At 40.7% G+C, this 144,179-nt stretch overlaps 4 protein-coding genes and 1 long non-coding RNA gene across 5 annotated transcripts; 1 reads left to right on the top strand and 4 right to left on the bottom strand.

The window, feature by feature from the left end:
- Positions 1-43,883: 43,883 nt before the first annotated feature.
- LOC124276995 (unconventional myosin-XIX-like) lies at positions 43,884-76,285 on the bottom strand. The gene is given in 27 exon segments (XM_046712649.1): positions 43,884-43,982; positions 44,794-45,190; positions 51,579-51,768; positions 55,757-55,890; positions 56,860-57,044; positions 58,099-58,277; positions 58,648-58,779; positions 59,180-59,356; positions 59,854-59,964; positions 60,386-60,507; positions 62,042-62,109; positions 65,681-65,867; positions 67,321-67,362; positions 67,654-67,735; positions 68,014-68,102; positions 68,364-68,472; positions 69,064-69,150; positions 69,322-69,325; positions 69,613-69,694; positions 70,787-70,866; positions 71,537-71,610; positions 72,150-72,266; positions 72,372-72,523; positions 73,043-73,142; positions 74,098-74,220; positions 75,655-75,741; positions 76,158-76,285. Coding segments are annotated over 26 exon segments (3,009 nt in total). The 5' UTR covers positions 76,161-76,285; the 3' UTR covers positions 43,884-43,982; positions 44,794-44,897.
- A 102-nt stretch (positions 76,286-76,387) lies between these two features.
- LOC124276994 (glutathione S-transferase theta-1-like) lies at positions 76,388-81,185 on the top strand. The gene is given in 5 exon segments (XM_046712648.1): positions 76,388-76,620; positions 78,485-78,572; positions 78,978-79,131; positions 80,725-80,886; positions 80,888-81,185. Coding segments are annotated over 5 exon segments (693 nt in total). The 5' UTR covers positions 76,388-76,508; the 3' UTR covers positions 81,065-81,185.
- A 2,170-nt stretch (positions 81,186-83,355) lies between these two features.
- LOC124276966 lies at positions 83,356-83,970 on the bottom strand. Its single transcript, XR_006898705.1, has 3 exons — positions 83,912-83,970; positions 83,552-83,855; positions 83,356-83,477 (listed from the first exon to the last, which is right to left on the bottom strand). It is a non-coding gene; the product is annotated as an uncharacterized LOC124276966 (long non-coding RNA).
- A 14,825-nt stretch (positions 83,971-98,795) lies between these two features.
- Positions 98,796-104,371, bottom strand: LOC124276952 (two pore potassium channel protein sup-9-like). The gene is made up of 2 exons (XM_046712610.1): positions 103,692-104,371; positions 98,796-99,568 (listed from the first exon to the last, which is right to left on the bottom strand). The coding sequence occupies exons 1-2, from the start codon at positions 104,116-104,118 to the stop codon at positions 98,796-98,798; spliced, it is 1,200 nt and encodes a 399-aa protein (XP_046568566.1). The 5' UTR covers positions 104,119-104,371.
- Positions 104,372-106,021: 1,650 nt separating this feature from the next.
- Positions 106,022-132,679, bottom strand: LOC124276965 (agrin-like). The gene is made up of 4 exons (XM_046712619.1): positions 132,547-132,679; positions 112,485-112,683; positions 110,617-110,865; positions 106,022-106,203 (listed from the first exon to the last, which is right to left on the bottom strand). The coding sequence occupies exons 1-4, from the start codon at positions 132,587-132,589 to the stop codon at positions 106,086-106,088; spliced, it is 609 nt and encodes a 202-aa protein (XP_046568575.1). The 5' UTR covers positions 132,590-132,679; the 3' UTR covers positions 106,022-106,085.
- Between the last annotated feature and the right edge of the window lie 11,500 nt (positions 132,680-144,179).

The following is a 144,179-nucleotide window of genomic DNA, read 5'->3' as shown; positions in this document are numbered from 1 at the left end:
ACCTGGGTCATTCCCCCGATCATTAACAGATACTTTACTCTGTACAACTGACGTCAGTGTCTCCACACGCCTCCCTCGTCCTCAGACTGTTGTCTTGTTTCTTTATGACAGCCGATGGATCGTACTTGGACGTTAGTGAGAATAATCTACTTCTGCCACGTACAACTAACATCAGTGCCAATAAAACACAACTTAAATTGGTATCGTGACGAGATTACGTAAATTAGTTTTAACGATCGACGAGGTTGTCATTGTGTGATTCCGTCTTTCACAGCGTTATTCAGTCGTGGTATTTGACTCGTAATTAAAATCTAAACTTTAAGAATGAAATTTTAAAAAACCCAGTGCTCCCCAGTGTCTTCATTGATCTGAAGTTATTGATAAGAAGCAGTTCTACAAGTATACTCGTGAAATAGTGACAAGTTAATTAGCGTGGGTTGAAGGCAGTAGCTGTTGTTTATTTCCTAAAGCCATGTGAAGTGTAAAGGAAAGAGAAAAAGTCACCATAACACTGCGCAAATACACAATGAAGTTGTAGCCTAACATTAGCTTGAGATACGTTAAAACATGACGTCAAGTCGACGACGTGCATGTCGTTCGTCCATAAAATGCTTCATACCTGAAGCCAGTGAAGGGATTAGGTTTCTACAGCTGTCAGCGAGGGACATAATGCCTGATGTAGACGATGAATATGGTTCAGAATTATTACACTGGGGATGCTGTTCCAGCTTATCTGTCCTATGAGAGCCATTTGATTGTTTTTGTGTCAGTATAATATGGACTTGATGGAGGAAAATATTACTGATATGAGTTCAATTTAGAATGGTGACATATAAATGTTTTACAGCTTATCCAAAGACTCTGGTCATGCTTCTCGGATGAATGGCAATGAAACAAACAAAGCATTTCACAGTGAATGCCAGTAAAGATTTTTTTAACGGAGACGTTACTCCTGTAAGTAGGAGAAAAACCTAAACAAAATTAATAACTTGGATTCAGTACGTCATCATAATGTGTCAAAGCGTTGATGCTTTTCGTGAGGCAATATCGTATTTCTGGATTTTTGTTTTACAAATTTACGGAGGTTGATGAAAGATGTCTTGATTCCCTTGTCAGTACCTTGAATTATTGTTATAATTAAATAAGACCGGATTGTTTATTCACATAGACAGCAATTTGGTGGATTATATAAGATATGACACATCACTACCTCCTGGGGTCAGTATTTTACGCTGATACTTGCAGTTAAATGAACGTTTTAATGCTTCGACATGTATGTTTTATCGATAATTTGTATTCGTTATCACATGAATCCACCAAAACATTGCCTTTATTGAACTGTGTCAAATGAAATTCCACACTGAGTCTAAAATGCAATCCTGTGGCATTTTTGCAAACATTTTTGATAGTAGTAGCATATCCCCTTTACCGATGTGAACCGACTTCGTAATATCCTTTGGTGTCAGACTTGCAATAAACATTGACTGAAGATCGCGATGTTACAAAGATTGTCAAAGAACTCTCATACTGTTAACGTTTATTTACGTTGATATCAACAACTTCAACAAGACTGGGTATCTCTATTACTGGATGAGAGGGAAACGAAGATCAGTGTCAGAGCGACTGAACTACAGGAATTAGTGTCAGTCTTGGAAGAAAAGAACAATTCAAAAGCTGTTAATGAGCATTTCATAACAGGGGAAGACTGTTGTTGATGCACAGAAGTATATGTATCTAAAGGTCACTATACATGTAAATGTATCCTATATGTCTGACACAGTTAGTGTACAGAGGTCCCACTGTCAGTCTAGTGTTAAACACCTTGCACTACCTGAACAAGAGAATGATACATTGCTGCCAATACTATATCAAAAAGTGTGAACTCCACTGCCATTCATGACGAACGTCCTGGAGACAACCATCAATGCAGCTGAATGTGGTGATAGGTTGCCCTGACTGAGTATCTCTCGATCAGTGCTGTATTACAGGACGTACAATGTGATGATTATCGTAACAACCCTGGAAGACTCCAAGATAGGCCTCTTTAGATGTCCTTGTGTAAGACCTACACTGATTGAGAAATACATCACAATCACAGATGAAGCAAGGGGGATGGGTGTACAAAGCCCAACAGATGCTCAAATACAATCGCCCTAACTTACAGAACAAACAGAGGAAACTGTATTTAGGTCCTACCAGACAATTCAAAATTAGTTCTGTTTTATAGACAATCACTAATACTATTTGGAATCTTCATACAAGTATAAGCGGATGGTAAATGGACAACAGTAACTGGAATGTCCAACAGATAAACATGTAAACATTGGTGAGCTTATACGGAGGGAAACTGCCACATCTGTCTAATATAATTGTCTTTAGTGAGAGGGTGTGGTTGAAGGCGGCTTTGAACAGTATCTCAGTTTCATCATGGTGTGATCGCTTGATAATGGCGGGAAGGCCAACTCTCATAAAACCCACGTGGACTGGAAGAGGCCTTGTAAACCTAGAGACGTAACCATAGTGAAACTACAATGCAAAACCACTTTCACAGATGATTGGACCAACTGTGACTCAATATGCTGTAAGGTCCTCAGAGGCCATTGTCTGTTTTGGAAATATCGACCAATTGTGGGTTCATATTACCATAACGTATTGGAATACACGACGATATAAGCGTTATATACATGTTATGTATACTGATTCATTTCACATAAGCCTTACTGGCAATCACGGAAAATTTGCATAACAGCATTATTACATGCAAATGGTCAGACAGTCAGTGTTGTTAGTTTCTTTGCACTGCTGTTTCACAATGATGTTTTTGAGTCAGAGAAGAGAGTGGCAGTTAGGACAAAGGTCATGTGTATTACTTCACTTTTGTACGGCATCAACAGCATGTTGTCAATCACAGACGATCGATGTTCCTACTGGATGTACAACAGGTTGCAGCTCGACAGAACACAAAAAGAAGCCAGTGTCTTTGTGATCTGATAATGACAAAATCGCAGATATAATATTGAAACACTTTCCAAGAAATGCCCAAAGGGAATGGAAATGCCATTTAGTGAGTGATATAATGGTGTCTGGAAGGAATGCTGAACATATCGGTGAAATGATGACAGATGTTGATTGGTCCTAAAGACGTTATCGCATTTTAAACGAACCTATCGTGATTTTGATTTGAGTTACAGGAATCTGTATTGACGAAAATATTACAACACAGGAATTGAAAGTCATTGCCTTCAAGCAATCAGATTTCTTACATCTATATATACACACCCTCCATGCTATTATGGTCTCCCATCTTTGGGGAAGAGAAAATGTTGTGTAATAAACATATTATCAATTGAAGATCAAACGACATAAGACGTGTAATAGTTTCCGCTTGAGTCCTGTGTTTAACAAATTCTTCCCCGAAATGAACTGGTCAGCCTTAGGTGAACTACGGTATAAATATATCTTATATGACTATACATTAGACAAGTGACACTTGACTATTGCTATCTCTGAAATCACTCCCTTCTTCGTATTCGGTGATCATGGGCAGAATACGCTCACCTTTTCCCGAACAACATTATTTGGATAGTGATTCATAACGCATACTCGTGATATAGTCGGAAATGTTCAATCGGCTCTGCTGTCAGCAGATATTTCGTATGGACATTAGAAGGGTTTTGTGGCTTGTATTCAGACACCTCTCACTTGGGGATGACGCACTGAGGAATTACAGGTGTGCATGTAATTGGTATTAATTTTGGCCTCGAGGTTCAAGCTAGATAGACATGCAGCTAGGTGCAAATTTACACAGAGGTTTACAAACAATAAAGCCCTCATGTTCAATAAAGTCTCCGTAATAATCGTTAATAGAATGTTTACAGTTTGAGTAACTGGAGAATATATTCATTTCTGTCTATCATAGAACGATTGAGGTATTAAACGTTAGATTGAACGCCGGAAACGTCAATATCTACATTCAGATGAAATGTGTCTGGTAACGTCTTTCACAAATCATGTTATGATAAATGAGATGGCGTCGAGATCTGTCGTTGAATATACACGTTTCCATCATGGAGTATATAATATCACAGCAAGAGAATGACCATATGTTTTTCCCACTCTTTTCAAATAATAATACTCCAGAATATTTGTGACTGTGGCTGAAAGTTGTGATGTGTCTGTGGAGGCAGTAAATGGAATCTATGCAAACAGAAAAATCGTTAGAAAATGTAAAACTAAGTGAATTTAAATTGACAGACCAGCGTTTTCAGAAATGAGTAAATGGATAATGGATGCAAATCCTTTCTCATACAGACTTTAGAATTCAGATTGAATTCAATTCTCATTTGAAAAAGTATGATGCATTACATTTCTGTAATATTCAGATTGTTACAAATATTCGATTTGAAGGGTTGCCTGAAGGAGTGTTTCGGTGGTTGAATAAGAAGAATAGTTCTATTCAGATCTAAACATTGACGGCTGTCGACGTGGCACAGTCGTCTAGAACACCGCATATGACACACCCAGTGCCAGAATCCAGTGACCGGTTTAGTACCGATTATGCTTCTGTGGCTGTCAACACCATTTTCATGTTAGTGTTCAGGGTCCTGAACATCAAACTGATACGTCGTGACATATATATGATGATTTCATTTGGCTTAACGTTATCTCTCATCTCTAAAGTTGTTTCACCAAATATATTGTTTGAATCCTGTTCGGACACCAAAGTTTTAAAATCAACACACGAATTTGATTGAGCATAGTATTTAGGAACACAAGCATGAAAATAAAACATGCAAAGAACACTTCAGAACAAAGTTTCAATAATATTAAATCCCCTCAGATCTGAAGTCACATTGCAGTTGTTCACTGTCAAGTCGTGATGTTCTTGATATCAGATTCGTGGATTTTCTGCTGAAATAATCGCTGAGGGATTTCTTTTGGCTTTCATTTCAACCTCAGATCTTTCGTCTTTGTGCCAGTAGATTCATCTGCAGAAATGGCGACATAAAGTTTACTGTGACAAACTTGCATGGATAAAACTGTTTATATGATAAAATCGATATTGAATCGTTCAATCATCAATGGGGGTGCTGTATGAACGTTCTGATGTAACAGTCTCGATACGGACCCCATTCAATAGCACTGTGTACTTCACTGTTTGAAAGACTGTGACAAACTTGTATGGATGAAAAAACTGTTTATATGATAAAATCGATATTGAATCGTTCAATCATCAATGGGGTGCTGTATGAACGTTCTGATGTAACAGTCTCGATACGGACTAGTATTGAGTATTAAACCCCATTCAGCATTGATAAAGTGAAGAAACAGAGTTGGATCTGTGAGGTACATCCACCAGCACACTGTGTCGGTATCACTGGAATCACTGGACATTCTTTTCATTAACATGGCAAATCTCTTTTACCAAGATAGCCCTTTCCCAGGACGGGAGAATCAATGGCACATTGCCTCCTAGGGGAGGGAGACTTTCTGAAAGGACGTGGACTGCAATTCCTGGATTAGCTTGACTCGGTGTTATTTATGACCGTGGATTGGTTCAGTGTGTACGGTGATATAGGTCATAATGCCTGATGTAGACTGAATGGATGGTTTAGACTGTATTACACAGGGGTGCGCTCAGTACCAAGGTGAGGTGAGGTGAAATTGGGTTTAACGTCGTGCTTGAGAATATTTCGCTCATATGACGACGTGCATGCGTGTGTACGTGTATGTGCGGCTGCTTGTACTAGCCCAGACTGAAGCTGGTTTTATAGTGCTAGCCCACCGAGATACCATGCCGCAGTGAAGCATGAATACCCCACTCAGACACATTATACTGACTCCGAGCCGACCAGTCCTTGTTGTACCCATTAATGCTCAGTACCAAGGGGTTGAATTATTTTACCTGTATATTATTGACTTGAAGGAAAGACATTATCACTCAGACGATCCTGTCAATAAATTCAGAGAGACGGCATTCGAAGGTTTCGCAGCTTATGTTTACAGCACCTGGCCACGGAACTCGGAGGTATGATAATGAAACAAACAAAACATTCCACAGTGAGTGAGTTAATATTTAACGTCACATCGGCAATATTGCAGCCCTATCGTGACGAGAACATAGTTGACATTGAAGTGGAATATATGTATATTATAAAAACCTGTGTCAAAAGACAGTAAAGCAACTAGAATATCACAATTACAATTAAAACTAGCGTGGAAAGTTTAAAACTAATAGTACTATTGGGACAATACAATATAAAAACAGGCTAGAGATCGCCAACAACAGAAGGTAGATCACAATACTAGGGACCATGGGGACTTACAGTACCTTTGACACATTCCACAGAGAACCAATCAAAACAACATGGATGATATGTAACCTCTGTATCATATTATGATGAAAACGGGGATTCTGCTTTTAGCAGAGATTTCCTACGGATGTGGGAAGGGATTTGTCGCTGTTATTGTAAATGTCTAAGCCTCTTTAATTGTTATTTGAATTGTTACTGCACTCTGTTTAATTTGTCAAGACATGAAGTATCACTGTCACCTCAGATCAACATTTGTCGCAAACACATTCGTGCATGAAGTTAATACTTATGAATTAATTATTTTCCTCTCGGACCCATGTCAGCTACCCTGTTATCTCCTACCTTAAGAGCAACATAGATTTGGACAGTGTGATGTAATTATTCTAAAATGTCATGATACAATTCAAACTGGATTTCAAACAGCGGTGAAGGACCCAACTGTCTGTTGTAGAAATAGCATTAGAGTGCTCGAAGGTTATCCTTGTGTGTGTGGAGGTGATTTTGATTCAATCACAACATATTTCCCCAAGGAGCCTATCACAGACAGGACCAGGTCAGCAGGTGTAGGCTGACATCGATACATTAGTGGCAAGTGACTATTTCAATCAATGTGACCAATCAACATCTAGTATTGATCTGTATGTATAATTTAGAAAGGTTAAGGTCTTACGTACAGACCTGTCAACACTTTCATTTAGATGAATAAGTAACAAATAGACAATACACCCACGCATTACGAGCAAATTGCATACAATTCACTAAAAGACCCATCAGAATCATTATTTTTTTTCAGATACATATATGTCGTATGTATATATTTTGTACATTTTATCGTTTCTGAAAATGCTTTGAAAGTTCAGTTATTTCCGGGATAGTGTCCGTCCGAACACCATGCCTCACATATGTGTCCCTGGTTCCATCCATACCCTTCACACAAGTGAATATTCTGCAGCGAAGATTGACATTGCAACAAAAGTTATTATGCATCTACAGCTAAGTACCTGCATTTTCCTACATGCAAACAATGCACTAATAAACCACAAACATCATGACATTCTTTTCCAGGTCATCGTGACCTGGGTCATTCCCTCGACAAATAATATACTCTTTACAGCTGACGTCAGTGCCTCCAAACGTCGCCCTCGTCTTCAGACTGTTGTCTTGTTTCTTTATAACAGCTGATGGATCGTACTTGAACACTAATGAGAATAATGTACTTCTGTCACGTACATCTAACATCAGTGCCAATAAAACACAACTTAAATTGGTATCGTGACGAGACTACGTAAATTAGTTTTAATGATCGCCGAGGTTGTCATTGTGTGATTCCGTCTTTCACAGCGTTATTCATTCGTGATATTTGACTCCTAGTCAAAATCTAAACTTTAAGAATGATATTTTAAAAGACAGAGCTCCCCTGTGTCTTCATTGATCTTCCTTATCAATCATATATATCCGTGATCACATGAATCCACCAAAACATTGCCATTGCCTTTATTGAACTGTGTCAAATGTAATTCCACATCCACATTCCAATCTTATGGCAAGTTTACAAACCGGTTTGATTATAGCAGCATTTCCCTTTACCGATATGAACCGACTTCGTAATTTCCTTTGGTGTCACTGGCTCAAGATCGCGATGTTACAAAGACTACCAAAGACGCATCATACTGTTAACGTTTATTTGTGTTTATATCAGTGAACAACTTCAACAAGACTGTGTATGTAAATCTCTATTACTGGATGAGAGGGAAATGAAGATCAGCATCAGAGCGTGCTTCACATATGCGGACGGTTGTGACTGATGTGAACTACAGGCTTGCTGGAAAACCAATTTCCTGATCAAAAGCTGTTCATGAGCATTTCACAACAGGGGAAGTATGTTGTTGATGTACAGAAGTACATTATCTAAAGATCACTAATTAATGTATCTGATATGTCTGACACAGTTAGTATTCAGAGTGTCAATTAACTGTTAAACATTTTGCACTGCCTGAACCACAGAATGATACATTGCTGTCAATACGACATTAAACAGAGTGTAATCAACTCCCAGTCACGAAGGACGTCCTGGAGACAACCATCAATACAGCTGAACGTGTGAACAGCCCACAGTGATAGGTTGCCCTGGCTGAGTATCTCTCAGCTGTATTACAGGACTTTCAATCTGATGATTATCGTAACAACCCTGGAAGACTCCACGATAAGCCGTGATAGGATATTTAGATGTCCTTGTGTAAGACCTACACTGATTGAGGAATACATCACCGTCATAGATGAAGCAAGGGGGGTGGGTGTACAGAGCGCAACGGATGCTCAGATACAATTGTCCTAACTTACAGAACAAATAGAAAACGTGCATTCATGCCCTACCAGGTATTCGAGCCAATTCCTTCCTATTTTTGGACGAAATACTTCTTGAAATACTTCATCTATTCGAGAGTATTGACAGTATGTTGGTAGCATATAATGTGAAATAATATAATACTCTTTCCTAAATTACTATTGACAGTATCTATTCAGGGATTTTTAATGCATGAACTTGAGCAAATGGCTGTTCCACATCGACACAAGACCGTCGCCAGTGCTCGCCAGTGCTCCCCAGTGCATGATACTTTGGTGTGTGTGTGTCTGAGCATGTATAAAGGATGAGGCAGTACAGTAGTCTCTCCAGTACAAACGATGGATGAGACTTCCTGGAGTTAACAGGTCCAGTGTTACATTATATCTGCAGCTGATTGATGGGAACATTACTAGAATCTACATCAACGTCACGGAAATCAGCGAATCATACGTTCGGTTATTAACTCGGGATATACAATTTACACACACCACCAACTCCATGATACTGTATCGTCTAGCAAGGATACGACCTCACTTTGCCACACTTCACATCATGATATCATAAGCACGAAATAAGTCAGGAGATAAGTCAGACCCTAATAATCACCAAGGGATTTCTATATTGAACGTTAGGGGAAAATATTTACAACAGTCTTAGAAAAACGTTTGAGGGCTTGATAGAACTGAACGACTTAATATCCGAAGCCCAAGCTGGCTTTAGGTCTAGTTACTCTACCATTGACAATATATTCACTCTACAAGCATCGATCTCTAAATATTTGTTCAAACCACGTGGTAGGTTTTACTGTGGATTTATTGACTTTAAGAAGGCCTTTTACTATGTAGACAGAAACAAGTTATTATTTAAATTATCACTAAAGGGTTGTCATGGGAAAATGTTTATTATACTTAAGAATATGTATTCATCAGTTAAATCATGTGTGAGACCAAACTCAAAAAGAACAAGTAACTTGACCACATTAGCAGGTGTTCGACAAGGATGTGTTCTTCGTCCTATAGTTTTCACCTTTTTCATAAATGAGCTTGTGACTGAAAATGTGTGATAACTGTGATCACGGTATATTTGTTAAACAAATATTTATGATATAATGCTACTTTTGTTTGCCGATGATATTACAATGTTCTCTTTTACTGTTTCTGGGTTGCAAAAGCAATTAAATGTGCTCCAATCTTTCTGTGAAAGATGGGGATTTCAAGTCAATTTAGATAAAACCAATGTCATTGTATTCAGAAATGGAGGCATTGTTGCTAAACGTGAAAGCTGGGTTCTAAGCAACATAAATCTAAAAATATACCATATTATAAGTATCTAGGTATTCTATTTTCATCAACGTTACATTGGGCAAAAGCATGTCAAACGCTAGCAGCTCAAGCTTCACGTGCAATGATGCCTCTATTCATATTATTTCGAAATAATAGTTGCATATCCTTTCTAGCGGCTTGTAAAATATTTGATAGCAAAGTTTCACCAATTTTACTGTATGGGTCTGAAATATGGGGGACAAGATACTTTGAAGTTATAGAAAAAGTTCACACACAGTATCTAAAACGTTTCTTACAGGTTGGCAAATTCGCATCCAATAAGGCTATACTTGGCGAAACAGGGCGCCACACGATGTTTGTTTCAACACAGATAAGGGTTGTAAAATACTGTATAAAAATACTTCATATGTATTGTTCTATATATCCATACCAGTGCTATATAATGTTAAAAAATTACATGATGCTGGAAAGCAAAACTGTGTGTCAAATCTCTGAAATTTGCTATTTTACACAGGTTTTACCCACATTTGGTTATCACAAAGTGTGGGTGATTCTATATTGTTTACAACTATATTCAAACAACGGTTGAAAGATATTGATTGCCAAAATTGGCATAGTTTAATATCATCTTCGCACTATTTAAGTAATTAAAGTAGCATTAAGACTTTGTTGCAGCCTGAAAAATATTTATTGTGTCTCTCGGATAGGTCTTTGCTAAGAGCCTTATGTAAATTTAGAATATCTCTTCATGATTTTAATACTAATCACCTACGTAGAAACAAAAATGAACATGTATACAAATCACTCTGTTAGCAATGTGATCTTAACGTTATGGAGGACGAGTTCCACGTCCTGTTTATTTGAAAAAAGTATCATGACCTGAGATTAAAATATCTCCCAAGCCTATCTAATGTTTAGCACTATTCAATGAAACTCTTGTGTAAAATATTAAATACAAATAATGAGGATAATTTACGAGCACTCGCCATTTTCCTTAAAAATGTATTTCTATTGAGATGTAAATGGAAATAGAAATATTGCTGTATTGTTCACCACGTGACATGTGTTCTATCAAATACAATTGTATTCTAGGCTATGAGGCCGAAATACTGAATAAATATATATCATAAGCACTAAAGGAGACAGCAGCGGCTCCGTCGTCTGACTGCACATGTCACGGTTGTACAGTCAGACCCGCGAAAATAAGGACGCAGTGATGTGTTCACACCAAAGCGTGAAGAACTTTGCATCTAGCTCTTTGAACGATATTTGTTTTATGTTAGCTTGTTTGGAGACGACCGGTCGTAGAAATTATGCTTAACACAGGTTAGGAATCAGAAGGCTACGGACACTCCAACAGTGGCTCCTAGGCTCTGATGAGTAAACCTTTAGCATGAGCAGGTGGTGAATAAATAACAGTAACTAGAATTCCCACAGATAGAACATTAGACCTAGATAGGTTTGTAAGACATATTCAAAATATAATAAGCTTTAGTGAGTGACTACTTCAGTTATACCATAGTGTATTGGTTAAGTAGTGGGAAAAGACAAACTACGGAGGATTTCCAATTCACCGCTCTCATAAATTCCAAAAACACTGGCGTAGTTCTTGTAAACGTGGAAACATAAGCAGGGTGAAGGCAATCGTCAGTGCTGGAAATATCGAACAAACGTCGGTTTGTTTAACTATAACGCATTGACTGGTGAAGAAATTATCATGACGATATAAGGGTGATATACCAGCTAAATGTACCAATACCTTTCAACTAAGTCTTGCTGTCAATCACGGTGAATACACCCAACGCCATTATAACATGAACTTTGGCAAGACAGTTAGTGTTGTCAGCTTTCTTGCTCTGCTGTTTCACAATGACGTCTTTGAGACAGAAAAGTGTGGCATGTAGGTCAGCGGTCCTGTATATTACCCTTACATTTGCCTCGTGAGGATCTGATAATGACATGATCGCAGATATAAGCATAATACACTTTCAAAGAAATGTTTAACGGGAATGGAAATGTCATTTGGAAAATTATATTGGTGTCTGGAAGGAACGCTAACCATATTATTTATCACATTGCAGCTGTTCACTGTGAAGTTGTGATGTCCATGGTATCAGATTCATGGATATTCTGCTGAAATAATGGCTGAGGGATTTCTTATGGCTTTAATTTCAACCTTAGATCTTTCGTCTTTGTGCCAGTACAGTGTCTGTTTTGTGTTCACACTTTGTGCCAGCTATTTTGATTGAGATGTGCAATAGCGTTTCAAACAATAGAGCGCTTTCATCTGAAGACTTTGGGACATAAATGTTACCGTGACAAGCTTGTGTGGATTAAACCTGTTTGCATGATAAAATCGATATTGAATCTTCCATTCATCAATGGGGATGCTGTATGAACATTCTGATGTAACAGTCTCGACATGGACCCCATTCAATAGCGCTGTGTATACTTCACTGTTTGAAGAGTGGAATCACTGGAGATTGTCATTATTAACATTTTTTAAATGTGTTATCCTTCTAAAGCCCATTTAAACATCTTAGACATGTTAAAAACGGGTATTGGAAGAAAGTATTCCACTGCGTCTGAGAACACTTTTGATCTTGGTTTCTGTTTGGCTTTCCCTGTTTTATTCCCAATATTCCTAAAACCCACCGAAGGTCGTAAGCCAAATTTACTCTGTGTCTATTCGCGTTTTGGTATCTGTTAAACTTCCATGCACTCATGAGTGACTTTCAAGTTAATGAATACGTGAGATGGGAGTTGGATTTAATGTTGTTTTGAGCAAAATTCATTCACATCAAGGCAGGGCAGATTTACGTGTGATGAAAATCCAAAGCGACACTAATCTTTCATTGTGATGACACTCATGAACTGAGGCACATAATCGCAGAAATCAAAGACTGTCGGTCCATACCAGTGTTAATAAAACAAAGGTAAAACAAAAAATGAATGAATTCTTCATAATCAAATTCAAAATCATACGAATACTGAGTCTGATTCCTACTGTAGCATAAGCACGTGTTTATGGATCACAGTCGAAAGGCGATGATGGCAATCAACGGCAAAGAGGTAACAAGCACTTTCAAAAGTCGATTGTTCATTGACAAGAACACAGGAATATATTCTATTCACACTCAAAAACTACATGTTTATTTGAGCAGTACTCCTGCCACGCAACGGTTGCAGTCATTGTTGATGTGGAGAACCCGTTATTGACTCAAACTGAATCACGACACATTCCCCAGACAGGTCCGGGTCAACAGGTCCAAGCAAACATTGCTTCGCTCACACTTAGTATCACTAGTTGATATTGATTCAGGGATACATGAACTGTCGGAATCTTACAGTGGACCCTGCTTTTAGCAATCACCTCATGATTATGGAACGGATTTTGTTGCTATAATATACCAATGACATATGTATAAATTGGTATATTTGAGTGTTGCGCATGTGTACATATGTTACCAAAACTGTGTTGCAGGTTTGTGTGTACAGCAAGTAGTTTTGTCTTAAGACGTTTCTGGTATCCTTTCAGTCTTACTGTTCGGGTTTGCGTTTGTGTTCATTTTAGGATATATGTTTGTGAGTATTTCTTTGCGAAACGCGCGCAGCGACAGAGACACGATGTCACAAACCCTTTGAATGTCTCGTGCTACACTTACAATATCATCAGTGTATATTGGCAACCAATTTCCCTGTCCATTTAATGTTCTTCCAACTTCTAAATTGTCACTATATTATTACTATTATTATGAATCCAATTTATTTTTAGATTATGGATTATCTACATTCTTATCCGGATACTAGTATCTGCTGGTTTATTTGTTCCCGTAGGTCAGTGGATCCGTATGTCATGTATTTCTGATTCTCAACTCCCCGGGAAGTATTCAACACAAGAGCTCCTTTGCATCAGCTTCATATATCGCTAACACAACACATGTTGACACTTGTATGTTTGGTATATGAACGTATATGTGTTAGCCCTGTTCTGTACTCCCACCATCGAGATCCAATACATGCAAAAACATATCAAAGGAACATACAGTATATGTACAAGGAACATACACAGTATATGTACAAGTCAAATTAGGTAATTGCATCAGACATGTTTTTTTATCAGACATGCATATTTTCAAATGAGAGTCAGTATTACATGAATATGTCTGTAGCCTTAACCTTTTCACACTAGAATATCTGTTCCAGAAGTCTGAATGGCCATCATAGGTCACAATACCATGTCATCTATCGAAACAGGCATTGTCCACCGACAGTTTACACCTGCTGATTGCCGTGATTTGGTCTGTATTACTTACACCTACTGCTATAACCTGATTATGCTGAATCATCATTTCCATAACATGCCTTTGGGTGTTATTTCAAAACTGCCTTGAATTGTAAAACGTCCGTTTGGAATCATTACATCCAATTTCCATAATATCTGGAGCATTGAAGGAAACACATAGCGTCAATCTGTTTTATGTCTGCAGGCAAAATCATTCGAAACAGTTTATGAAGACCGCCTTTGGTAGGGAGCACTTAATCAAGAATGCAGTTGACAGGTGAATCCATGATATCAATGACAATGCTACAAGCGTTAGCTCTTTTGTAAACACTTAGCAGTGAAATGTCCAATGCTTATCTGAAGCATTTACTACTACCAAATATATGCAGTTACATGTCGAAGCTACAATTCACATACTGCTTAACTAAAAATGTATTTGCTTTTAAAATGTTTGCAGTTTCGATCTATTAATTCATAAGAACATTGACAAGTAAGCTAATAATGTTTCTGGAACAAACATGTACTTCTCATAACTATCGTGCGTATTTGAGAACGCCACATGTGCTAAATGCCCAACATGATTCAGATATCAAAAATGTCTTTAAATCTATTTTTCTTTTACAAGTAGTATGTGCGAAGGATATCAAATGATGGCTTAATACTTTCCCCAAAGCATACAAACCTTCGTGGCAAGGCAAACGTCCATCTAATGGGTTTGCTGTTCAAGTGTTCTACTCAGGTCACGTTAATATGTATTTTAGTGTTGAGCATTAAACACTTTCAGGATGGGTAAATCTAACTTTAATTCATTCATAAAGTGAAGAGTGAGTGAGTGAGTTAATATTTAACGTCACATCGGCAATATCTCAGCCATATCGTGACGAAAACAAATTATACAATAAAAAGTGAAAACATTTTGAAGATTAAAACCTGTCGACGATGGACAGTAGAAATACTAGAAAATCACACATATAATATAAAACTAGCGAGCAAAACTAAAACATTCCAATTAAAGATGGCAATACAGTCTAAAACACTGGCTATAGTTCGCCAACAACTGAAGGTAGATCACCATACTAGGAACCATGCATAAAGCGAAGAAACAGAATTGGATCTGTGATAAAAGTTTGAGTAGTTTATGGCATCCACAAGCACGATAAAGACGTCCTGGATGTTGGAGGAGATTATATGTAAACGGGATGACATGAGATTGACAATAGCATCCCTGTCTCAACCCTCAAACACGAGGGAAGTCAAGAGATTTATCTGATTCTGGAATGTAAATACTCTTGGCTCCAGTAAAGGTTACTGTTACGATTAAGCAAACAAACAATGTCCTCAGCAATAAATCACACTGGTGTAGAATGAGGGGATAGAAGCAACGTATGAAAATTTTCACGGTTTTCAGAGAATTGAACACAGGTTTGAGACACCTACAGTTTCATATATTGGTTTCAAATAGAAGCGAACTGGATGAGCAACTGTGTCTCTGAACAATGTCGTCAAATTCATGTCTCCATGATACGTTGCAGCACATTTAACCGACATACAGATCCTATCACCCAAAATCTCTACTTCAGACCAACTACCCCCAGTTCTGATTGCAAGCATGTGGAATCATGTACCTATTCCAGTGTGAAAACCAAAACAGGAAATGATTTTGTGAAACCTTTCCATATTAAAACATTGTAACTGAGTGAAGTTGTCCTGAGTCTGTAGATACAACTTCTGATTTCCCACAGGCATTATTAGGTTAGGTTATCATAGCATTGTACATACACAAACGAGGGGTTCCGCTACCCTTGCTGCCTTAAGGAAAACAGGCATGGTACAATTTCCTGTCAGGATTTCTCTTTTTATAGCCCTTGATGAAACAGACAACTTCTAAGTGTTTACAGCATTACTAATAACTAGGACAAGACCAGCGTTAATGTGATGGCTATTAGTGCTGAATAGAGCTGATTATACTTCTGCAAATAAGGTGCTGGGGACATATTTTCAAACTAAACATACATAAATCTCTTTACCAAGATAGCCCATTGCCGGGACAAGATAATCAATGGCGTGTTGCCTCGCAAAGGAAGGAGACTTTCTAAAATGACATCGACAGCAATTCCTGGCTTAGCTTGACTCGGTGTTATTCATGACCGTGGATTGGGTCAATATTTATGGTGATATCATTCATAATGCCTGATGTAGATGATCAATGGATAGTTCAGACACTATTACACAGGGGTGTTCCGTTCACCAAGGGGTTGGTTTCTGTCGCCTATATATTATTGACTTGATGGAAGAAATTATCACTCAGACGATCCTGGCAATAAAACGGCGACATTCGAAGGTTTCGCAGCTTATGTTTACAGTACTTGGCCACGGAATTCGGAGGTATGATAATGAAACAAACAAAACATTCGACAGAAAACCAATCAAAACAACATGGATGATATGTACCCTCTGTATCATATTATGATGAAAACGGGGATTTTGCTTTTAGCAGAGATTTCCTACGGATGTGGGAAGGGATTTGTCGCTTTTAATGTAAATGTCTAAGCCTCTTTAATTGTTATTTAAATTGTTACTGCACTCTGTTTAATTTGTCAAGACATGAAGTATCACTGTCACCTCAGATCAACATTTGTCGCAAATACATTCAGTTGTATGAAGTTAATACTTATGAACTAATTATTTTCCACTCTGACCCATTTCCTACCTTGAGAGCAACATAGATTTGGACAGTGTGATGTAATTATTCTAAAATGTCATGATACAATTCAAACTGGATTTCAAACAGCGGTGAAGGACCCAACTGTCTGTTGTAGAAATAGCATTAGAGTGCTCGAAGGTTATCCTTGTGTGTGTGGAGTTGATTTTGATTCAATCACAACACATTTCCCCCAGGAGCCTATCACAGACAGGACCAGGTCAGCAGGTGTAGGCTGACATCGATACATTAGCGATAAATGACTGTTTCAATCAATGTGACCTGTGATAGAACAATCAAAATCTAGTATGTATTTGTATGTATGATGTATAAAGGTCAATGTCATATGCAGACGTGTCAACACTTTCATTTAGATGAATAAAATATTAACATGTAACAAATTCACCTTACACTCACGAATTACGAGAAAATTGCGTACATTTCACTAGAAGACCCATCAGAATCATTATTTTTTTCAGATACGTAGATATCCTATGTATATATTTTGTACATTTTATCGTTTCTGAAAATGCTTTTAAAGTTCAGTTATTTCCGGGATAGTGTCCGTCCGAACACAATGCCTCACATATGTGTCCCTGGTTCCATCCATACCCTTCACACAAGTGTATACTCTGCAGCAAAGATTGACATTACAAAAGAATTATTATGCATCTACAGCTAATTACCTGCATTTTCGTACATGCAGACAATGCACTAATAAACCACAAACATCATGACATTCGTTTCCGGGTCATCGTGACCTGGGTCATTCCCTCGATCATTAACAAATAATATACTCTCTACAGCTGACGTCAGTGTCTCCAAACGTCGCCCTCGTCCTCAGACTGTCGTCTTGTTTCTTTATAACAGCTGATGGATCGTACTTGAACACTAGTGAGAATAATGTACTTCTGTCACGTACATCTAACATCAGTCCCAATAAAACACAACTTAAATTGGTATCGTGACGAGACTACGTAAATTAGTTTTAATGATCGTCGAGGTTGTCATTGTGTGATTCGGTCTTTCACAGCGTTATTCAGTCGTGATATTTGACTCCTAATTAAAATCTAAACTTTAAGAATGAAATTTTAAAACCCCCAGAGCTCCCCTGTGTCTTCATTGATCTGAAGTTACCGACAAGAACCAGTTCTACAAGTATTCTTGTGAAAGAGTGACAAGTTAATTAGCGCGGGTTGAAGGCAGTAGCTGTTATTTATTTCCTAAAGCCATGTGAAGTGTAGGGTAAAGAGCAAAAGTCACCAACACGCTAAGCAAATACACAATGAAGTAGCCTAGCATTAGCTTGAGTTACGTTAAAGCATGATATTCCGACCAATGACGTCAAGTCGACGACTTGCATGTCATTCGTCCATAAAATGTTACACACCTGAAACCAGTGGAGGGATTAGGTTCCTACAGTTGTCAGCGAGGGACATGGGTCTAGGGGGTTGATCTGAGAATTTGAGTACGCTTGTGTTATTAACCTTTTCACATAAAATATTTATCTGATGGAATACTGCGAATGCATACGCGATTCCGAATAGTCTAGCACAGAACACAACATGTCATCGATTGGGAAGAGGCATTGTAAACCAACATAGCGGTGCAGGTTGCCCGTGATTTGATCTATATCACTTACACCCACTGCGACAACCTGACTATCATTTCTACTACATTTGTCATTTTTTTGTGTTTAATTCCAATCGCCATTTTAATGGCATATGGACCCCCAGAGGAAGGAGACTTTCTAAAAAGACGTGGACAGCAATTCCTGGCCTAGCTTGACTCGCAGTTATTTATGATCGCGGATTGGGTCAATGTCTATCGTGATAAAAGTCATAATGCCTGATGTAGACGATGAATGGATGGTACAGACATTATTACACTGGGGATGCTGTTCCAGCTTATCTGTCCTATCAGAGCTAGTTGATTGTTTTTGTGTCAGTATAATATGGACTTGATGGTGGAAAATATTACTGATATGAGTTCAATTAGAATGGTGACATATAAATGTTTTACAGCTTATCCAAAGACCCTGGTCATGCTTCTCGGATAAATGGCAATGAAACAAACAAAGCATTTCACAGTGAATGTCAATAAAGATTTTTTTAACGGAGACGTTACTCCTGTAAGTAGGAGAAAAACCCAAAAAACAAAATTAATAACTTGGATTCAGTACGTCATCATAATGTGTCAAAGCGTTGATGTTTTCTTGACGGGCAATATCGTATTTTTGACAGTGAAAGCCAGTTTAAGTTTTGCAAATTTACGGAGGTTGATGAGAGATGTCTTGATTGCCTAGTCAGTCCCTTGAATTATTGTTGTAATTAAACCAGACTGAATTTGTTGGATTATATAAGATATGTGACATCCCTATCTGCTTAGGTCAGTATTTTACGCTGACACTTGCAGTTAAATGAAGGTTGTACTGCTAACAATAATTGTACACATAAAGATGTCCAAACTTCAGCTTCTTGTATCATTTTTATCGATCCTTTGTATCCATTATCACATGAATCCACCAAAACATTGCCTTTTTGAACTGTGCCAAATGAAACTCCATACTTAGTCTAAAATGCAATCATATGGCAAATGTACAAACTGGTTTGATTATAGCAGCATTTCCCCTTTACCGATATGAACCGACTTCGTAATTTCCTTTGGTGTCAGAGGTGCAATTAACATTGACTGAAAATCGCGATGTTCAAAGCCTGACAAAGAACTCTCATACTGTTAACGGTTATTTGTGTTTATATCAGTGAACAACTTCAACAAGGCGGGGTATCTCTATTACTGGATGGGAGGGAAATGAAGATCAGCCTCAGAGCGTGCTTCTGACTGATGTGAACTACGGGAGAAGAAACCAATTTCCTGATCAAAAGCTGTTAATGAGCATTTCATATCAGGGGAAGAATATTACTAATGCACAGAAGTACATTACTAAAAGATTAAGAGATTACTAATTAATGTATCTGATATCTCTTACACAGTTACAGAGGTCCCAGTGTCAATTTACTGTTAAACATTTTGCACTGCCCGAACCACCAGAATGATACATTGCTGTCAATACGACATTAAACAGTGTGTAATCAACTCCCAGTCACGAAGAACGTCCTAGAGACAACCATCAAAAAAGCTGAATGTGTGAACTGTCCACGGTGATAGGTTGCCCTGGGTGAGTATCTCTCAATCAGTGCTGTATTACAGGACTTTCAATGTGATGATTATAGTAACAACCCTGGAAGACTTTATGATAGGCCATGATATGATCTTTAGATGTCCTTGTGTAAGACTGACACTGATTGAGGAATACACCACCGTCTCAGATGAAGCAGGTGATGGGTGAACTGTTGCTCAGATACAATCGAACTAAGTTCCAGAAAGAACAGAAGAAATGCATTCATGTCCTACCCGGTATTCGACACAATTCACAATTATTTCGGTTTTTTAGACGATCACAAATTCTATTTATCGAAATTATTGCCGATATATCGGTAACATAAAATGTGAAATAGCATGATACGCTTTCCTAGCTTACTAGGATCTCTACAGGGATTTTAATGCATGAACACGAGCAACATCGACCCAGGGAGACCAACATCACCAATCTGACTGCTCACTAGTGCGTGAGACTTATGGTTTGTCAGCATAAACATGTGTAAATGATGAGGGTGTAGAGTGCTAACGATGGAGGTGACTTCTTGGATTAAGCAGGACAAATGTTACACTATTTGGCCGATTGATGGGGAACATTACTAGCATCTACATCAACGAATGGGACTCAGCGAACCATACGTTCTGTTATTAACTCAGGATGTACAACTTACACACACCACCAACTCCATCATGCTGTATCGTCCAGCAATTGCCGAGATAAATCGACTCCTTCACTGTATCGTCCACCAGCATACGTCACATCACGATATCATCAGCACTAAAGGAGACAGCTCCGTCGTCTGAATCACCTCAGGGCACATGTCACGGTTGTACAGTCAGTCTCGGAGAAAACACAGTGATGTGTTGACACCAAAGTGTGAAGATCTTGCCTAGCTAGTTCTTTGAACGATATTTATTTTAAGTTAGCATATGTGGAGAGGAAATTATGCTTATCATGGGTTAGGAATCCTTAGGCTACGAACACTCCAGCAGTGGCCCCTAGGCTCTGATGATCAAGGCTTTCAGCATGAGCAGGTGATGAATGAATAACAGTAATTGGAGTGTCCCGTGATAAAACATGCAAACATAAGCTTGTAAGGCAGGAAAAAGTCACTGCAACATTTCAAAAACATAATAAGCTTTAGTGAATGAGTATGGCTTTTCGCTCCTTTGAACATGACAAAACTGAGTTAAATTATGACACATGTGTGGAATTCTAAACAAACTTATCATTACATATATTTGAGTTACAGGAATCCGCATTACCGAAATATTGGAATAGGAAGTTGTTTTCAATATCTTCAAGCAATCAAATTCCATATATCAATGTATACATACACACTATAGCCTTCATAACGACTTTTTATAATTTGTTTATTTAGTCTAAGCATTTACACGGTTTTGCTTGACAGTATATTTAGGAGAATAGAGCATGGCAGTTTGACCAAACTTATTAAAGTAGTGTCTATTGCAATTAAAGACAGAGGTATACTTTGTAAACTTATAAAATTAAGCTCCTTCTGTTGAACTGTAATGTTGGTGGGTAGTTATTCTTTCTAAAGTTGAAAATGATTCGTTTTGACAGGAAAATTACAAGGATTATGGGATTGTTATTTTTCGATAAATAGCCAAAAAGAAAATATACTTTTCCAGATCTCGCCAGATGGATTTAGTGGTTGTATGCTTAAGATTATTGTACATATTTAGAGTAATGCAAGCTTGCAAGCATGTATGTGTGAGAGAGAGAGAGAGAGAGAGAGTGAGTTTGAGAGAGAGAGAGTGAGTGGTGAGTGAGTGAGTGAGTGAGTGAGTGTAGTGAGATGAGTGAGTGTGTGTGTGTGTGAGTGAGTGAGTGAGTGAGTGTGTGTGTGTGTGTGTGTGTGTGTGTGTGTGTGAGTGTGTGTGAGTGTGTGTGTTTTGATTCATAATCACATACTTATAATATAGTGGGAAATGTTCACATGGTTTTGTCACTTCTATTCACACACAACCCCTTGACGCACTGAGCAATTACAGGTGTGCATGTAATGGTAACTAATTTTGGCCTTCAAGTTCACGTTAGTTACAAACTGTAACAGCGAGGTTTACAAACAATATAGCTCGTGTTCTATTAGGTCAGCATATTAAAAGAACATTTACAGTCACAATCATATTCAAAGAGAAGAATATATTCAATTTTGTCCACCATAGCAGAGGATATCAATATCAACATCCATTCTCAAATGAAATGTGTCTGGTAACTTATTTCACAAATCATGTCGTGGTGAATAAGAAGACCTCGAGATCTGTCGTTGAATAATAGCTGAGGTAATGGTTTCTGATATGTTTTTCATTCTTGAAGTTTGTAATATCAGAGCAAGAGCATAGCCATACGTTTCTTAATACTCGTTTCAGCTAAAAATATTCTAGAATTTGTGATTGTGTCTGAAAGTTGTGATGTGACTGGCGGGGCATTAAACATAAATCGAAAATGTAAAAATAAGTGAATTTAAATTGACTGAGCAGCGTTTTAAGAAATGGATATAATGGATATTGGATGCAAAACCTATTCATACTGACTTGGAAACTGTGAGATGCAATTCAATTCTCATTTAAAAAGTATGATGTATTAGTCAAAGTCAAAGATATTTATTATGCATGAAGGCCACCGGCCCATATACATATAACATATATACAATCAAAACATATTGGAAATGATGTAAAACATAAATTTAATAATGCTTCATTTGAGGCAGAAGTTAACAGGCTTTTGAATATAAATATATTTGGAATGCGGTTGTAAACATGTGGATAATAAGATAATCTTTCTTCAGAAAAATATTTGCATACTAGAAGAAAATGGAATTCATCCGCTATACCGCATTTACAAGCAGTACATGTGCGTAGAGATACATCAATATTCAACCATCTTCCTTCGTTTATTTTTAATCGTAATAGGCCTGCTCGGAATTTTATAAGAATATTACGATATTTGTTTTCATTTATAACACTTTTATATTTTTCAGGTTCTAGTAAACTATTACATTCTCTATACAAATTGTAGCATGAACTGTTGTCGAAAGTACAATGCCAAGATTGGTAAAACATATTTACACATACATCTTTAAAACATCTAAGAAAATCAACCTTATTGCCTACACTTTGTGCTAACCATACAAAGCCAAATCCATGTGAAAAAGTATATTACGAATATGAGAAGCATAATTATTTCTATAATATTCAGAACTCAAATTTAAACATCGACGGCTCTCGACGTCAGGGCGACTCGTGCAGAACTGTCGTCTTGAACGCCGTACATGACACTGCCGTTCGCCAGAAACCAATTATCGTGAATTCAAATCCGTACTTATTAGTACTAATTATGCTTCTGTGTCCGTCTACGTTATTCTCATGATTGTGTTTTTCGTCTTGGTGGTAAATGTCCATAGCCGTCCTCATTTCAGGGTCCTGAACCACAAACTTATACGTCGTGATATATCTGAAATGGTGTTGGAACGCCTGAACCACTAGGTTACCCCCACCTCTCCTTCCCTCCCAACACACCCGCACCCCACACCCTCCCCACCAATTTCCCCCGGGAAAGACAACAGATGTTGACACCTGGCATGGTATGGTATATAGACGTATATGTGTTAACCTATTTTGGTCTTCAACCAGCGGGACCCAATACTTTGAAAGGCAAATCAAAGGAGCATATGGTCAAATGTATCAGAAATGCATAATTTCAAATGAGAGTCAGTATTACATGAACAAGCCTGTAGCATTAACCTTTTCACACTGAATATCTGTTCCAGAATAAATACTAAGAATAAGTCTCAATGGACCACCATAGGTCACAAGAACATGTCGTCTATCGAAACATTGTCCAACGACTATGCTGCCTTTGGGTGTTATTTCAAATCTCGTTTGAATTGTCAAACGTCCGTTTGGAATCATTACATCAGATTTCCTTAATCTCTGCAGCATTGATGGAAACGTATATCGTCAATCTTTTTTTGTCTGCAGGCAAAATCATTCGAAACATTTTATGAAGACCGTCTTTTTGTAGAAAGCATCAAATGAAGAATGCAGCTACCATGAGAATCTATAATATCAATGACAATGCTACAGGCGTTAGCTCTTTTGCAAACACTCAACAGTGAGCTTATCTGAAGCATTTACTACTTCCAAATATATGCAGTTACATGTCGAAGCTACAATTCACATACTGCTTAACTCAAAATGTATTTTTAAGGTTTGCAGTTTCGATCTAAATTAATAATTCATAAGAACATTGACAAGTATGCTGATACTGTTTGTGGAACACACATCTACTTCTCATAACTATCTTGTGAATATGAGAACACCACAAGTGCTAAATGTCTGACATGATTCAGATACCATATATGTCTTTAAATCTATTTTTCTTTTACAAGTAGTCTATGCGAAGGATATCGAATGATGGCTAAATACTTTCCCAAAGCATACAAACCTTCGTGGCAAGGGAAAAGTTCATCAAGAAGCTTTGCTGTTCGAGTGTTCTACTCAGGTAACTTTAATATGCATTTTAGTGTTGAGCATTAAACAGGTTCAGGGTGGGTAAATTTGAATTTAATTCAGTGATAAAGCGAACAAACAGAGTTGGACCTGCGCTAAAAGTAGTTTATGGTATCCACAGCCACGATAAAGATGTCCTGGATGATGGAGGAGATTGACCATAAACTGGATGACATCAGATTGATAATAGCTACCGCGTCTCAATCGTCACACACGAGGGAAGTCAGGAGATGTATCTGATTCAACAATGTAAACACGCTTGGCTCCAGTAAAGGGGATAAAATGGTAAGATTAAGCAAACAAAAGTGTACTCAGCAATAAATCACACTGGTGTAGAATGAGGGGATAGAAGCAACATATGAACATTTTCACGGTTTCAGATAATTGAACACAAGTTTGAGACACCTACAGTCAATAATATATTGTGTGTTGAAGTTAACTTAAATCTTATTCTGGATCAGGCACACCATTGTCTCAAACAATGTGATCTACACTTCTATCCTATACGTATATGACGTATGGGTCAATTGATTCTGGGCTTGAGATTCCACTGGGTATTTGTGTCTCTGTCTTATTGTTGATTGAACTATTGGTTTCAACTATAATCGAACTGGGTGAAGAGACCAGTCGTGTTCTCTGGACAATGTCTCCGAATTCACACCTCCATGGAATGGTGAAACACATTCAACGAACACACAGAGCCTAGCCACACCCTACACCCTTACACCCTACACCCACAATTCTCTGCTTCAGGCCAACAAATCCCCAGCTATTACTTTAAGCATGTGGAATCATGTAACTAACTATTCAAGTGTGAAAGCCAAACCCGAATGATTTTGTGATTTCGTGAAAACATTTCATATTAAAAAATTGTAACTGAGTGGAGTTGTTCTTAGACTGTGGTCACCACTTCTTATTTTCATTGTCATTGATATGTTATGTTGTTATACCACTGTAAATACACAAACGACTGGTCCCTCTATCATTGTTGACTTACAAATATCAGGCATGGTACAATTCCCTCTCAGGATTTCTCTATTACTAGCTATTGATGTTTTCAGCATGAGTAATATCAAGGACAAGGCCAGCGTTAATGTGATGGCTATTAGTGCTTATTAGAGCTGGGTTTACTCCCCTAAATAAAGTGGTGGGGACATATTTTCAAACTAAGCATACATACATCTCTTTACGAAGATAGACCATTGCCAGGACTGGAGAATCAATGGCCTCGCAAAGGAAAATTCGTAAAGGACGCTTAGCAATTCCTGGTTTAGCTTTTATGAGTGAGAGAGTGAATTTATATTTTAAGTTACATCGGCAATATTTCAGCCATATCGTGACTAAATCAAATTATAGATTTATAGTAATTGAAAGAAAATATTAAAACCTTGTCAACGAAGAAAGTAAAACAACCAGACTATCACAGATTTAAATTTAAAACTAGTAATTAAATCTAAAAAATATGAACCATAAATGCCAATAAAATATAAAATACAGGTTATAGATTGCCAACAACTGTAGGTAGATCACCATACTAGGGACAATGGGGACTTACATTACATTGGCTTCCTGCATGGACCAGCATATTTATGACCATGGATTGGTTTAACGTGTATATTGATATAAGTCATATTGCCTGATGTAGACGATGGTTGAGACATTATTACACAGGGGATGCTCTCAGTACCATGGTGTTGAATTCGTTTGCCTGCATAATATTGAATTTAGAAGATAAAGCTACTCTGTTTTCGTTAATTTTGCGTGTAATTTAAAAACCGAACGCGTTAGAAGAAGGGATAACTTCTTTGAGTTTCTTTGTTATCCTTCCTTATTTACAGGGAATAACTAATTTACCGGCGCCTTAGTAGGACTATAATTTGATTCCACAATCGTCAAATTCGATTCACCATATGATATTTTTCGGTCGTCAGTGTTACTTTTTGTTTGAAAATCAAATCTTGTACATGTTTCGATTTAAATTGTCGCAGTCGATTCTGCCAACTTCTGTCGTCTGTATGATCTAAACGCACATAAATTTGAAAGGTACGTCTCCGAGAACCCATACTGCTCCTGTGGTCATCAGTATGAAGACTGTTTTTATTCTTTCTTCATTTGTCAAAATCGTACTTGAATCAAATCGGTGGGGTGGCTTAGTGGTTAAAGCGTTCGCTCGTCACGCTGAAGACCCGGGTTCGATTCCCCACATGGGTACAATGTGTGAAGCCCATTGCTAGTGTCCCCTGCCGTGATGTTGCTGGAATATTAATAAAAGCGACGTAAAACCCAACTCACTCACTGTAATGGAATCCGCAATAACCTGTTGTACTTCTATAATAAAGGTTTTACATTAGATTTTGTTCTTTCTGGCAACAAATATGTCGCAAGATAAACAAATTTTATCTCATTAACACCGGGCAGATTTTGATTGAGGGAAGCATTAACTACACATGATATGTATCAACTGTCGCCATACTTCTGTATTCCATTAGGAAACTACTACATACATATATGATCTGACCTTATTCTCTGTATTATATGTTATGTTGTATTAGAACAGTGTTCACATAGCCATAAACGCTTGGTTGCCAATGCCTATGCTCTTAAAGAATGCACATATGTTTAAATTATACATCAAAGCTCAACACAGCGGCGTTTGACTGTATGGCATATATCTGGTATATACCTTGTATATAGATTTTTGCGTTAAACAAGAAACAAACTTTACTATAAAAAAAGTTACAAGCACAAAGGATTCATTATTTGATGTTGTCTAACCTCAGCGCCAGCTACTGGTAGTTAGCTTAACCGCAGATTGCTGGAGTTTTTACCCTCAAAGCAACAGGATACATTAGAACTCACGACTTAAAAACCGATATTTAGAAGGTCTATGTGTCCGGACACTAAACCTATTACCTGAGTGATGTTGAGGTAGATTAGCACCTAAGAACCGTTGAACAAATTACCCTTTGATCTTCTAACGGCTCTTTTTGAGCACAAAAAGTGAAATCCCATCTTCTTCACTGTGTCTCTAAACTATGTTTTCGCTAACATGAGCTATTTGTAATTCTAACGAATGCACACTTATTGATGACTTCTCTAAAATGTATTTATAAACAGATACCCCTGAACTTTGTCGTGCAACAACGAGAGATTACAGCCACTTCAGACACAAGAGTTTAACAGACAGAAGAGTTTAACATGAAAGACACAAAGGTGATAGTTTGTCAGCAAAGGAAAGCAGTAAACAATTTGAGAGTGTGAGTGAAATGGTGAGTGAGGAATGTATGACAAACTTTGCCAACTTCTGCATTCGTCTTGTGTCTGATTGAATGGTTTGGTTCCACTTGTACCCTGACTGGCACAGCTGTTTATTAATGTTTAAGTATGAACTCTTTGTACAGCTAAACTGAAATCCCATTTATCTGGACTGTATCGTGCGATGTACACTGACCGGATTAACTAATCTCCTGAGTAATGAGTAAACTATTTTGATTTTGTGTCGACGTTTCTGACAGAAATGTCCTGTAAAGCAGGGTTGCCGTATTAACGATGTTCCTCTGACACAGACTTGGAGTGTTCGTGGCTACTCTTGACGGCAATACCTGTCGAGAATACAGACTACAAAATTAGCATCCATTTCTTGTATACTAGAACATGTCCCAAGATGCATTATATAATTATTTTGTCAGTCAAAAACATATTCAAGAAACGATTTTAAAGGTACCTTACTTGTAGCCTGTGTTTAAATTTTCTCTGTTGGGTGTCCAGTAACTCTAAGCTTGTATGATGACTGTGTGAAATACCTGAATTTAGAGTTTGTTTGAAGAATATGAAGGTTGTGTGAAGGCTGTCAAAGAATATATTTGGAAGACATGTGAAAAGCTCATGTGAATAGTTTACTAAGCCCCTGTATGAACAGCCTCTGTCAAAATATGTAAAAAAAAAGTGTGTGAAGACCAGGGAAGAAGGGTGATATTCACGTGAATACTGCGAAGATTTCAGTTTATGTGAAGTCTGTGGAGAAAGTGATGAACCACATAGCCTCCAATCGATGTGCTAACGATTCATGGTCAAGTTCACATTACAAACAAGTATTCCTCTACTGACTTTTGTCTCTGTAACGCAACCCTCCCATTTCTGCAGATGAAAGTCGTCTATTGTGTAAAAGGTTATTGCAGCACTCAATCACAACTCGTGACATAAAGCTGAGTCAACATCACAACGATCATGTATCGGAGGCCATGACGAGAAGATCTAAAGACATGCGAAAACTGTTGAAACATTATTTGATCATGAACCCGGGAACAGAAATATCATTAAGATTATCACTGATCAATATGAGTCAAAGGCAATGGTCTTACGTCACAGCTACAGCCTCAAACAATTGGAAGTGTCATATAGGGCACATTAACGTGATATTCAACTACATTAAACATGTGATGCTGTTTAATGTAAAACCAGTCAATGATCCGGGCTTGATTGTGTGTGTGTCGACGTGATTTGGTTCTCAGGTTCGCCCCATTCTCAATCAATTTTCAATCAATTTCAAGGACAGTTTGTGAAGTTTATCTCTTGTTCTCAAAGTTTCCAGACAGATTATATTCAGAAGTCGATGGAGACAAAACTTCATAAAGCCATGCTGTCCCCATGTGCGCCTGTAGGTGACGTCAATTCATCGTCCAGGGGAAGCTTTATTAGTTATATCACCACACCACAGGAGCGATACAAGGTTAGAAACACTCACAACTACCTCCGTGGTATAGAGGACAGAACGTCTTCCCGAAACCACCTTCCCAGATGTTCAGGTCCTAGTTAATACTTACTAAAAGACATTACTATACTGAACCACAAAAGCAACGTCGCCTTTCAAAACCAAATGCAAGATTTTGTTCTTACAAAGTGGTGTTTTTATAACGATTGTATCCTTTTGTTAACATGTTTTTCAATCCAAATTGACAGTTATTACAGTTATCAGTGTGTTTTCTGATGAAAAAGCATATCGACCAAAGGCACCTAAAGAGACAGACGTGGTAAAAGGTTCCGTATGACATTCGTGAAAATGAAAATACACGTGCATATCGTGACAACCCTACCAATGAAAGCGAGTCCCAAACTCGCCTGAAATCATTTTTGTTTTGATACATTCGCCATGGCACGATTTACGAGAGATCACAGGAACTAAGTCTTGGGACGATTGCAAGTTGGCCATAATGCACGGAGGGTAGCCAATCATTTTAATGTTCATGTTAGTGCAGTCTACCCACTGTACTAGTGGTATCAGGTCACTAACAGCATCCAAGACCGTCCACGCAGTGGGTGACCGCAGTAACATTGTAACGCCAAGACCGACAGATTGTGCGCAACCACCTGCAGGATAGCTTCACCAGGGAGACGGAAACAGCACGCCAGACCATTGGGACTCACAACAGTGCCGATACAGTGCGTCGACGTTTCCGCGGAAGAAACCTCTGCTGTCACAGACCATATCGTAGTCCTGTCCTCACCGCTCATCACCGCCAAAACCGACTGCAATGGGCAAGTCAGCATCGAGGTTGGCGTTATCGACAATGGAGAACTCATTAAAGCCGATATTGTGTTTCGACAGTCGATGGCAGAGTGAGAGTATGGCGAAGGCGTGGGGAACTGTTTTCCAATGAGTGTATTGTTGAAAGAGACTCGTGTGGTGGTCCAAGCATCATGTTGTGGGGTGCAATCGGTCTGAACCAGATAGTTGGCACCGTGGTGATCCAGAATCTCGGTCCAGGATGAGGAAATGACGTAACAGCTGTTCGCTATATTGACCAAGTCATAAGACCTCTTCTATATCCCATAATTACAGGTACTAATATAAAGTAGATACACATGTTTACATATAGTATACTGGTGATTAACATCGGCCGAAAATATTCTTCAACTGAGAGCTGCAAAGCTGTCAAGTGAACTACCTGTGTGTACGAAGGCTGGACAAGAACTAAGCGAATGAACGTGAAGCGACTATGTTCATAGTGTGTCACAATCGCCGTCTCACGCAGATTGTAACAATGAATAATAGTCAAATCTCCATCATACAACGGCTGAAAGCAAGGAATGAAAGTTGCATTCCCATTTCTTTAAATACACACATATTATTTATTCATTTTATTTCTTCGAGCTGATTAAACACAATCACTAAAGACCATGTCGATTTATGAATTACACAGAAACATTTATTTGAACAATTCCTTGACACGTTTCCATTGCGAGCAAGTTAACCTCGTGTTGAACAAAGCTGAAATACACGTTTGTCCGTTTTTAAACAAGCGAAGCAAATTACTCTGTCTAGAATAAACCTTCAATTTGCAATAACCAACATGCCTCAATAATGAATTATTTCCATACACATGCTATTCAGTCATGCTGAACATACAAGCATACATCACACAACAATAAAGTTAACAACAATAAAGACTTCACGACTGACTGGCGACGACAGATGAATGTTCAAATCATTCACAGCAGTGTTCCAATGTCATGGAACTATAGAGTAACAACCTGGCCGTGATCTCATTCTCCTGAGATGGGGGATTAGATGCATGGGTGATACGTTGTTACGTTGGACTGCACACCAGTGTCAGAGACAAACACGGATGTAATTAAAGTATCAGTTGAATTAATGTAGCTTATAAAGACTTCTCATCGACACAGAAACAAGTTGATTTCCCTGATGAATGGAGAAATATTGTGCGCCATGACATCCTTTTGAATATTCGAATCATCTGTACCTAGAGAGAAGGTGGGGTTGTTTGGGTGAGAACAAAAACCTGAACTCGAGCTTCCAATGAAAGCTTGATTTGTTTGATCTTTGTAGGCTGCACAAAATTGTTTGATATCAGCAACTAGAAATATGTTGGATGAAATGTTGGATGTCAATATTTATTATTGCCTTGTTTGAAATGTTTGATGTCAGCCATTAGAACTGTAGATGTAGATGATTTTTTATATCAGCAACTGGAATTGTGTTATAAGAAATGGTGTTTTATCAGTAGCTAGAACTGTGTCACATAAAATGTTTGATTTCCGCAGCTAGAACCTATAGACGAAATATCTGTTCTTCATAGTTAGAAATGTGTTACAGGTTCAACAGGAGCATGCCGTATATATGCAGACTTCAAAACACACCATACAACTCTTGCTCAAAAAGTGTTTGATCAGTGTTACGCGATTCATGGCGTTTTATGGCAGAATACGCAGTATATTGTCACATTTGACACATCAGTAAGAAAAGGTATTTCCAATCATATTCGCTATTAGGACTTATATCCTTATGATTAGTTTCAGATAAACACTTCCCTTGTATCTGTAATCGGAGCCAGCGATGAAAATCAGGATACTGAGGACTGTCGACAGTGGCCCATAAACAAATGCTTATGATACTGCCAGATTTGTAGAATAGACTCACCGTACAACAGACAGTTTCTTTGGATGAAAAAGGGTCATTCACCAATGGAAATAGATTGGTTTTGGATACCTATAACATCAAGCAAAGTTGCATAACATCTGATATGTCTCTAACCATTGTGAATCATTGGTGGCCGAGTTGTCTTAGGCGCAACAGTTTGCTGTACAGAGTTACCTCCTTCAGGTGAGCCAGAATCCTGTGATCGGGCGTTCACAATCACAGATCCACAGATGACCTGCATCACTCTGGATCCCGCCACACATGTTGTAAATGAAATACTGTTCAAAGTGGCGTCAAGCAAACACCACACACTATAATAAGATGTGATTCTCTCACCATTGGTCACGAAAACTGATACACAGCTGAAGATCCGAGTTAGATTCATCTTCAGTAACTCATGCTTTTCGTACGTGGAAATTAACTTATTAGGTGGTCAGGCTTGCTTGATGCATGTCATCATGTCTCATTTGCGCAGAACGATGCTATGGATTGTCTGCTCCAGAGACGAGTATCTACAGCCCGCCGTCACATAGATGAATATTGTTAGGTCAACAACTGACAAGCAAAACTGATTTTGATATGTTACGATTGCATACTCTGGATATAATAGACATTACAATAATTTCTTATGCATTCCATGCATTATCGTACATGCAGAGAATGCACTAATAAAACACGAAAATCTTGACATTCGTTTCCGGGTCATCGTGACCTGGGTCATTTCCGCGATCCTTAAGAAATACTATACTCTGTACAACTGACGTCAATGTCTCCACACGTCACCCTCGGTCTCATACTGTTGTCTTAAGAACAGCTGATCGATCGCACTTGGACACTCGTGGGAATAATGCACTTCTTTATTTTCACGTACATCCTAACATCAGTGCCAATAAAACACAACTTAAATTGGTATCGTGACGAGACTACGTAAATTAGTGTTAACGATCGAAGAGGTTGCATTGTGTGATTCCGCCTTTGGCAGCGTTATTCAGTTGTGGTATTTGGCTCTTAATTAAAATCTAAACTTTAAAAAATAAAATTTAATCAACTGAGTTCACCTGCGGCTTCACTGATCTGAAGTTAATCTGAAATGTCTGAAAACAGAATTCGCCACAAGTTTTACGTGCGTATATACTAGTATATGCACACACACCATGCGTGACAAATCTTCATATCCTGAATTGGATGTAATACCTTTGAGAACGACCGTTATTATCACAGAATAATCAATTTAAGCATGTCCTGGAACTAAAATTCAAAGTGTAGATAGTTTCACCACATTCAGCGTTGGCACAGCCGTATTGCCTATCATGTCCTCGAACTCTGGACAATTCCGCCTCTCTGTGCACAGCTAGAATCTCATCTACACTGCTCCGTGTTCTAACAACTTGTTGCAAACTTTTATGATTATGTAGTTTCTAGTCTCGTGTCTGCCACTATCATTGCCCGATCAGCCGCAGACCCGCGGCGGTCAAACCTCTCTATCTGTTTAAAGAGCTGTCTCAACTCATGGTTCACGTAATGGTTGACATTATTACCCCGCCCCTTCCGGCGAGTTACGTACAGTAAGGGCAGACAACTGGCACAAAGGTCAGATCTCATCTGGTCAGTAATACTTCATAAAAGATGAATTGTCCATCAGTCGAAGATCGATACTCGTTAACTTATTGTTACTGTTCTAATCAGGTATATAGTCAGTTGGCGTTGTCTTATCTGCAAAGGCTAAATTAGTTCCATGATGCGAATACAGCTACTAGTTTGAACCCAAGCTCGGGTCACACGACAGAGTGATTGCTGGTGTCATTGACATCATCGTCAGCATCCTTCCTGGTATCAGGACACTGGGTGATGATGGAAAACCTTTTTCTTCCTCATACCGTAGTTTACATCGATTCTATATGAGATGACATGATGTGTTTTTTTAGGGATTAAAGTTGTATTTGTTGACGTTTCTCTACTGATGAAGACAGTGCCTCACCTGGGAAATTTCCAAAATGTAGTTCTTTGACTGTCCCCTTGATTGACAACGTACTCACGCGACACACTGAAGTTTATCAGCAAATGAACAACAGCGGCCTTGGTAGTGTTCATCTGGGCGAGGTCACCGACTTTCAATGTATGATGTTGATGTTACAGAGGCGAGATGCAGATGAGTCTGTAAGTAACGAGTATGGTCAGCCAAACCAGAGGTTGACAGTATGAGCAACGTCCATCGTCGGTGTGTTGTGATCGACATCGACTTAGTCGCAAAGGTAGGATGCATGCGTATGGGGTATTTGGAAAGAAATATTGAACGATTTTGTAGAAAGAAATTGATGTCACTTGGTTCAACCATTCTCGTAATGGCAGTGTTGTAGGTGATGCTGGACATGAGCATGTCGCAATGGAACGTTGCACGTTAGACCTTGACTCTTCAAAAAATACAAAACGAAACGCCTATAAGCCATTTTTAGAAGAATGTATTGCGTTAGTTTAAGAGCAATTATTTCATGTAAATCTCAATGGTAAAAAAATGAAAATTCACACGTCTATAGACAAAGAGTTCGCCAACACGACTGGATGAGTCGACGAAGTCGCTCTTGCGAATCTTCCCCCACTCTTCCTGCAATGCGATGGCAAGCTGTGGAAGTGTCTGAGTCCTGTTTTGACATTGACGTACACGTCGATCGAGTTCAACCCATAGGTGTTCTATCGGGTTTACATCTGGTGATCGGGAAGGCCATGGCAAGACAATGACTTTAGAATTGCCAGGGTGACGCGTGCTGTATGTGAAGTAGCATTGTCATGCTGGAACAAATCCCTCTGTCGGTCCATAATCGGAAGCATGTGACATTCAAGGACTTCATTGATGTACCGATTTGCTGTCAAATTCCCCTGAACCACCCCTAAATCAAATCTTGGTGTGCTGGATATCTCACCCCACACCATGACATTGTCTCCACCGAATCTGTCGACCTGTCGAATGCAATCAGGGGCAAAACGTTCAATTCTCCAACGGTAAACACACTGTCTTCCATCTCGTCGGTGAAGAAGAAATCGGGATTCATCACTGGACCAGACTCGACTCCATCTTCTAAGGTTCCAGTTCCTGACTCTACGACACCAACGCAAGTGATTACCGATGGAAGTCTCTCAAAATATGGGTGACAACTGGCCTTCTTGGTCGAATCCCTCACTTCACGCAATCGATTCCTGACAGGTTGGTCGGAAATTCTTCTCAAACCAGGGATGTGTTGTGCAGTCTCCATGGCTGTGGCAAGACGATGACGCAAGTGAGCAACCCGGATGTAGCGGTCTTGGGCTTGGGTCGTAACTCTTGGACAACCGCTTCTCGGGAGGAACTGGTCTGCAGGAAACGATCCTAAAGGTTTGATATAATGCTCTGATGAACGTTGAAATATCGGGCAACTGCAGACTGTGACTCGCCAGCTTCAAGGTGGCCTATGGCGATGTTTCGATTGGCGGCACTCAGTCGTGGTATGATGATTTCCTTTTCCAGGCGAAAACGAATGACAAAATTAAACAACGTTTGCCTTTTATAGTGATCGATACCGCATGCTTTTCCGCTAACTTGCACGTCATTTTGCTTTGCATGTTTTCTTGGTGACGCTTTAGCAAATATTTCTTCAAACGCTTCTAACACAAAGAAGGAAAATTAAAATTGGCACGTTTTGGCGCTGAAGCTTTTTACAATCACACACGGATGACGTTTTGGAAAGAAATAGTATATATGTGTTGTTTTTGAGGCAGCTACATCATTCATAATATTCTCAAAATCACCTATGCGTTTCTTTTTTTTTCTTCGTTTTTGAGTGTATTACTGATATAATGTGGAAAGGGTTTTGTCGCCTCTGTTTCAAAATCCTGACACGTTGAGTTATTTTCCATTAATTTGTTCAAACTGTTCGATTGACATGTACATTCTTTCAAACAATTTTCCCAGAAATGGTTCAGATCTGTTACCACAAGCCAGGACCTCGTTCTACTTAGCGATCGTGTTAATAACTGCATGTCACTTAAACATTGTGCTTTCGAAAAGCCATTGCAACTTTAGCCGTGCGAGGATAGGAGTTATCAGTGTTGGAATGTCAATCCTGGGCCAGGACGTTGAAGAAACGGAATTGCCACTGGACCTAGAATCTGATCCCTGAAGCCCAAACCTGTCAAACTGCCCTGAAAAACAACTAAAGGGGTTCTCTGGCGTGCACTTGTATATCTTACCCCAAATCTTCACAAAACCACCCCCAAAGCGTTTCCTCATGACACGGACTTGAGCGTAAAGCGCCCCAAGACGTCTGGAGACGGGAAATGTTGAAACTAGACTGAAATGAACAACTCTACAACATGCGAGATTGACGGACGTGATACTTGCACCACCTTTGATGGTTTTCTCGTTGACGTTGCGTCAGGATGGGTCCTATGGCGGGACGACGTGGTCCTATCCTATAAAGATAGTTCATGATTGTGTTGGGGTGGATATGCCGAAGTCCTGGAATGGTCTGAGCAGTGGTCGCTGCAGTCTGGAACCCGAGTCCATCGGTCCGCCTCTTGGCGTTGTGACGTCCTGGGCAATGTCTGTACTTCAATATTATTCTGATAAGGTCTCACCAGTGCTGAAATGACGTTACGGAGGCAATTGACATGCGCAGGCACCTGACGTTAATAGATCCCCCCACGGATCATCCCAATAGCCTCTTGACGATGTGCAGTCGTGTGTCGTGGCATATGTGATTCATTAGCTGTTTAATTGTTTGAAGGATCAAAAGTCAAACAATTAAGCTTCCCAAATCGACAGCAGTTTTTGACATTCATGTGACATCTAGTACACCTGCACAAACATGAAAATTCACGAAACCACTGACATCGCGAAACGTCGCCCATGTGTATATATGTTTTCAATTTACTAATTACTGTGTTTTCATCTGTATTTCTTTATACACGTAGTTCACAATATATATGTTAGGTACTATGTGCACAGTTTCTTCTTGTGTCTAGTACATATCATGATTACTGACTTGACCAACTACCAACCTGTCTCTGCTGTCTTCCAGTGATCCAGAGAGGGGTCAAGAATTTATTTCACAAAACCTTTCAATTTCCTCACAACCAGACCAATGAGATCAATATTGCTTTCTTTCCATTCTTTTTAGTATTTGCCCCTTGTGACCTGACGCACTTTCTTTAGCACTTACACTAATCTGCTTGTACATCTGTACAACGTAGATGAAATCAATAATTGTTTATCTATATTGGCACTCCTTGTCTGGTGAAACAGCCGCTTTGTTATGCTGTGAACTTTATTGTATTGCCCCCTCAGACCTGAGTAGACTCAAGGGTCAAATTAGTCTTCGGTGCAAGTCTGAACAAACTACGGGGAAACACAGAGGTCAAAACGACTGTTCAGTATCGACAGATCGTGTATAGTTTAGTCTATACCCGTTCCGCTAACCAGTTTTAGAGCTACGGTTATTGTAGCTCGTAGACTTTCACACAGTCGTAAACCTGTAGTCGTAGAACGACTGACTCGAGTTTGGTTTTATGAGCTCGGAAAAAGAGAGTCCAGCGTCGGGGGGGTCGGCTTCAACACTGGGTCATTCCGTGTCTGTACGTGACATTGAACAACGTTCCTACACACTTGAATATTGTCAGTTCTGTGCTTGACAGAAATTAAACGTACCGCTTAAATTTGAAGACAAAAAGCATCGGGAAATGGAAATGAGGTGGAATGAGGTTAGCGAATATTCCAGCAGTCACATCTGCTCGCTGATCGTCAAACCCTGTTGTTTTGTTTGTTTTGTTGTGTAACGCCACTCAGCGATATTCAGCTGTCACCGGTCTGTAAATAATCTTGGGCATCAACCAAGACCTTTAGACCAACAGTGATTCTACAATAATTGAATATCGTGATAACAGATGCCTTGACGGAAATTATTACGTACGTATTTCTAAGAGAAAAGCAAGCAAGACTGGCCAAATGAAGTGGAATGAGGTTATCTGTCGCGTTGCATCGGGTGAGGAAGACACAACGATGCATTTAAATGATGCCGTAAATTTCAAAATGTCTGAAATTAACTCGAACCAAAAAGCAACCGTCGATGGTTCATTAACATCTGTTGTTATTTATATTTATTCTGTAACGCTAAAGAGGCTATCAACGTGTGAGGAAGAGCCTGTATGGCTGTGAGCCAAACTTACTCTCTGTTTACCGCCATTACCGTGAGCCAGGAAGCGTATTTGCCTGACTTATCTCCCTTGGTTGTGCATCACGGCGGGGAACACCAGAAATGGGCTTCACATTGTGTAGGGGCGTAGCTACCATAGTAAAAAAAGCCCAGGCTTACGCATGATTGTTGCTAAAAAGGCTGGGCAAGCCCTCAATGCTATCTAAATATGAAGCTTTGTAACCTACCGGGCGTACACGAAAAAATGGCTTCAGCGCGCCGTTGCCCAGCGAACGCATTAACCACTAGGCTACCCTACCGCCCTTGTGCATTAAGAATAGTTTCAATAATCGACACACACGGGCATGAAACAGTCTGTTATATGTTTCCATTCTATTATGGCAGCTGCACTGGAGATTCGTTTTAAGCCCGGTCAATCAAATTGTGAGCGAGAAAGAAAAATGAGTCAGAATGAGGATACGCTAGCTTGGTGGTGATAACGTCACTTTCAAAACGCATGGAAGCGAATGTGCCCCTTGCACGCATAACAGAGTGGGCACATAATAAGGATGATTGAGCACTGACAACAAGCGAATCTGCAGTTTGAATTGCAATATTGAAATGGTTAGTCCTTTTTAAACACTCTCTCCGTGTATCAACACAGATTAAAGAGTCTTATCGTAAAATGGCAAACGGTTTCATTACCATTTTCAGGTCTCATACCCGTAAGATCCGTCTTCAGCAACCCAACTTCGGCAACTCGTAAGAGGCGACTAACGGGATCGGGTAGTCAGGCTCGATGACTTGGTTGACACATGTTATCGTATCCCAGTTGCGCACATCGTTGCTCGTGTTGTTGACCACTGGATTGTCTGGTCCAGACTCGATTAGTACAACCTTTCATCATATAACTGGAATATTGCCGAGAGCAGCGTTAAACAACAAAGAAACAGGGCGAGCTTTTAGCAATATTCCAGCAATATCATGGCGGGGACACCAGAAATGGGCTTCACACATTGTACCTATATGGGGAATCAAAACAGAGGGTCAGATTTCTGTGATATGATATGCTGACCCAGGATCACATGATGGCACATAAATACAGGACATCTCTCCTTATATTCTAGAAGCAATTGGGTAGTCTGGGAGATTCGACTGAAATGCCAACCCTCCCTTGCCCTGCTCTGTCTCCCAGTCTGTACTCCTGCTTTTGAAATACGTGAATTTCGTGCAGCGCGTGTTCAACGGTCGCAGACGACGAGAAGTGAAGGACAAAGCGGAAAACCCCGCTATAAGGCATCGATCGCATGTTGGGTGAGTTATCCTGATTGTGGCAGAAAGATTCTGACTGAGTTGGATTTTACGCTGCTTTTAGCAATATTCCAGCATTATCACGGCGGGGAGCACCACAAATAGTTTTCACTCATTGTACCCATGTGAAGAATCGAACCCGGGCCTTTGGGGTGACGAGAAAACACTTTAACCACTAGGCTATCCATCGCCCCTACAGACAGATGTGGATTCGAACAATGTACAAGGTTAAGAATTTGATTTATAACTTCTTATTCCTTTTCAAAATAAAGTACGATGAATTCGTGTGTGAGAACATAATATTCAAAGAACATTATATTGTAATGGCTCCCCGTGAGCTGATTTAAGAGTTGAAGGCTTGATATGGGACTTGTCATGTGGGGCCTGAGGTATTAATAGTGTATGAGGGGGGGCTAACTCAGAGGCTTTTCTGACGAATCTCACGATATCCACGTACTCGTGGACCTCCCAGAAAGAAAGTGCAAAACCACTAATACTCTACTATGAAAGTTTCATTTTTTTCATTAGCTGGACAAAAATAGTTAGGGATATACGTAAAGTTTGAAATTATGAATAATGATCCATTTATTCATTGACACACCAGGGCCGTAGGGAGCCCAGGGGGGCAGGGGGGCAGCTGCCCCCAAGAATATTTTACAGATTAATTTTTGTGCATCAAACTATTGATATAACACTGTTTTAACGTGGATGGTGCACCCCTTATTAATAAAAGTTAACTACGGCCCTGCACACCTATGAAATATCAATCATAAAAATACCAATATCCCTAACTTATTTTGTCCAGTATATATGCCATATGTATTTTCAAAATAATGGTTAATACTACATACGGTATTGTTATGACCCTTCCACATTTACAAACTTGAGATACTACACTCGTGTATTTCAGTTCCAACAACGTTAAATACAGACACAAAGATGCTATTTATCTGTGCAACCTGAGAATAAGGAAGTTTGTACCTTATTTGAGTAGGAAATGTTCGGTTTGACATATTCACATATAATATTAATGACCACATTTACTGTGCGAGTCAAGTTCTTATTCATTGGTAATTCAGTACGTTAAGAATGTTGATCGTTGTATTTTCTGGTTAGTTACGGCGCTCAGTTTTAAATGTCAGAAGCTTACAAATGCTTATGGATATAACATAAATATCTAATTTGCCAGTGAAATAATACTGACAGCAATAAATCAGCTTTATCGCCTTTTCGTGACGTTTTCTCAAAACGGGTTCTTTTAGAATGCGCGTGGTTGTTGTTCAAAGTCGCAATATGGCAATTGTATGTGAACATTTGTGTGCTGGCGATTATGTGCCTGACTCTGAGTGAGTTGGGTTTTACGCCGCTTTTAGCAATATTCCATCAATATCACGGCGGGGGACACCAGAAATGGGCTTCACACATTGTACCCATGTGGGGAATCGAACCCGGGTCTTCCGCGTGACAAGCGAATGCTTTAACCACTAGGCTACCCCACCGCCCGCCTGACTCTGAGGGTATGGGTTCGAATCCCGGATGGGACTCGACCCAACAAAAGTACCCTGTACTTTACGAAGAAAGTGTAATCCCAAATATAACATATGCTACATCTGACCACTTTCTAAATGGCATTGTGTATTCAATAGCATTGTGTATTCGTGAACAACAGATTCGATAATCCAGTCACTGACATTGTGAGCAATGATGCACGCCGGAGAAACAGCATCTACAAAGTCCCGGTACTTTGTCATCATCGACACTCGCGATCATCATCGACACTCGTGATCATCATAGGTGTCCAAGATTGAGACCATTGCTGTACACAAACTTCTCGTTTCTTGGGTAACGAGCTACTATCAACCCATCCATCTGTGTACAGTACTGAAAATAATTGTCTGTGAATTATCCGTTGGTAATATTGAAAATGTTTCATTTCAGTCTGATATTTCAGGGTCCGTGATGACCATCAGAGGTATAGTTTGGCATGAAATGCATGTGGACCCGGTTTTTTGTAAATATCTCTTCATCCAATGACCCAATCGATCTCAAACTGTGCAAGTGGATGTTTTGTCAGACAACCTAATCACATTGTAAATCACCGATTTTATGCATTTGTATTAAAGAATCTGTCTATGTAACTGTCAACAAAATCAACAGCAGAACGCAGAATGCTTGCAGAGGGAGGGAGCCAATGACCTGTAACAGCGGGCGTGTTGGGTCATAAAGGTCAACGTTCGTAAATGTAGGTCAGCTATGCACGTGACAGGTATGAAGAGGTGTTCATTTCTAGAAAATAGCCGGCGAATGACATCTCTGATGACCCTGATGTCAAAAGAATCTAACTTTGGATGCCTAGCTTTTTGTACAAGGTTTTGTTTATTGGTTGTTGTTATATTTTACAATTTTTAGCACGATGTTCTTTTTCATGCCAAGAGCAAAAGTTGTACGTTTCATGTAATCCGACACCTTATAAATCGGTTTGCTACGTTTGCTCTCTTTTTTAACAAAATTCAACACATTTCTAATTAAACGTTTAGCATCATCTGAATAAGCTTTCATGATGACAGCTAGAAGTAGTCAATGTGAATGATCCAACGGTCTATCACTGTGCAGTGCCCAGGTAACTATCATGAACTGCACGTGCATTGACCTTTATGACCCAACACTGCCGCTGTTACAGGTCATTGGCTCCCTCCCTCTGCAAGCATTCTGCGTTCTGCTGTTGATTTTGTTGACAGTTACATAGACAGATTCTTTAATACAAATGCATAAAATCGGTGATTTACAATGTGATTAGGTTGTCTGACAAAACATCCACTAGCACAGTTTGAGATCGATTGGGTCATTGGATGAAGAGATATTTACAAAAAAACGGGTCCACATGCATTTCATGCCAAACTATAATACTTATGATCCATTCACAACTGACCCCACCCTACCCATGACTAAACCAGAAGATCCGGGTCAGAACTGTTATTCTGCAGCCGGTAAGAGGCAACTATAACCGGATGACTTAGTTCACAGGTCAATGTATCCCAGTTACGTAGATTGATGCTCATGCTGTTGATCACTGGATTGTCTAGACAAGACATGATTATTTACAGACCAACGCCATATGGCTTGAATACTGCCGAATGAGGCGTCAAACAATAAACATGGCTAAAACAGAACAAGACACATGATAGTTTGAAATATTTTATACCCATATATCACAGAGTATTGAAAGACATTGTATGGATTCATGCCATACAGTTAACAGGGGTGGAAATAACCCATTGCCCGACGTCCGAGCCCAGTGTTTTTTCAAGTCGGGCAAGCACATTTGTATATCCCGCTGTACCAATGTCCAGTTGACTTTCAAATGTTAATTATGTTGTTTATTTAAAAAATCAACAAGAAAATCAGCTGGTATAGAGGAAAAATTATCAGGGCAAGTGATTTTACATGTGCCACTGTACCGATGTACACTAGCAATTTTCAAAGTTATTTCCACCCCCTGCATACATACACCACCAGCTCACTGCCAACTTGCACAGAGCGATCTTAGGGCTCAAAGCACCTTAAGTTTTACAAAGCGATCTTTGGGCAATATGAGCATTATGATCACTTTAATGCAACGGTCTCTTTATGGAACGTCTCTGAGCTAAAACCATCATTGGCAAACTGTCCAAGGCAAGTATTATGTACAGTGTTCTTATGTGACCAAGTAAAACAGAACAACAAGAACAAAACAAGCATCTAGTAATGGCATCTAAGTTGTCATATGTTATTGTGCTCCTACTACAAACAAGTCTGGAATAACCTGGAAACAAGTAGATAAAATCTTAACAAATACCTAAAAACAGTTGGCCTTTCAGCTATGTCTCCTTTCCTCAGAACTGTACAATTAAATCCAACTAACAACTAACTTCAGCATGAGAATCTACAGAGTGTCCCCATGCCACCTTCCACAGGGTGACCTCAGAGTCAAATACTTTAACATTCATTTTGGCAGCCCCAGTATCACTTTGTAGACCCCTTTGTACAAACCGATCTCAGGCCTCCCACTGTCATAAGCCTATGTTTGGGAGTAAGTATGGGAGTTGATATCACCTCAGTGCTAAGACAGCTTTGCACAATGGAGCCTAGGCTCCTGAAATCACATTGGACACACAAGCTAGAATTACATGTAAATCTTCATGAATATGCACCTTGAATGAATCAGAAACAAAATGTCACATTGATATGTAGAAGAATATGCTGGTTTCTGATTTGAGTCTTCATATGTTTCTGTCAGGAATGGCACAGAGATTGTTGACACGAGTGGGGATTATAGTCCCCGATGTGGTATCCAAGTGGATCAGTCAAGGTCGTCCATCAGGCAGTCTGTTATGCCTCTCTCCAGCTCCCTCTTGTGGACAACATGGGCATTCTTCAGCACACTCTCCCTGGTGTGGAACCTTATACCTCCCTGGAACCATGAATAATGACAAGGTGTTGATGATGGTGATTGAAATACAAGAATACACTACTCTGACATCTCTCTCATGAGTGAGTGGGTGACTGTGTTAAGTTTTACACCACTTATAGCAATATTCCAGCAATACCACAGAACGGGACACCAGAAATGGGCTCCTCACATTGTACCCACGTACAATCGAACTTGGGTTTTTGGTGTGAAATCAAACCCTTTAACCACTAGGCTACTCCACAGCCCTCACTATCATGGGCCAATAAATAGTTGAATATTATCTATAACACTAGATTATCTATAACACTAGATTATCTATAGCACTGCATGCATAATACACAAAGAGAAAAGTAACTGATGTTCGATCTCAATATAGGGTGAGGTAAATTGGGTTTTATCACGGGGTCGTACTTATGTTCATCTGTGTGCAAAACTTATGCTGGTTTTATATTTTACTGACTAAACAAAACAGTCCTTGCTTTATCCACACAACGCCACCCACCAGGCGGGGCCTAGATTTTCGAAGCTCTCTTAGTGCTAAGATAGTCGTAAGTTAATGTTATTGTATGGCACTTACGACTATCTTAGCACTAACAGAGCTTCGAAAATCTAGGCCCAGGTTTCTATGTTATAATGTATTTTGGTCTGATAATGCCCAGGATCAAATCACTGGTTTTCCTCTCTTTCAGGGTAGATGCTCTAGCCACTAGACCATGGACACTGTCTACTCCAATCTGGTGTCGAGACAAATCACCAGTGTAAACCTAACCCTGCAATATGTAGTGTATTACTGTGATGGTTACATGCTTACCACTGGTATCTTTCTGCGGGTGATGACGCCATCGCCGACGTGGATGTCATGGAGGTTGCCGTAGGTGGAGCAGGTCAGTTTCAGCCGCTTGCTTGGTGGCCCTGTCAAGTCATACCCAACAGACTGTGCCCATCATCTATGCCTGAGTCTTCGGACAGGGACTCCCATATGGATGGAAGATCCCTCTTGGGATTCTGATTCTCCTTGCTGCTGACCGACTGAACCTGGTGTGTACTGCTGGACATCGGCTGTCCATCTGATGGGTTCGGACGAAGCTTCCTCTTGCCGCCCTGACCTGGACTCTGTTGTAACCATGATGATCCAGGGATTGTGGTCCGGGAGTTGATGGCCTTCAGTGCATCTCTCAGTCGACATTTGGCCAACCAGCCCTGCACTCCTGATACATACATGGGGAACAATTTGTAAGATGATCCTCAAATATCAAATAATGAATTCAAGGAGCAGAAAAAGTATACTCAGTTTTGAAGTTGCAGTGACATTCACAGCCCAAAACAGACAAAAGAATCCTCTTGGAAGGATTTCTAAAGTCAATACTTATTTGTAACAAACAAACATGTTGAAATATTGTAAAAATTAGCCTATGATGACTTGTACCATGTATTACTATCACCAGATGAAAGTGTCTATCCAGCTGATAAGCAATAAGAGTAGTGTTTCATCTTCCTGACACACCGGTATATATAGTCTTGTAGCAGGCTAATCCCTAAAGTCCACACTCTCAATACTGTTTAATTAATCCTCTTATCCAGAGATTAAACAGGCCCAAGGTGTCAACTACTTGGCATTGAGTATAATTAAAGACACTAATTAGCAAGTACTTTGTAGTTTCCATTTTGGTACGGGCTAACAAGACATTACTTTGCTACCAGGCAGTCTTTTGTTTGAATTAATTACATTAAGACTTACCATTTGCAATGCAAACATATATTGTAACCATTTAACACTTGTAAGTCAGGTCTCATACATGTATGGCAATAATAGGCTCATTCTGAACAGGTGCAGATAACCAGTCTCTGCTAAAATCTTTCAAGTCATCATTAGCATTTGACATTATTTTCAGTAGTTCTTTTTATCAATGTATAGAACCTGAGCAAGACCTTGCAGTCCAAAACAAAGTTCATAATAGGCTTCTAACTGCAGATTTCTTCAGACAAATATGAAGCACAGAGTAGTACACCATCCAGACTCAGCAGGAGTTCAGTTATCAAATCTGACAAAGCATTGCAGAGAAACATCATGTTTGTCCACAGCACAAGTGTTACAGACAATCACTGATAAATTCGGATACTTCACAACTTCATGTTTATAGCTAGAGTTAATAAATCATATATATTTAATAATAATAATTAGTCCATTTGTTTTGCGCTAGCTGGCTGTATATTTCCTAGCATCAAATACTCTATAATGCCCACAATCTGAAAATGTGTGTTAATGACCAACTAACTAAATAAAATGATCAGGGCTGTCTTAATGAATTACATATACATGTGCTCAGCATACCCACAAAGGCCTACACATGTCAAATTAAGCCCTGGTATGTCAGAGGTCTTTGTGTTGATGGCACAGGGCACAGGAGGCACAGTTGCTAATGATGCCACAATTTACTGTGCAGAGTTACATCCCCTCACACACAAGTGAGTTTCATATGTTATATCTGGGATTACACTTTCTCAGTAAAGTACATATTCTCATATTTTTGGGTTGAGTCCCATTCGGGATTGGAACCCACACCCTCAGAGTTAGGTACCTAATCGCCAGCACACAAAGTCAGCCACCATACCCGCTAAGCCACTGTGGCTTCCATGTCCTGAGTGAGTATCCTTTGACGCTGCTTTTAGCAATATTCCAGCAACATCACGGCCTACCACTAGGCTGCCCATCGCCCCCTTACACACTAGAAACCAATGGTTGTGGGTTTCAATCCCATTTTGCGCTGTGTTTATGGTCACCACCACACCCTCGCTGCCCTATTATATAGGGGCATTAAATAGGAACCTGGATTAGGCAATGATATTTAATTCCTAAACTACATTAACTGTTAAAAAGTAATTAATAAAATACACCTTAACACATAAAGTTTGAGAACCTATCATTGCAATGTTCAAAATACAAAAATTATTCAACCACAAAAACATTTTGACATAAAGCAAAGCAATACAATAATTGAACCTGTTGAAACAATGTTTAATCAAACATGAATGCAGTATAAGCTTTGGCTAATTGGGGGTGTCAATTACCAATTCAAACAAGTCTTAATTCCCATTATCCAACCATAAAGCCATTAAAACAACATTGTCTATAAAACTTAATTACCTCTGAATTCAGTCTTGGCAGCACTTTAATTAAAAAGGGCTATTTGGCTACATGAGCATTTGGATTTAAACTTTACAGCTAAGGAAATTGCCAAGTCAGGAGCAGAGCATTAGGTATAATTATTAGTAAGTTTAAGGCAGTTGGAGGTATGTCCTTTGATGTTTATAACTCTTTGTATGATAACCTTGTACAACCTATTTTATCTTATGGTTCAGCTATTCAGCTGGTTTTACGCCGCTTTTTAGCAATATTCCAGCAACATCAACGGCGGGACAAAGAATTCAGATGTATTAACATCGTTCAAAACAGGGCTGCACGTTTCTTTCTTGGTGTTGGTAATAAGACTGCAAATCCTGCAGTTTGGGGTGTCTCTCCTGTATTTCAAAACATATAGCAATTATTTGTTTTTGGAGAAAATTACATATGGCTGAACCATCAAGATTGACTAGTTGCATTTAAGTTTGGTCCTTGAAGTTTAGAAAATCCTGGGATAATTTTGTCTTAAATTTCCTCAGGCAAATTAATTTCCAATCTGATAATGTTTTCACAGTTACTCACAGGTTTTTTCTCATTATTAGAGATAGGATAATTAGCATTGATCACGAATTCTGGTATCGAAGTTTATGGAATGATAATAGACAGGCCAATGGTAACAAACTGAGAACATTTAGATTATTCAAAAATACTCTGGCAGTTTCACCTTATGTTCGTTCAGTCTCCAACCGCTCTCAACGAATTTTTCTCGCAAAATTGAGATGTGGCTCTCTCCCCTTAGAGGTAGAAATTGGTCGATTTTCCTGCCCCAAAACTCCATTAAATCAACGTATATGTAAATACTGCAATTACTCTGAAGTTGAAGATGAGATACATTTTCTAACCCCATGTCCATTGTATTCAGATATCAGATCTATGTTATGGCTCAAAGCCAATGAAATTAAACCACAATTTGTTAATCTGTCCTCAACAGACCAAACTATATTTCTAATGCAGTATCCTCAGCTCTCCACACCACTTGCCTTTACATTGAGCGCTATGTTCAGGCGCAGAAAAACTACTTTTATAATGTAATAATTTAAACAAATATCCGTGACTATTGTACTTATACCTCTCTTATGTGATCTATTTTAATTATATTTATGCGCTCTTAAAGACTTTTTATTGTAATTTAGTGTCTCACAGGCCATTTCTGGCCGAACAACGTACTGTGAATATGTGTAATTTTTAATATATTGAGATTGTACGTTGTGTGACACCTAAATAAAAAAAAATTCTTCTTTTCTTTTCGTCTTTTTCTTCATCTAAAACAATTGGTTTGAGTCAAGTGATAGGTGATTGTCATCCAGTTTACACAGTAGACATTTTTGGGTTCAGAATTCTTTAAATATTGTCTTATCCTCAAAACCGTATAATAACATCCACCTTGAAGTTTATCCCAAATATGGATGGTCCACACCTTGTTGTGATTAGTAACTTTAACGAGATCAGTGGTACAGCAGGTTCACCTGTAGATATATATATATATATATATATGTATATCTGTCTGTAATAAGTGTCTTACTATACACCTAACACTTCACCTATACACTACAAACACTCCTCAACCCACTTCATCACACACAACCCTCACAGCCTTAGGTATATTTCTAATCAAAACTCCAGTTAAATATCACATATAATACTGATTACCTGAAACAATAGAGAACAACATATAATACCAGCCCAAACTTACACCACTTCTGACAAATTTCCATATTCATACAAAATTAAATATTCATGCCCATTAAAACACTAAAGCCTGGTGGGTCAGTTTGTAAAAAGCATCACATGTAAAATCTGTAGTTCTTACTGTCCCAGCAACATGCTTGAGTGTCAGTAGAGAAGACACTGTTGTATTATTAGCTAAATACCATATGTTATAGAATTACACTTTACAGTTAAGTACTAATTTTGATACCTTTTGGATTTGAGTCCCATTATTGATCTGAACCCCATCTCAGACATGTTGTAAACTATAAGACCAGCATAGTGCAGGCCTTCCACAAAGCAGTCACGCATAGAAAAGATACAAATCCAGGAATCCCCTTGGACAAAAAATTATCCCCCAGAGAGACAGACAGAGAGAAGAGAGAGAGAGAGAGAGAGAGAGAGAGAGAGAGAGAGAGAGAGAGAGGAGATACAGAGAGAGAGAGATACAGAGAGAGAGAGAGAGAGAGACAGAGGGAGAGAGAGAGAGCAGACAGAGAGTTTTTTGGGGATTTTGCCCGGGGATGGATTTTTCCGGGGAATTTTGGTCCGTTACCTGAAAGATATGTGTGAGAGGTGAGTTGAATTCAGACAGTGATCATGTAGCAGCAAATTTCAAAGCGTATATGGTTAATGATTAACAATACATTATCGCATCTAAAATGTTACTACGTAGAGAATATGAAATGTAATTGTAATTATTACACACAAACACACATGACCTACATCTATCCTTTCCAGGCAACAAAGTGTTGGTGATGCACTCAAGTCTTTGATGCCGAGTCAGCAGGATCAAGTAATACGGATCAGGCCACACTTCTATCTAAAGAATCAATCTAATTTTAAATTATAAATAGCTATCTAAAGCTTCTGAGAACATGTGTGCCGTTGGAGATAATGCATTCAATATTTCATTAATTTACAGGTCTGAAATTCAATTTGCATTTGGTTGACGGAGCAATAGTTTGGCTGATTAGTTTCAATTTGTGGTGAATGCATGTCTTCATTCATTCATCAGTAGAGGTGAAATGCTACACTGTCACGCTATGACATGGATCACTCAACGCTTGCCACAAAGGGCGGCAGACTCCATCAAGAAAGGGGGGAAAAAGAACTGCTGAACTGAAAACAGCCAAAGTGGATCAATTAAAGTCAAAGAAATGAGAATTTTCAAACATACAATCAAAATAATGGATCTTAGACCCTGTGACATGCTATCTTCAAATTAATACTGAGGAAGATCCAAGATATTGAAAAATGAGTATCACACTTCACAACAAAAACACATAGATATCACCTGCCCCCTTGGATACCATTTACATGGATACACCACTTAACAATGCGAAGACTGTGAGATGAGCTGTCTTATTTTATCGCTTTAATGACCAGCATCAGGCATAGTAACATTAAGTACCATCTTTTAATGTCATTTGGTACAATGTGTCAATGAAGTAGTTTTATATCCACAGGTGACTTGGGATCGGTTTTATAACCAAAGGTTGCTAGGGATCAGTTTTACAGCCACAGGTTTCTTGGGATCAGTTTTATTGGCAAAGGTTGTAGGGATCAGCTTTATAGCCACAGGTTTGACTGACTGACTGAGGACACGCTTTTAGCAATATTCCAGCAATTCACATTGGGACAGAAGAAATGGGCTTTATTGTGCCCATGTTGTAACCCGGGGATCAGCTTTAAAGCCACAGGTTGCTAGGGATCAGTTTGAAAGCCACAGGTTGCTAGGGATCAGAAATCTATCTTCTCCAACAGTCAAGTGTAGTGTGTGATGGCAATAGCATTAAAGAAACGACAGTGATATCTACTTCAGTGGACTGGTATTTGAACAACAAATGGGATTATTGCTATATTTTACGAGTGCTTCTTAAATGTTGTATCAGCAGGTTTGTGTTGTCCATGCCGGGACTTCAGACAAACAGTTTCTCTTATGTAACTGAATACAGAAAGGGTAAACCAACTTTTGATTAAACACAATGACTACATATTCTCTGTTGCATTGAAGAGTTTTGTAACTGAATGGAAGGGATTGCAAGGTTAGCCTGTATGATTTTCAATTCATTACCTAATGCTCTCCAGCTGATCATCCATTAAAGACGGCAAACAAGATCTCCTGTCCCAGTATACAGCAAGCCAAGAAGATCTCACTATACAGCAACAAAATCTCCCATCCCACAGCAAGCCAAGAAGATCTCACCTCTCACTATACAGCAACAAAATCTCCCATCCCACAGCAAGCCAAGAAGATCTCACCTCTCACTATACAGCAACAAAATCTCCCATCCCACAGCAAGCCAAGAAGATCTCACCTCTCACTATACAGCAACAAAATCTCCCATCCCACATGTGCCAAGAAGATCTCACCTCTCACTATACAGCAACAAAATCTCCCATCCCACAGCAAGCCAAGAAGATCTCACTTCTCACTATACAGCAACAAAATCTCCCATCCCACAGCAAGCCAAGAAGATCTCACTTCTCACTATACAGCAACAAAATCTCATATCTCACAGCAAGCCAAGAAGATCCCACCTCTCAGTATACAGCAACAAAATCTCCTATCTCACAGCAAGCCAAGAAGATCTCACTTCTCAGTATGCAGCAAGCCAAGAAGATCTCACCCCTCAGTATACAGCAACAAGATCTCCTATCCTAGTCCTACAGCAAGTCAAGAAGACCGGCAAACAAGATCTCACCTCTCTGTATACATCGAGCTGCTGCATGTTGGCGAGCCAGACACCTCCGTTGAGTGTACATCTTCCATGCGTCCCAGATAACCCTGACTGCCTGTCTCCTCTTCCTCTGTCTGTATCTACGCCAAGCCTGTTGGAGGATCACAGCGTATCGGGCTCGCAGATCATTCCGTGCTGCTTCCAGTGCCTCAAACTGTAATATAAAGTTCCAGATTTTCTAGGGCATCATGCAAACTGTGTTCTCCCAAAGGACAATCTCACACAGGTGGGTGTTTTATATATAGAAAAGTTTAGGCAGTGTGACACAATGTAGTTTATAATAAAAGTGTATGAAATAAGCCAAAAACCCAGCCACACATCAGGGCTGATTTAACTAGACCAGACAATCCAAAGAAAATTACTCAGCTGTATGGAACATGTTATCTAAAATTTTTACCAGACCATCGGGCTGGCTAGCTGTAAATTTAGACCGTCTGTCAGAAATCTAGCCCGTCTCAGCTAGAAGGGCCAGGCCTTATTTCATACACAGAATATACACAAGATATAACTATAATTTAATCATAGTTTATAGCAACAATGTGTGAGTGAGTTTAGTTTTTACGCTGCACTCAGCAATATTCTAACTATATGGCTGTGGTCTGTAAATAATCAAGTCTGAACAAGACAATACAGAGGTCAACAGCATGAGCATCGATCTACACAACTCAGATACGATGACATGTGTAAACCAAGTCAGCGAGCCTGACCACCAGATCCCTTTAGTCGCCTCTTACGACAAGAATGGGTTACTGAAGATCAATTCTAACCTTATAGCAACAAAAATGTGTTGGATACAACACATGATTTGTAAATTTATGTAGAATTTGTTTGTCTTTTATTGTTCAATGAGACACTCTGCAATATCCCAACTAGCCTATGAACAAGCATTGTCACTAAGGTGACATAATCCCCTGCTGACAAGCTTAACATGCAGGTTAACATGCTGAAATATTCAAAGTGTCGCTGAGACCTTGAAAATTAAGTGAAGGTCGCCAAAATCGACTGGGCCCTGTGTCCTCCCCAGATAAAGCTTGGTGTCAAATATGAAGAAAACCTAGTGAATGGTTCTTGAGATATTACGCTGACAAGCTTAACATGCAGGTTAACATGCTGAAATCTTCGAAGTATCACTGTGACCTTGAAAATTAAGTGAAGGTCACCAGAATGAACTGGGCCCTGCTCCTTCCCTACATAAAACTTGGTGTCAAATATGAAGAAAATCCAGTGAACATTTTTTTAGATATCTCGCTGACAAGCGTAAAACGTTAAAGTCCCCTTGTGACTTTGAAATGAAGGTCAAAGTCACCAAACCAGACTGGGACCTTTCTCATATTGTGATGAACCTAGGTACCAAATATGAAAAGAATCTAGCCAACGGTTCTTAAGATATTCCATACGTATGTACGGGACAGTCGGATGGAGCCTAATACTACATCCCCCGCTTCATACTAAACACGCAGCGGGAGATAATAATCAAGCTTGGACCAGACAGTACAAAGATTGATAATGTGAGCAACGATCTACTCCATCCAGTTAAAATAACATGTCATCAAGCCTGATCAACCATGTCACCTAGCCTGATCAACTATGTCACCTAGCCTGATCAACTATGTCACCTAGCTTGATCAACTATGTCACCAAACCTCATCAACTATGTCACCAAGCCTCATCAACTATGTCACCAAACCTCATCAATTATGTCACCAAACCTCATCAACTATGTCACCAAACCTCATCAACTATGTCACCAAACCTCATCAACTATGTCACCAAGCCTGATCTACTATGTCACCAAACCTCATCAACTATGTCACCAAGCCTGATCAACTATGTCACCTAGCCTGATCAACTATGTCACCAAGCCTGATCAACTATGTCCCCAAACCTCATCAACTATGTCCCCAAACCTCATCAACTATGTCACCAAACCTCATCAACTATGTCACCTAGCCTGATCAACTGTGTCACCAAACCTCATCAACTATGTCACCAAGCCTGATCAACTATGTCCCCAAACCTCATCAACTATGTCACCAAGCCTGATCAACTATGTCACCTAGCCTGATCAACTATGTCACCAAGCCTCATCAACTATGTCACCAAGCCTGATCAACTATGTCACCAAACCTCATCAACTATGTCACCAAGCCTGATCAACTATGTCACCTAGCCTGATCAACTATGTCACCAAGCCTGATCAACTATGTCACCTAGCCTGATCAACTATGTCACCAAGCCTGATCAACTATGTCCCCAAACCTCATCAACTATGTCCCCAAACCTCATCAACTGTCACCAAACCTGATCAACTATTTCACCAAGCCTGATCAACTATGTCACCAAACCTCATCAATTATGTCACCAAACCTCATCAACTATGTCACCAAACCTCATCAACTATTTCACCAAGCCTGATCAACTATGTCACCAAACCTCATCAACTATGTCACCAAACCTCCCTCATCAACTATGTCACCAAGCCTGATCAACTGTCACCAAACCTCATCAACTATGTCACCAAACCTCCCTCATCAACTATGTCACCAAGCCTGATCAACTGTCACCAAACCTCATCAACTATGTCACCTAGCCTCATCAACTATGTCACCAAACCTCATCAACTATGTCACCAAACCTCATCAACTATGTCACCTAGCCTGATCAACTATGTCACCAAACCTCATCAACTATGTCACCAAACCTTATCAACTATGTCACCAAGCCTGATCAACTATGTCACCAAACCTCATCAACTATGTCACCTAGCCTGATCAACTATGTCACCAAACCTCATCAACTGTGTCACCAAACCTCACCAACTATGTCACCAAACCTCATCAACTATGTCACCAAACCTCATCAACTATGTCACCAAACCTTATCAACTATGTCACCAAGCCTGATCAACTGTCACCAAACCTCATCAACTATGTCACCAAACCTCATCAACTATGTCACCAAACCTTATCAACTATGTCACCAAGCCTGATCAACTATGTCACCAAACCTCATCAACTATGTCACCTAGCCTGATCAACTATGTCACCAAACCTCATCAACTATGTCACCTAGCCTGATCAACTATGTCACCAAACCTCATCAACTATTTCACCAAGCCTGATCAACTATGTCACCAAACCTCATCAACTATGTCACCAAACCTCCCTCATCAACTATGTCACCAAGCCTGATCAACTGTCACCAAACCTCATCAACTATGTCACCAAACCTCCCTCATCAACTATGTCACCAAGCCTGATCAACTGTCACCAAACCTCATCAACTATGTCACCTAGCCTCATCAACTATGTCACCAAACCTCATCAACTATGTCACCAAACCTCATCAACTATGTCACCTAGCCTGATCAACTATGTCACCAAACCTCATCAACTATGTCACCAAACCTTATCAACTATGTCACCAAGCCTCATCAACTATGTCCCCAAACCTCATCAACTATGTCACCAAGCCTGATCAACTGTCACCAAACCTCATCAACTATGTCACCTAGCCTCATCAACTATGTCACCAAACCTCATCAACTATGTCACCAAACCTCATCAACTATGTCACCTAGCCTGATCAACTATGTCACCAAACCTCATCAACTATGTCACCAAACCTTATCAACTATGTCACCAAGCCTCATCAACTATGTCCCCAAACCTCATCAACTATGTCACCAAGCCTGATCAACTATGTCACCTAGCCTGATCAACTATGTCACCAAGCCTGATCAACTATGTCACCAAGCCTGATCAACTATGTCACCAAACCTCATCAACTATGTCACCAAGCCTGATCAACTATGTCACCAAGCCTGATCAACTATGTCACCAAACCTCATCAACTATGTCACCTAGCCTGATCAACTATGTCACCAAACCTCATCAACTATGTCACCAAACCTCATCAACTATGTCACCAAGCCTGATCAACTATGTCACCTAGCCTGATCAACAATGTCACCAAACCTCATCAACTATGTCACCAAGCCAGATCAACGATGTCACCAAGCTTGATCAACTATGTCACCAAGCCTGACAATTTGGTCACCTCTTATAACCAGCATAGGTTGCTGTTCTATCTCTGAACACAAACAGGGTTGTGAAGATTTTCAAACAAATCAGCAGTGATACCTGTTGTTGCAGCAAGAAGATTTTATTCTTCCCGAACTGATCCCGAACCCCTCCATTCTTAACAAACTCAGGCCCAAGGACTTTGGACAGGACAACCGCGCAACACTTGCGGGTGTGGTCAAGGCTTGACAATCCTGAAAAAGAGAAGAGATATTAAGTTATCATTCAATCCACTCAGTTGTAAGTCTCTGTTTCATCAGCACTGAGGTGCCAACTCCATCTCAAGGACATTTAGAATATCTGGAAAACTAGCTGTCAGAAATGACTTAGTTTTGTTTTGATGTTAAATGCCAAACTCAGCAATATTTCAGTTGCATGACAGCAGTCTGATATTTGTTGAGTTTGGACTAGATAATCCAGTGACTGACATCTTGAGCATCAATCTATACAATTGGGATACGATGTGTCAACCACATCAGCAAGTGTGAACACCTGATCCCGTTAGTCACCTGTTACAACACTGATGGACTGTATTCTCTTGTCCAAAAAAATCAGCTAGCTTTTATATTGCCTTGCCAAGATGTTATAAGTTCCTGAATTTGACAAGCAGTTATGTGACAATGTCTGTGCTTAATTTCTTGAGAAATGTTTGACTAACAACTGGTGACATATTGTAATAATGTATTGTCTCAAACCCCTCAACCCGTGAAGGTCGGGTTAGAATATTGATCTGCAGTAACCCATGCTTGTCGTAAGAGGCGACTAATGGGATTGGGTGGTCAGGCTCGCTGACTTGGTTGACACATGTCATCGGTTCCCCATTGCGCAGATCGATGCTCATGCTGTTGATCACTGGATTGTCTGGTCCAGACTTGATTATTTACAGACCGCCGCCATATAGCTGGAATATTGCTGAGTGTGGCATAAAACTAAACTCACTCACTCACACCCCTCACACTGGTAACTATCTGTGGATCTCTGTCTCTAACACCAGTCACAGCTCCCTACTGTGTTTGGTGGGCAACAACCAAGCATGGAGTTCAATGGACAGTTATATTTACAATAGAGATGGCTGTCAAAATGAAATATGCTTGTACTCCTATGGAAGCTGAATTGTTTGGTCTGCTGTTCCATTTGATGAAAGTGAAAACATTGCTATTCACCTGTCCTTCTCCTGAGCACTCTCTGTGGAGTGGTGGAGTGCCGTGGCGTCGCAGACCGTTGTTTCTGGAGTAAGATCTCCACAGGGTCCGACACATCACCTCCCTTGCCTCCAAACCCATCTGTTCCGTGCTCCTCTTCCCCGATGAGCAGGCCGTATCTCTGAAGGAACTCCCAGTACGGTAGTCTGAGATAGGAAACAAACATGATACACTCCAAACTGTACATGTTTTACTTTTGTACAGATCATGACTTCTCCTTTGCAAATATCTGCATGAATCTCACATCACACCTTTACCCACCAGCGTAGGAGTCAGTGGGAATTTAGAGACAGAGGCTACCTGCAATGTCAACAACTCACCTGGTAGAGAGTCTCCACTGTCTCAAGGATGTTGTCAACAACTCACCTGGCAGAGTGAGTGAGTGAGTGAGTGAGTGAGTGAGTGAGTGAGTTAGTGAGTTTAGTTTTACGCTGCACTCAGCAATATTCCAGCTATATGGCGGCAGTCTGTAAATAATCGAGTCTGGACCAGACAATCCAGTGATCAACAGCATGAGCATCGATCTGCGCAATGGGGAACTGATGACATGTGTCAACCAAGTCAGCGAGCCTGACCACCGAGTCGCCTCTTACGACAAGCATGGGTTGCCAAAGATGGATTCTAGCCTGGATCTTCACGGGTCTCACCTGGCAGAGAAACTCCACTGTATCCAGGATGTTGTCAACAACTGACCTGGCAGGGAATCACCAATGTTTCAAGGATGTTGTCAACAACTGACCTGGCAGGGAATCACAAATGTTTCAAGGATGTCATCAACAACTCACCTGGCAGAGAATCTTCACTGTCTCAAGAATGTTGTCAACAACTCACCTGGTAGAGAATCTCCACTGTCTCCAGGATGTCGTCAACAACTCACCTGACAGAGAATCTTCACTGTCTCAAGAATGTTGTCAACAACTCACCTGGTAGAGAATCTCTCACTGTCTCAAGGATGTTGTCAACAACTCAACTGGTAGAGAGTCTCCACTGTTTCCAGGATGTCGTCAACAACTCACCTGGCAGAAAATCTCCACTGTCTCCAGGATGTTGTCAACAACTCACCTGATAGAGGATCACCACTGTCTGTTGGACGTTGTCAACAACTCACCTGGCAGAGAATCCCCACTGTTTCAAGGATGTTGTCAACAACTCACCTGGCAGAGAATCTTCACTGTCTCAAGGATGTTGTCAATAACTCACCTGGTAGAGTATCCCCTCCTGCATATCTCCACTGTCTCTAGGATGCCGTTAGCCTTCAGCTGTTGGAGAACGAAGGCTGGATCCACTTGGCCTGGCTTGCTGTCTCTGTTAGGCTTGATACAGCGGACGTAGTGGACATCGCATGACTTGAGTGTTGACAATAGACCGTCAAGAGAAACCTGACAAAGACAATGATATAGTTTGACCTTTTCTTGTCTGGAATCGCTGTGGCATGAAAGTGTTTATGTCATGACAATTCAAATGAAGAGAAGTTTGCTTCTCAGGTATGCAAATGGACTCATTTCGAATGCTATGAAAACTGAAACATGCTGGGATCACAACTTATATTTGAAAAACACTGCTTAGATTTGTAAAGCACTGCTTATATTTGAAAAACACTGCTTACATTTGAAAAAACACTGCTAACATTTGAAAAACACTGCTAAGATTTGAAAAACACTGCTTAGATTTGAAAAACACTGCTTATATTTGAAAAACACTGCTTAGATTTGAAAAACACTGCTTATATTTGAAAAAAACTGGTCTTACCTTGAATTTAGTGAGGACAGTTTTCCTCTTTCTGCCTGACACCTCAACAGTGTGGAACTCTTCAAACAATTGAGAGAGGAAAGTGTTGCTACTCTGCTGCAGCAACCGCACCAACTCCACCGGAATGTTGTCCTGTAACATCAACATCCTACTGTATCCATGGCAACACGGCCTCCACATCAACATCCTACTGCATCATGACAAAATAGGATCACATGACACTTTAATGTATCCATGACAACATAGCCTCTCATCAACATGGTACACTCAGCTGTATCCATGACAACATGGCACCTACATCAACATCCTAATGCATCAATGACAACGTGGCCTCACTCAAGTATGCTCGCATCAGCACTCTCCTGCACCCATCACAAACGGGCATTGTCCATAACACAATAACACAACAAACTTCCTGTTATCTTGGTGTACAAAGTTTATTTCCACTATTCCTTCCTACTATGTTTATGAAATCACATTCCTTCTGCAGGGTGATGAAACAGGGTGCCCTTGAAGTGTACTGTCTACTTACTTTGTTTTTGGTGGTGATTTGCTCCAAGTCGTAGCGGACATCTCCAGCATAGTGTTGTATGACAAAGCCTGGATGTGTGGAGAAGGTCTTGGGGCGCTTGATGGCGGTATGGCTGTTGACACCCAGCACCCTCTCCCCGAGACTCCGAGGGTTAGACTTCCTGCTGAGGTATACTTCCTGGAAGAGTACAACAGTACGTCTTTAATCCACACATACAGACTGGTGTAACTACAACCATCAAAGTTCAACAATGTAACAAGATACTGATAAAACACAGAGTCAATCTGAGATATCAGGGATTTATCTGGGATTCCAAACTCTCCATAACAGGAAAGTTGGAGACAAAATGATCATTATTTCCTTCAAAAGTGGATATACATAAGTCACCATACCATTAGTTGGAACTATGAAATGAAGTGCAGATTTACTGATTCCATTATGAGAACTTGTACTGAGATGTTTGACAAACATATGCCTAGTTTAGGCTTCTGAGCAAGGGCCAATTCCAGAAAGTGATCACAGCGTCATGTTGTCAGAAGCCTATGTTAAAGAATGGGAGTTATGATCATCTTAACACTAAGATAACTTTCTGGAACTTGGACCTGATATATGTATTACACTTGGATGGTCAATATACAATGTATAGCAATCAGATTTTCAAAGAAGGACTGTACCTCATTCAATACACCAAACACTCCCGCTCTTCCCTCCAGCACATCAAGACACACCTGGTTGTCATGGTAATCAATATGCTGCCATGGAATATGCTCAGCTTCATACTCTGTCTATATATAGCAAAGAAAGGGACAGATAATCACAAACACCAATAGCAAACAAAGACATCAATCAAGAAATGACACTTTACCGCATTACAATATTTGTTTGAAGTTGGTGCATGAGGCATTGATTGCAGAGTTTCCAGTCATGGAAGACTAGTTTTGATGACTTGATAAAACTGGGGCCAACTTATCAGTGTGAGTTGTGAATATTTAGCAATATTCCAGCAATATCACGGCAGGGGACACCAGAAATGAGCTTCACATATTGTTCCCATGTGGGGAATTGAACCCAAGTCTTCAGCATGACAAGCAAATGCTTTAACCACTGGGCTATCCCACCGCCCCTTCCGCCAACTTATCAGTTTGGTTACTAACATTATGATAAACAGTGTATTGCATCTCTAGTATTGGTGTGGCCACAACCCACCTGCAGGTCACCCAGGAAATGGCCAACATAATGCTGTTGTAGCTTCTCATTGGCATAATTGATACACAGCTGTTCCAGACTGTTGATGTCAAACATCTCAAAGCCATAGATGTCCAGTAACCCTGGAAACAAACACACCTTTCATATCACATTAATGATGATAGTGGGTGAGTGGTTGGGTGAGTGAGTGAATGGTTGAGTTTGTGAGCAGTTTAGTGTTTGAGTAAATGAGTGTTTGAGTTAGTGAGTGACTCAGTGTTTCAGCTCTGTTCCAGAGTGTTAGAGTGATGTTGGATGAGGCATAGTTATAATTGTTTAACACTTTGATGCAAACTTTGAGCATGGCATGGGGCTTGTGAATGCAGATTTTGTTTTCAATGCTAATTGCAAATTGTATTTATAATTTTCTTTTCCAAAAGTAGTTTTCTGTCATTTAAATTACATTTCAATTATATTCTAACAAGTTACCAAAAAGCAAGAAGTAATTTCAGTGGCCTTTTCATGTAATCAGTTTTCATAAGAGCCTAGCAGAAAGTCTAGAGCTTGGGCATTGTGCGGTCATGTGACCCACAGCATGTGCAGTTCATGCAATCCAGCCACATGGCATAACAGTGGAAGGCCTCAAGGTGTACAGATGTGTGAATGATGTCAAGAGTGTTGGAACACAAATGTAAGTTTATTTTATGTATATTTGAGGTTATCTGTCAATTCTGAAGGTGTTTGAGTAATGACTTATTTTGAGTATAGTATTTTATCATGCTTATGGTTATTGAATAGGAATTTGAATTCTAAAGTAATGTTTGCATTTCATTGCAGAAATAATTCTATTCTCAATTCATGTTTTCATTTGAATTATTATTCAGCCAATGTAACTTCTAACCTAGCAGTAATTATGCCGGAAAGAGTTCCTCCCGTTCCCCCATCCCAAATAATATTTAAAAATATACTAAAATTATTAACAAAACTTAACACAACAATTACTAGAGAACTCACAAAATGACCAAAAGTCCAAAATTTAAGTTAGGTTTAGGTTTAGGGTTAGGTTTAGGGTTAGGTTTAGGGTTGGGGGAACAGAAGGAACTCTTTCCATTATGCCTTAAAGTTATGCTGCTGTAAGTAATTTGTTTGAGAAACTGTTTTATGGTACCTTCTGTCAAAGCATATTTAGTAAGGTATCTTTTGTTTCTTTTTAGTTTCTGAACCTTGCCATTTAATGAACAATGGTCTATCTAAAGGCTAATGGAAGAGACCAGCTTTAATGTTACCATAATTCATGGATTTGTGTAGCATTGTGCCGACAGTTTCTAACCGTCCCTTGACATGTGGACTTCAATGTCGTCAAGGTTATAGTGCCAAATTGTCACCAGTACAACCAAATGCCACAAGCGTTAATAAACGAACATGACGAATATGCTCTAGTGAATAAACTTTGTTAACTGGTGTGAGTTTTTCAGATTTGTAGTTCTTGCATCAACAGGGCTTAGAAAACCCCCAAAGTAGGTCAAACCAGGACTAACCCCAGGATCAGAGATTTCTTGGGACAGCAACAATAAGCATTGAAGAGGGTTCAGCAAGTTTGAGATGGCAATGTGTATAGTGAGATATTATTAGCATATTTTGTGAAACAGGTTGTAAAATTTTTCTAATGTTTCTCACCAATCATGCCTGAGTGCCCCTCAGATTTGATCTGCTGATTGAGGAAGTCTACCAACCAATCAAACAATCTGAAAGGAAAAAATATATACTCTGTTGTATACATAGAACAATGTATACATACTATTTATTCAGAAGATTGTTATGTTGCAATGAGGAAATGTCATCCATATCCTTAAACAAGATAAACTAGCGAGTGATAGCATGAGCAACAGTCTACATCCACCAGGGTTTGGGCTGTAACAACTCACCAAGCAACAATCTACAGCCACCAGGGTTAGGGCTGTAACAACTCCCAAGCAACAATCTACAGCCACCAGGGTTCAGGCTGTAACAACTCACCAAGCAACAATCTACAGCCACCAGGGTTTGGGCTGTAACAACTCACCAAGCAACAATCTACAGCCACCAGGGTTAGGGCTGTAACAACTCACCAAGCAACAATCTACAGCCACCAGGGTTAGGGGGCTGTCAACAAGCAACAATCTCACCAGGGTTAGGGCTGTAACAAGCAGCAACAATCTACAGCCACCAGGGTTCGGGCTGTAACAACTCACCAAGCAACAATCTACAGCCACCAGGGTTAGGGCTCGGGCTGTAACAATCTACTCACCAGGGTTAGGGCAACAATCACTACATCCACCAGGGTTAGGGCTGTAACAACTCACCAAGCAACAATCTACAGCCACCAGGGTTAGGGCAACAACTCACCAAGCAACAATCTACATCCACCAGGGTTCGGGCTGTAACAACTCACCAAGCAACAATCTACATCCACCAGGGTTAGGGCTGTAACAAACAACTCACATCCAAGCAACAATCCAAGCAACATCCACCAGGGTTCGGGGCTGTAACAACTCACCAAGCAACAATCTACATCCACCAGGGTTCGGGGCTGTAACAACTCACTCACTCTGTAAACAACTCACAAGCAACAATCACCTACATCCACCAGTAACAACTCACCAAGCAACAATCTACATCCACCAGGGTTCGGGCTGTAACAACTCACCAAGCAACAATCTACAGCCACCAGGGTTCGGGCTGTAACAACTCACCAAGCAACAATCTACATCCACCAGGGTTGGGCTGTAACAACTCACCAAGCAACAATCTACATCCACCAGGGTTCGGGCTGTAACAACTCACCAAGCAACAATCTACATCCACCAGGGTTCGGGCTGTAACAACTCACCAAGCAACAATCTACATCCACCAGGGTTAGGGCTGTAACAACTCACCAAGCAACAATCTACATCCACCAGGGTTAGGGCTGTAACAACTCACCAAGCAACAATCTACATCCACCAGGGTTCGGGGCTGTAACAACTCACCAAGCAACAATCTACATCCACCAGGGTTAGGGCTGTAACAACTCACCAAGCAACAATCTACATCCACCAGGGTTAGGGCTGTAACAACTCACCAAGCAACAATCTACATCCACCAGGGTTAGGGCTGTAACAACTCACCAAGCAACAATCTACAGCCACCAGGGTTTGGGCTGTAACAACTCACCAAGCAACAATCTACAGCCACCAGGGTTAGGGCTGTAACAACTCACCAAGCAACAATCTACATCCACCAGGGTTCGGGCTGTAACAACTCACCAAGCAACAATCTACATCCACCAGGGTTAGGGCTGTAACAACTCACCAAGCAACAATCTACAGCCACCAGGGTTAGGGCTGTAACAACTCACCAAGCAACAATCTACATCCACCAGGGTTAGGGCTGTAACAACTCACCAAGCAACAATCTACATCCACCAGGGTTAGGGCTGTAACAACTCACCAAGCAACAATCTACATCCACCAGGGTTAGGGCTGTAACAACTCACCAAGCAACAATCTACATCCACCAGGGTTAGGGCTGTAACAACTCACCAAGCAACAATCTACATCCACCAGGGTTAGGGCTGTAACAACTCACCAAGCAACAATCTACATCCACCAGGGGGGCTTCGGGCTGTAACAACTCACCAAGCAACAATCTACATCCACCAGGGTTCGGGCTGTAACAACTCACCAAGCAACAATCTACATCCACCAGGGTTCGGGCTGTAACAACTCACCAAGCAACAATCTACAGCCACCAGGGTTAGGGCTGTAACAACTCACCAAGCAACAATCTACAGCCACCAGGGTTAGGGCTGTAACAACTCACCAAGCAACAATCTACATCCACCAGGGTTAGGGCTGTAACAACTCACCAAGCAACAATCTACATCCACCAGGGTTAGGGCTGTAACAACTCACCAAGCAACAATCTACAGCCACCAGGGTTAGGGCTGTAACAACTCACCAAGCAACAATCTACATCCACCAGGGTTAGGGCTGTAACAACTCACCAAGCAACAATCTACATCCACCAGGGTTAGGGCTGTAACAACTCACCAAGCAACAATCTACATCCACCAGGGTTAGGGCTGTAACAACTCACCAAGCAACAATCTACAGCCACCAGGGTTAGGGCTGTAACAACTCACCATGCAACAATCTACAGCCACCAGGGTTAGGGCTGTAACAACTCACCAAGCAACAATCTACAGCCACCAGGGTTAGGGCTGTAACAACTCACCAAGCAACAATCTACAGCCACCAGGGTTAGGGCTGTAACAACTCACCAAGCAACAATCTACAGCCACCAGGGTTAGGGCTGTAACAACTCACCAAGCAACAATCTACATCCACCAGGGTTAGGGCTGTAACAACTCACCATGCAACAATCTACATCCACCAGGGTTCGGGCTGTAACAACTCACCAAGCAACAATCACAGCCACCAGGGTTAGGGCTGTAACAACTCACCAAGCAACAATCTACATCCACCAGGGTTAGGGCTGTAACAACTCACCAAGCTTTTGGTTTTGAGATCATAATAAACAGGTATGAAGGAAGAGGTTTTATAGTTGTCATCATGTTGCACTGTTTGATGTTGTGGTATAGTTGTCAGTCCATGTGGTTCATCATATTGCAAAAATCAATCGATACTCTGCTCATCAGGGTACCATGAGATGCCACAGTGGTACAGCCAGTGAGTGTAGTGTGAGAGAGAAACTCCTGCCACAGTGGTACGCCTAAGTGAGTGAGTCAAATTCAACAAACAGTACAAGAGAATTGTTTGTGGCGAATGTGTAGAGCCTGTTGTTGTTATTCGGCAAGTTAGATGTGGTGCGGCCAATCAAATTGTGTCTTGGTGTCACATGGTAAATGTTTAGACACAAGCACAAAACATGGTTTCATCTGCTTCAAAGAAACTATGCCTCGATTTTACACAGAAGGAAATGGAGCTCACTATCTGAGTCAGGGAACACAATGGAATATTACGAGCAGGGAGTATTTCCAAAGAGAAAAGAGGAATGCTGCACTGACAGCAAAGCCTGGCATTTCCGGAAAAGTCACTAACGTCTTCTTCATATAGTATCGTGCAGCAGATAACTGCTGCTAAGTCTACTTCAGATATTTTGATACCTAGGAAACAATACGAGATAGTTTGAGATCGACACTAATGTATTACAATGTATGGAATTCGGCAGGTCGTTATCTAAGGTAGAGATGCTTTTAACTTTTTTTATTTTATATATGACACTGAAAAACATAGGACATGATCACTATAACCGTACATTAGTCTGTGACAATACCTGGAGTACAGCAGCATGGCGAGACAGTCCCGCCGAGTGCGAGCATCAGCGATTGAGACTGGTTTCACGAAGACACTGCGGCGCTTGCTGCCCCCAGACTCGATACTACGGTGGAGAAGCACCTGCTCTAGAGTGTCTGCAGACACGCCCAATAGGTGGCAGCACTGCACTCTTGCCTCGCAGGTTGCTGGACCATAAATACATACTTGACGTCAAAATGGAAGCATTACATTTGTGCACACACATGTGCATATGTAACGCATGTACAAAGCAACCAGCAAATGCTTGGGGAATACAGGCTGCAAGAAAGTAGGGATTAGGAATAATTTTATATGTTGAGCAGCTAGCTGTTAATTATTTACGTAATTATTTTCTTTTGTGAGCTTACTCAAGCTGTTGTTTAAATGAAGTCACATTAATCTGTGACATTATGAACAATCAGTGACATTATTTTCAGTTAAATGAAACATACAAATTGTTATAGGATAGGGGCCTATTTGGAAACAATGAAAAGATTGGAACAAACTAACCAATCAACATGAAGTCTAAACATTAATGCTCAGTGAGAATAACAAAACTATTTACACCTGCATCACCACCTTTGAGGGTTGGGTTGTGCATTGGTAAAAACTGTACTGAAATATATTGCTGTTACTATTGCGATATATTGGGAGCTGAAGTGTTTGACAGTAAGTGGCACTGATTGCATATGACTAGTTTCATCTCAAGTGACTATGTTTTTAATTCTGTGCGCTTCGAGCATTTACTGTGAATGGAAACAGCGCAGTACAAATGGACTATAATAATAATAATAATATACAGATCCTATTTACTACATACTAAGGCCAAAAACCCAAATGATATAGTTCTGATAACATCCATCTAAAACATTGGTGGGATAGTTGGGGATACTTTCCTTTTTATACAATTCATTGCATTTTAAGTATGCTGTTTTATCAATTAATAACATTGAAAACATCCCATGTGGTCAAAAGTCTGAGTACATTTGAACTTAAACCACAGAGATTACTACGACAAACATGTTCAAATGTTTTACCCAATGTACCATTTCTCAGACAAAATATCGCACTACGTACTGTTGAGGAGCATATTGAGGTATACGGGTCAACCGGTAATACTATGCAGTCCTATTTAAGTAATATCTAAATGTCTTCATCCATGCAAGATGTTAACAAAAGCTTATTTATCACTGATTTACATGTCATCAGAAAGTGGACTGTAGCAACCTTCTGTCAGGCTTTGAATTGTCAGAGAAAATTTGTCATATTGTTTGTAATGCAAACCAGATTGGAAACCTGGAAACCATGTCTCTGTAAGTTAATATCTTGTGTTCTTTAAAAGCAGAAGGCAGTTGAATGTGAGAATGTACTCAACTGGTGTCCGTGAGACAACCCACTGATTTCTTCCACGAGCAAAGATCCAAGCTATTGCTGTACAATCAGACATATTCACCCTCTCATCAATCCCCTAAATTGCCTACAACTAAGGTCTGTAGCGACCAATTCTAAACCCAAATCCCTCAATGAAGGACAAGTCAATCAGAAAAGCTCAACTAATCTTTGACCAGGTGAGCTAACACACAGCAACAAACAAATCAATCATATCAACATAACCACTACCTGACAGCTCCAGACACGATCGCTCCAGGAAGGACATCTGAGCTGTAACCATGGTAACCATGCAATAAGTTTGTTTACACTCACATAGTGTAATCCTTTGAAATCATGAACTTTGATTTAATTAAGAACTGACTTAAACATCTTTAATATGGGAGTAAAGTGGTTAAGGAGTTCGCTCCTGACGCCGAAGACCTGGCTCAGAATCTCCACATGGGCACAATGTTTGAAGCCCATTTCTGGTGGCCCCCGCCATGATATTGCTGGATTATTGCTAAAAGCAGCGTAAAACTAAACTCACTCACTCAAATCACTATAGTGCATGACATGTTTTACCTGATTGTGAGCTGAGTCTGCTGTAGTCCTCATCTTCAGCTGTGAAGTCTACGTTACACAGGAACAAAACAGCTGCAATAACCTGCAAGACATAGAGAGAAAATACAATGAAGTGTAAAAAAGGAGCAATTTATTCTCGTGATTGAATAAAATCAGTACTAATGCCGTACTTTAACAATCCTTGCCGTAGAACGACAGACAACACCATATGTCTATCAGTAGAAGTCATTGTTTGATGTACCTCTAACACACTGTTGTAGATGGTCAGACAAAACTACATGCCTATCAGACAGATCACTGTTTGATGCACCTCTGACACACTATGCTGTTCAAGGTCAGACAGATCACTGTTCACCCTACCTGTAGCACAGCTTGCTGCAGATGGTCGGACAAACCGATGTCAGACATGGCCTCCAGGGTAGTTTGCAAGGATTTTCTTTCTGTTACTCCTGAAACATGTTAGGTATGTGGTGTTTTAAACCAGGATTCAAAGACTGTAAACAAATTAATACATATTGAGTACAGTTTCCACAATGAATAAACAGGTAAAAATGTCAAGATTCTTTAATGAAGAAGGTAACATTGGAATATACAAAACATGTATTCAGTCATTTTCAGTTGATTGCTTATACCGGCATTGACATGTACATAATGGTTAACACACTAGTATACTGTGTATGTAATTATCATAATTATACTTGATGTATCACCTTCCTTCCTGGGTACAATGTTGAAACTGTGGCCCTGTAGTAGAGCTCTCAGCTGACACACCCATCCTGGCTGCTCTGTGTCAGGGACACTACTTGAAGCTCCACACAGCTGCGATAACATCAGAAAATGACATATAGCAAACCCAAATGTCGTACAAAATCAGTTGAATGATCAGAATTATTATCCACTTTATATGTGTCTAGATGGGGTGAAGTTGATGACTTTCTAACATATATTAGAAAGAAATCAGTCACACTGAATGCAGAATAATGATATTGTCATAAATCAGATCATAACAATCTGTCTCACTGACTGCTTTATATAAGCTACATGTTGGAATTGGAAGTATCTCGTCAGTACTAATGTACTTCATTGATTGCATCTGGTGACTATTAGTCGGAGGAGGGGTTAGAACTCAATATTTTCTGTCAATTCATCCCCTGTTAATATACATTCCAAAAAGGTACGGTATAGTGGTACTTCTGTTTACATTGGTAGAGTACCGGTATGTCCAGAGAGGTATCGAGGACTCAAAACCCCCTGGCAACAGACACTGTTGGGTTTGGAAACCTGGATAAGTATGAAAGTCTATACCTCTTTATTTACCACAAAAATACAGTTCTGATAATCATACAACTCCGAAACTGGAAATATGAAATTCCTGTGATGTGAGTGTGGTGTGTAACATGGAAAGCTGACCTGATAGAAGATGTGGAAGTTACAGTCTCCAGAACCTTGGTGGACAACTCTGGTCTTCTCTAGGAGGTAAGTCTCTATCACCGCTCCCTGTACATGGACCGCTTCTAAAACATGTCATCCCATGTCTACTTATTGCATATGTTAATCTCTCAAGGGAGACTACTCTAACTGTTCTCTGAACATGGTCAGTCCTGCAAAAATGTCATCCCATGTCTACTCTTTTGGAGGGGTTAATCCTTCAAGGGAGACTACCTTAACTGTTCTCTGCACATGGTCAGTCCTGGAATGTCATCCCATGTCTACACTGTTGGAGACATAAATCATTCAAGGGAGACAACTCTAACTGTTGTCTGCAAATGGTAGATGAAAACCACAGTGGCTAAGTCTGTTAGATTGCTCACTATGTGTGCTGGTGATCAGGTTCCTGACTGATCATGTGGGTTTGAATCCTGGAAGGCAGGGGTGGAAATAACCCATTGCCCAATGTCCGAGTCCAGTGTTTTTTTCTGTCGGGCAAGCAAATTTGTGTAATACAATCAAGTATAACACTGATTTTCTCACCTCTGAATCTGCAGCTGAATGAATTTCCCAAATCTTGAACTGTTGTTATTTCTTGGTGTAACAGCATTACCTAAAGTGATGAAAACGACTGTTGTACTGGATATAGTCATGTGTAAAGATGTCTGTAGATTTTTGTATTCCTTACAAATACAATTATATGTGATTATACAGACCTGAGTGGAGTAGATTAAATGTTCTGTAGGGAAGGTGGGGTGAAATGGGGTTTAATATTGCATTAAAGATTATTGCACTTATATTGCAATAAGCATGCACATTGTGTTGGTGCTTGTTCTAGTCTGTCATTTCTTAGCCAAATGAGATATCATGTCACAGCTTAACATGAATACCCCATACAAACCCAATACACCAACTCTGAAACCACTTGCCAGAGTTATGTCCCCTTGAAGCTGAGGGCCAGGCTGGGTAACAACAGTTATCCAGCCTCATGTAAGAATGTCGAGTTTTGATTGGTTCACATGACTCTGATAAAATACCATGTACACCCGTCACGATCCACGAGCAGGGAGTACAAAAGTCATATTATCCCGCCACGCATCGGTGACCACGTGAAGTGAGAAAAGCATGCATCGCCAAGCCTTTAGTAACGTGCGCTGCATTGAGGTCAATCGATCAGCTGGTGTCAACATGGCAACAAGGAAACGTTTCACCACAACAACTGAGAATGAAATTGAAGCAAAACGTTTGATTTAGTAAAAACATTCGGCTAGATAAATGCGTTATCACATCGTGTCTCGGGGAGTTACGGAGTTTTATCAGTCCCTCATAAGGTTGTATTCCACTCCCCGGATACAACCTTACGAGGGACTGATAAAACCCAGTATTTCCCGAGACATGATGTGATAACTTATAGTATCATCATTCAATGTCCTGCTATTGCACTGTCACAGATCAAACAACAGACCTTCTGGGCAAACAGTCTCTCCAAAAGAAAATGTATGGTCTTGGAATTTAGAATGTATTAAGTGTTATCTCAAACTTTGAGTTATTTACTTTTTGCCAGCACTTATCCCATTCTACATTCTATTGTTCGATAGACATAGCACTGTGGTTAGGATTACCATAAACAATAATGCTGCAGATTCATCTAATCTGGACAATTGTCAACACATTTCATTTCAATATATAATCAGGACACTGTTACCAAATGCCTCTAGGATGGGATTGGAGTCTAGGATTCTCCTCTCAATGGCCTTGCCCTTTCCTGTACATTCAGAAAGTTTTCTGAAACAAAAGAAATGTGTCACTCACACCTCTTAAATGAAGGTCAATATTCACATGACAAAAATTAAAACGAGATGTATCTTGGTATCAACACTGAGACAACAATGAAAGGGTCGAGGATCTAAATGTCTAAATATCCCACTTGCAATAACAGTGTAGTAACAGGAATTTGTCGAACATTCAATGAACATAACTGAATTAATCAGTAGGAAAAATGGTTCTCAAACTGTTTCCGTCTGGATGCCTTTTTGGACCAGACCGCCTCCGTGGTGTAGTGGTTAGAGCGTCCGCCCAGAGTGCGGAAGGTTGAGGGTTCGATCCCCGACCGCGTCATACCAAAAGACGTTAAAATATGGTACTTGTTGGTCCCTGTCTGGCGCTCGGCATTAATGGGTACAACAAGGACTGGTCGGCTCGGAGTCAGTATAATGTGTCTGAGTGGGGTATTCATGCTTCACTGCGGCATGGTATCTCAGTGGGCTAGCACTATAAAACCAGCTTCAGTCTGGACTAGTACAAGCAGCCGCACATATACATACACACGCATGCACGTCGTCATATGAGCGAAATATTCTCAAGCATGACGTTAAACCCAATTCCACCACCACCTTTTTGGACCATAACATGGTTATTTATATGGATATATATATATATGCAACATTAAACAAACCTGTCCCAGTGAAGGTCTGTGAGAGGGTTGGCCACCACTGTCAGATATCTCAGCAGGTGCTTGGCAGACACAGTCTGGAAGACAGCGAAAATGCATATCATGCTCTAAGCTTATGTACATTTTGCCAACAGAATCTCAAACAAATCACATTTTCATTTTTCATCAACACTGATGAACTTAGGTCTGACCCTGTGGATGACTGACTGACTGACTGACTGAGTTTTGGTTTTACGCCGCTTTTAGCAATATTCCAGCAACATCACGGCGGGGGACACCAGAAATGGGCTTCACACATTGTACCCATGTGGGGATTCGAACCCGGGTCCTCGGCGTGACGAGCCAACGCTTTAACCACTAGGCTAAACCCCCCCCAGGATGAAGGCATTGTCAAATCTTCACACAGCATCAAAGAAAAAGATCAGATTTTATACAGTTTGATTATAGAATGAAATATAAAAAACAAAACAGCCATAAAAAGAATCATACAAAAAGTCTTTTGTTTTATTACTGTATGAAAGCATTAAATGACATGAGTATGTAAATACTATCATATTGTTTACATGTATAGATAATTTTTAATATCTCAGTTTACATTACATGACAGTCAACTCACCTTGCCTGCCCCACTCTCTCCACTGACAATGATGCACTGTCCGTGGGGGTGGGAGTCTTGCTGTAGGCGACTGTGAGCTTCCTCTGCAATCTCATAGATGTGTGGGGCCCTTGATTCCTGCAACAGCATCAACCATCCAGGATATCAAGATATTTATATCTGAAGTTGTTCAGCATGCAATCAATGCAATAACGTTAAACTAATGAAGGTTATAATACCTACCTGTTTGCTGGCTTGTCGTATGCAGTATGCCTCTACAGTGTCAAGTGAGTAAAGATCTGGGATGTCCTTGAACGGATTGACAGCCACCACTGTAGATCCAGCCTTGGTGTATATACAGTCCAGCTTGAACCTCTCCCACAGACAGTGCAGGACTAGAGGCATGACAAACGAGAAATTTTACAGGTGCTTCAGCCACTACATACCAAACACTCTAAGCTAAATTAGAGCCTGCACTGCAATGTCTGCTTTCTGACATGATGCAACTTCATTTCTCTTCTTTCTCAATAACTTTGATCTTACATGAAAACTGACACAGATTCCAAATAAAGTCCTTTGTTAGTACTCCCTTAAGTGTAGACTTCATGATGCTTCGAGACATCACTGTGTAAAAAATAACACATACTATGATGCAAGTAACAACATGGCCTTCACATTTTTCATTCATGACTGTCTGACATTAACTCCCCAACTCTCACACACCAGCTGAGTTATCTGAGTGCAGTAAGCCATGGTTGTAACAGACTCCTCTCACTAATGTTTGTTATAACTGTAGTTTGTTGTATGTGTTTCAACTATAATGTACAGCAAGTGGCCAGGACAAAGCTTTATCCATCTGTTTCTTATGAGAATGGTTATGATAAACATAGTTTACTGTATATGACTTTATGTACCTGTGGCTTCATTGAGGGGAGCAAGGTCTGACAAGCGCTCGGTGCTACACAGAGGGACACTGGAACAATGGAGGACATCCTCTTGTCTACACTCCAACTCCTGCAGGACAAACATCAGGGGTTCAATTTTTTTTTAAAAAGCCGATTGCCACAGGGCAAGTGACTTTAAGAAAGTAACTTGTCCGGACTAATTATCCACTTTCCCTGATTTTATGAAGTAATTATGATGATGTAATTATGAAAGAAGAAATCAACATCGTATTTGATGTTAATGTTTACTGGACTATTTATTGAAAAGTGATAAATAGCAAAGAAAGATAACTCTACTTTACTATCATTGCAAAATTTAATAGCTACATTTTGAGCAGATATGAAATTAAATTAAAGATTATTTGCAGTTTGAAACCATAAGTGGAAATTATCTAGTAGCCCACGGACAAGTAAGATACCATTATTTGATTGCCCAAAATGAAAACTGACTTGTCCCGGGTGTCTGGTGATGGGATTTTTGAACCCCTGAACATATACACACCAATACAACAAACAACATATAGACCTATATTTGTCACCACAGTTTGTCACAGGGGACAGGGAAAGAATTCATTTCATTCAGTAGGTGACTGTGTGTGATGCGGACACATGATGATGTTCAGCACTGCAACAGTTCCCATCAGTGTCTTCAGCTGCATCAATGTGTTTATCTTACAGACATTGTGTGTGAAAACATACTCTTGCATGTTGTGTGCCAACCATTCCTTGTTAAGACCAACATCAGCCAGGGCAACAACAAGTACAAGTTTTTGGCATGACAGCAAGGGAAGTAAACAACTAACCTCCAGTTATCCTGTCTTTCCACTACACCATCCTAACAAGATGCACCAAAATAATGGCAGTACAAGCAACTATAGAAACTACTTGCAACTAATATCAACAGAATAGGAGCATTACCATAATCTTACCTTTTGTAAGAAAAACTCTAAAAGACAAAGTTATTGAAAACAAATTACATAAATGTGTGCTTATACATCATTAGGTGTACCACACAGATATCTTACCTCCCCTGAGGTAGTCTCTGCAACAAAAGCCCTGTTACCATTGCTACCGGTGGCACTTCTCACATCTTTCAGAACAGCAGTTTCCCAACCATGATGTTTGCTTCTTATATAAATCTGTTGTCCCTGTTTTAGAAAACGGTTGGAATTAACAAACTAGAACCACTTTAAAAGAACAATAGTCCTAGTCTTTTGGTCTTTTCAGGAATATTATATTCCTCTATTTGGTGTAATAAGTGTCAGTGTGGGCAAGGAAATTGACTAAGGGGAAATCTTTTCAGAAATACAGTGACAGTGAAGAAAATTGACAGTGTACTAACTAGTGGTGGTCCAATTAATTGAAACAATCGAAGATTGGTCGCAATGATTAAATGACCAAGCAATCGATCATGTTTTCTCATAATCGAAGACAAACAATTTGGGAAGTTATGGAACACTTGCTTGCATTAACAATATTTTTTCACAAGGTTGGCTTTGTATGTTACATTTCATAAGCGCTACAAGCTCGTTCCAAATCATGATTGAATTTATCTTATAGACTTCAAGAAATTTATGTTCCTAACATACTAGTCATATCTTTAAAAATGTGAAATTTGCAAATGCATTTTTTGCAATTTGCAAAAAAATGAAAGAACTTCATGTTTTTTCTTTATTTTTTGTGCATTAACAAACATAACAAGGAAAATTTGATAAATGACGCTGACCAATTAGTTTTGATGATTGATCGGTTGTAATGAACCAATCATCAATTATGAGATTTTAACCAATTCCCAACACTAGTACTAACATTTTTCAATAATAGACCCTTGGTTGTTAAATCCCTTCTGCCCTGCTGTTTTCTGTAAAAAATAGTATAAAGTGCACAAGAAAATATGGACTGTCACATATGTGAGGACACTTGTGGAGACTTCGAAGTTGGTCAGGGGATTCTTTGGGACATGTGCCTCATCACAAAGATTATCCCCCAAAAGAAAGTTTTTTACTCAAAAGACATCATTTGGGCATGTTGCTTTAGACAACACATGTGTACATTCACAACTGAGTAATGATGTAGACGACTGTAATATGACAACCATAGTGCAACAACAACAATAACTTTTGTAAAGAGGCGAAAAAAAGGTTTTCAGTAAACATAGAGGACTGATTGGAGTGATTCATCTAATCCTGCTAAGTGGCTGACAATGGTCCTAAACATGCTAATGACAGCAACATGTGTCTGTAAAAACTCCTAAATCTGATTTGGAGCTTTTCGAATCACTGTTCTAAGATCACCTAACATTGATGCTACAGTTATGTTGGTCATATGTATTTGCCTAGTTCAGCCAGCTAAACGTCTTGTTCCTACCACGGTATACACCAACGCCGGTGTATACCTTGGTAGAACAAGATGTTTAGCTGGCTGAACTAGTATTTGCCCTACCAATATGAAAGATTATCAGTTTGGTATCCTAGATAAATAAGTCCAAAAATTGGCCAAATGTCATTTTTCAAAACGCTGAATAGGTTACTTGGTGACTTCATATGCTGATAATGATATGGAAATGTTATAATCTGACTTACACACTGAATTGTAACTTTGTGTGAGCTGTCATTTTCAGTTTCACTGTTGTCGGGTTTTCTCTTTCGTCTCACTGGTGTACTCTGATCCTGTGAAAAAGGCATATTGTAGGCTGGCTGGATAGTAAAATAGGCTTAGTTTATCGATTTTCTTACCTGTAGTGGGTGCTTATGAAATATGGATCAGAAGTCTTTGAATGACATTGAGAATTGATGTAGTGCTGTGAATGTATGGATGTCAACTTGTTTGTTATAAGGAACACATTTCGGAGCATATGCCTTCTCCATTAATAAGTGAATGAAAGTTCGGATGCACAGAACACATGCGCTAATATGAACCATGAAAGTCAGAAATCGGAATATTCTGAACTGCCTCAACTTGAGGCTCAAATTGAGCTTGGGTCAACTGATTGAGTTTGAAATGAAAAATATTCAAGAGACAAGACCTGCGTAGATCTGTATACATCTCCACGAATAGAGACGTGTTATCAGATAATGACAATTACCATGGTCCCTATTGAACATGTAGTATCTATCTATTCAGCAACACGGAAAATCACGAAACCAGCTAAACTACTGTGTTGACATTTTCATTTAATTTGGCCGCCATTATCTGCATCTGAGTAAACGGGACTTTGATTGGATGGTGATTGACCAATTATTTAATCCCCAAATGTCTACTGTTATTTCATTGGTCAATATTATTGCGATCAAAGGTCTCCGGGAGAGTAGACTGGTACCCTGCCTCGCACCTCTGAGCCTGCTGCAGCTTGCAGTGTTGGGAGGGCAGGCAAACCAGTCAAGAAGGGAGAGCAACGACCTAAGGCGGACGAGCCGAAAACCAGTCAACCACAATCATGGCGTTGAAAGTGTACTATGATTTGTTGTCTCAGCCATCGAGAGCTGTTTATATGTTTATGAAGTTCAACAAGATACCGTTTGAAGATAAACCAGTTGCGTTACGAAAAGGTATGCCACGAACGCAAGTTGCTTTGCATGACATTTTATGTGGCAAAAGTTATTTTATAATTCTGAGAGTTTTTCGACCGATGGAATTTGAACCCGTGAATGACCGGGATTCTAAGACTGAAGTCTATGATATGTACTAGTTGATTGGGACTCGCGACTTTTGTCGGTCTTGACAACACGTGAACTAGTCTAAAAGATATGCCACTGTACGTAGTGCTGAGATTAATATTTTCTCTCAGAAAGTGCAAATTATCACTTACCTTTACGACCATTTTATGATGCCAACATTTCATTTCCTATATGGACTAATAGTTCACTGTTTTTTTATATGAATAATAAAATTATATACATTTAAGAATAATTATCCGAATAACGTAATAACGAGGAGACAAGTGACTTTTAGATCTATAGGTGCAAGGGAAAGTGTAGTAATGATCAGTGTTGGTATGATCTGACTTAAAAAGTTTTGAGTTGTCCCCACTGAAGAGGAGACCTTCTAAGTCAGAAAAATGATATATTTTCTACAATAAATGTTACTTGTCAAAATCACAAATGAGGCTGAAAATTAGTGTCTTTAATAAATGTTTTTCAGAGTATGTCGCCCAGGGACAATCCGGGTTAGAATTGGTCTTTGAACAGCAACCCATGCTTGTCGTAAGAGGCGACTAACGGGTTCGGGAGGTCAGGCTCATCGTATCCCAATTGGGTAGATAGATGCGGATGATGTTGACAACTGGATGGTCTGATCCAGACAAGATTATTTACAGACTGTCACCATGTAGGTTGAATATTCCTGAGTGCGGTGTTAAACAACGAACAAAACAGAGTTATGTCCCCTGCTTTCTGCTTTTCAACTTGCTGGATGTTGCATATAATTGAGAGTTGTCACGGAAACTACTCAGTTAGATGAAATGATGACAAAGTGACACTAGTGCCTATATCTCCTCCTCAGGCTTTATAGGATCTTTGTATTTTATTAGTTTACATTAGCTTCGGTATAAGTCCCAGATTATCGACTACTGTATGAACAAACAAAATTCTAATTTGCCCTGTGGCAGGGAATAGTGATAATGCTCCACTTGTCCATTTTCTTGAAAGGGATCAAGTAGTTGGGTTTGGTTAAAACTGTGACCATCATGCAAACCTTTTCTGTGTTCTATAAGATCATGAAGAGCTATCTGACATCATTGTTGTAATATATAAGTAGCTAGATCATGTCTTACACACTTAAAGGGACAGTATGTCGATTTTTAATCATGACTGAAAACGTTGCCAAGTGTTGTTACATCTGTGGTTCATGTACCGTATGGAGATCTGGGGTAGGAGAAAGTTCTCAAACCCAAAGTATTGAGATCCTTTCAGTGTAGCTGACAACTAGTGGTGGTCCGATTAATTGAAATAATTGAAGATTGGTTGCAGTGACTAAACGACCAAGCAATCGATCATGTTTTCTCATAATCGAAAACAAACAATTCTGGAACACTTTTAGCATTAACAATATTTTTCACAAGGTTGGTTTTGTCAATACATTTCATAAGCACTAAAAGCTTGTTCCAAGTCATGATTATGTTTTTGTGCATTAACAAAAGTAACCAGGAAAAGTTCATAAATGACGCTAACTATTTTCGATGATTGATCGGTTGTAATGAAGCAATCATCAATTATGAGATTTTAACCAATTCCCAACACTACTGACAACACAAGTGTCGTAAAGAGTAACCTGATTTCTGTCTTTTGAGTTGAAGCAAATAAAGAGAAAGGCCATTATTTTGTTTATGGATGATATAGATTTGGAAGCCTGGGTTTATGTGTGCATTGGACATATGAAGTCAATCACTCTTCTACCTCCTGTTATGTGTTACAGGTGAACACTTCACTGAGGAATTTGCAAAGATCAACCCCTTCAAGTTGGTGCCAGTTATTGATGATAATGGGTTCGTGTTGACTGAGAGGTATGATGCCGATTTTAGTCATATAGCTTAGTTCATCATATGACATAATTCTGACATGATTGCTGTAAATTCATGGTTGAAGAAAATCGTGTAGTATTTAAATTGGGACTTCTACAGTTACATGCATAATAAAATATCTTAAACTATCACAAAACTTTTAAAACGCCCATGAGAAGCTCTAATACCCACACACTGTAAGTAGCTGTCCAATATGTCTCATTGAAACTAACACAAGTACTAAGCACAATGTAGACTATGGTAAGTATATAACAATTTTTTTAAAACATAATTGAATTAAACCTCATTTTCATTATTTTTTAAAATTTAAGTTTGTTTATATCTTTATTCTAAATGATAGATAATGTTTATGTTGAAGTATTTGTTTACTTAGTGTTTCTTTGTCAGTGTGGCCATTCTGAAATACCTCTCTTGTAAATACAACTTGCCAGACCACTGGTACCCACGTACGGACCTCCGCGCCCAGGCCAGAGTTGATGAATACTGCAACTGGCAACATCTAAACACCAGAGGCAGCGCTGCCATGCTCTTCCGACACCTTGTGAGTATCAGTGTCACAGTTACCTCCCCTTTCACTAAACTCTGTAGGAGTAAATATTATTTGACACATTTGTTTGTTGCAAACATTTTTCTTTAATATTGATAGACATTTGATGTTGTTGTTTATCTCAAAAGTTAAGAACAGTGAAACCTGCCAACACCGGCACCTGTCTAATCCGGCACACTGTCAAAACCTGCATAAAATTTTGGTCCCGCCATTTTACAATGATATTATGATCATTCAAAACATTGTCTAATCTGGCACCTGTCTTTTCCGTATTCCAGCACGACTTTCCGGTCCCAACAAGCAATTTTAATTGTAATTAAAACTGTCTAAACTGGCATGGGTATGAGCAGTCTAATCAAGGTCCCATAATCCAATACACTAATTAATCCTCTAGGCACGCTAGATAATCAGGAAGTAGTGATTGCACGTTGAATCAAACGCTCTAAGCAGGCATGGACATGAGCAGTCCAATCAAGGTCCCTTAATCCAATACACTCCTCTCGCCAAGCCAGATAATCAGCAAGTAGTGATTGCGCGATGGATCAAACGCCCGTAGGATTACTGCCGTTATGCTTTATAAACACTGGGGGATGGCAGGGGCGTAGCTACCATTACAAAAAAAGCCAGACCTTACACATGATTGTTGCTAATAAGGTTGGACAAGTCCTGAATACTATCTAAATATATAGCTTTGCAACCTATCAGGCTTACACGAAAAAATTAGCTTCCTATTCCCCTGGATTGCATTAACAGTTTTCAAGAGATTGACAAGTGTAATTGGCAGCCATGTTGGAAAATGATCGTCACTGTCTAATCCGTCACCCTGTCTAAACCGGCATTTTATATTGAACATAATATAGACACGACCCATGGACCTGTTTAGACAGGTTTCATTGTGTAGTGTTTATCTATCATATGAAGTGTAGTCCCAAAGATAACATATGTTATATCATATGAAGGCATGGGAGTTAACTGACTTTTAGTTTCTTTTGGGGTTTTTTTTGTTAAGGTTTTTCTAAATGTTGGGAGTACTCCAAAAGCCATTTACACCAAGTATCATCATATATGGATATTTTGGTATAACATGGGTGGGATCTAGTCACCATCCTTCCAATCTCTTTGTCTGGCTAAAAACACCTGATTATCAGAAATATATGTGGATGGGTAGATTTATTAGTGATTATCGATGTGAAAATTGTGTCATCGATAATATTTGAGGTAAATTATTTATATTACCTCACACAATACACAAGGTTACATCTTTATTCATGGGTCGTGTCTACATTATGTTCTAAATGCTCTTCTTGTTAGTAATCCATGCCTACATGTGTCACCACTCATCGCTGACCTGAAATTTGTTGATTTTTTCTGGACTTGGGTCTGTATTTTGTTCAATATTTTCGATAATTAATTGATATTTAGTTAACACTAATTGGTCTCTATGATTTATACCGATAGCCAGTCCTAGCCAGTAGACGCTGGGGATGGTGTATATTTTTGTGATTTAACTCGTTATGACAGTGTCCATATAGTTGAGAATCGATGTATTTGTATGATATGTGTATGTCTTCATGTGTTTGTTTCCAGCTGATCCTCCCCCGGGCAACGAATGAGCCAATCGACATGGGTAAGGTTGAGAAATGTCGCAAAAATGTGCGTTCAGTTGTCACTGGTTTGGAGAAATATTACCTGAAATCCCAGCCATTCCTCTGTGGGAATGACATTTCCATAGCGGACATCCTCGGGAGCTTGTGAACTCTTACAGCTGCATGCAGTTCATGAGGAGAACCTGTACGAGAGCAGCCCTGTAGTGAAGGCTTGGATGCAGAGAGTGAGAGAGAGGCTGCAGCCGACGTTTGACGATGCCAGCAAGATGGTGTATCGAACGCGTGAAGTCACGAAGTCATCACTCGGATCTAATCTGTGAAGACATGATGAAGAGATGACATTAATCTGAATGTGTTGTGATTCAACTGAAGTGACAGTAAACAAATGTAAAACTGTTGTTTAATCTGTGATTTCAGGTAATAACATCAAAGTGCTCTATATATTCTTGTAGTTTTACTGTTTTGTTATATATATGATTGTTAGGGCAGTGATTTGCTTTCAAGTATGTTATCTTAAAGATTTTGGACCAGAATTTTGTTTGTTTAGGGACCGTTCATAATTTATGGCTAGGGGGGTGATGATGATTTTTATGGAGAAGCATGTACAATGTGGATGACCTCCCCTAACATTTATGTACAAAATAAGTGACCCCCCTGCACGTCATGTACAAAATCAATGACCCCCCTCCACTTCCCATAAGTTTTAAGCATAATTTTAAACATATATTTATGTACAAAATTGCTGACCCCCTGGTAATGCGTGTGTACAAAATTGCTGAAACCCCCAGCTCCCCAGAACAAAATTGGTGACCCCCTTAAAATCTCTCTCTTCTCTCTCTCTCTCTCTCTCTCTCTCTCTCTCCCAAAAAAGCCATAAATTACGAACGGTCCCTTAGTTCGTCTTTTTTCAAGTGTGGTAAGGGCTCATTCACCGACTGTAACCTTTTGAGTTGTGTAACTCATAATGTAACATAGGCTCAAAATCATCATAGACTGGGGTCTTGTGTGCATTTTTAACTGTCTTACAGATTTTCCTGACTTTGAAAATCAGGAATCAGGAAGAAAACTATAATTTCAATCCACATCGATTTTATTATTGCTCAGCCTGAAAGGACACTTACAAATTGCAGTTGACCCAGATGTTCTCACACAGAGGAGTCGTGAGTAACAGATTTCAGTGAGATATTTTAAATATCGTGAAGAAGTGGTTTTCATGTTCTTATTGTCAGACAGCTAGTTCACACTCAACGGGCTTCCCAGTAGTTAAGTGTTTGTGTGCAAGATGGAAGTAGATGTGATAATGTACTGTTTGAGATAACCAGAGTATTACTGGCATGTAATCAAGACAATTATCTGTATATGCAGGAATGTACATGGATCCATCCATTTTCAAGTTAAGGGACTCTCAATATTAACATTTGGGGAAGAAAATTTATAAGCATTTTATTGCCAGGCCGTTGATGGGCTAGCACTTTTAGCCTTATGTCTGTGTCTGGAAGTGTTAATGCTACTCTCATCAACAAAAACACGCAGTAGATGCTCATGGATTACAAAAATGTTGATCTTGTTTATTAATGAATCATTCAATATAAATGTACTATTTTTTTGGAAAAGTGTTCATGATAATTGATATATTTGTTAATTGGTATGGTATACAAGCACATGTGTTTTTAAACATTTTATGTGACTGTATAAAAATGTCATAAAAAGAAATTGATGCATAATGCTCCTGCAGATTGTGACAGTCATGCAGTGACAATGACTATAAACGGTGACATTTGAGTCAATAGTTTTGTCATACTTTTGTCAACCTATTTGGAGTGGGAAACCAAGATGGAATGGTGTCAATCAGAACTTCAAATCAGAATTTCTAATGACAGCTGGAAGTTTGAGGGCCCAAGTCTACAGTTCCATGGCATTTGAAGGTACGTTAGAGCACCACATCTCATTTATGGGTATTACAATGTGTGAAGCCCATTTCTGGTGTGCTGATAAAAGCTGGGTAAAACTAAAATCAATCTCTCAATTATTGGTATACCCACGTAATATCAACCAAAGATCATCAAGATGTCATCAGGGTGAACGTCATTGATATGCGACGGCCACAGAGGCAGCAGGACGTGTGTCTGATGTGACAAGGTTATCAGATAAGTCGGTTACCATCCCTGAGAGGTACTAAGTGGACCCAGAAGACCGGTATATTTGTTCCTATTTAGACGTTTGCATTGACAACATGCGTTGGTGTATGGTTCAGTAATAAATGGTGATTTCTCCTTAAACGCTAAGATGAAAGACAGCGTGTCTCCATCCTTGTAAGAGTCGACAAACGGGATCAGGTGGTCAGGTTTGGTGACATCGTTGGCACATGTCATCGTAGCTCAAATACGTAGATTGATGCTCATGCTGTTGATCACTGGATTGTCTGGTCCAGACTGGATTGTTTACAGACCGCTGTAATTCCATACAGCTGGAGTATTGCTGAGTACGACATTTAACAACAGACAAATCAAGTGAAATTAGCATGTGATCGCCTGGTCCATCTGTATGTACGATCGCCTGGTCCATCTGTATGTACGATCGCCTGGTCCATCTGTATGTACGATCGCCTGGTCCATCTGGATATACCATACACATGAGCATTAACTAAGCACCACCTGAATCCAATAGCATTTTTAAATTTTGGTTCCAGACAGGCGATCATGCTTCAAACAATATCTCAACCAGTGTCTGAACCTAAACTGTCATCACTCGGTCTGACCCAGTGTCTGAACCTAAACTGTCATCACTCGGTCACCCAGTGTCTGAACCTAAACTGTCATCACTCGGTCTGACCCAGTGTCTGAACCTAAACTGTCATCACTCGGTCTCACCCAGTGTCTGAACCTAAACTGTCATCACTCGGTCTCACCCAGTGTCTGAACCTAAACTGTCATCACTCGGTCTCACCCAGTGTCTGAACCTAAACTGTCATCACTCGGTCTCACCCAGTGTCTGAACCTAAACTGTCATCACTAGGTCTGACCCAGTGTCTGAACCTAAACTGTCATCACTCGGTCTCACCCAGTGTCTGAACCTAAACTGTCATCACTCGGTCTCACCCAGTGTCTGAACCTAAACTGTCATCACATCACCTAGGTCTCACCCACCCAGTCACCCAGTGTCTGAACCTAAACTGTCATCACAAGGTCTGACCCAGTGTCTGAACCTAAACTGTCATCACTCACTAGGTCTCACCCAGTGTCTGAACCTAAACTGTCATCACTAGGTCTCACCCAGTGTCTGAACCTAAACTGTCATCATAGGTCTCACCCAGTGTCGGTCTCACCCAGTGTCTGAACCTAAACTGTCATCACTGTCATCACTAGGTCTGACCCAGTGTCTGAACCTAAACTGTCATCACTAGGTCTCACCCAGTGTCTGAACCTAAACTGTCATCACTAGGTCTCACCCAGTGTCTGAACCTAAACTGTCATCACTAGGTCTCACCCAGTGTCTGAACCTAAACTGTCATCACTAAGTCTGACCCAGTGTCTGAAATTAAACTGTCATAAATTTTGTTGACTTGGTCATATTAAGACGGCCGTCCGTACAGAAAGCGCGCAAGCAGCGCTGTGCTAAGGCAGGGCTTACATTACGTCCGTTTTTTTAACGCATGCGTTATGCGTTGCGTTTTTGCTCTTACACTATATGCGTGAATATGCGTTTTGAACATGCGCTAGATGGCGGCCATAGCTGTGATGAGTATGGTGTTGGAGGAAGAGGGGGAATTCGAAGAAGAGGAGGAATTAATCACAACCACAACAGTTATGTAAATAGTATTATATGGTATATTACTTAATATTTATGACATAGTTTAAGTCATATACAAACAGATAAAGCATTCTGGAGTGATAAGTCATCCAATTACGAGGATTACATGTTACATTGGCTTGTTTCGTTCAAGAAATTACAAAATCAACTCACCGGAACTACTCACGTGTTGGCAAAATACCTTGTTAAAATGGCGTCATCAAGGGAATTCCCTCTGCGTTTCAATTTGCGTTGCGTCAAAAATACTGTCAGACCTATTTTCAACGCAGCGCAACGCACCCAAAAAACGGACGTAGTGTAAGGTATAAATGATAAAATAACTGACTTGCGTTTTTTTGACGTAACGCACGACGCAACGCAAGAAAAAACGGACGTAATGTAAGCCCTGCCTAAGCAGCGCGTCGGTGCGTTTATTTTGTGCCTCTTTTTGAACAGCGCGTTACCGCGTCTATCCATACAAAAATTGAACTGAAATTAACATTTTGTTGACTTGGTCATATTAAATTTCTTTTGTTAGTGTGTTTCAGAAGAAGGATGCAGGTTATAGATTCCTGATCATTAACGTAGGGGCCTACGGTCGCAACAGTGATGGTGGTATTCTTGCATTTCAGCGCTTGGAAAAGCTCTTGAAGGGAATAAACTGAGCATACCAAAAGATTCGGTTCTACCTGGAGACACCGGCCATGGGCCTATGCCTTACGTCTTTGTTGCAGATGAAGCCTTTCCGCTCAAAAGACACATCATGAGAGCGTATCCAGGAACAGATCTACCTGAGAGCAAACGCATTTTCAACTATCGTCTTTCTAGAGCCAGAAGAGTAGTAGAAAATGCGTTTCGCATTCTTGCAAACAGATCGCGCATATTCCACAGAAAGAACAACCTGAAGGTTGAGAGTGTCAAAAAGATAACACTGGCATCATGTGTCCTGCATAATTTTGTACTGCGAGACACACCCCAGTCATTATCTGATGAGAGGCAAGCACAGTGTAAAACTCAAGCGCTGGTAGATGTTGGTGGAATTGGTAATCACCCTGGAACAGACGCCATGCAAACGCGTGACAACTTTTGCAGGTATTTCTGTTCACCTTCCGGAGAGATTCCCTGGCATGCACAACCGTTCGAAGAGGTGCAACTTAAAGGAGTACACAAGTGCATTTCTGTGGGTGTCTGCTTATGTACAAAACACTCCAGTCATATATTGACAATTATAAAAGGGTGCCTGCTTTTGAAAATGTTCACATGATATTACCTGTTGACTAGCATGCTTGGCTGATTGCCGTCCATGCATTATTTGAAATTTCTGCATCTTTATAATGTCTGCTGTCAATATCATAGAGGCAGGGATGTTACTGTACCTCAGTGATCAATAATTCCTCATTTACTTGTGTTCTTGGCATCGTATACGTCTGAAATAACAACATTTTGACCAAAGCACGTGTATATCCAAGACAAGCGGAAGAGGGAGATTCCCCAGTGCGCCGACGCGCTCCTTGAATGGACTTGAAATAACTGTGGCAATTTTTCGGAAATGACGTGACTCGCAGCGCTGCTTGCGCGCTTCTTGTATGGACGGCCGCCTTAACTGTGTTGTTCTGCATCATACTCACCAAGACACATGTCATCGTACCGACGTCGCTTGTTGTTCATGCCAGTCACTGGATTGTCTGTCCCAGACTCGATTATTTACATGCCGCTGTCATGTATCCATAATATAGTTGCTGAGTGCGACGTAGAACAACATGCAAACTCCCAATATTAATACCACGACATCGATTTCGAAATCCAACCTTCAAATTGTATCCGATGTCCTCAGTAATGTCCTCAAACCTTTGGGGCGGTGGGGTAGCCTAATGGTTAAAGCGTTGGCTCGTCACGCCGAAGACCCGGGTTCGAATCCCCACATGGGCACAATGTGTGAAGCCCATTTCTGGTGTCCCCCGCCGTGATGTTGCTGGAATATTGCTAAAAGCGGCGTAAAACCAAACTCAGTCAGTCAGTCCTCAAACCTTTGGTTATGTGATGGCGACGGGGTAGTCTTATGGTTAAAGCGTTGGATTCTTATGCTGAAGGTCAGGGTTTGATTCCCTATATGAATGCAATATGTAAAGCCGTCTTCAGAACATACTTATCAATGTCTGCCCCGGTATCTTTCGCATGCGACGATGAAAATACGTGCACTGAGTGCCACTGACGGGCGAAGACAGACGGCCCACGCGACAGATAACCATTCTGCCTGTGGCTTTAATAATTACACAAGCAGCTTTAGTGTCGTGAGGTAAAAGCATGTACATGATTGTCCAGAGCTCTTCCGTTGACTTACAAACATCGTGATACAGTTGAAGATAGTCATCCACTCTCACGTAAGACTAGACATCTTACGTATCACGTGACCTTACTACGCTAAAATTATATTACTACGTCACCAGTACAACAGCCTGACCCAATAAGTCGTTTTATGGTTGGGATATTGCTTAAGAGACATTACCTTTAAATCTTAATTGAATATATCTCGCAAACAATGTCAAAGTGGTTTTTGTAACACAAAATCAACATCCAAACCGTTCCCGAAATGAGTGCTTGATGGATTCCCGGAGAGGCTACTATGTTCCATCTACTGACGTCAAGGTTTCCAGCAGAGATCTGTGTTTTCAGTCTACGTCATTTAATGTTGGGCCGAGCTTCCAGTTGGGCGTCTGTAGAATCAATACTAAGTAGAAACAACGATGTATGATCACTCATTCTACCTGATGTTGTTCGGCACCTGCTCAACATTACTGCCTCTGGGAAGCTGGAACAAAAACGGGATTGATTACTTATTTAGAAATGACAAATTGTTTCAAATATGAAAAAAATGCCAAATGCTTTGATAATGGATGCGTTTCTGATACATCTCCCGGAGCAGTTCTTTCTGTTTGCTGTTGGCATTCCATTAATGCTAACAATTTGTTTGTTGTTAAAGTTGCACTCAGCAATATCCCAGCTATAAGTCTGGACCAGGCAATACAGTGATCAACAACATGAGCATCGATCTACGCATTTGGGATACGATGACATGTGTTTACAATGTCAGCGAGCCTGACCACCCGATCCCGTTAAGCACGGCTTGCTAAATATCAATGCTAACCTGGATCTTTACGGGTCTTACGCTAACAAGACAGCTCCCATTGTCCGGAACGTCTGTCTTTAGAGCTGATCACGACTGGTTCGCGTCATACTCAAAGACTTGAAAAGGTGGTGCTTGTTGTTACCGTCCTGATGAGGGGATAAAACAAAGAGATCGACTGAGTCTCTAAACTGTCTGAGTGGGGTGTCCATGTGGAAGGGCGGTATGGTATCTCGGTGGGATAGCATTCTCTAAAACCGGCATTAGTTCGGACGTAAGGCATGACTAGCACAAGCAGCCACCACTTGTGAACAACCGGATTAGAACGGCTTGTCGGGCTCGCTGACTTGTTTGCCGCATCGATGCGTCTTAATTGCGTAGCACGATGCTCATAATGTCAAGCACTGGATTGTCTGGTCCAGACTCAATTATTTACAGACCGCCGCCATACAGGTGGAATATTGCTGAATATGGAGAATCGAGACTATATCAATCACAAGCAACCACACGCATCTGCGTGATCTTGAACGCTAAACCCTCCAGCTCTTCTTGGGGTGGCGGGATAGCCTAGTGGTTAAAGTGTTCGTTCGTCACGCTAAAGACTCGGGTTCGATTCCCAACTTGGGTACTATATGTGAAGCCCATTTCTGGTATCCCCTGTTGTAGTATTGCTGGAATATTGCTAAAAGCGTCGTAAAACCTCACTCACTCACTCACATTCACTCACTCACTCACTTACTCTATCTCTTCTTTAAAACAAGTATGCAACCTCCTAAACGCCAAAATCTCCCATCGTCCCCCAGACAAAGCCTGGTTAATGAGAACAGGAGAACCTACATCTACGACCCAGCATGGTAATCATCTATTTGATTGACTGACTTTTTCCATTTTTCATTAAATTAAGTAATTGGTAATTAGGACAAAGCATTTCACGACTGTATTGATTTGATGTGTTCTATCCAAATGGATCACACTCGCTCAGAATAAGACGATTTATACCTGCGTGAAGCCCAGATAATTCCGCAAGCATCCTGTGTTGCCATGGAAACGAAACAAATCGAGAAGAAATAGATTCCCCGTGTTGTGACTGATACTGCAGGTCAAACTTGTATGATGCTTGTTAGTAATGCGTGGTACCTGGAGTGTGTCCATATAGTAAAGGGAGATAACTGGAGTATTGGCATGTATGCCTGGCAGCGTTCATGTCGAGATGAATCTGGACTGCTGATGGCCAAGAACAGATTAAGTCAACCAACGTATCAGGTGGTCAGGTAGTCCAAGTCATACGAACTTCCAATGTTGATAAGAAAGTAATGTAGACATAGTGTGTCTTTTTTTGTAGGTATGTTCAGGACGATATGACAACGATAGCGTGTACGTCAATGGCGGTGAAAATATGTCAGTCAATGACGGCCATGAACGTTTATGGCGGTGTTAGCGTGAACGTCGACGACGACGACGGTGACTGTGTGAACGTCTATGACGATGATAGTGTAAACGTCCATGACGGTGTTAGCGTGAACGTCGACGACGGTGATTGTGTGTACGTCCATGACGATGATAGTGTGAACAACATCCATGACGGTGTTTGTGTGTACGTCCATGACGGTGTTCGTGTGAACGTCCATGATGGTGTTTGTGTGTACGTCCATGACGGTGTTCGTGCGTACGTCCATGGCGGTGTTCGTGCGTACGTCCATGACGGTGTTTGTGTGTACGTCCATGACGGTGTTCTGTGTACGTCCATGACGGTGTTTGTGTGTACGTCCATGACGGTGTTCGTGCGTACGTCCATGACGGTGTTTGTGTGTACGTCCATGACGGTGTTCGTGCGTACGTCCATGGCGGTGTTCGATGCGTACGTCCATGAACAACATCCATGACGGTGTTTGTGTGTACGTCCATGACGGTGTTCGTGTGTACGTCCATGACGGTGTTTGTGTGTACGTCCATGACGGTGTTCGTGTGTACGTCCATGACGGTGTTTGTTGTACGTGCGTGCGTACGTCCATGACGGTGTTCGTGTGTACGTCCATGACGGTGTTTGTGTGTACGTCCATGATGGTGTGTGTACGTCCATGACGGTGTTAGCGTGAACGTCGACGACGTTGATTGTGTGTACGTCCATGACGATGATAGTGTGAACAACATCCATGACGGTGTTTGTGTGTACGTCCATGACGGTGTTCGTGCGTACGTCCATGGCGGTGTTCGTGTGTACGTCCATGACGGTGTTTGTGTGTACGTCCATGACGGTGTTCATGTGTACGTCCATGACGGTGTTTAAGTAAACGTCAATGACGGCGATAGAGTACGCCGATGATAGTGATGTTTTGATTGATGCCGTATACGTCCATGAGGTTCATATCATGACAGTTACAGTATACTTTAAGATTCACAAGTGTTCCTTTGACTTAATATTTTTAAAAACAGGTTAACATCAATTATTGACTCAAAATAATTAACTATAATTGGAGAAGACTAATGACCTTTGCAGATTATGTCTCCTGAAGGAGTTGGCGATTTAAGTCGATTCCATTTTCGTCTAAGACATAGCTATGCTGTTTCGTTATTTACTTATTGTTCTCTTCATTATATAATGAGCTCTTAACGGGTTTCAATACAATCCTGTTTTTGAAAATATATAACCAGTTTGTACCATGATATACATAACAGTCCGTTGCTACTAATGTGCGTCAACACTTCTCCTTGTAGCGGAATGCTGCTATATACAAGAGCTAATTACGCTAATAGACATAGCAGTTTGCTGACTATAAGTAGTACCACTGTACATCGCGTCAGTGCTGTGACCATCCCGCTCACGCACCTGTCCACACCACGTGACAAGTCTGCGACACACAACTCCATCACGCGGCTCCAACACCGGCAGGAAGGATGAACGCTAAAGGTCTGCCTGGATTAGAAGGTAACGTTCATGCTGACATTATTTAAACACGATCAGTCACAGGTAGTCGTCTGTTTTAACAATTAGAATGTTTTGAAACCATAGACTTCCATTTTGTATCTTAACAATATGCGATGTGCCGCGACAAAGTTGCAGTATCAATCACATTAAAACCTGATTTGTTTCTCGGCTTGGATTCCACTTTATAAAAATTATTGAATAAAAAAACTCAGATTTATCAAACGATTATTGCTTACTATATTCATGAAACTTCAGGGGAGAACTGTGTAGTGTTTCGTCGCTTCTGTAAGATTGAGGTGAAACAGTGGCCATGATAATGTACGTGAAAATACTCGTGTTCGTGGAACTCTGCGGATGAGATGTAGACTGATTGTGTTACTGAAGAAGCATTATAGATTTCCGCCAAGAACTGTTAAACATAGCAAGTGCTTTGAATGACTTATGAGAAAAGATGTTCATTTCAATGGATGATGATACTGTTCGCGTCAGTGAAACTCGATGCACAATGTCTAGGCGCTCCGTGGTTCTGTGGATACTTGTCACTCAATACATGCCAGCGTTTTATCTTGTACGCTGAAGGTAATTCTTAGTCAGGATCTGCAGCAAATTGGAACTAAACCTCTTCCCAACAATAGTTCCTTATGTTGGTAAGATGGTTTGTATTTCTCTGATAACGGTAACGCTGTAGCGGATGATGCAACAGTATTGCATTGAATGCACAGTTAAAATTTTAAAACTTTTAAAAATACAATTTTGAAAATCTTTCCAGATTTCGTGGCAAGCGCACTTATTTTATAGTTAACATGACTAAAGTTTAAGAGCATTGCATTGAATACAGTGTTAATATTCAGTGCTAAACTTTCAAAAATTACAATTTTACACAAGATTTTTATGTAGAGAAATTATGGGGTGGTGGTGGTGTTAGAGTATAGTGGTCAAAGTCTTCGCTCGTCACGCTGAAGACCATGGTTCGATTCCTCACATGGGTACAATGTGTGAAGCCCATTGTGTACCCTGTCATGATATTGCTGGAATATTGCACAAAGCGGCGTTCAACTAAACTCACTCACCCTTACGTTTGGTGTGTTAAAGGAAGTATAAAACGTCGAACAGCTGATACAGTTTGACTTTCCACGTTAAGCAGCCACGTAGTGAACTAATGAAATACTGTTAAAACGGCGTCAACTAAACTCACGTACTGTACTGTCATCTGTTGATACATCAAGCGTGTGACAGAAAATCCATTTATAATGCTAGGATTGTCAGCATGAGAATGTCCGTGACATGTCCGGTGTCGCCTCTTGATGTAGCGTACATCACTATCACTGATCGGAAAGCTGTTGATACAGGCATCCTCTGCAAGTGGAGGAGTTCCCAACGCCATTTCTCTGAAGTGTCAAACACGATGAAACCACAGATAACGGCGCCAATATCATTCAGTACGTGTTTACTTTAATAGTATCGATACTATAGTATTAGCGATAACATTATTGTGATAATACTACGAAATGTGAAAGTGTTATTTGCACACTGGATCATTACTTTGTGTTTGTGTAGTTGGTATGCATCGTCAGTGTCGAGACCTCAAATGTTTTTAGCTGCTTTCTCATTTCTCCAGGGCGGCGAGGTAACCTAGTTGTTAAAGCGTTCGCTCGTCACGCCGAAGAGTGAGTGAATGAGTTTAGTTTTACGCCGCTTTAAGCAATATTCCAGCAACATCACGGCAGGGGACACCAGAAATGGGCTTCACACACTGGGTTTAACGGGTCTTCGGCTTGAGCCAACGCTTTCGCTCATAGGCTACCCCACCGTGCAATTGCGTTTGAAGACATGTATGGAATTCTTAAACAAACCTAGACTGACATTAATTTGAGTTACAGGAATCAGAATTACCGAAATATTGGAATAGGAAGTGTGTTTCAATATCTCCATGCAATCAGATTTCTTATTTCAATACATACATACCCTCTATAACCTTCATAACCACACGAATATTTTATTTATCTATATTTATAATTTGTTTATTTATCCTAAGCATTTACACGCTTTTGCATGACAGTATATTTAGGAGACCAAACCTAATAGAAGCAGTCTCTATTGCAATTAATGACAGAGGTATACTTTGTTAACTTATAAAAAAGAAAAAGGTGGGGGACACCGGAAATGGGCTTCACACATTGTACCCATATGGGGCATCCAACCCGGGTCTTCAGAACGTGACAAGAGAACGCTTCAACCACTAGGCTTATATAGGCTACACTACCACCCCTCAAACCGAAGACGCGGGTTCGATTCCCCACATGGGTACAATGCAAAATCCCATAATGCAAAAATCGGCGTAAAACTAACCTCACTCACTTCTCCAAACGAACGTTCCTGTGAACATGAACTCGTTGTATTAGGGGACACGCCCAGGTATTAGCGTCATTACTTGCTGAAATCCATACACAATTACCACATAAGACGCTGCAATCCGCCATCCACTGTTCATCATATAAACCTGACAGTTGCTCATTAGTGAAGTCCTTCAGGCAATTACAGTCTCAACTTCCAGGTAGCGGGGGACCTCAGCCTGTGTGTGCTGAGTGCAGTCTATAAGCATCGATTCCAGATTCACGTATATCACACGGAGACGTATATCTGTCGTGACAGGAGAAAACATCGGACGGGTTATGATATATTGTTATGAGATAAAGTAATCACTTAGTATGTAATTATCAGCCGTATACCCCCACGAGTATATGACCTTTTCTGGAAGGATAACAATGGAAACACGATGTCGAAATGTTACATACCCCCAGCTTATCATCAACTCATGAAAGACTACTAATCAGACATAATACATCTGTGTTTTCACACGACTGGCTCTATGTACAAAGACTTGATTTACCTTAGATCTTCTGAAGTGTAAACTTAACAATGGAAAATAGATGAGACAGTGCCAACATGGATGAAACCATGTAAAATGGTTGAGACAATGTAAAAATGGTTGAGACAATGTAAATAAGGATGAAAATGTACAAAAATAATGGATAAGACAATGTTAAAATGGTTGAGACAATGTGAAATGGTTGAGACAATGTAAAATGGTTGAGACAATGTGAAATGGTTGAGACAATGTAAAATGGTTGAGACAATGTGAAATGGTTGAGACAATGTGAAATGGTTGAGACAATGAAAAATGGCTGAGACAATGTAAACATTGATGAGTATGTATTTCTTGCCTTGCAAGACATATGCAATTATAAAGAAGACAATACATGGCATCCTCTATACATGGTGCATACACGTTGTACTACTTATATAATGAACCGGTGGCCACCTTAGAGTAACAATCTTTAGATCTTTTAGTCTTTAGATTAATGGGTGTAATCTAAGATATTTAGGGTGAGTCATTAAAACATTGTTTACCTTCCCCGAAGTCGCTGCCAAATGTTTGGGGTCCAGAGAGCGCGAGAAATTGCGATCCATGTTCAGAATTTGGTGGCTACGTGAAACACAAAAATGATGCCCTAATCGTCATGCTAAGGTGACTGTAACTCCCATAATATGACTTAGACTTACGGTTATTGTTCGCTTTGTTACATGGGGCCCTGTATTACTAGGAAACGGGTCCTTGGCTACAGGCTTTTTTAAATGTATGAACCAAATCTGTATTCGGTATTATATTTTCAGTGTTATTCCGGGAACAGACGCGACTGTCGAAAAAGCTGAGCGCTGGTGAGTTGACGGCTATCAGACGCTACATAGAACAGAGAGTGACATTTGAGAACCAGAGTCTTCTGTTCAACCTCCGCCATCTCAAGTCCACCCAGGATCTCAGTGAGAAGGAGTATCAGCGATCCCTAACTGCGCTGCAGCGAGAATTAGAAAAAGAAAAATGGATTGCTCAAGAGTTTCAACGAGAGTTTGAAAGTCTCGCGAGAGTTCTTCAACAACGTGATGAAAGATATCGCCTGAAAAGCGACACGTTGATCTCTGATTTGAAAAAGGCGAGACGTACCTTGTCTGGTGTGGATGACATGAAAGAAAGGATGAATAAAGAAATGAAACAAAAAAAATGTGTTATTGAAGAACAAGAACTGAAACTCAATCAGCTGAGGGACAGTAACAGGAAACGCTATGAGATAGTTGAACAAAAGTATTTTGAAGAGAGGGACAAAATGAATAAAGAAATATTGAGATTGAAATATATGTTAGATGAGAAGAACAAAGAAATAACAAATCTGAAAATAGAACTGTATGAACGAAAGGTAGGGGAGAAAAACGTGAGGTTCAAGGACATTTATTGCGAAGCTGGCACGTGTAAAGCACGTGCCGACCTTGATCAGTGTCGGGCTCAACTCGTCCAGAAATGTACAGAAATAACGTCTTTGAACTTTCAGATCGAGCAAGGCAAGCAGAAGATCCGCGAGCAGGCCAAGCTGATGGACTATCTGTCGCCGGTGTTAAGGCAGAGAGACGACGCCAGGTACAACATCGGCTCCAACACACGGTCGAAGAAGCTGTCTGCTTATTCGCTGCCCAGTGATAGGAAATCCGGTTCTAGGATTTGACAAGATGGAACAGCATGTACCCTCTTCTGTGTGGGGGCAATAATGTCTAGGATTTGACAGAAAAATGAGACAACAGGTACAATATTCAGTGTGGGGACATTACTGTTTTGGATTCGGCAGAGAGATGGAACAACGTGTAACCTCCTCGTTGTGTGAAGGTTAATATCTAGGATGTGACACACAGATGGGACATGTACCACCTGCAGTGTGAGGACGTTAATGTCTAGAGATGGAACCTCTACTCTCTTCAGTGTGTGGACATTGGTGTCTAGAATTTGACAGAGGAACAGGATAGTCTGTACTCTCCTCAGAGTGTGGACACCAAGGTCTAGTATCGGACAAAGAGATGGGACAACATGTACTCTCTTCAGTGTGAGGACATTGGTGTCTAGATTTTGACAGAGGAATAGGATAGCCTGTACTCTCCCCGAGTGAGGACACCAAGGTCTAGTATCGGACAGAGAGGTGGGACAACATGTACTCTCTTCAGTGTGTGGACACCAAGGTCTAGTATCGGACAGAGAGTTGGGACAACATGTACTCTCTTCAGTGTGTGGACACCAAGGTCTAGTATCGGACAGAGAGTAGGGACAACATGTACTCTCTTCAGTGTGGGGACATTAATGTCTAGGATTTGACAGAGGAGCAGGATAACCTGTACTCTCCTCCGAGTGTGGACACCAAGGTCTAGTATCGGACAGGGAGATGGAACTACGTGTAAACTTAGGACAACAGGTGTTGGAAATGTTCCAGTCAAGATGTGTACCCATTCTTCATGGAAAGTTTCAAAAGTTCCAAAGGCGACATGTACATAACCACCCTACGTGTGGGTACAAAGATGATACCGCTCACCTACAATGGGAGATGTTACCGGGGACCGGAGAGATGATTTCATGGTATTATCATTGGTATACAGAGGTGATTAGCATATACGTCCCAAAGGTGAAGTTACCGGCGAATCACAAAGTTCATGTTACCAACTCGAAGCTGTGACTTCATGATGTAATTTACAGAGGCACTTTTATACGTGACGGTGAGGCTAATACTGACTCACAAAGGTGGTGCTTCCGATGATTTCCAGCGTGGGGTTTTCTGTGTTAATTGTGCCAAGTAGACTCCTCCCAAGTGAACATATGGATGGAATCTTGAAAGGACCATTGTCACGTTGTTGCCTTACAATAGCTAGCGAAAAGTGCCAAAATTGACCAAAGCTTATGTTTGCCATGTGTCGCATTGTCGAGCTTTCAATAATATTTTCATATTCTACAAAAAAGGACGAAAATGCGACAACACGACACTGACCCTTCTAGGATTCCATACCAAGACGTTGTAGATGCATCTTCAAGGAAAGTAAATATAATTCAACTCTAAATAGTTATCGTGATTAAAGGACTTTTAAATTTTCATTTGTTATAATAACGAATTCCAAAGCTCATTTCTTCATCCCATCTGTATTAAACATATTTTGTATTAGATTGCGTCGTGATTATTGAATTGAATACACTTTATTTGATTATTATTGTCATGCATTCTGGTATCCTCAACCTTGAATTTAACAGTACTTTGCAGGCGATGACATGGCACAGAAGTGGTCACGTTGGTTCGTTTCGAGTGAGTGAGTGAACATGGTATCAGGTTGCTTTTACCAAGATTCCAGTTGTTCCGGAGGACTCAGCTTCACACATTCTACCCGTGTCGTCTCTGTGCCCATGTAACAAGAATCGAACCCGGGTGTTCGGCGTGACGACCGCTGGGCTACTCACTTACCTTCGTCATACTTACAAACCCGATTATATTATGACTCATTTACATCTGAAAAGATTGGTGTCGAAATGTGACCGTGATATTATTTACTTAAAATGTAGCAAACGGGTCAAATTTCGTCACTTCCTTGCTATTCAAACCATGTCACATTGTGTCTCCTCGTAAATGAAACCAGTTCACATTGTCACTTCCTTATTGCACAACCAGGGCACATTGTCACGTCCCTGTTACTCATCCAGGTCACATTGTCACTTCCCTGCTACTCAACTTGGTCACATTATCACTTCCCTGTTACTCAGCTAGGTCACATTGTAACTTCCCTGTTACTCAGCTTGGTCACATTGTCACTTCCCTGTTACCCAGCCTGTTCACATTGTCACTTCCCTGTTACTCAGCTTGGTCACGTTGTCACTTCCCTGTAACACGGCTAGATCACATTGTCACTTCCCTATTACTCAACTATGTTACATTATCACTTCCCTGTTACTCAGCCTGGTCACACTGTCACGTCCCTGTTACTCAACTATGTTACATTATCACTTCCCTGTTACTCAGCCTGGTCACACTGTCACGTCCCTGTTACTCAACTATGTTACATTATCACTTCCCTGTTACCCAGCTTGGTCACATTGCCACTTCCCTGTTACTCAGCCTTGTCACGTCCCTGTTATTCAGCTTGGTCACATTGTCACTTCCCTGTTACTCAGCTTGGTCACATTGCCACTTCCCTGTTACTCAGCCTGGTCACATTGTCACTTCCCTGTTACTCAGCTTGGTCACATCGTCACTTCCCTGTTACTCAGCTAGGTTACATTGTCACTTCCCTGTTACGCAACCAGATGTCCCTATCACTATCCTCACTCAACTAAGTCATACTACTTGTCAGTCTAGTGGGTCACACTTTCTCGTGATACAACCAGGTCGCATTGTCATGTCCTTGCCCCCTTGTCCCCTCCCCAACCTCCCCACTACACTGCATAGTAGACACTATCGCCAGCTTCTCAACTGGCATTAATCTATTGAGTTAAATACTTTGTAGTTCTGAGCCTGATAACAATATTCAATTACATGTAAAGACAAGGCCTTTATTCACGTGTAAAACTATCTATGAAACATTTGTACATTTAACATGCCACCTCTATCGAAAGTACATAGCAAGTAAGTCTTATGTACCTTGGTTACGGAAGACCGAGTATGGCTAGTGACTATAGAGATCTACCTGAAGGACAGTATTCTCAGGTGAGAAATATTTGTTTTTCTGCCGTCTTCTCCTCCCATACCAGCAGTCGCGTTCAATTACTTCTCTGTCTCCTCTCATCTCAGACACCTCACCCAACCTGATCTCTCTCGCCCACTCACTTCACTGAAAGCTCGCCATCCGCCCTTTCATTTACATTCTCACTAACCCACTTAAAACCATCTCTCTCACCCACAGAATCCTACACACTCCTACACTCAATCTTTCACTCACTCACTCACACACCCCACCCAACGCCATCCATCCACCCACTCACAAACCAACTCATTCACTCTGTCATTCAACCCCTGAAGATCCGAGTTAGAATTGATCTTCAGTAAACCATGCTTGTCGTAAGTGGCGACTAACGGGATCGAGTAGTTAGACTCGCTGACTGGTTGACACATGTCATCGTATCCCAGTTGCGTAGATCGATGTTCATGCTGTTGATCACTGGATTATCTGGTCCAGACTCGATTATTTACAGACCGCCGCCATATAGATGGAATATTGCTGAGTGCGACGTAAAACTAAACTCACTCACTCACTCATTCAACCCACCCAAACACACACACACACACACTCACTCACTCACACTCTCACTCACTCAGGCACTGCCTCACTTATTCACACACTCACCCACCAACCGACCCACTCACTCACTCACTGCCTCTTCCTCCGTCGTCTTCTTTTCATCCTTATCCAGCAGCCCCACCCTCCTGGCCAGCTTCCGGAACTTGTACCTGACCTCCTCCTGTATCAGATGGAAACACATGGCCTGCATGGCCATCCCGAACAGAAGGTACATGCAGCACATCACCAGCTTCTCCTGACTGCCCCACGAGTCGATGCTGCTCCCAGGGACGTAGTCGCCGAAGCCGATGGTGCTCAGTGTGATAAAGCAGAAGTAGGAGGCGATGAGGAAGTCCCAGTCCTTCTCCCACAATGCAAACATTATAGCGCCACCTATGATGTATCCGGTCATTATACAGAGGGTTAGCGATATTGGGACACGTGCTTCCGAGAGTTTGGTGTGAACTGGCTCTTCATCTAAGGGAGATAACTCTCCTTCAGCTTCAAAAGACGTTATTTCTCGCGATTCCGATTCAGCTGCTTGCTTGTTTTCATCTTCAAGAAGCTGTAAGTTATGGTCAGCAGTTACTCCGTTCATCTGACGACTCCACTTCCTGGCCCTCTCGGCCGCCTCTCGTATCTTCGATAATCTGCGAGACTTCCGCATCCTCCGTTTTAGAAGCAGCCATCTGCTCATGAGCCCTAAACAGGCATGTTTATAGACCAGCTTGACGCAGGAGCTGAGCAAGGAGCCGATGTTCCGGAGACACAGAAAGGTGAGTGGTATGCCGACGATGGCGTAGACGATAGTGATGACCCGACCCCAGCTGGTTTTAGGTGTTATGTGTCCATAACCTGCCAATACAGAAATGGGGAATATAGTAGATAAGACTAGCGCTTTGTCTCTCAATATATATAATTATTATGGAAATATATATTTTTAAAATTTAATTGGAACACCAGTGAGATGGAAGACTTTCTTCATTTACGGCATTCGCATAGCTGAAAGTGAGTGATTTGGGTTTTACGCCGCTTTTAGTTCGGCAATGAATACCAGAAATGGGCTTCAACATTGTACCCATGTGGGGAATCGAACCCGGACCTTCGGCGTGATGAGCGAACGCTTTAATCACTAGGCTACCCCACCGCCCCGCATTGCTGAAGAGAATTGGTGGAAAGACAATGAAGTGGTTCAGGTACTGTGAGACAGACTATAGTTCATACATGCACTTTTGTTCATTGTTCCACGCCGTACGCACAAATATTTCAACTGTATGACAGGAGCCTGCAAATATTTGGATCAACTATTTTATGAATAATCGAATCTGGACCAAATAATCCAGTGATTAACCATTGATCTGAGAGCATTGCCGGCCTGACTACCGTCCCTGCGTCGCCTCTTACGCATGCATTTGTTCCTTAATACCGGTTCTCATCCGGATTTTCACTTTTTAAACTTCAAGAACTTGTTTCTAAAAGACGTGCGTAGTACAACACTGTAGTTACTGAATGGCGAAATAAACGTCGTAATACTGGAAATGACATTTAAGTATCAATGGAGTATTTGAACCTATTTCCTAAAAATATACACCGGAAGTCAAGTTTGAGGAAAACATGAATCGTGGTCGTGCAGCCTGTTTTTCGCAATAAAATATTGTTTGAGATTGAGGTAAGAAGTATTTTTGTTTGTGGAAAGGGAAGAGTTCGCACAAACACAACATTCAAATCGAGATGCACGTGCATCATGCATGCATTCAGGCATAAATTGCCGGCTTGAATGGCATATTCACTTGTTTTCTGAACACAGCAGCTGTGTTCCAATATTACGACGTTTCTTTTGGCTTCAGTATATATGCTTGTTACACGTTCAACGAATGTCTGAAGAAACACTGTTGTGTAGAACTTGCCACGTGATTTTATTCCTTCCATTTTTAAAGGTACGCTAATCCATGCATGTGTTGTGTAAAATGCATCTAAATATACCAAACGTCCAGGGAGAGATACACTAGTGAGCAATGCCGACTGCCGAACCCAGGATACAATATCCGGAGGACTGTGCTATTTACAGCACCGCAGTCATGAAGATGACAGGAGTAATAAACAACGCTGATGGCATGATCAGATCTGACCATCCGTTTTGGTTTCAAATCAGTACTTTCATGCTTAAGCGCTCAATTAAATGCATGAATATAATTCTATTTTAACTTTGAATTATGTTGTTTCTGAGAGGTTCGAAATATCAGAGCTCATATACCTGTTCAAATATACGAGATGAGCTCAAATGGCTTTCAACCTCGCGTTTAAGGTTTTCCACTTTACAACGAGTTACCCGTGTGCGTGTCTCAATAGTACCAGCCCATTGAAATACCCAGTTTAATTGGATACCTCACTTTCCACTACACCACGGAGATGGTCCAAGTATGAGAACATAAAATCATTTGGTATCTATGGTTGACAATAGATAACTATGTTTGTGCTTCGATCCTCTCATAGTTTTTCAGTTCTTCTCAAACAATGAGGAAGGATTAATCTCGACAGTGGGAATACCATCTTCACGTAGGCCAACTAGTGTTAATTGATATTTAGTCAACACGGAAGTTTGTATCAAAATCGGTTTGGCAATATGTTATGAGTGAGTGAGGTTTTGCGCCGCTTTGCGCAGTTGTCCATGTTTATCACGCCGCATTAGCTTAATGGAACCCGTGAACATCCGGGTTAGAATTGATCTTCAGTAACCCATGCTTGTCGCGAGAAGCGACTAACGGGATCGGGTGGTCAGGCTCGCTGACTTGGTTGACACATGTCATCGGTTCCCAATTGCGCAGATCGATGCTCATGCTGTTGATCACTGGATTGTCTGGTCCAGACTCGATTATTTACAGACCGCCGCCATATAGCTGGAATATTGCTGAGTGCGGCGTAAAACTAAACTCACTCACTCACTCACTTTATGTGGGACGAAAGCCCGAAGTTATGCAGGTCTCAAACGTAACGTCGACCCATGAAACATACACAGGGTGATGTTCGGGGTGTCCAATGGACGCGGCGCCTTTGAAGGCTCGGCCACCGGTGATATTGAAGCGTCATACAACCATATCAACTGCCACTTCCGTGGCGTGGAGTCAACTGGAGGATAACATTCCTGGGTTTCAGGCAGGTTTCCCAACTGGGTATTCTTCATTTGACTTTCTATCAAGAAACTGTTTGATAAAGACACCGGCAACTACTTTAATAGCTTTCACTAATTTCAAGAAAAACTTTGATTATGTTAAAGAGATGCGTTAAAATATTTGGAGAAAGTTTTCAGGCACATTATATTAGGATGCATAGTCAAATTCGAAAAACCCCAACAACGTTGTGTTTTGAAATGGTGGTATTCTGTCACAAGATAAATAGATTTACAAAAGCAGCCCCAACGTCTGTTTTTGTGTAACAAGCTGTCAGTGCCGTTTCTTTTAAAATGGCAAACTGCATCAATGACAAATCGTGCAATGAGGGCCTGGAGAGATAACTGTAAACAGATACACAATTAGAATGTTGACCGAGAAATGTATGTTTAGAAGACTTTAAACAGATGTTTTACCGATATTGTAGTATGGCTCTGAAGTATGGGACACAAACGTTTTAAAGAAGTAGGAGGTTATGCTGTCGCAAATTAAAGCAAGCGTTCTATTATCTATGTTGCCGTTACTAGCTATATATCAAGTCCGTAATGCAAAATACTTGATGAAACCGACCAGCATGCAAAACGGTCGAATCTCCAAACGAATTTATTGTCATTGACATTAAACATTGGTACATTTGTTCATATTATATATATAATTTTCACATAGATTGTGGATCATATTGTTAAATCAGTCTGTTGGAGACGATATGGAACTTCTTAGATAATAATTTTTTACAGACTTACTAATAACTGACCGTGGAAGTCAATACTCAATAATAGATCTTACATATTTACACCAGGAAAAGGCGAGCATACATTGCCTGCCATCTGCCACAAAAACATGCAAGGGCAAGTTAATTATTCACCTACAAACAGGAATTTTATCAGACAGATTTTGGTCACTGATGCGTCAAATCTGAAAATGTCGACATGTCCACCTTAAAACAGTGTTTGAACTTCAAAAGAATTGGAACCTTGTCAAATAAATACATACGCATTGTATTTCATCAGATACAGATATTATATTTATCCTCAACGAAGGAACTAGCGAAGGGGCAATCAGTTAAATTACTTTTACGTATTTGTCCTGTCTGTGATGATCTTCACGTGAAGATGAACGTCATATCTTCAAATACTATAATATACCCTGACACGGTTATTACCCGAACTTCTACTGGAAACGTCCGACCAAATATATATTTTTTTAATTCGATGTGTACATGTCAGTTTAGAACATTCGGCAGCAATGTTTTTGTACCATGCATTTTAAGATCTGACATGTAAATATCATTATATATGAGTCACGTGATTTACTTGTATTGAATGACTTGTAGTCGTACCACTGTATGGGGACAGGCGGCAAAAACTTAATATACATCTTTTATTCTAATCGTGAGAGGCTGGTGTACCTGCAGGACAGGGCGTGCTGACCCATTCTGGGAACACCTGGTGTCATCCATTTCCCTTCTCCCTGATAATTTTTACTGTTATTTGCCTGTTAAACCCAAGGCAAATGGTTCCTGTGGACAATTGAGACTGGAAGTTCTCGGGCTTCGGCGTTATATATAAAAATGTACTACATTGTCCTTTAATGTTGACTCATTGTTATACATGATCGTTTCTAATATATCAATCACGGGTTCGTTTGGTCCACATCCGATTGCTCTTTTTACACCTTTAAATGGATGTTATATTGGTCAGGGCGTCGATAAACGACAAACGAATAAAACAATTCATAATTACGTGCTGCTATTTTTTACTCAGTTAAAGCAGCGTGTCGTCATAACATACTTTGAGCCCTACTCCACTCACCGATAGTTGTGACGACGGTGACGGCGTACAACAACGCCCCCGCAAACGACCACTGCAACTCATCGTCAGGGTCCTGTCCATCCCAGCCATTGAAGACCGTTATCTCGTGAACCTCCGTCTGAAACTGCTCCACTAACCGAGTCGCGTTCCGCTTCCATGTGTCATAACTCTTCGTGGTGTTTTCCAAAGAACGTGACAGTTCTACCAGCTTCTTGGTGTACGTGACTCGAGCTCGTTCAACTCGTTCCCTCTGGATCATTTCACTTGGAGCCTCGAGTCCCTTGAAGATGACACCACCAAACATGCTGTAGGCGACCACAGCCGACGTGAGTCCTACTTGTGAAAAAAGGAACATAAGGAATCGTTTAATTCCGGTGACAATGACATGACGTATTTGTTTAGCTCGTGACACAGGAGCTGCTTCCATTTTGGTCGAAAGCTGTAGAAATATTTCACAGGATTTTGTCACTGGTTTTCGGTGACCCGTTAAATAATTTTTACCACCGCCTTTTGTACCCAGTGGAACCACCTTGTACTCCAGTGGTGGCGTTTTGTGACATATTTCCAAATTCTCTACCTGTAGAATTCGTGTTGTATTCTTACTGGAACTATGTTATATCAAGGTACCGGACAATCTTGTGAGGCACAATATATCCGCTGTATCGGTGCCTTGTTCCGGATCAACCCTGTTGAACCAGCCTGGCACTTTCATGGCACCGCTCAACTTCCGTGACAATCATTTCATTACACTCACAACCAGCAAACGGACGTGATGAATCACATACTTGGTTTATAAACATAACGGCTGTTATTCGCAGTGGAAAGCGGTACTGTTTACTGGAATTAATCCTGTGTATGTCCAGAATATAACAACTCCTCGTATCGCCCCAAACTTCGTCAAAATATTTTCGATACCTCTGATCTTCTGTTCAAGGTTTCCAGGTGCACATTCGCTATCGTTAAATGTTTTTGTACATTAACTTTCCTTCGTTCAGTGTTATATCCTCTGATATTTTCCATAATAACACCGCCCCCTCCCAGCAGGCCTTCAGATAAACGAGGTATTCGCTCCTCCACAGACGACTGATGGAATTTAATGGGAAAGGCAATTAAAGGCTAAAGCATTGAGTATTGTATCTACAACATTAAGCAGTGGTTCTCGTTGCCCGATATTGGGTGAGTGTAATCAGTGGCCCTAGTGTCTCCTGTCTTAATAGAAATACCACACGTGATGTACAATGGCAGCCGCGAGAACACCTGACCACATCTCGAGATCAAACGTGAGATTACGTGGCTTCGTGCCTTGCGCATAGTTGTTGCGTAAAAATCACGGGGAGCCGCGTGCCACCCTGGTTCTGTCAGACAGATTGCCACGTGCCAAATCTGAAATGTGGCACTTACTGTTTGGTGTGCGAGCGTGAGTGCGCCTGTGCGCTCGTGTGTAGATAGTGAGTGAGTGGATTTTGTTCAACGCCGCCGTGGACTGTATTACAATTAGGTCTCTGCGGGTTTGCATGGTGTGAGACGGAAGCTGGAAAAGCAACGCGCTTGAGTTGCTGAGAACATTTCGAAACTCATTCAGGGCCAAGTGGGATTCGAACCCGTGAGCAGAGTATCCTGGCATACCTAAGGGATGCGTGAGCGAGTTTAGTTTTACGCCGCACTCAGCAATATTCCAGCTGTATGGCGGCGGTCTGTAGTTAATCGAATCTTGACCAGACAACCCAGTAATCAACAACATCAGCAGCGATCTAGGCAATTGGGAACCGATGACATGTGTCAACCAAGTCAGCGAGCCTGACCACCTGATCCCGTTAGTCGCCTCTTACGACAAGCATGGGTGACTGAAGATCAATTCTAACCCGATCTTCAGGGGTGACCTAAGGGATGCAGCTTTGCACATGACTCTAGCATAAGTAAGTGAGTGAGTGAGTTGGGTTTTACGTCGCTTTTAGCAATATTCTAGCAATATCACGACGGGGGACACCAGAAATGGGCTTCACACATTGTGCCCATGTGGGGAATCGAACCTGGGTCTTCGGCGTGACGAGACAACGCTTTAACCATTAGGCTACCCCACCGCCCCTAGCATAAGTAGCCCGGCAATCAGTGCATAATGCTCAGATATTACAGCCAACAGTCTGTTCACGCAATCAACCACACATGTTAACCTACCTTCTCTACACAGTAAGTCGTCACTATACTAACCTGGTATCTCCACACAGAATGTGCTTCAAGTCCATTGACGCCATACCAGCAACAATGTACATTCATTGTGATACTTGTTACTGGTTGTTAACACAGGCATATCAGCAATCCGGACAATCGTGTCAACGTTAATACGGATTTATTTTGGTTTTCAAAATACATTGATTTCGTCACATGAATTTGAATTTATCCCACAAGAAAGGGTTTAGGTGTCGACTTCAAGGGGAGGCCGTTCTCATGACACTTCGAGGGGTTGGTTGGCTCCAAGTCGGGCTTGAAACATTTCACTTTGGCAAACAGGCACCTTGGGACGGACAGAATTTGTGTGAGGAAACAACAAAATAACATAAGGAAGCGGATGGGATTCATCTAACGCTGATATGCACCGTTCGCAAAAGACTGAAGGTGTCATGTCTTCTTTTACATATAAACGTATTATTAAGGTGTTGGCCATTTACTGGTGTATGTGAGGAAATAACATATTAACAGGAAGCGAAGTGGATTCAACTATCACTGATACACACATTATAGTCTGTCAACTTAACTTTTGGCACCCTGTTTTTCACAATTTACATAAAATTTCCTGAATATTTTAAAACACTGTTCTGTTCATATGGTAATTGTATACCGTGACCTAACAAGATATCGATTTTAGTAATTTTAAAACGATTATTAAAGATTTTGCCTTTAAACCTGTCATATAATAATTGTAAAACTGTGGAGAGTTTTACGAGGGGTTAACGCACCTGACGGAAAAGCCAACAACACTGTAAAATGTGTGTCAGCGTGATATGTACATGACGGGTATTTACATTAGCACGCTTAAGTTATATCAAAGATCGTCAACACGCACAGGTTGCAGGAAAACGATGTTATACAAAAGTTACCGGCAAATCATCACAAAGAGTTTACAATTTTTTCAAGCGCGAGGCAAAGCGAAAAAAAAGTCTTTTTATTTAATGGAATGTTTCTCCAAAAGACATTTAATGCCACGAAGATCTGCAAAAGAATATTGCAAAGAGTTATCTCCCATGACACTTTTTCAGAGCCTGACGATTGCATGGCAGTTAAATCGGGGCCGTCTCAAAACATGCAAAGAAAACAAAGCTTGATGAATTCGATAGAAGGGTTGTGAGGGACGTCATGCGTCGGTTACATCGATCCATATTGTCAAGCAAACTGACGAAAATATTGTCAAAAGAAAACCATGACATCATTGTATCAAAGCATACCATACGCAAGCTGTTGCTCAAATTTGGATATAGATACAAGAGATCAAGCAACCAGTCTTTTTTAAGGCCTTAAATTAATCTACTTGTTTAAAATGGATTTATGATGATTAAACAGTCCCTGTAGATTTTCTTGCAGGCGTAACAATGTAAACAAGATGCACGCGTGTCACACCATGTTGTTGGCTGTTCCATCCCATCATTTTTGCTCCCTTGTATAACTACTTCTATTTTTCATATTTTTATAAGATGGCTTCTTAAGACGAAGCTTTAATAATTGACATAAAATTATGAAATTTAAACCTTGGATAGGTTATAAGATATAAAGAGCGTATGCACAAAAACATTTTGAAGGCATTTTTGGTTCAAAGGTAAATTGTGAAAAACAGGGTGTCAAAAGTTCAGTTGACGGACTATAAGAAATCATGATAGTGTTCAGGGGAGTGTCAGACTATAATTTAATTTTTGGAAGGGCATGGTACAAGTGGACAGATAACTTTGTATTGAACCTTTTTTATACACTTGAAATTAGTAGTTATTCAGGATTTACGTTTTGAAGAAATTGTCGTGAGAAAAGGACGAGTAGTTGGGAAGCCTCTGGAACTTCACAAACATGAGTGACAATTCCCTTTGCACAATCAAATGACAAATGCAATATTTACAGTCCGCCGTATTCAAGTTATCGCACATAGTCCGTCAGCCTCACTTTTGGAACACGTTTTTTTGCAAGTTACGTTTAAACAACAAAAGGTATCCAACTTGTATTCACTCAGTTAATAATGATATCTGGCGACCTAATTGGGTGTTGAATTGCTAAAATTTATATCAACTATAAATGATGTTACTCAAGAAACTATCATATAAAGTTTCTGACAACAACAACATTTTCACAAGGGAGTACTGGCAAGTACTGGAATAGCTATCAACAATGTCGCAATGTGTGTCAACATGTTATGTACATGCATGCACGAGCATTTCATGGGGAGTGTTTGTGACGTCACAGCTAGTGTTCGGGTGTCGGCAAGATGCTCTCTAAAGATTCACGGGATATAGTTAAAAGGGTACATGCGTTTTGCAAGAAAGAAGCCAAGAGACAAAAACCCTTTATTTCTATGAATTGCTTCACAAAACGTACACTTCATGCTACCAAGGTTTCAAGAACAACGCTTCATCGCATTATATTTCTTGACAATGATACAGAGTCTGACACTGAAACCCCGAGTGGGTCGGGGAGCATCTCAAAACATCCTAAAAATGGGAAACTGGATGATTTTGATAGACGAGTAGTGAGGGATGTAATTCGATGTTTACACAAGTCGAATCAGGCTATATCTTCCAGAAAGTTGAAGAAGATACTTCAAGATGACCATGATATCCATGTCTCCAAGTACACAATATGTAAGTTATTGTTTAAATATGGATACCGCTTCAAGAGACTGAGCAACCAAAAGTTGACATTGGGCGATATCATAGCATTGAGAGCTCGGTATCTGAGGAAGATTCGTCAGATGAGAGAAGAAGGACATGAAATCGCGTGGCGTGATGACACGTGGGTAAATGCTAACCATACTTCTTCTTACCAATTGCAGCACCGAGATGCAGAGAACAACAGAGGAATACCTCTTGGAAAAGGAGAGAGACTCATAATCCTTCATGCTGGCTGTCGCTTGGGGTTTCTTCCTGGATGTGATGCTGTTTTCAGGGCCAATTCCAAGGATGGACGGGATTACCACAGTGAAATGAACTCTGCAGTGTTCACTGAATATGTGACTGAACTGCACTGGTTGACCATTCTGTGATCGTAATGGACAATGAACCTTATCACAGCTGCATTGACCCCCAGGATAAGTATCCAACCTCAGCTTCCAGAAAGGGAGATATGATTGCTTGGCTTGACAAACATGGCATCGATATATCCATCAAAACCAACAAAAGTAGAGTTGTACATAATTATTTTTACCAAAAAGCAACCACCTATTTATCAAATTGACAATCTGCTTAAACAACAAGGTCATGAAGTTGTACGTCTCCCACCCTATAACTGTGACTTAAATCCGATAGAACTGGTATGGGGCCACCTTAAAAAACAAGTTGCACAGAAGAACAAATCGTTTTAGTTAGCCGACGTAAAACGTATTGTGATTGATGAAATTTGTAACGTCCCAGCAGTTTTGTGGAAAATGTTTGTAGGTCACGTTTTGCAGGTCAGTAGAAGAACAAAATTGGCAAAATGATGGTTTTTCAAACAGAAACGGTCACACCATTGATCATAGATTGGAGGCTGAATCTGACTCTGACATTGAAGTCGGGGCTTCTGGCACATCTGAATCTGAACATTCACATGTTCTCATAATATGGCAAGTCTTCACCTTCTCACCTTGTAATATTATGATGTTTGATAATCAAATTAACTACTTGCCTTTACCTTTCAATACAAATGAATAATTAAAAACATCTGTCTAAAATGAAAAATAGTTTGGTGATACGGTCCCTTCTCAACATGTCCATACACAATCACGACGTTACCCAACCTGCACGTGCCACACACATTGCAACATTGTTGATAGCTATTCCAGTACTTCCCAGTACTCCCTTCTGAAAATGTTGTTGTTGTCAGAAACTTTATATGATAGTTTCTTAAGTAAAATGTTTAATAGTTGATATACATTTTAACAATTCAACATCCAATTAGATCGCCAGATATCATTATTAACTGAGCGAATAAAAGTTGGATACCTTTTGTTGTTTAAACGTAACTTGCAATAACCGTGTTCCAAAAGTTAGGTTGACGGACTATGATCATGTGTTCCATATGAAGACTATCAATCAATGAAGCTACTTTTCTGCTTCACTGGTGACACCCGTCACAAATACATGCAAAGTCAAGTCAATTATTTACCTGAAAACGCAGAGATAAAAGGAACCAGTAGTAACATGCATTTGCGTCTGGTATCATTTTGGTCACAGATGCCTCGAATTTGGAATTGTACTACACATCTTTGAAAAATTCATTAAAGCATTGGATGCTATGACCGTAACCAAATATTTTGAGTACTGGTGGAAAGTTGACTGTTGTGAGACTGAAGTCATACTCTTGCCTATGGAATTTTGGGTATTACTCTGAATCATTATAAATAGATCTTATTCTGATGTCTGTGCGTTGTTTTACGCCGCGCTCTACAAAATCCCCGCTTTATAAACCCGGCCTGTAAATATTCGAGTCCAGTGATTGACATCATGAGCATCGATCTACTCAGCTGGGATACGATATCATACATCAACCAAGCCAGCAAGCCGACCACTGACTGACCAGTGACCGCTCTCTGCATCACATGTCAGGACAACATGGAGGACATGATATGCTTTGGGGAAAACTAGACTATTGGTGGTTCCTGAAAGTTGAAACATTGTGAAAGATCATATTCAGGGGGTCTGATTTTTTGTCTGAGAATGTGGAAACTGTTAATATTGCTGTGCGGATGTCTTACTGGTTCGTGTACACCTTCCCGTCAGAACCGCAGATGTCAGCGTCTACGTTCACCCCACATTTGATTAAGTTGATGTTGGTACAGAAGACGTCCTTGATCAGGTCATACGCCGGGTCATGGCCCCACGTGACAGAGCTTGGAAGGATGGTGGTCATGTGACTGGCTGGAGATGACTTGACTTCACACGGTCCTTTGTGCTTCAAATTAATGTCGGAAGATGGCTGACATCTTGTTTTGGCAAACACGCAGCTGGATGTAGATAGAAAAATATAAGTGGTATCTTAGAATATTATATTCAGGTTGTTTCTTTCTTAATTTATTCCAATCGATCTACGCAACTGGAATACAATGACTTATATCAACCATGTCAGCGATCCTGACCACACGGTCCCTTAGAAGCTGGGTTCCTGAAGACCAAGTCTAACCTAGGTCTTCGCGGGGTTATTCGTGCTGTACATTTGGGTGGGAAGGCTGGACATTCTTGGTGTAACACTGAACTGAACATGTGCACTGTTGTTTCGCTAAAATACCAGCAGATTAGATGTTTTCACCTAAAAGTCACACGTAAGACCCCTGAGAGCCTCATTATTCCTTGGACAATAGAAATGGAATGCCTCATAAACTATCGTTAAAACCTTATTTCTTATAATTCCTTTCGATCAAACTAGTATTTTAAACCTGACAGCTTGCTTTGGCAAACACACAACTGAATGTTTATGAAAAATAGTGAGTGAGTGAGTAAGTTAATATTTAACGTCACATCGGCAATATTTCAGCCATATCGTGACATTTATGACAAATAGAGCATATACATGCAGTAAGACGGACATTCCTCTTGTAACGGCAATGTATTACATTCATGATACTGTATCAACGAAAACGTTTGATATGGTGAATGTGAAAGTTGGATATCACTGAGGTAAGAATTGTTTATTTGGGTTTTTGTTCAACGCCGCACTCAGATATATTCCAGCTATATGGCTGTGGTCTGTAAATAATGGAGCCTAGACCAGTCAATCCAGTGATCAACAGCATGAACATGGTCCCATGCAGTTGGGAATAGATGTCATGTGTCAACCACATCAGCGAGCCTGACGACCCGATTCCGTTAGACGCCTCTTACGACAAGCATGGGTTGCTGAAGACCAATTCTAACCTGGTGATATGTAAGTGACGTGGGTTTTGTGCCACTTTTAGCAATATTCCAGCAATATCAGCATGGTGAGCTAACGCTTTAACCACTGTGCTACCCCGTCGCCCCTCGGAGGCTCGGAGGCGAGGCGAGGTGAGGTGAAGTGAGGTGAGGTGAGGTGAGGTGAGGTGAGGTGAGGTGAGGTGAGGTGAGGTGAGGTGAAATTGGGTTTAACGTCGTGCTGGAGAATATTTCACTCATATGACGACGTGCATGCGTGTGTATGTGTATGTGCGGCTGCTTGTACAAGCTCAGACTGAAGCTGGTTTTATAGTGCTAGCCCACTGAGATACCATGCCGCAGTGAAGCATGAATACCCCACTCAGACTCATTATACTGACTCCGAGCCGACCAGTCCTTGTTGTACCCATGAATGCCAAGCGCCAGGCAGGGACCAACAAGTACCATATTTTAACGCTTTTAGTATGACGCGATCGGGGATCGAACCGCAACCTTCCGCACTCCGGGCGGACGCTCTAACCACTACACCACGGAGGCGGTCCCCGCCCCTCGGAGGTATGTGTCCACGGGTGAGGAATGTGGTGTATAAAGACGTATGAATTAATGAAGACAATCAGATCTGAGGGGGTACAGGGGGCGTGTGTTTTCACTGGTTTTATCGGCGTTTTATCAGCATTCATATTATTACTCATATTTTCTACGTATGCCTACTCACTTGTCAGGGTAGGTGACTTGGTCGGTGCCACACACTGTCTCGTCTTTCGTGACTATGTGTTGACTGCAGTCAAACTTCAAGATGGCGGCACACATTGTGGCGGAGTTAGGATGTTTGTTGATGTGGTCTAGGGCGTGCTCCACCGAATCCGTCGGCTTCGGATGACTAGATTGTGTCCATTGAATCTCGGACAGAAGAACTACAAACACATTTAGTTGTAACTTAGGCAGCTTTACCTGTAGGCACAGATGGCTTACACTGTACTACAGGTGCACTTAGGTAACATAACACTGAAGGCACAGATGGCTTACACTGTACTACAGGTATAGTTGGGCAAAATATTACTGAGGGCACAATTGGCTTACACTGTACTACAGGTGCACTTAGGTAACATAACACTGAAGGCACAATTGCCTTACACTGTACTACAGGTGCACTTAGGTAACATAACACTGAAGGCACAATTGGCTTACACTGTACTACAGGTGCACTTAGGTAACATAACACTGAAGGCACAATTGGCTTACACTGTACTACAGGTGCACTTAGGTAACATAACACTGAAGGCACAATTGGCTTACACTGTACTACAGGTGCACTTAGGTAACATAACACTGAAGGCACAATTGGCTTACACTGTGCTACAGGTGCACTTAGGTAACATAACACTGAAGGCACAATTGGCTTACACTGTACTACAGGTGAGCTTAGGTAACATAACACTGAAGGCACAATTGGCACACTGTACTACAGGTGCACTTAGGTAACATAACACTGAAGGCACAATTGGCTTACACTGTACTACAGGTGCACTTAGGTAACATAACACTGAAGGCACAGTTGGCTTACACTGTACTACAGGTGCACTTAGGTAACATAACACTGAAGGCACACTTGGCTTACACTGTACTACAGGTGCACTTAGGTAACATAACACTGAAGGCACAATTGGCTTACACTGTACTACAGGTATACTTAGTTGTCACAACACAGAAGACACAATTGGCTTAAACTTTGGTAACACTACACTACAGGTATACTTGGGTAACACTACAATACAGGTATACTTGGGTAACACTTGAATACAGGTATACCTGGGTAACACTAGACCACACGTATAGTTGGGTAACACCACAATACAGGTATACTTGAGTAACACTATAATACAGGTATACTTGGATAACACTACACTACAGGTATAGTTGGGTAACACTACAATACAGGTATAGTTTGGTAACACTACAATACAGTTATACTTGGGTAACACTAGACTACAGGTATAGTTGGGTAACACTACAATACAGGTATACTTGGGTAACACTACACTACAGGTATAGTTGGGTAACATTTGACTTCAGGTATACTTGGGCAACACTACAATACAGGTATACTTGGGAGTCACTAAAATACAGGTATACTTGGCTAACACTACACTACAGGTATAGTTGGGTAACACTACAATACAGGTATACTTGGGTAACACTACAATACAGGTATACTTGGGTAACACTAAAATACAGGTATAGTTGGGTAACACTACAATACAGGTATACTTGGGTAACACTACAATACAGGTATACTTGGCTAACACTACACTACAGGTATACTTGGGTAACACTACAACACAGGTATACTTGGGTAACACTACAATATAGGTATACTTGGCTAACACTACACTACAGGTATACTTGGGGAACACTACACTACGGGTATAGTTGGGTAACACTACAATACAGGTATACTTGGGTAACACTACACTACAGGTATACTTGGGTAACACTACAATGCAGGCATAGTTGGGTAACACTACAATACAGGCATAGTTGGGTAACACAACAATACAGGTATACTTGGGTAACACTACAATACAGGGATACTTGGGTAACACTACACTACAGGTCTACTTGGGTAACACTACAATACAGGTATACTTGGGTAACACTACACTACAGGTATAGTTGGGTAACACTTGACTACATGTATACCTGGCTAACACTTGACTAAAGGTATAGTTCGGTAACACTAGACTACAGGTATAGTTGGGTAACACTCCATCAAGGTATACTTGGGTAAAACTACACTGCAGGTATAGTTGGGTAACACTTGACTACAGGTATACCTGGGTAACACTTGACTACAGGTATAGTTGGGTAACACTACACTACAGGTATATTTAGGTAACACTACAATACAGGTATACTTGGCTAACACTACACTACAGGTATAGTTGGGTAACACTACAATACAGGTATACTTGGGTAACACTACAATACAGGTATACTTGGGTAACACCACACTACAGGTATACTTGGGTAACACTAAAATACAGGTATAGTTGGGTAACACTACAATACAGGTATACTTGGGTAACACTACAATACAGGTATACTTTGCTTACACTACACTACAGGTATACTTGGGTAACACTACAACACAGGTATACTTGGGTAACACTACAATATAGGTATACTTGGCTAACACTACACTACAGGTATACTTTGGGAACACTACACTACGGGTATAGTTGGGTAACACTACAATACAGGTATACTTGGGTAACACTACAATACAGGTATACTTGGGTAACACTACAATACAGGCATAGTTGGGTAACACTACACTACAAGTATCCTTGGGTTACACTACAATGCAGGCATAGTTGGGTAACACTACACTACAGGTCTACTTGGCTAACACAACAATACAGGTAAAGTTGGGTAACACTACAATACAGGGATACTTGGGTAACACTACACTACAGGTCTACTTGGGTAACACTACAATACAGGTATAGTTGGGTAACACTACACTACAGGTATAGTTGGGTAACACTTGACTACATGTATACCTGGGTAACACTTGACTACAGGTATACTTGGGTAACACTAGACTACAGGTATAGATGGGTAACACTACAATACAGGTATACTTTGGTAACACTACAATACAGTTATACTTGGGTAACACTACAATACAGGTATACTTGGCTAACACTACACTACAGGTATAGTTGGGTAACACTACACTACAGGTATAGTTGGGTAACAGTACAATACAGGTATACTTGGGTAACACTACAATACAGGTATACTTGGGTAACACTACAATACAGGTATAGTTGGGTAACACTACAATACAGGTATACTTAGGTAACACTACAATATAGGTATACTTGGCTAAAACTACACTACAGGTATAGTTGGGTAACACTACGATACAGGTATAGTTGGGTAACACTACAATACAGGTATACTTGGGTAACACTACAATACAGGTATACTTGGGTAACACTACAATACAGGTATACTTGGGTAACACTACAATACAGGCATAGTTGGGTAACACTACAATACAGGCATAGTTGGGTAATACTACAATGCAGGTTTACTTGGGTAACACTACAATACAGGGATACTTGGGTAACACTACACTACAGGTATACTTGGGTAACACTACACTACAGGTATAGTTGGGTAACACTTGACAACTACAGGTCTAAGCTAAGTAACACTACAATACAGGTATAGTTACAGGTAACACACTACAATACAGGTATACTTGGCTAACATACACTACAGGTATACGGGGTCTGGGTAACACTACACTACAGGTATAGTTGGGTAACACCACACTACAGGTAATACTAACACTACACTACAGGTATAGTTGGGTAACACTACACTACATGTATACCTGGGTAACACTTGACTACAGGTATACTTGGGTAACAGTAGACTACAGGTATAGTTGGGTAACACTACAATAAAGGTAAAGTTGGGTAACACTTGAATACAGGTATACCTGGGTAACACTAGACCACAAACGTATAGTTGGGTAACACCACAATACAGGCATACTTACAGGTATACTTGGATAACACTACACTACACAGGTAGTAACACTCACACACAGGTATGCACCACCACACAAGGTATAGTTGGGTAACACTACACTACAGGTATAGTTGGGTAACACCACACTACAGGTATACTTGGGTAACACTACAATACAGGTATAGTTTGGCTAACACTACAACTACAGGTATAGTTGGGTAACACAGGTATACTTTGGGAAACACCACAATACAGGTATACTTTAATAACACTACACTACAGGGTAACACCACATAGTTGGGTAACACTACACCACAGGTATATAACACTTGACTACATGTAACACTGCAACACCAATACAGGTATACTTTAAGTAACACTACACTACAGGTATAGTTAAAACACAACAACACAGGTAACACTAACTACAGGTATACTACACAGGTATAGTTGGGTACACCACAGGTATACTTGGCTAACACTACACCACAGGTATAGTTAAGTAACACTTGACCACATGTATACCTGGGTAACACTTTGACCACAGGTATACTTGGGTAACACTACACTACAGGTATAGTTAAGGTAAAGTTGGGTAACACTTGAATACACTACATGGTATACTTGACACCACAGGCATACTTGGGTAACACTACAATACAGGTAACTACTTGGGTACACTACAATACAGGTATAGTTTGGTAACACCACAATACAGTTATATACCACAATACAGGTATAACACACTACACTACAGGTATAGTTGGGGGAAACACCACAATACAGGTATAGTTGGGTAACACTACACTACAGGTAACATGGCTAACACACCACACTACAGTAACACTATAGTTGGGTAACACTTGACTACATGTACCTGGGTAACACTTGACTACTACAGGTATACTTGGGTAACAACCACTACAGGTATGGGTTACAGGGTGGGTAACACTACACACAGGTAAAGGTAAAGTTGGGTAACACTTGACTACATGAATACAGGACTATAGGTATAACTTGGGTAACACTAGGGCCACAGGTATGCTTGGGTAACACTTTAACACACACTACAGGTATACTTGAGTAACACTATAATACAGGTATACTTGGATAACACTACACTACAGGTATACTTGGGTAACACTACAATACAGGTATACCTGGCTAACCCTACACTACAGGTATAGTTGGGTAACACTACAATACAGGTATACTTTGGTAACACTACAATACAGTTATACTTGGGTAACACTACAATACAGGTATACTTAGCTTACACTACACTACAGGTAGAGTTGGGTAACACTACAATACAGGTATACTTGGGTAACACTACAATACAGGTATACTTGGGTAACACTACACTAAAGGTATACTTGGGTAACACTACAATACAGGTATAGTTGGGTAACACTACAATACAGGTATACTTGGGTAACACTACAATACAGGTATACTTGGCTAACACTACACTACAGGTACAGTTGGCTAACACTACACTACAGGTATACTTGGGTAACACTACACTACAGGTATAGTTGGGTAACACTTGACTACATGTATACCTGGGTACACTTGACTACAGGTATGCTTGGGCAACACTACAATGCAGGTATACTTGGGTAACACTACAATACAGGTATACTTGGGTAACACTACACTAAAGGTATACTTGGGTAACACTACAATACAGGTATAGTTGGGTAACACTACAATACAGGTATACTTGGGTAACACTACAATACAGGTATACTTGGCTAACACTACACTACAGGTATAGTTGGCTAACACCACACCACAGGTATACTTGGGTAACACTAACGCACACCACAGGTATAGTTGGGTAACACTTTGACTACATGGATAGTTGGGTACACTTGACTACAGGTATGCTTGGGCAACACTACAATGCAGGTATACTTGGGTAACACTACAATACAGGTATACTTGGGTAACACTACACTAAAGGTATACTTGGGTAACACTACAATACAGGTATAGTTGGGTAACACTACAATACAGGTATACTTGGGTAACACTACAATACAGGTATACTTGGCTAACACTACACTACAGGTATAGTTGGCTAACACTACACTACAGGTATACTTGGGTAACACTACACTACAGGTATAGTTGGGAAACACTTGACTACATGTATACCTGGGTACACTTGACTACAGGTATGCTTGGGCAACACTACAATACAGGTATAGTTGGGTAACACTACAATACAGGTATACTTGTCTAACACTACACTACAGGTATACTTGGCAAACACTACACTACAGGTATAGTTTGGTAACACTACACTACAGGTATACTTGGGAGTCACTACAATACAGGTATACTTGGCTAACACTACACTACAGGTATAGTTGGGTAACACTACAATACAGGTATACTTGGGTAACACTACAATACAGGTATACTTGGGTAACACTACGCTACAGGTATACTTGGGTAACACTACAATACAGGTATAGTTGGGTAACACTACAATACAGGTATACTTGGGTAACACTACACTAAAGGTATACTTGGGTAACACTACAATACAGGTATAGTTGGGTAACACTACAATACAGGTATACTTGGCTAACACTACACTACAGGTATAGTTGGCTAACACTACACTACAGGTATACTTGGGTAACACTACACTACAGGTATAGTTGGGTAACACTTGACTACATGTATACCTGGGTAACACTTGACTACAGGTATACTTGGGTAACACTAGACTACAGGTATAGTTGGGTATCACTACAATACAGGTATACTTGGCTAACACTAGACTACAGGTATACATGGGAAACACTACAATACAGGTATAGTTGGGTAACACTACACTACAGGTCTACTTGGCTAACACTACTCTACAGGTATAGTTGGGTAACACTTGACTACATGTATACCTGGGTAACACTTGACTACAGGTATACTTGGGTAACACTAGACTACAGGTATAGTTGGGTAACACTACAATACAGGTAAAGTTGGGTAACACTTGAATACAGGTATACCTGGGTAACACTAGACCACACGTATACTTGGGTAACACCACAATACAGGTATACTTGGGTAACACTATAATACAGGTATACTTGACTAACACTTCACTACAGGTATACTTGGGTAACACTACAATACAGGTATACTTGGCTAACACTACACTACAGGTATAGTTGGGTAACACTACAATATAGGTATACTTTGGTAACACTACAATACAGTTATACTTTGGGTAACACTACAATACAGCTATATGCTTGGCAAACACCTACACTACAGGTATAGTTGGGTAACACTACAGTACAGGTATACTTGGGAGTCACTACAATACAGGTATACTTGGCTAACACTACACTACAGGTATAGCTGGGAAACACTACAATACAGGTATAGTTGGGTAACACTACACTACAGGTCTACTTGGCTAACACTACACTACAGGTATACTTGGGTAACACTACACTACAGGTACACTTAGTAGTCACTACATAAAGGTATACTTGGCTAACACTGCAATACAAGTATACTTGGGTAACACTACAATACAGGTATGCATGGCTATCACTACACTACAGGTATAGTTGGGTAACACTACACTACAGGTATACTTAGTAGTCACTACATACAGGTATACTTGGCTAACACTACAATACAGGTATACTTGGGTAACACTACAATACAGGTATACTTGGCTAACACTACACTACAGGTATAGTTGGGTAACACTACAATACAGGTATACTTGGGTAACACTACAATACAGGTATACTTGGGTAACACTACAATACAGGTATACTTGGGTAACACTACAATACAGGTCTCCTTGGGTAACACTACAATACAGTTATACTTGGGTAACACTACACTACAGGTATAGTTGGGTAACACTACAATACAGGTATACTTGGGTAACACTTCAATACAGGCATAGTTGGGTAACACTACAATACAGGTATACTTGGGTAACACTTCAATACAGGCATAGTTGGGTAACACTACAATACAGGTATACTTGGGTAACACTACAATACAGGTATACTTGGGTAACACTACAATACAGGTATACTTGGCTAACACTACACTACAGGTATACTTGGCTAACACTACACTACAGGTATACTTGGGTAACACTACACTACAGGTATAGTTGGGTAACACTTGACTACATGTATACCTGGGTAACACTTGACTACAGGTATACTTGGGTAACACTAGACTACAGATATAGTTGGGTATCGCTACAATACAGGTATACTTGGCTAACACTAGACTACAGGTATACTTGGGAAACACTACACAGGTATAGTTGGGTAACACTACACTACAGGTCTACTTGGCTAACACTACTCTACAGGTATAGTTGGGTAACACTTGACTACATGTATACCTGGGTAACACTTGACTACAGGTATACTTGGGTAACACTAGACTACAGGTATAGTTGGGTAACACTACAATACAGGTAAAGTTGGGTAACACTTGAATACAGGTATACCTGGGTAACACTAGACCACACGTATACTTGGGTAACACCACAATACAGGTATACTTGGGTAACACTATAATACAGGTATACTTGACTAACACTTCACTACAGGTATACTTGGGTAACACTACAATACAGGTATACTTGGCTAACACTACACTACAGGTATAGTTGGGTAACACTACAATATAGGTATACTTTGGTAACACTACAATACAGTTATACTTGGGTAACACTACAATACAGCTATACTTGGCAAACACTACACTACAGGTATAGTTGGGTAACACTACAGTACAGGTATACTTGGGAGTCACTACAATACAGGTATACTTGGCTAACACTACACTACAGGTATAGCTGGGAAACACTACAATACAGGTATAGTTGGGTAACACTACACTACAGGTCTACTTGGCTAACACTACACTACAGGTATACTTGGGTAACACTACACTACAGGTACACTTAGTAGTCACTACATAAAGGTATACTTGGCTAACACTGCAATACAAGTATACTTGGGTAACACTACAATACAGGTATGCATGGCTATCACTACACTACAGGTATAGTTGGGTAACACTACACTACAGGTATACTTAGTAGTCACTACATACAGGTATACTTGGCTAACACTACAATACAGGTATACTTGGGTAACACTACAATACAGGTATACTTGGCTAACACTACACTACAGTTATAGTTGGGTAACAGTACAATACAGGTATACTTGGGTAACACTACAATACAGGTATACTTGGGTAACACTACGCTACAGGTATACTTGGGTAACACTACAATACAGGTATAGTTGGGTAACACTACAATACAGGTATACTTGGGTAACACTACACTAAAGGTATACTTGGGTAACACTACAATACAGGTATACTTGGGTAACACTACAATACAGGTATACTTGGCTAACACTACACTACAGGTATAGTTGGCTAACACTACACTACAGGTATACTTGGGTAACACTACACTACAGGTATAGTTGGGTAACACTTGACTACATGTATACCTGGGTAACACTTGACTACAGGTATACTTGGGTAACACTAGACTACAGGTATAGTTGGGTATCGCTACAATACAGGTATACTTGGCTAACACTAGACTACAGGTATACTTGGGAAACACTACAATACAGGTATAGTTGGGTAACACTACACTACAGGTCTACTTGGCTAACACTACTCTACAGGTATAGTTGGGTAACACTTGACTACATGTATACCTGGGTAACACTTGACTACAGGTATACTTGGGTAACACTAGACTACAGGTATAGTTGGGTAACACTACAATACAGGTAAAGTTGGGTAACACTTGAATACAGGTATACCTGGGTAACACTAGACCACACGTATACTTGGGTAACACCACAATACAGGTATACTTGGGTAACACTATAATACAGGTATAACTTGACTAACACTTCACTACAGGTATACTTGGGTAACACTACAATACAGGTATACTTGGCTAACACTACACTACAGGTATAGTTAGGGTAACACTACAATATAGGTATACTTTGGTAACACTTCACAATACAGTTATACTTGGGTAACACTACAATACAGCTATGCTTGGCAAACACTACACTACAGGTATGGTTGGGTAACACTACAGTACAGGTATGCTTGGGAGTCACTACAATACAGGTATACTTGGCTAACACTACACTACAGGTATAGCTGGGAAACACTACAATACAGGTATAGTTGGGTAACACTACACTACAGGTCTACTTGGCTAACACTACACTACAGGTATACTTGGGTAACACTACACCACAGGTACCTTAGTAGTCACTACATAAAAGGTATGCTTGGCTAACACTGCAATACAAGTATACTTGGTAACACTACAATACAGGTATGCATGGCTATCACTACACTACAGGTATAGTTGGAGTAACACTACACTACAGGTATACTTAGTAGTCACTACATACAGGTATGCTTGGCTAACACTACAATACAGGTATACTTGGGTAACACTACAATACAGGTATACTTGGCTAACACTACACTACAGGTATAGTTGGGTAACACTACAATACAGGTATACTTGGGTAACACTACAATACAGGTATACTTGGGTAACACTACAATACAGGTATACTTGGGTAACACTACAATACAGGTCTCCTTGGGTAACACTACAATACAGTTATACTTGGGTAACACTACACTACAGGTATAGTTGGGTAACACTACAATACAGGTATACTTGGGTAACACTTCAATACAGGCATAGTTGGGTAACACTACAATACAGGTATACTTGGGTAACACTTCAATACAGGCATAGTTGGGTAACACTACAATACAGGTATACTTGGGTAACACTACAATACAGGTATACTTGGGTAACACTACAATACAGGTATACTTGGCTAACACTACACTACAGGTATAGTTGGCTAACACTACACTACAGGTATACTTGGGTAACACTACACTACAGGTATAGTTGGGTAACACTTGACTACATGTATACCTGGGTAACACTTGACTACAGGTATACTTGGGTAACACTAGACTACAGGTATAGTTGGGTATCGCTTCCACAATACAGGTATACTTGGCTAACACTAGACTACAGGTATACTTGGGAAACACTACAATACAGGTATAGTTGGGTAACACTACACTACAGGTCTACTTGGCTAACACTACTCTACAGGTATAGTTGGGTAACACTTGACTACATGTATACCTGGGTAACACTTGACTACAGGTATACTTGGGTAACACTAGACTACAGGTATAGTTGGGTAACACTACAATACAGGTAAAGTTGGGTAACACTTGAATACAGGTATACCTGGGTAACACTAGACCACACGTATACTTGGGTAACACCACAATACAGGTATACTTGGGTAACACTATAATACAGGTATACTTGACTAACACTTCACTACAGGTATACTTGGGTAACACTACAATACAGGTATACTTGGCTAACACTACACTACAGGTATAGTTGGGTAACACTACAATATAGGTATACTTTGGTAACACTACAATACAGTTATACTTGGGTAACACTACAATACAGCTATACTTGGCAAACACTACACTACAGGTATAGTTGGGTAACACTACAGTACAGGTATACTTGGGAGTCACTACAATACAGGTATACTTGGCTAACACTACACTACAGGTATAGCTGGGAAACACTACAATACAGGTATAGTTGGGTAACACTACACTACAGGTCTACTTGGCTAACACTACACTACAGGTATACTTGGGTAACACTACACTACAGGTACACTTAGTAGTCACTACATAAAGGTATACTTGGCTAACACTGCAATACAAGTATACTTGGGTAACACTACAATACAGGTATGCATGGCTATCACTACACTACAGGTATAGTTGGGTAACACTACACTACAGGTATACTTAGTAGTCACTACATACAGGTATACTTGGCTAACACTACAATACAGGTATACTTGGGTAACACTACAATACAGGTATACTTGGCTAACACTACACTACAGGTATAGTTGGGTAACACTACAATACAGGTATACTTGGGTAACACTACAATACAGGTATACTTGGGTAACACTACAATACAGGTATACTTGGGTAACACTACAATACAGGTCTCCTTGGGTAACACTACAATACAGTTATACTTGGGTAACACTACACTACAGGTATAGTTGGGTAACACTACAATACAGGTATACTTGGGTAACACTTCAATACAGGCATAGTTGGGTAACACTACAATACAGGTATACTTGGGTAACACTTCAATACAGGCATAGTTGGGTAACACTACAATACAGGTATACTTGGGTAACACTACAATACAGGTATACTTGGGTAACACTACAATACAGGTATACTTGGCTAACACTACACTACAGGTATAGTTGGCTAACACTACACTACAGGTATGCTTAAGGTAACACTACACTACAGGTATAGTTGGGTAACACTTGACTACATGTATACCTGGGTAACACTTGACTACAGGTATACTTGGGTAACACTAGACTACAGGTATAGTTGGGTATCATACAATACAGGTATACTTGGCTAACACTAGACTACAGGTATACTTGGGAAACACTACAATACAGGCATAGTTGGGTAACACTACACTACAGGTCTACTTGGCTAACACTACTCTACAGGTATAGTTGGGTAACACTTGACTACATGTATACCTGGGTAACACTTGACCACAGGTATACTTGGGCAACACTAGACCACAGGTATAGTTGGGTAACACCACAATACAGGTAAAGTTGGGTAACACTTGAATACAGGGTATACCTGGGTAACACTAGACCACACGTATACTTGGGTAACACCACAATACAGGTATACTTGGGTAACACTATAATACAGGTATACTTGACTAACACTTCACCACAGGTATACTTGGGTAACACTACAACACAGGTATACTTGGCTAACACTACACTACAGGTATAGTTGGGTAACACTACAATATAGGCATACTTTGGTAACACTACAATACAGTTATACTTGGGTAACACTACAATACAGCCTATACTTGGCAAACACTACACTACAGGTATAGTTGGGCAACACTACACAGCACAGGTATGCTTGGGAGTCACTACAATACAGGCATACTCTGGCTAACACTACACCACAGGTATAGCTGGGAAACACTACAACACAGGTATAGTTGGGTAACACTACACCACAGGTCTACTTGGCTAACACTACACCACAGGTATACTTGGGTAACACTACACTACAGGTACACTTAGTAGTCACTACATAAAGGTATACTTGGCTAACACTGCAATACAAGTATACTTGGGTAACACTACAATACAGGTATGCATGGCTATCACTACACCACAGGTATAGTTGGGTAACACTACACCACAGGCATACTTAGTAGTCACCACATACAGGTATACTTGGCTAACACTACAATACAGGTATACTTGGGTAACACTACAATACAGGTATACTTGGCTAACACTACACTACAGGTATAGTTGGGTAACACTACAATACAGGTATACTTGGGTAACACTACAATACAGGTATACTTGGGTAACACTACAATACAGGTATACTTGGGTAACACTACAATACAGGTCTCCTTGGGTAACACTACAATACAGTTATACTTGGGTAACACTACACTACAGGTATAGTTGGGTAACACTACACTACAGGTATACTTGGGTAACACTTCAATACAGGCATAGTTGGGTAACACTACAATACAGGTATACTTGGGTAACACTTCAATACAGGCATAGTTGGGTAACACTACAATACAGGTATTTTTGGGTAACACTAGAATACAGGCATACTTGGGTAACACTACACTACAGGTATAGTTGGGTAACACTACAATACAGGTATACTTGGGTAACACTAGACTACAGGTATAGTTGGGTAACACTACAATACAGGTATACTTGGCTAACACTACACTACAGGTATACTTGGGTAACACTACAATACAGGTATAGTTGGGTAACACTACAGTACAGGTATACTTGGGTAACACTACAATACAGGTCTACTTGGCTAACACTACAGGTATACTTGGGTAACACTACAGGTCTACTTGGATTACACTACGCTACAGGTATACTTGGGTAACACTACACTACAGGTCTACTTGGGTAACACTACAGGTCTACTTGGGTAACACTACAATACAGGTATACTTGGGTAACACTACACTACAGGTATACTTGGGTAACACTACACTACAGGTATAGTTGGGTAACACTATACTACAGGTATACTTGGGTAACACTACACTACAGGTATACTTGGGTAACACTACAATACAGGTCTACTTGGCTAACACTACACTACAGGTATAGTTGGGTAACACTACAATACAGGTATACTTGGGTAACACTACACTACAGATATACTTGGGTAACACTACACTACAGGTATACTTGGGTAACACTACACTACAGGTATACTTGGGTTACACTACACTACAGGTCTATTTGGGTAACACTACACTACAGGTATACTTGGGTAACACTACAATACAGGTATAGTTGGGTAACACTACAATACAGGTATACTTGGGTAACACTACACTACAGGTATAGTTGGGTAACACTTGACTACATGTATACCTGGGTACACTTGACTACAGGTATGCTTGGGCAACACTACAATACAGGCATAGTTGGGTAACACTACAAAACAGGTATACTTGGCTAACACTACACTACAGGTATACTTGGGTTACACTACACTACAGGTCTATTTGGGTAACACTACAATACAGGTATACTTGGGTAACACTACAATACAGGTATAGTTGGGTAACACTACAATACAGGTATACTTGGGTAACACTACACTACAGGTATACTTGGGTTACACTACACTACAGGTCTATTTGGGTAACACTACACTACAGGTATACTTGGGTAACACTACAATACAGGTATAGTTGGGTAACACTACAATACAGGTATACTTGGGTAACACTACACTACAGGTATAGTTGGGTAACACTTGACTACATGTATACCTTGGTAACACTTGACTACAGGTATACTTGGGTAACACTAGACTACAGGTATAGTTGGGTAACACTACAATACAGGTAAAGTTGGGTAACACTTGAGCACAGGTATACCTGGGTAACATTAGACCACAGGTATACTTGGGTAACACTACAATACAGGTATACTTGGCTAACACTACACTACAGGTATACTTGGCTAACACTACACTACAGGTATACTTAGTAGTCACTACATACAGGTATACTTGGCTAACACTGCAATACAAGTATACTTGGGTAACACTACAATACAGGTATGCATGGCTATCACTACACTACAGGTATAGTTGGGTAACACTACACTACAGGTATACTTAGTAGTAACTACATACAGGTATACTTGGCCAACACTACAATACAGGTATACTTGGGTAACACTACAATACAGGTATACTTGGCTAACACTACACTACAGGTATAGTTGGGTAACACTACAATACAGGTATACTTGGGTAACACTACAATACAGGTATACTTGGGTAACACTACAATACAGGTCTACTTGGGTAACACTACAATACAGGTCTACTTGGGTAACACTACAATACAGTTATACTTGGGTAACACTACACTACAGGTATAGTTGGGTAACACTACAATACAGGTATACTTGGGTAACACTAGACTACAGGTATAGTTGGGGAACACTACAATACAGGAAAAGTTGGGTAACACTACACTACAGGTATACCTGGGTAACACTAGACCACACGTATACTTGGGTAACACCACAATACAGGTATACTTGGGTAACACTATAATACAGGTATACTTGACTAACACTACACTACAGGTATACTTGGGTAACACTACAATACAGGTATACTTGGCTAACACTACACTACAGGTATAGTTGGGTAACACTACAATACAGGTATACTTTGGTAACACTACAATACAGTTATACTTGGGTAACACTACAATAAAGCTATACTTGGCAAACACTACACTACAGGTATAGTTGGGTAACACTACACTACAGGTATACTTGGGAGTCACTACAATACAGGTATACTTGGCTAACACTACACTACAGGTATAGTAGGGTAACACTACAAAACAGGTATAGTTGGGTAACAGTACAATACAGGTATACTTGGGTAACACTACAATACAGGTATACTTGGCTAACACTACACTACAGGTATAGTTGGATAACACTACAATACAGGTATACTTGGGTAACACTACAATACAGGTAGAATTGGGTAACACTACACTAAAGGTATACTTGGGTAACACTACAATACAGGTATAGTTGGATAACACAACAATACAGGTATACTTGGGTAACACTACAATACAGGTATACTTGGCTAACACTACACTACAGGTGTAGTTGGCTAACACTACACTACAGGTATACTTGGGTAACACTACACTACAGGTATAGTTGGGTAACACTTGACTACATGTATACCTGGGTACACTTGACTACAGGTATACTTGGGTAACACTAGACTACAGGTATAGTTGGGTAACACTACAATACAGGTATACTCGGCTAACACTTCACTACAGGTATACTTGGGTAACACTACAATACAGGTATAGTTGGGTAACACTACAATACAGGGATACTTGGCTAACACTACACTACAGGTATACTTGGGTTACACTACACTACAGGTCTATTTGGGTAACACTACACTACAGGTATACTTGGGTAACACTACAATACAGGTATAGTTCGGTAACACTACAATACAGGTATACTTGGGTAACACTACACTACAGGTATACTTGGGTTACACTACACTACAGGTCTATTTGGGTAACACTACACTACAGGTATACTTGGGTAACACTACAATACAGGTATAGTTGGGTAACACTACAATACAGGTATACTTGGGTAACACTACACTACAGGTATAGTTGGGTAACACTTGACTACATGTATACCTGGGTAACACTTGACTACAGGTATACTTGGGTAACACTAGACTACAGGTATAGTTGGGTAACACTACAATACAGGTAAAGTTGGGTAACACTTGAGTACAGGTATACCTTGGTATAATTAGACCACAGGTATACTTTGGTAACACTACAATACAGGTATACTTGGCTAACACTACACTACAGGTATATTTGGCTAACACTACACTACAGGTATACTTAGTAGTCACTACATACAGGTATACTTCTATTAACACTGCAATACAAGTATACTTGGGTAACACTACAATACAGGTATGCATGGCTATCACTACACTACAGGTATAGTTGGGTAACACTACACTACAGGTATACTTAGTAGTCACTACATACAGGTATACTTGGCTAACACTACAATACAGGTATACTTGGGTAACACTACAATTCAGGTATACTTGGCTAACACTACACTACAGGTATAGTTGGGTAACACTACAATACAGGTATACTTGGGTAACACTACAATACAGGTATACTTGGGTAACACTACAATACAGGTATACTTGGGTAACACTACAATACAGGTCTACTTGGGTAACACTACAATACAGTTATACTTGGGTAACACTACACTACAGGTATAGTTGGGTAACACTACAATACAGGTATACTTGGGTAACACTTCAATACAGGCATACTTGGCCAACACTACAATACAGGTATACTTGGGTAACACTACAATACAGGCATAGTTGGGTAACACTACAATACAGGTATTTTTGGGTAACACTAGAATACAGGCATACTTGGGTAACACTACACTACAGGTATAGTTGGGTAACACTACAATACAGGTATACTTGGGTAACACTAGACTACAGGTATAGTTGGGTAACACTACAATACAGGTATACTTGGCTAACACTACACTACAGGTATACTTGGGTAACACTACAATACAGGTATACTTGGGTAACACTAGACTACAGGTATAGTTGGGGAACACTACAATACAGGAAAAGTTGGGTAACACTACACTACAGGTATACCTGGGTAACACTAGACCACACGTATACTTGGGTAACACCACAATACAGGTATACTTGGGTAACACTATAATACAGGTATACTTGACTAACACTACACTACAGGTATACTTGGGTAACACTACAATACAGGTATACTTGGCTAACACTACACTACAGGTATAGTTGGGTAACACTACAATACAGGTATACTTTGGTAACACTACAATACAGTTATACTTGGGTAACACTACAATAAAGCTATACTTGGCAAACACTACACTACAGGTATAGTTGGGTAACACTACACTACAGGTATACTTGGGAGTCACTACAATACAGTTATACTTGGCTAACACTACACTACAGGTATAGTAGGGTAACACTACAAAACAGGTATAGTTGGGTAACAGTACAATACAGGTATACTTGGGTAACACTACAATACAGGTATACTTGGCTAACACTACACTACAGGTATAGTTGGATAACACTACACTACAGGTATACTTGGCTAACACTACACTACAGGTATACTTGGGTAACACTAGACTACAGGTATAGTTGGGTAACACTACAATACAGGTATACTTGGCTAACACTACACTACAGGTATACTTGGGTAACACTACAATACAGGTATAGTTGGGTAACACTACAATACAGGTATACTTGGGTAACACTACAATACAGGTCTACTTGGCTAACACTACAGGTCTACTTGGGTAACACTACAGGTCTACTTGGATTACACTACGCTACAGGTATACTTGGGTAACACTACACTACAGGTCTACTTGGGTAACACTACAGGTCTACTTGGGTAACACTACAATACAGGTATACTTGGGTAACACTACACTACAGGTATACTTGGGTAACACTACACTACAGGTATAGTTGGGTAACACTACACTACAGGTATACTTGGGTAACACTACACTACAGGTCTACTTGGGTAACACTACAATACAGGTCTACTTGGCTAACACTACACTACAGGTATAGTTGGGTAACACTACAATACAGGTATACTTGGGTAACACTACACTACAGATATACTTGGGTAACACTACACTACAGGTATACTTGGGTAACACTACACTACAGGTATACTTGGGTTACACTACACTACAGGTCTATTTGGGTAACACTACACTACAGGTATACTTGGGTAACACTACAATACAGGTATAGTTGGGTAACACTACAATACAGGTATACTTGGGTAACACTACAATACAGGTCTACTTGGCTAACACTACAGGTCTACTTGGGTAACACTACAGGTCTACTTGGATTACACTACGCTACAGGTATACTTGGGTAACACTACACTACAGGTCTACTTGGGTAACACTACAGGTCTACTTGGGTAACACTACAATACAGGTATACTTGGGTAACACTACACTACAGGTATACTTGGGTAACACTACACTACAGGTATAGTTGGGTAACACTACACTACAGGTATACTTGGGTAACACTACACTACAGGTATACTTGGGTAACACTACAATACAGGTCTACTTGGCTAACACTACACTACAGGTATAGTTGGGTAACACTACAATACAGGTATACTTGGGTAACACTACACTACAGATATACTTGGGTAACACTACACTACAGGTATACTTGGGTAACACTACACTACAGTTATACTTGGGTTACACTACACTACAGGTCTATTTGGGTAACACTACACTACAGGTATACTTGGGTAACACTACACTACATGTCTACTTGGGTAACACTACAGGTCTACTTGGGTAACACTACAATACTGGCATAGTTGGGTAACACTACACTACAGGTATACCTGAGTGACTAGACTAAACCACATATACACAAAGATTACTGCAGGTACTTGAATTAGACACACCCCATGAATACTTGGCTGGCACAATATTCCAGGCACATCTTCTGTGAAAGAACCTCCCCAAGACCTGTACATGGTGCATGTTTTCTGCTTTAAACGAAGGTATCAGACAAGGCACTATTACACAGACCCCTCGATTGAACAGCGGTCGTGTCATGTATTATATGGTGATGGGCATTCAGGAAATACCACCAGGTTATCTAAAGAAGTGGGTCGTTTCATGGCACCAGCCTGCACGCTTTTAATCAAATGGAAACATGGCAGAAAACTCCAGTACCGTGACATGACATATTTGACTCGCTGTATCGTGTGTACACATGGAAGACGAGAAGCATAGACTCACCAAAAGCCATCCCAAGAAACAGCAGATGGAAGGAACAACTCATGGTTAGTTCCAGGTGAGAGTATGTCTGCGTGTCGTGTACCAGGAGACACTCCTGGCAAGGTTGACCTCTTGAGATAAGCTAAGGAACAGGGCAATACTACATATATTACCACATATATACAGTGGAATCTGTCAATCCGGACTCTTTGGTAACCGGTTTTCTCCATAATCCGGACTACTCTCAGAGTCCCGGCAAAATTGTTCTTAATTCATCATTAAAACTTGCTCATCCGGACTCTCTAAATTAAGGATTACAGATTAAAACAACAGTCCCGACAATGGTTATGAGAACAATGCTTTGTAACCCGGACGTAGCTGACTAAAATAACAATCCGTTGATAAATCTCCATTACTTTTTTTCTCAGACTGAGTGTATCGGATATGTTGATATTACCCCCAGCTTTTCTAAAAAGAATATTACCGTAGATAAAGCCTAATTTTGAGGATAAAAATGAAGTTTGTAGAAGGGGGTCGGCTTAACTATGGCTTACACTTTCGTCAAACTTTTCCAGGCGGTAAGTAAACGACATGGACATATTATTTAAAATTATGAGGAATTAACAAAACAAACAAAAAACAAATAAGTTATTTACAGTCCAAATATCAAATGCGAGTACGGCCCATGTTGACAATGTTTGTTAACCGGAAGTGGACATATTCTCGTTCCTGTTTTTCATCAGTTCACAAAGGTAAACATGGTAAACAAAGAATCATATGTTGTTATCAATGGTGATGCTGCTGGTGGAAAACAAAACTATGCCACCATGTGCTGTCGTATATCGTAAAGGTATCGGGTGAAACTGTGTGAAGGTTCTGTGTTTAGTGGTCATTAAACATCATGCACTTGAACGCGGACATAAAGCAAAAGGCGATTTCCCAGGAAGGATAATATCTAAAACAATAACTGACTGAGTTTAGTTTTACGCCGCTTTTAGCAATATTCCAGCAATATCACGGCGGGGGACACCAGAAATGAGCTTAACACATTGTGCCCATGTGGCGTGACGAGCCAACGCTTTAACCACTAGGCTACCCCACCGCCCCTCTAAAACAATAAAGTTAACAGTGTTGGTATTTGAGGCCTATAGAATATATGGTGTATCGAATTGTAATATTTCTATGTGGGTTTTACGTTATTGCAGCTGAGGCTACTGTGTAGCTTCATCCTGTGTATTGGCGGTTAGGTAGCCAATTGGTTAAGGCGTTCGCTCGTCACGCCGAAGACTCGAGTTCAATTCCCCACATGAGTACAATGTGTGAAGCCCATTTCTGGTGTTTTCCGCCGTGATTTTGCTGGAATATTGTTAAAGGCGTCGTAAACCTAAACTCACTCACTTATCCTGTGTACTAACACACGTCCATTCAGATGATGACAGGCCAATGCATATTTAAAATGCATTATTGTCCGACTCTCCTATAAACTATGTAAAAACACATTGATAACAAAGTAGAGAATTGGATTTACAAAGGCCAGGTGTGGAAGGCGAAGGCGGACGCAGGGCCAAGCCAAAGCGATTTAATGACCTGCTCTCCGTTGGACCCTGAACAGACGAGACAGGTAGCGGCGATGTTTCAAATGCTATTTTGACCACCCGAAGGTTGGAAGTAGCCTCTATTGGAAAATAGACAGCCTAGCAGCAGCAGCGAAGTATAAATCGAGCGAGAGATTGGTCCCGCGTCCGCCCCGAACCTCGCCACCTGACGTCATTTTAATTCACTCTAATTGTACAACAAAGTTAAACCATTTAGGATAAAATCTGTGGGTAAAGAGATTAAGGTTATGTAACATAGAGATAGGGTTGATAACAGTTGTAGTATTTGGAAGTTTGAGATGAGAAGCCTGATTTAAGTTGCAGGAAAGTGATAGAATAAAACGGTTTGGCAAACATGGGGAGGGTGGGAGGGAAACTGAGAAAAAGATGATAAAATGAAATTGCTAACAAGTGGTTGATAAAATGACGGTTATCTAAAATGGCGGAGGAATGAAAGAAAGTGACGTAATATAAATATTATGATGACGTCTCCAATTGTGTGATGACGTAATGTAAGCGGATGTGATGAAATGCACATCTTTGGGTGTTTGTAAACATGAGCACGTGTTTTGTTAAGAGGAATTTATTGTGTTTGCTGTAAAGAAATTATATGTAATTGTCAGTAGAATGAGAATAATTGTAGGAATTCAGGAAATGCATGGAGCGTACAATAACGACATTTAGCCAAATAATGCTAAATGGAATTATTGTCCGACTCTCCTATAAACTATGTAAAAACAAATTGATAACAAAGTAGAGAATTGGATTTACAAAGGCCAGGTGTGGAAGGCGAAGGCGGACGCAGGGCCAAGCCAAAGCGATTTAATGACCTGCTCTCCGTTGGACCCTGAACAGACGAGACAGGTAGCGGCGATGTTTCAAATGCTATTTTGACCACCCGAAGGTTGGAAGTAGCCTCTATTGGAAAATAGACAGCCTAGCAGCAGCAGCGAAGTATAAATCGAGCGAGAGATTGGTCCCGCGTCCGCCCCGAACCTCGCCACCGAGCACTGAAAGTGCTGCGCCATCCACACCGAAATAAAGTAGAAAGTGTTATGTCATGTTATGTTTTGGTAGAATTGATAATGTAAAATTATGGAGGAAAAACACAGGAGGACTCCACCAAGTTTGCCAATGAAAGTACCAGATAACTGAACTTATGATGAACTTATGCTGCAGCGAATGTCATCACAGAAAATGTGCAACCCGACGGGAGTCAAGTGCACCCCATCACTGATGTAGTGATCTACACCTGGGTAGATAAAGTCGTGGCGGATGACTTCACCGTCGATTGTCCTCATAAGATTGGCAACACGCCTATTCAGCTTCTTACGGCCAAGTTCAACACACTTAATATCTCTAGCATATCGCCAGCAACACCGCGGCAACATATTGGACCACAGGAGCCTGGTGTGGGGAAGCCGCAACCGAGTGTAGAGTAGCTGCTCCATGATCTGCTCAAAGAGCTCCCGGCCGGTGGTGACTCCGAGGTCGTTTGAGCCCAGGTGTAATACTAGGATCCGGGGTTGACTGGCTGAGTTGGCGATCAGATCATCTATTGCCGGCCTGTAATGGCGCCATGTCCAGCCCCCCTTGACACGCCACTCCACCGGGCCCATGCTGCCGAGGGTGTCCGCCAGCGCAGGTCTCGCTCGGGCCAGGTAGCTGTCGCCAACTACCCACACACCTACAACGATTACGCAATTTGTCATTATAATTATGGAAGCAGTTTACATTCTTATATATTGGAGATAACAATCAGATGACCATCGACCAAATCTCTTAATGGTCTCTGCATCAACACCGTTCATAGCTGCCGTAGTAGCAGCCCCGATTCTGAAAGAGTGAGAAGTGAATTTAAGATGCCCCACGTCAAGATGACTGATGGCTTTCTGCAGCACTGCCTGAAACTGAAATCTAGTTAGTTGTTTGCCATCAAAGTGAAGGAAAAGATAAGGGGAAGCAGTCGGTCGCGATTTTAAATATGTTGCCATGGCAGCGACGGGACATAGCGGAGAATATGGAATAGCTTTGATGTGGATAGAAGTACCTTTACCTGTTTGATCAGTCTTAGAATATTGAAGTGTGACATGCATGGCCGCTGCGTTACCTGTAATCTTTACATCATGAATAGTGAGAGACCTACGCGACGTGTCAGAAAGGGAGGTAGGTACCAACTCACTTATCCTGAAGAAACCGAAAAAGGCCAGTGTATATGCTGCTTTAAAAAAGATTGCATTCATAAACAGAAGAACAAACAATATGAAGAACGTTGGAAATTGATAATAATATTTCTGCTGTGATCGGGCGTCGACTGTCTTTGGCCCTAGCTGCTTTGCTGAATCCTAAGAGCGTCTTCCGCACCAGGAAATGTTGGGATGCATCCTGCATGTCGTGCCACTTGTGCCAGGTTCCCAGTGCTGAGATATAGGCGTTGGCCGTTCTAGACGATTTACCCTGCAATGACAATGCTGACAAGTAATACATAATATGATCAAGCGGTGCCGGCCATGTAGATGGGAGACAATGTGACACTCTGAACTCGTTGAAAGACTGTAACGCTGTATGATAGGTCCTCCAAGTGTTTCTGGATAGTGACAGGTCCAGTAAACGGTCCGACTCCAGTCTTAGATGTCCCAGATGTCCGGTGGTAGTGGTGTTGCTGTTGAGTCTGCTTGTGGTGCTGCTTCCCGGAAACGATCCCACTGAAACCTCGAAATAGCATCAGCTATAACATTATCATGAGTAGAAATGTACCTGGAACGGAACAGAATATTATGATTCAGACATGAAGCTACTAGCAAACGCACGAGAGACATCACCTTGGGTTCTTGGATTTGCCTGTTGATGATGGACACGACAGCTTGGTTGTCACACACAAACATTACCTTGTTGTTAAGAAACTTAGGTGCCCACAAACGTAGGGCTACGATGACAGGAAACAATTCCAGGAAAGTCATGTCTTTCATGTAACCCGCTCTCACCCATTCGCCTGGCCATTTACCATACGCCCAACTCCCATGGAAGTATACCCCGAACCCGCACGAACTGGCAGCGTCTGTGAAAAGCTCTATTTGGGTTGACGTGATCCACTCTTCATTCTGAAACACAGATGTACCATTATGGTTGAGGAGAAATGTTTGCCAGACTTTAAGATCTTCTTTCACTCCCCTGGTAATCCTGACTCGGTGATATGGTTTTACCTGACCCTTGATAGCGTCGTACAGGCGCCTGCAGAAAGCTCTGCCCGCTGGGATAGCACGTGTAATGAACTGGAGTCTACCGACCAATGATTGCACCTCTACTACCCGTATTTTCTTTTTACTGCTCGTGAGGATTGCTTGTATCTGCCGGGTGACCTCTGTTATCTTCTCCGCCGGTATTGTCACCTCCATAGCTACAGTGTCTATCGTCAGGCCCAAAAATGTGATTGTAGTGGAGGGTCCGACAGTTTTGTCATTCGCAATCGGCACACCAAATTGCTGAAACATGTCCATAGAAAGTTTAAGTAATTCAGAACATGTGTTTGTAAAGGGATAGCCCCCAACAAGAAATCATCAAGGTAATGAATTAAGGAATGCGAGGAGCTTTTCTTTATGATGCACCATTCAAGAAATGTGCTGAACTTTTCAAATAATGCACAGGAAATCGAGCATCCAAATGGTAAACATTTATCGAAGTAATATTTACCTTGAAAACACATTCCTAGAAGATGAAAGTCTTTGGGGCGGACCGGAATCAATCTGAACGCAGATTTGACATCAAATTTGGCCAACTCGGCACCTTTACCCAACTTTTGTACCATGGTAACTGCTTCGTCGAATTTTGTGTAGGTCACCGACGAAAGCTCCTGGGGGATAAAATCGTTAATAGACCTACCTTCTGGGTAAGACAAGTGATGAATAAGCCTGTAGTGATCGTCTGTGGGCACCGATTCACTGCTAACCTTTTTGCCTACCAAACCTATCGGTGATACAATCAAATCCGGAAAGGGAGGAGATTCAAACGGTCCACTTATTCTCCCCAGTTTGATTTCTTTGTTGAGTTTTTCAGCTGTCACGTGTGGAAGTTGGGTAGCTGACTTGAGATTGTGTGCAAACCTTGGTCCAGTAGGCCCAGTGTACTGCAAATTGAAACCCTCAGAAAAACCCTGAAACAACAACTGTGCATCCAACATATTTACAGTACCATAGAGAGATAGCCAGGGAGAGAGATTAGTAAGATTTATTGGTACCTGAGCCAATTGTTTTACCTGTACTTGTGACGGTTGTGCTGGCATTTTGGTACTTGTGGTGTTGCTGGGTCGTGCCTGGTGCGTTTCGGGAACGAAAAAGTGACGACTGACAAGAGCGGGCCCCGTGGCTGAAACTCTGACACTTGGAACACCTGTGTGGGAACTTGCACACGGATCTTGTACACTGGGAACGATTAAAATCCCAACATACATTATCATCACCCTTTGACGTTTTGGAGAAAGAAGGAATGCTTGGTGACAGGGTTTTCTTACCTGGCAACATACACTTTAACCAAAGGTAACCGTCAATCTTACCCCATGACCTGGCTGGGTCACGTGCCATTTTGTGACGAAAGTGATAATCGTAGGTCGCCCATGAATCTCCACCGTGCTTGAAGGCTGCTCCCCTGATTGTTTCAGCGTATGACAGTAATTCCTGCACTCGGTCTGCGTGCTTGCTTACGTGTATCCCCATGAAGATATGGAAAGCAGTCGTCCATGCGCTAATAGTCAGTGGACGTGCAGTGTGAGATTCATATGGCTTGAACAAGACCTGACCATTGCTATCTGAATCAAGTCTAAGCGGGACATGGTCAGGATTTTTGTCAAGCGGCTTCCTTTACGTGAGCCTATTGCTTCCACGGGATATGTGAGCGGTAACTGACTTTGGAGAGATTGGGGTGAGGAGATATTTGTACGTGAAGCAGCGGGTGGAGGAGATGGGAAATTACCTTGAGATGCGAGCTGTGATAACCAGGCTAGAGCGCGGTGCATGTCACTACCCGGCGGTATCGCAGATTGAGACTGATTCACATTTTGATTTGATTGCAATATGACACCCGGATCAATAGTAATGATGCCATTGTCTGTAACATTACCTGCATTATCTTGTGGCGCTGTTGTTGTATTCGACCTGCCCGCATTCTGTTTCTTTGCCGCAGGCTGAGTCCGGACCAGTCTATGGTTAAGTGACGCTTTACGTTTAGGAGGCATCGTTGCACAAATGCTGCTTACACTGTGATTACAGTGTAATTACACTACACTAGACTAAACTACACTACACTACACAACACTGTACTGCACTACACCACACTACACTGAGAAAAAGAAACTGAGAAAAAGATGATAAAATGAAATTGCTAACAAGTGGTTGATAAAATGACGGTTATCTAAAATGGCGGAGGAATGAAAGAAAGTGACGTAATATAAATATTATGATGACGTCTCCAATTGTGTGATGACGTAATGTAAGCGGATGTGATGAAATGCACATCTTTGGGTGTTTGTAAACATGAGCACGTGTTTTGTTAAGAGGAATTTATTGTGTTTGCTGTAAAGAAATTATATGTAATTGTCAGTAGAATGAGAATAATTGTAGGAATTCAGGAAATGCATGGAGCGTACAATAACGACATTTAGCCAAATAATGCTAAATGGAATTATTGTCCGACTCTCCTATAAACTATGTAAAAACAAATTGATAACAAAGTAGAGAATTGGATTTACAAAGGCCAGGTGTGGAAGGCGAAGGCGGACGCAGGGCCAAGCCAAAGCGATTTAATGACCTGCTCTCCGTTGGACCCTGAACAGACGAGACAGGTAGCGGCGATGTTTCAAATGCTATTTTGACCACCCGAAGGTTGGAAGTAGCCTCTATTGGAAAATAGACAGCCTAGCAGCAGCAGCGAAGTATAAACCGAAAGCGAGAGATTGGTCAAGCGTCCGCCCCGAACCGCCGCCGAAAGCACTGAAAGTGCTGCACCATCCACACCGAAATAAAGTAGAAAGTGTTATGTCATGTTATGTTTTGGTAGAATTGATAATGTAAAATTATGGAGGAAAAACACAGGAGGACTCCACCAAGTTTGCCAATGAAACTACCAGATAACTGAACTTATGATGAACTTATGCTGCAGCGAATGTCATCACAGAAAATGTGCAACCCGACGGGAGTCAAGTGCACCCCATCACTGATGTAGTGATCTACACCTGGGTAGATAAAGTCGTTTGCGGATGACTTCACCGTCGATTGTCCTCATAAGATTGGCAACACGCCTATTCAGCTTCTTACGCCAAGTTCAACACACTTAATATCTCTAGCATATCGCCAGCAACACCGCGGCAACATATTGGACCACAGGAGCCTGGTGTGGGGAAGCCGCAACCGAGTGTAGAGTAGCTGCTCCATGATCTGCTCAAAAGAGCTCCCGGCCGGTGGTGACTCGAGGTCGTTTGAGCCCAGGTGTAATACTAGGATCCGGGGTTGACTGGCTGAGTTGGCGATCAGATCATCTATTGCCGGCCTGAAATGGTGCCATGTCCAGCCCCCTTGACACGCCACTCCACCGGGCCCATGCTGCCGAGGGTGTCCGCCAGCACAGGTCTATTTCGGGCCAGGTAGCTGTCGCCAACTACCCACACACCTACAACGATTACGCAATTTGTCATTATAATTATGGAAGCAGTTTACATTCTTATATATTGGAGATAACAATCAGATGACCATCGACCAAATCTCTTAATGGTCTCTGCATCAACACCGTTCATAGCTGCCGTAGTAGCAGCCCCGATTCTGAAAGAGTGAGAAGTGAATTTAAGATGCCCCACGTCAAGATGACTGATGGCTTTCTGCAGCACTGCCTGAAACTGAAATCTAGTTAGTTGTTTGCCATCAAAGTGAAGGAAAAGATAAGGGGAAGCAGTCGGTCGCGATTTTAGTCTGGCAGCGACGGGAATATTGAGCTTTGATGTGGATAGAAGTACATGCATGACATGCGCTGCGTTACCTGTAATCTTTACATCATGAATAGTGAGAGACCTACGCGACGTGTCAGAAAGGGAGGTAGGTACCAACTCACTTATCCTGAAGAAACCGAAAAAGGCCAGTGTATATGCTGCTTTAAAAAGATTGCATTCATAAACAGAAGAACAAACAATATGAAGAACGTTGGAAATTGATAATAATATTTCTGCTGTGATCGGGCGTCGACTGTCTTTGGCCCTAGCTGCTTTGCTGAATCCTAAGAGCGTCTTCCGCACCAGGAAATGTTGGGATGCATCCTGCATGTCGTGCCACTTGTGCCAGGTTCCCAGTGCTGAGATATAGGCGTTGGCCGTTCTAGACGATTTACCCTGCAATGACAATGCTGACAAGTAATACATAATATGATCAAGCGGTGCCGGCCATGTAGATGGGAGACAATGTGACACTCTGAACTCGTTGAAAGACTGTAACGCTGTATGATAGGTCCTCCAAGTGTTTCTGGATAGTGACAGGTCCAGTAAACGGTCCGACTCCAGTCTTAGATGTCCCAGATGTCCGGTGGTAGTGGTGTTGCTGTTGAGTCTGCTTGTGGTGCTGCTTCCCGGAAACGATCCCACTGAAACCTCGAAATAGCATCAGCTATAACATTATCATGAGTAGAAATGTACCTGGAACGGAACAGAATATTATGATTCAGACATGAAGCTACTAGCAAACGCACGAGAGACATCACCTTGGGGTTCTTGGATGTTTGCCTGTTGATGATGGACACGACAGCTTGGTTGTCACACACAAACATTACCTTGTTGTTAAGAAACTTAGGTGCCCACAAACGTAGGGCTACGATGAAAGGAAACAATTCCAGGAAAGTCATGTCTTTCATGTAACCCGCTCTCACCCATTCGCCTGGCCATTTACCATACGCCCAACTCCCATGGAAGTATACCCAGAACCCGCACGAACTGGCAGCGTCTGTGAAAAGCTCTATTTGGGTTGACGTGATCCACTCTTCATTCTGAAACACAGATGTACCATTATGGTTGAGGAGAAATGTTTGCCAGACTTTAAGATCTTCTTTCCTCCCCTGGTAATCCTGACTCGGTGATATGGTTTTACCTGACCCTTGATAGCGTCGTACAGGCGCCTGCAGAAAGCTCTGCCTGCTGGGATAGCACGTGTAATGAACTGGAGTCTACCGACCAATGATTGCACCTCTACTACCCGTATTTTCTTTTTACTGCTCGTGAGGATTGCTTGTATCTGCCGGGTGACCTCTGTTATCTTCTCCGCCGGTATTGTCACCTCCATAGCTACAGTGTCTATCGTCAGGCCCAAAAATGTGATTGTAGTGGAGGGTCCGACAGTTTTGTCATTCGCAATCGGCACACCAAATTGCTGAAACATGTCCATAGAAAGTTTTAAGTAATTCAGAACATGTGTTTGTAAAGGGATAGCCCCCCAACAAGAAATCATCAAGGTAATGAATTAAGGAATGCGAGGAGCTTTTCTTTATGATGCACCATTCAAGAAATGTGCTGAACTTTTCAAATAATGCACAGGAAATCGAGCATCCAAATGGTAAACATTTATCGAAGTAATATTTACCTTGAAAACACATTCCTAGAAGATGAAAGTCTTTGGGGCGGACCGGAATCAATCTGAACGCAGATTTGACATCAAATTTGGCCAACTCGGCACCTTTACCCAACTTTTGTACCATGGTAACTGCTTCGTCGAATTTTGTGTAGGTCACCGACGAAAGCTCCTGGGGGATAAAATCGTTAATAGACCTACCTTCTGGGTAAGACAAGTGATGAATAAGCTGTAGTGATCGTCTGTGGGCACCGATTCACTGCTAACCTTTTTGCCTACCAAACCTATCGGTGATACAATCAAATCCGGAAAGGGAGGAGATTCAAACGGTCCACTTATTCTCCCCAGTTTGATTTCTTTGTTGAGTTTTTCAGCTGTCACGTGTGGAAGTTGGGTAGCTGACTTGAGATTGTGTGCAAACCTTGGTCCAGTAGGCCCAGTGTACTGCAAATTGAAACCCTCAGAAAAACCCTGAAACAACAACTGTGCATCCATCATATTTACAGTACCATAGAGAGATAGCCAGGGAGAGAGATTAGTAAGATTTATTGGTACCTGAGCCAATTGTTTTACCTGTACTTGTGACAGTTGTGCTGGCATTTTGGTACTTGTGGTGTTGCTGGGTCGTGCCTGGTGCGTTTCGGGAACGAAAAAGTGACGACTGACAAGAGCGGGCCCCGTGGCTGAAACTCTGACACTTGGAACACCTGTGTGGGAACTTGCACACGGATCTTGTACACTGGGAACGATTAAAATCCCAACATACATTATCATCACCCTTTGACCTTTTGGAGAAAGAAGGAATGCTTGGTGACAGGGTTTTCTTACCTGGCAACATACACTTTAACCAAAGGTAACCGTCAATCTTACCCCATGACCTGGCTGGGTCACGTGCCATTTTGTGACGAAAGTGATAATCGTAGGTCGCCCATGAATCTCCACCGTGCTTGAAGGCTGCTCCCCTGATTGTTTCAGCGTATGACAGTAATTCCATTTCAACACTGAATTCTGCGTGCTTGCTTACGTATATCCCCATGAAGATATGGAAAGCAGTCGTCCATGCGCGCTAATAGTCAGTGGACGTGCAGTGTGAGATTCCTTAGAATATGGCTTGAACAAGACCTGACCATTGCTATCTGAAACAAGTCTGGCGGAGGGAATGAAAGAAAGTGACGTAATACCAAAATATTATGATGACGTCTCAATTGTGTGATGACGTAATGTAAGCGGATGTGATGAAATGCACATCTTTGGGTGTTTGTAAACATGAGCACGTGTTTTGTTAAGAGGAATTTATTGTGTTTGCTGTAAAGAAATTATATGTAATTGTCAGTAGAATGAGAATAATTGTAGGAATTCAGGAAATGCATGGAGCGTACAATAACGACATTTAGCCAAATAATGCTAAATGGAATTATTGTTTTTTCTGGGACACCACTGCAGCGCTTGCAAAAAAAATATGAAAATA

Source organism: Haliotis rubra, unplaced genomic scaffold (assembly GCF_003918875.1).
Source record: "Haliotis rubra isolate DU_JTF1 unplaced genomic scaffold, ASM391887v1 Scf216, whole genome shotgun sequence".
Classification (NCBI taxonomy): domain Eukaryota; kingdom Metazoa; phylum Mollusca; class Gastropoda; order Lepetellida; family Haliotidae; genus Haliotis; species Haliotis rubra.
This window is presented reverse-complemented; position numbering and strand designations above follow the sequence as displayed.

Coding starts and splice junctions, on each gene's coding strand:
- LOC124276952 (XM_046712610.1), bottom strand. CDS start 104,118: ATGGAAGCAGCTCCTGTGTCACGAGCTAAACAAATACGTCATGTCATT. Junction 99,569..103,691: donor CACCGTCGTCACAACTATCG/GTGAGTGGAGTA, acceptor CTGTATTGGCAG/GTTATGGACACATAACACCT.
- LOC124276965 (XM_046712619.1), bottom strand. CDS start 132,589: ATGAGTTGTTCCTTCCATCTGCTGTTTCTTGGGATGGCTTTTG. Junction 110,866..112,484: donor CAAGTCACCTACCCTGACAA/GTGAGTAGGCAT, acceptor ATCTACATCCAG/CTGCGTGTTTGCCAAAACAA. Junction 106,204..110,616: donor GGGAAGGTGTACACGAACCA/GTAAGACATCCG, acceptor GTCCGTCCCAAG/GTGCCTGTTTGCCAAAGTGA.